Consider the following 142,096-nt stretch of genomic DNA (forward strand, 5'->3'; position numbering starts at 1 on the left):
TGAACTCTGACCCCTGGGCAGAGTCCTCTCTAGGATAAGAGGACAGACCCTCCTCCTACCCCTGTGTGTTGTCAGTCTAGGAACAGGCAAGGACAACCTAGGCCATTCCTACCCATAGTTCTCAGCGTTCACAGCCATCCCAGGTCCAAGCCGGCTTTATCCTCCCTCTCCCACCTCCCTGGGCATGTGGTGATGGCTTTGTAGGTCCACGGGAAAAGCTTGGGCCTATGTCTAACCTTCACCTGACCCCCGAACCCTGGGGATGCTGGGGGGACCCTGGCACAGATAGGTTTTTGGCTGCAGCGGGGGTTGGAATGCAGTCTCGCTCCCGGGTTGGCTCGAGCCCCACTGTGCTTGGGTGAGCCGGGGGCCAGCACTGACCCACGGCTGGGTGTTCTAGCGTTCAAACCCAGCAGTGAGAGATGGGTTGTTCCAGAGATGACCAGCCATCGCCAGCGTCCCTTTTCAAGCACCTCTGAGCCTTGTTATTGCTCACAAACGCAGGACCTGTTTCTCGAGTGAACCCTTCCATCCCAGCAGGCAGAGAGCCTCAGAAGGAGGAAGGACCATCTGGAAAAAGTCTAAGCAAGGCCAAGGCTCGACACCAAGGTCATTTTAGAGCAGGCGGGCCTGGAGGGCTCCTTTTCCAGAACTGCAGGACAAGTTAGCCCTGGGAGGGCGAGGTGGGGTGTGGGGTTGGGGAGAGCCTGAATAAATAAGGATTGACAGGCACAGCTCCACCAAGACTGCAAAACGCTCCAGCCCTCACAGGTATCCCCTGAGGACCATTCCAGAACGGTGAGTGATGCAACCTTATTTCCAGCCTGTGAATCATTGTCCACTGTCCCCGGGGGAAGATTGCAATGAATTACAGGGCAGCCATGGTTGCCTAAGCAAGGCCCCCGGCCCAGGTCAGGAAGACTTCCTGGAGGCAGGATGCCTTAAGGAAAGTCAGTGTTCCTGGCAGAGGGAATTGCTTGTGCTAAGGCGGAGTGAGAAGAGCAGGGTGCCGGGTGCGGGAAGCTTGTTAGGAAATGCAGGGTGTGGGCGGGAATTCCCTGCCCAGCGTGTCCCTGCGTCCCCCCGCACCCAGCGCGGGTGTCAAGCGCCCTCTGGCGGCGTTCCTGGGCGCTGCGGACAAGGAGCGGGCGGTTGTGTGCCCCAGGGTGGTCCGCCCGAGTCCTATCAGAACCAGAAAAAGAAAGAACTTTGCGATAGAAAGAAGCAGTTTATCATTGTCTTAAGTTTCTTTCTTGGCGCCGTGCTAAAACGCACAAATGCAACTTAAAGAAGGCTTTATATGGGCTCAGAGTTCAAGGTATAAGTCCGTCACGGTGGGAAATCAAGCAGCTGGGCTACATCGTTTCCACATCCACAGTCAGAAGACAGCAATGAACACATGCATGCTAGCACTCAGCACGCCGTCTCCATTTTATATATCCCAGGATCCCGTGCCCAGAGAAGGCTGCAACCCACAATTAAAATGGGTTTTCCCGCTTCAGTTAACATAAAACGATATCCCACAGGCATTCCCAGAGGCTCATCTTCCAGGTCATTCTAGATTCTGTCGTGCTGACAATTTACACTCACCATCACAAATATATCATTTGTTTTCTAGTTTTCTGTTTTGCTTTGAGTCAGGGTATCTATTGTGTAGCCCTGACTATCCTTGAGCTAGCTATATAGACCAGGCTGGCCTCAGACTCAGAGATCCATCGCTTCTGCATATAGAGAGCTAGGATTAAAGATGTGCATCACCATGCCCAGGTGCTTACTAGTTTAAGACAAGGTCTTATGTAGTCAAGGCTGGCCTTGTAGTCAAGAATTACCTTACAATGACTTTGCCTCCACTTCATAAATTCTAGGATTAAAGGCTTGTGCCACAAGACCAGATTAACATTATAATTAAAATTTTTAATTGTGTGTATGTATACATGCATGTCCACATCATAGCACACATGTAGAGGTCAGAAGACAACTTCAGGGAGTCTGTTCTCTCCTTCCTCCTTCCTGTGGGTCCAGGGTTAAACTCAGGTCACTAAGGTTTGCTTGGTAAGTGCCATTACCAGCTAAATCATCTCCCCAGCCCCTGAACATATGATTTTGACATGGTTGTCCTTATATGAACTCAACCTTAAAGTAATTTTAATTCGGGGCTGGAGAAATGACTCATGGGTAGAGCGTGTCCTGTGCAACAAGCATGAGAACCCAAGTTCGGATCCCTCTGCCTGCCTCCATCCCATCTGCTGGCTCTACAACCGAGCCACCACTGTGGAGCTGAGAAACTGATGCCTTCAGGAAGCCGGGTCTGGAAGAACTGGGTGGACCCTCTTCTCAGCCACTGGCCTCTATACTGTTAGGAATAGCGAGGCAAGCCAGCCTTGCCTCCCCAGGCAAAATCAAAAGTATAATTTTAAGAAAAAAACCTGAAGTCCTGGGAGGGATGGCTCCGTGGTTAAGAGCATATACCGCTCTTGCCAAAGACCTGAGTTTGGTTCTCAGCACCCATACCAGGTGCTCACAACCGTCTCTAGCTCCCGGGAAATCTAGCACATGCACTCATATACACCCCAAACAGACACATCATTTAAAATAATACAAATGCGTCTTTTTAACAAGTGGGCATCCCAGGGCTTGTTCAGTGGGTAGAAACACTTTCTGTTTAAGCACGACTCCGAGTTGAAATCTTTGGGCCCCCCTTAAATGGCCACTCAAATCTGTAACCCCAGCGCTGGAGAGACAAGAGGATTGCTGGGTTTTGCTGGCTGCCAGCCTGGCTCGGGGTTCAGTGGGAGACCCTGTCTCAAGGGAATAGGGTGGAGAGTCATACAGCGGAACATCTGCAGTCCCCTTCTGGTTTCCGCCCACGTGCACACAGACATGCAAATACACCATTTCACATGGGTGGAGATCCAAAGACAGTGTGCAGAGTCGTTTCTGTCCTTTCAACACGTGAGTCCCTGGGACTGAACTCAGGTCAGGAGGCTTGGTAGCAATCGCCTTTATCTACTGAGCCACCGTGCCAACCCCTAAAATTGTTATTATTTATAACCCACCCAGTCTGCTTTTGTTATAGCTGCTTGAATGGAATGAGACAACCTCAAGGTTGGCAAATAATTTATATTTTCACATTGTACACATTTTTGAGGTATAACATAGAAAACAAACTGCACAATTTTCTGAATTTTTTTTTTTTAATTTGGATTTTTGAGACAGGGTTTCTCTGTGTGCCCCTGGCTGTCCTGGAACTCACTCTGTAGACCAGGCTGGCCTCGAACTCTGAGATTCACCTGCCTCTGCCTCCTGAGTGCTGGGATTAAAGGCATGTGTCATCATGACCAGCACAAAATTTGTTGAGTTTTAACAGGGATATATCACCCATGAACACACCAGCAAAGTAAGATATGGTCATTTAATCACTCCAAAGCTTTCTCCTGATCCTTTGTAATATAGCCCCGTATTTGTGTGTGTGTGTGTGTGTGTGTGTGTGTGTGTGTGTGTGTGTGTGTCTGAGTTTATCTGTGTTATGTTTGGGGCTCACTCTGCAGCTCAGGCTGACTTCAAACTCATGGCAATCCTCCTGCCTCAGACTCCGAGTGCTGAGATTACAGTTATAAACCACAAGGCTGGACTTTGGTTCCTCTTCCTCTCCCCCTCCTTTGTCCCACCTCATCTCCATTCTGCCAGCCGTGGGTCTGCTTCTGTCGCTGTGGGTTAGATTTACGTTGCATTCTCCATAATTACATGTAAATAGAACCATACAGCAATCTCTCCTTCGGCCTGGGCCCGGCTTCTTTCCCTCGGTGCAATTTTCACTCAGCGAAATCGTTTGGCGATTCATCCGTTTTGTTACATGAGATTAACAGTTTGTCCCTTCTCATGCCTGAGCAGACAGCATTGAACGGTGACGTGGTTGCCATTAGCTGGCCCGTTTGCCTGTTGATGGACACTTTTCTCCTTTAACTGTTACTGGTGGCACAGCTGTGCACATTTTAATTGCCTTGGTGAACCTATGAGCAGAATGGCTGGATCCTGGGACAGACACATGTTTAGCCTTTTAAGAAACTGAGGCATAAACTGGGCTCGGTGGTGCACACCTTCAATCCTAGCACTGGGGAGGCCAGGGTAGTCTACAGAGTGAGTTCCAGGACAGCCAGGGCTATACAGAGAAACCCTGTCTGGAAAATAAACAAAACAATAATAAGAACAAAAGGCCCACCGAGGGCAGTGGTGGCGCACGCCTTTAATCCCAGCACTCGGGAGGCAGAGCCAGGTGGATCTCTGTGAGTTTGAGGCCAGCCCGGGCTACAGAGTGAGTTCTAGGAAAGGCACCAAAACTACACAGAGAAACCCTGTCTCAAAAACCAAAAAAAAAAAAAAAAAAAAAAAAGCTTCATAAAAGACTTGGCTTCCAGTGAGCAGTGTTCCCAGATGGGGAGGTGACCCAATCAGAAGGGCTCTGACCGCTCCCCCTCCATTGATATTTGACAGGCTGCTGTGAGGTAATGGGAACTCAGGATGTAGGGCCTTGTCCAAGGGCACAGGTCCTTGTGGGTGTTCCCTTAGGGACACTTTGTCCCCAGCTCCTTCTGTTTGCTCTCTGAGTCCTGGTTGCTGTGAGGTGAGCAGCCCTGCCCGCCACCCGACATTCTGCCTCAGACCCAAAGCAACGAGCAGCGAGTGGCTGGCGGTAACCCCGGAAACCAGGAGCCCAAACCTTTACTCCTCTAAAGCCGCTTTCTCAAGTATTTTGTCACGGTCCCCGAAATCTCACGACACACCCACCCACCCTTGTCACGCTGTCTGACTTCTGAACACTGGGAAGTGGGTGTAGCAATGTGTCATGGACACAGCTCACTCCCTACTAAAGGATGCGGAATTTCTTCTCCTGGGCTCATAATGTATCTTCTCGGGGCCCAGTGTATTCTAATCTGCTATTAAAAGACTTCTTTTTCCCCCATGGTGCTGAGGATGGAACTGAGAGTCTCACGCATGTGCTCTACCGATGAGCTGCACTCCAGTGCAGTGCGGGTTTGTCTTCCTATTTTCTGCCTGTAAGAATCCTTTCTAAAGCCGGGCAGTGGTGGCGCACACCTTTAATCTCAGCACTCGGGAGGCAGAGGCAGGTGAATCTCTGTGAGTTCGAGGCCAGCCTGGTCTCTAAAGCGAGTTCCAGGAAAGGTGCAAAGCTACACAGAGGAACCCTGTCTTGAAAAACAACAACAAAAAGAATTCTTTCTATAGTCTAGGTCCTACATTTTTTGTTTAGTGTATGCACACACATGCGTGTGTGTGTGTGTGTGTGTGTGTGTGTGTGTGTGTGTGTGTGTGTGTGCAAGTTTATTTGTGTATGTGTATGCTCGCATGAAGGCCAGAAGAGGGTGTCTGATGTCCTCCACACATACATCTCTGCCTATTCCTTTGAGGTAGCTCAGCATGTGGTTGTGGGACCCAAACTCTGGTCTTCATGATCGAAGAGCAAGAACCCTTAACAGCTGAATTATCTCTCCTGCCTCAGCCTTCTGGGTGCTTGGATGACTGGCATGCACCACCATGCCTGGTTTATAAAGCCCTGGGTACAGACCCCACCTGTCCTCCCACGCAGACCTCCCCACTGGCTGCTCCGTGGGCTGCGCCCGTTCAGCCTCAATGCCCGCTCTGTTCTGCCCTGAGGCTGCCACCTCCTTCTCTGTGAGGAAGACCAACGCCCATAGGGTGCCCTGTTGATTGGGCCCGAAGTAGATGCATCTGCAGGCCACACAGGAGCGGCCGCTCTGGTGGATCTAACCTGGGTGTTTTTAACTGCGGCGCAGGCTGCTGCCACAAGCCGACAGAAGGGGGCAGCATGGAGGCAGGGCCGGAGAGGGAAGCTTGGCAGGGACAGGGTTCTGGACCACTCACTCGCCTGGGACCCTCTCTAGTCACGAAAGCACCCCTGTTGCTAAAATTCCTTCCCAGGGGGAGATGTAGCCAACATCTACCCCTCCTCCTAAGGTCCCAAAGATTCCACCAGAGTTCACTGTGGGGCACCAATGAGTTTATTGGGCTTACTCACAAAGCATAGGTGAGGAGGGATTGTTGCCAGGACTGGGGGGCGCCTCCCGGCAAAAGGCTGCACGTGACAGTCTGTGCAGCAGGAATGGAGCCCCCTCCCCACCGATATCCTCTAGCCCCTCCCCCAACTCCCCCAAGACCCCGAAGTCCTGAGCAATTAGGGAAGAATTAGGGAATACGGATGGTTGGGGGCAGGGGCGGTGGACTCAGATGAGGGTCCCATGACCCTCTCTGCCCCCTCCATTTGTGAGGGGACGTTGGTAATCGACAAGCCCAGCTGTGATGATTTTTTTGTGACCAGGCGTAGCAGAACTCCTGAAGACGACAACAGGTTTGGAGGACAGTCCTGCTCAAGTTCTGTTTGGAGCAGAACAATGAATGGTTGGCCTCCCGCTGGAATCCCAGGAAAGGTAGGGCTCCATCCCCCATGAGGCTGTTAGCCTTCTTCTGGACAGACTCAGGGCTATTCAGGTTCGACTGCCTTTGAGGGGAAGAGGAAGAGGGCTGGGTTCAAACCCTGAGTTTAATTAATTAGCCTCTGGTTCCTCCTCGCAAGAGTGGGTGAGTCACTGACTCGGGCAGAATCCGACTTGTGAAATCAGGTCCCATTTCTGCTGCCCAGGCCCAGGGTGAGCTTGGCAGATGGATCCAGTCTGGCCAGGCCTTGGAAAAGTCGAGCGCTGGCCAGAGAGCAATCTTAGGCTGTTCTTCAGGAACGCCGAGGCCACCAGCACAACTGGAAGCTGTGGAGGGCCACCTCCTCCAGTAAGTCTTCCCTGACTGCAGTCTCACAGAGCTCTGCCCACATACCTGCCTCAGCACCTGGCTCTCTAGCCTCTCCATAGGCACTTGCTCTTTCTTCTCAGGATAATCATAATTGGGAGCTTTGCGAAGTCCTGGTCTGCAGTTGCAGGGATCGGGTGGTGACGACGCCCCTCAGTGTTACCAGCATGCAGCCCTCAAGGACCTGCCAGGGGAGGCAGGCAGCTGGCGGAGGAGGGCACAACGGAACCCATTATTTCTCTGAGTTCTGGGTCTTAGAGAAAATACAGGGACCGCACAGAGTCTAGGCATGCCGGGGCTGCCAGACATCCTCCCGTGGAGCCTGCACAGGGCCCCGTGAGCGGCCGGTTCTGTTCCATTTTGCAGAGGAGGGGGCTGAGGCTCGGAGAGGCTGAGCTGTGCTCCCAGTTTGGAGGGAGGAGGTGGTGTCAACAGAACTGGGGATGACTTCCCTGTTCCTCCCAGCTGTCAGTATCTAGAAGGAAGAAGTGCTCCAATAAATGTGCACTTCCTTCTCGACTTGTGGGGAAACTGAGGTCTGCGGCAGGGCCTTCCCTGGCTGGCAGTCACTGTGCGTGATGGGCTCTGGTAAGACTTGAACCCAAGCCCCTGCTTTTTTTTGTTGTTGTTATTCTTGATCTACAGCCCCTTCCTCTTCTGCCCCTGACCATGGTCGCACAGCCCTGGTCCTGGGCCTTCTGGCTGTGACCTGGTGGCTCCTGAGGGAACTTTGAGGAGACTCAGGGTTCCTTTAGCTAAAACCTACTTTAGCTTCTTAAACAGAAAGTGCCTTTTTTTTTTTTTTTTTTTTTTCTTTTTTTTTTTTTACTCCAGTTCTGCCAGGTACAGCTGTGGTCCACAGCAGCCAGGGAGCCAGGTGTCCTGGACATGAGGGACTCTGGACATGAGTATGCCTCTCATACCTGCTAGGACAACCTATCACAGCTGGCCTGTCCCTCTGGTGACCACTCCTGCTGTCGTTAACAGCCAGCAGCAACCTCTGCAGCCAGTGGGGTTTTCACAATCTTGGGACAGTGACTCTGGCCTCATCCAGTGTGGGGGTCTCTGTAAATGCCACAGCCAGCAGAGTAACAATTTGCACGAGGCAAGAAGGAAATCTGGTTCAATACAACATAGTTAGCTGGTGGTGTTTCAAGCTTCTAGGGTCTGACCCCAAGCTGTTTATTGTAAGCATATTTAAGGACAGGACAATTTTGGGAAAGAGTTTCCTGGTAACTATTATTTCAATAAAGTTTAAGGCGTGACTAGATCCAATCTTTTGCAAAGTATGTGTGACCTCTTCCATAAGGATAGGTTCTATAGCTTAATTAAGGGCCTAAGGGAGGATTTGGTGTGATCTAGGTCATCAAGAAGTCACTGTCTCAGTTAGGTTTTCTATTGCTATGAAGAGACACCATGACCACGGCAAGTCTTACAAAGAAAACATTTAATTGTGGTGGCTGGCTTGAGTTCAGAGGTTCAGTCCATTATCATGTCGGGATATGGCAGCGTGCAGGCAGACATGGTGCTGGAGAAGGAGCTGCTACATGCTGATATGCAGCAACAGGAAGTAAATTGTCTCACTGGGTGTGGCTTGAGCATATATGAGACCTCAAAGTCCACTTCCACAATGACACACTTCCTCCAACAAGACCAGACCACACATTCCATTAGTTCCCTTTGGGGGCCATTTTCTTTCTAACCACCACGGTCACCAAGCTACAAAGTACATGTGACTGTCTGACATCTCCCCTAGGGATGGGTTCTATTGACTGAGAAATAATGCTCAAGGTAGAGGTCTAGGGAGGAAGAGTCTGGGATAAACACAGTGGTCTCCGGGATTCCGGTGCAGCCTGACCCTACAGATGGAATAGATCACCAGGCTATCAACAACATCCATTCCCAGCCTTCTGGGTGGAAAACAGGTATACATCGCTTCCATTGAAGAGACAAGCATGCATATTTAACATTCCTGGCTTCCCTGGTGCTTATCAGTGAGCACAAGGACCTCCGTGCTCTCTACAATCCTGCCCTGTTCATTTGCCTTTCACTGGTTCAACATGCATTTATAGAGGGCCTACTGTATGCCAGCTTCTGAGGGCAAACAGCTGTGTTCCTCCTCAAGGGTGCAGCAATACACCCAAGAACTACCTTCCTTTGCTTCCCCCCACCCACTTCCTCTTTTCCTAGTTTACTTCTTCCTCTAAATAGTGATGTAGTGGTTTGGAAGGACACAGGGTTTCTGGGCAGGAACAGGCTCTTAGGGATCAGGGAAAACCAGACCCAGAACTGGGTCACAGAGTCTCAACACTTCCCTGGAAAAATGATGTCTGAACTTGATGGGAAGGAGCTTTCCAGACAGAGGAAATAACACTAAGAGTTTATGGAAGGACGGCCGCGAGTACAGACACCAAAATAACAGGAGCGGGGGCAGGGGCTCCGGGGCATCTGGTCCCACCTGCAGAAAAGGGAAGGATTCAGATTTGGGCTTTGGAAAAGTCTCTCTAGCCAGGGGTTGGTGTCCACCTTTAACCCCAGCATTTGAGAGGTAGAGGTAGGTGGATCTCTGAGTTTGAGGCCAGCCTGAGTGAGTTCCAGGACAGCCAGGGCTACATAGAGAGACCCTGTCTCAACAAAACAAAAACAAAATAATACAGAGATTCTGGATGACAAGTATTATTATTATTTGTTAAAGATTTTATTTATGTCTGTCTGTCCATGTCTGTAATCCTAGAGTAGGCAAGAGGATTCCAAGCTCAAGTCAGTTTAGGATACTTAGCAAGATTCTGTTTCAAAATATAAACATCTGAAATGGCTGAGGATATATAGCTCAGTGGGAGAGCACTTGCCAGCATGTTTGAGGCCCTGGGTTCAAATTCTTAGTACAAAAATAATGTTATCCCAAATCTCCCTGATCTCAGTTCTATAAGGTGTTGCTTTCAAAATCTGTGAATCTCTCCTCCTCACCAAGGCATCAGCATCTAATTATAATTGTAAGGTTGTCCCCTCCAGGGCAGTTTCAGTGGGAGCTATTAAAAGAAAAACAGAGTGCTAATGAGAGAATTCTAGATAACACTGAAGACAATATTCTTTGGAGGCTGGGGAGAGGACCTGAGTTCAGATCCCCAGCACGCATATAAAAAGCTGGTTTTTGAGACAGAGTTTTTGGAGCCTGTCCCGGAACTCACTCTGTAGCCCAGGCTGGCCTCAAACTCACAGAGGTCCTCCTGCCTCTGCCTCCTGAGTGCTGGGATTAAAGGTGTGTGCCACCACCACCCGGCTAATCCATATATTTTTAAAGCTGGACTTAGCGGCACATGCCTTCAAGCCTAGCATCCAGCAGGTGTCACTGGGGCTTGCTGGACAGCTGGTTTAGCATAATTGGTGAGCTCTGGGTCAGCTATTTTAAAAAGAAGAAGATGGAGAGCAATAGGATACCTGAAATCAGCCTCTGTCCTCTACATAGTCATACACACACACACACACACACACATACACACACATAGCACACACACAAGCATGCACACACATACATACAACCACCACCCACACCCACAAAAAGATCATATTCTGTTTCATGACCTTTGATAAGCAGCAGAGGAGAGAAAGGAGTCAAGAGACACTTTCCAGGCAGCTGTTTCACTTACAGCAGGGTGACTGAAGGGAGGGGCCGGTACCAGGCTTTTTCTTTTGGACCACCCAGCAGCTCCCCAATCATGACACAGAGACTTATTAGTTTTGAATGCCCAGCCTAGCTTAGGCACGTTTCTGGTTAGCTGTTTATACTGAAATTAACCTGTTTCTCTTTATCTATCATTTGCCTCAGGGCTTTTTACCTTTCTTACTTCTGTATATCTTATTTTCACTGCTTCTCTATGCTGACGCCACCTTCAATTTCTCCTTCTTCTTCTCTCTTGTTCCTTCCTTTTGTCTCTTCTTTCTGAGCCTGGATTTCTTCTTCTATTTATTCTTTCTGCCTGCTAGCCCTGCCTATCCTTTCTCTGCCTAGCTATTGGCTATTCAGCTCTTTATTAGACCAATCAGGCGCCTTAGGCAGGCAAGGTGAAACAGACGTAACGTTTCTTTACATAATTTAACACACACCCTTACATTGTTGAACACATGCAGCATAACCAAAAGTAACACTCCTTTACACAGTTAAAACAATATTCTGCAGCATAAACAAATGGACCACATCTTTGCCTAGTTAAAATGATATTCCATAACAGAGGACCTTGTAGTCTAGTCCCGAGGATGGCTGCATTTAGCTTCCCAGATGAAACAGAGGCTGGGGTCCCTATGTGGTGGTGATGTACACCTGTGATCTCAGTACTGGAAGACAGAGGCAGGAGGATCAGTAGTTGAAAGCCAAGGAACAGGTTCTGAGCGAGTGGGAGAACCCTGGGTCCTAAGAATGTCTGGCCAGGGAGCTGGAAGTGTGCACTAGCACCACCCAGGAAGCTCTTGCCGTTAGCAGATTCTCAGGTGATGATAGAAGACCCTTGCTCCTTGGTAGGCTGGTTAAAATCTGCCTACCCTGAGCTTGGACTGATTGCTTTTTTTCTCCGGGAGACCCAATCAGACTCACAGGATAGTAAGGTCAGAGGTAATGGGGCTTATCCGGTCTCTCACCACATTGTGCAGACCATTGACAGGGTTGATGATTTGGTCCATCCTGGCATGGGGCTCTCAGATGAACCAGTCCTCTCTAACAGGTCTCTAGGGTTCCTGGACACTCAAATAAATGAGGGAAGGAGACCATGCGCATTTGTCCTGATCAGCTCTTAGAGTAAGATATCCCCAAACAGGTAGAGATAAAAATGGAACCACAGATGTCCCCTCAGCATACTAGGCTGACAGTAACCTGAAAAGTCAAGCAACTGACCCATTAAAGAGAGTGACTTGTGGTTGATTTCCGGTTGTGCAAAACTTGGCTTCACGGTTCCAGGGTGTGTGGAACTTCATGGAATGAAGTGCAGCAGAGGGCAGCTGGGTTCCTGTCAGTGTGTTCTGTAAGTGGAGAGCAGAATAGAAAAACAGACCGGCCAGACAAAGGCAAATGCAGGTTATTTATAACTTAAGTTTTATTGTGTTTCTGCCATAACAAATTAATATTAAACACAACTAAGACACATTTATTACCTTATGGTTCTACAGGCGGTTAGGAGTCCAGCTGCGTCCCATTGGACTAACAAGGCATTTATCATTGTCAAGTCTTTCTGAAGGTCAGGTGTTTTTTTTTTAAAGTCTTACAGGCCCAGGCTGACAGTCCAGTCAATCCTTTTGTATATATTCATGTGTGGACATGTGCACCACAACACACTGTTGTACCCAGAGTCCCCCAAAGACCACCAAGAGACCCAATCTGATGCAAAAGCGAAGAGTCTTTGTATTGTTACGAGTTAACTCAGGACTCCCCATTCGTCTGACGCAGAAGCGGAGCAGGAGAGACCCCCGAGTAGCCATGGGGCAGGGTTTTTAAAGCAAAGAGGGCGTGGGGTCTACAGACCACATAGGAACAGACTCAGGATGGGTTTATGGGAGTGGCAATTATGTTAGTAACTTTTAATTGGCTAGGGTTAGTTGGGGGTTACAGTTACCATTTTTGGGCAGGCCTGGAAAGTCCCAGGCTCTGTCCTTGAGCTGCCATGGAGGCTGGCTGACCTAGCACGTACTGACAATGGGAGCTGGCTCAGTGGCCCAGGCTCTGTTCTTGACCCATGCATTAGCTCTAAGTTGATCTGGCTGAACTTTGAACAGTCAGATTTGCGCAGAAAGGGAGCTACTGCAAGGACTATGCCTTTTGTTCACGGCCCTCCCAGAGACTGCTTGCTCAAGTCTCAGGAAACTGAAATTGAGGCCTGATCTCTGAGAGAAGACTGAGCAGCCTGTTATGGCATCTGCTTGGTCCTTTCAACACATGTGAAGGTCAGAGGAAAACTAGTCAAAGCTGGTTCTCTCCATCCATCATGTGGGTCCCTAACATCGAGCACAGGAGGCAGGCACGTGAACTCGCTGAGCTATCTCACTGGCCCACGGCCTCCTATCTTGAATGCTGGGATTACAGGTATGCACCAACAAGCCTGCTTGCTCTCCTATTTTAAAGACACAAACCGACCATGCTCATATTCAACCTGCTTTACTTAACATGGACCAAGTGATGAGAACCCAGATCAAGAAACAGAGCCTTGGAGCCAGGAAAGTGTGGCTTACTGGATATCACAGCAAGATATCCTATGCCTGCTACTCAGAGGAGTCCCCATGTGGCCAATGAGTGTTACCGATGAGAAAATCCAAGTGATGTTCGTGTATTGTTCAACAAATACATTCTGGCACCTGTCCTGGAATGGATGCCAGGGAAACTGGAATGAATTGATTTGATCTTGGTCCTTTGGAGGCAACTGTGCCGGGTCGAGGGAGAGGGATTTCGAAGTGGCTAAGGATGCAGTACTTTGGTCAAACTCTTCAGAAGGCTTCTCGGGGAGGTGAGCCTTACGGTGATTATGGTGTTGGAGCAGCAAGGATTTCAGGCCAGAGCCTGGCCTGGCAGTGGGGATGCGGAGACAGTGAGTGACATGGCTTCCCTGGAAGTAAGGAAGTGTAACACTGCCAGCTTCTGAGACCTCGAACACGCTGTCTGATGGCCATATCCTCCCCCTCAGTCTCAATAGCCAAACCCCAGCTCTCCAGGCTCACAGCTGGTCACCTCAGCCTCCGTGCTGTGTCCTCATTAGCAGATGGGGGTCACAGGCCCAGGGAGAGAAGAGGAAGGCCATTCATTCCTTTGATGCACACCTTTCTACAGAGTCCCTCCTGTGCTTGGCTCTGGGACCATGGAAGGAGTCTCAGACTCAGGCCCTGCTCTGAGGGTGTCAGGGGACAGTGGCCCAGATCTCCAGGTGAGGATTGAACAGTGGGTCGAAGCTGCACATTTCCTGCTCTGGAGTGGTTTGCACACCTCATGGTCCCAACCCACCTTACTACCATGTCTTCCAGGGCAATCTTCCCGGCAGGCCTCTCTTCTCCATTGTCCCTCATGTAGCCTGAATTGATTGGGCCCTGGGAACACAGCTGTGAGGAGACAATCTTGCAGAACACAGTGTCGTCGTGGGAAAATACTGTGGCTTACACAACAGGTGTGTGCTTTCTCCCCGTTCTGATGCTTGCCAAGTCCAAGGTAATGGCGCTGGGTGATTTGGTTCCTGGTAAGACCTCGAGGCCTTCTACATCCATGCAACGTGATGTCAGGAGATGGTAAGGGTGCGGTACAGAGAAACGGAAGGAGAGCCAGGCAAGGTGGGGTTTTGAGGAAATGTATTTGAGGGCACTGGGACCCAAAGGAGAGAAGAAAGCGCTGGGGAGCAGGACTGGGGAGAAGGGCACTCCAGACAGGGTGAAGAGTCGGGGCAGGGCTTTATGCTTAGTATGACTGCAGGAGCTGACAGACACTAGAGACACAGCTGGCTGAGGGCAGCTGTGTACAAGGCCACGTACCCCAGTCCTGGGAAAGGACCACGGGGTGAGGTCAGAAGCCAGCCTCTGGCGGCTGCCTCCCTGGATCCTCTTCTCTTAGCTAGGGATGGATGCCCGGCTGGACCTTGGCCTTCCTCAGAATCACATGCCATCTGACCTCATCCACCTCTGGTCTCTCCATATCTCCTCAGCACAGGAGCTAAGAAGACAGGGACCAACTCCCCAGCTCCCTTTCCGCCAGTGTACAGCCGAGGGAACAGAGGCTTCCCAGCCTGCACCGGTGACCCCCCCCCCTCCAGGAGACCACCTTTCGGAGGTGGTTACTTCTTGCTGAGTTCTGGGAAGCAAGTTTTCAGCAGAACCTAGGTGGAAGGTTCAGGAAGAAAGAAGCAAAGCTGGTGTGGTGGAGACAGAAGGCTAATTGCACAGGGCAGTGACTGAGCGCAAAATCAGTGCGGCGCAGAGGGGGCGGCTCATAGGCGTGACTCTACTGGAGGGAGGACGGGGGCGGAGTGGGGCTGGGAGAAGGTGGGCTCAGGGTTGGGGGGAGCACGGGCAGCAGGGAAGGTCAGGGGACCTAGGAAGATGTGAGGAGGACATGACGCGACAGGTTGCAGCGAGGCCGCGGTGGGCATCCGAAGTTGGCAGAAACTGGCCGCAAGGAAGTAGGCGGGGCCAGAAGTGGGGGCAGGACCAGGGACAACACCGCCTTAGCCGGAGATTGGGGCGGGGTTTTGAGGGTAGGAGGCGGGGAAAGGGCGGGTTTAGGGGCGTGCCCGTGTCGAGGGCGGGGCCTGGGCGGTGGCGGGCGCGCGCGGGCGGCGGCGGAGCGGAGGCTCGCAGTGCTGGGCTGGGCTCCCGGGTCGGCGGCGGTGGCGGCGGCGGCGGCGGCGACGCGCACAAAAGCAGATTGTGGCTTCACTGGTGCTCGCGGCGGGCGGCGGCGGGGCGGCGGGGCGTGCCGGGGGCCCCCGCGGGCGCGGCGCGGGCGATGAGCCGGGCCCGGCATGGCCTCCGCGCGGCCGCCGGGCCGGGCCTGTGCCTCGGCGTCCGCGCCCGCGGGGCTCCGGGCTGGGCCGGCCGCGCAGCCGGCCGCCTCCCGGGAGCCCGCGGACGGCGCCGAAGCGGAGGAGCGCTCGTTGCAGCACATGCTGCGCGCCATAGCGGAGGAGCGCGGTCGCCTCAACCTGCGCCGCGAGGTCTGCGGCCTGGGTGAGTGACAGTGCCGGGAGCGCGCGCGAGTGTCCGCGCGTGTCCACCTCCGCGCGTCCCCCTGGGCTCCCTGTCCTCCGTGCGTCCCCGGGGCCCTGCGCTCTGTCTCTCGGGACCCCAAGTCTCAGTCTCATTTCGGTACCACAGAATCCCGAGCCTTGTGTCTTTGCGTCTCTGTCTCCCTCTGACCGTCAGGATGATTGTCCCAGCTCCTCCTTCCTCTTCGTGGTTCTGCAACTCTTCTGCCTTCTCCAGGAAGACCCGGGGGCCCCAATGCTGCTGCGGGGAGTGTGGGCGTGAGATTTCGAGAGGCCTTTAGTCCAGCGCGCGAGGCAGTGTGCGGTGATCGCATCCCCAGCCCACATGGAAGGCTGTGTCTCCTGTTCGCTGTCGTCTTTTGTCTTTCTGCACCCAAAGGCCCTCTTGTCCATTAGCTCTACCAGGGACCTGTTGGGCCTCTGCCCCTTGACCCCGCCTAGTTGGCGCCGGAATCTGGGCTTGCTGCAGCTTAGCCGGGTGATTCTGGTCTAAGGAGTCTTTCATCTGCTGGGTGGGGTGGGGGTGTCTCATTGTTTGAAAGGACCTGGGACTGTTGGTGTGGGTGGGGTCTTCTTGGATGCGAGGTAATGCATTACTGATGCATTTGCCCATGCCCATGCAGAGGAGCCCCCTCCACTCTAGTCTCGGGCTTGTCATTTTTCTCTGTAAAAAGACCCCTCCCTTCTTCATGCAAGGAATGACTTCATTCCATGTTATCAGTGTCCCCTCACCCCAACCTCCCTCTTAGTGTGGGCTTGGCTTTGTGGGGTGTGTGTGTGTGTGTGTGTGTGTGTGTGTGTGTGTGTGTGCTGGGGTGACAGCCTTCTAGATTCTATGAGTGCTCCAAAGTGGAAGTGTGCCTTGGTGAGGCCACAGAGTAGCAAGGACAGGGATAAAGCCTGGCACTCAAGGTCCCTTGGTAGGCCACGCCCTGGAGTCTTGGTGAGGACAGGAAGTGGATTTCAATTGTTTTTTGAAAGAGGACTCTTTAGCACCTGACCTTCTCAGGCAGCAGGGTCTAGCATAGCTCCCCTTGAGTGGAGTTCTCTTGTCAGGCAGGTACGGCCACCTGGGGGTGTCTTCTGAGGTGGGAATGAATGAAAACATAGATTTTAGTGGTTTCCTCCAAAAGGGGTCCAGAGAATGGTTTGTGGCTGAATTGGAGTGCCCTTATTGATGGACTCCGTATACGTGTATTTGAGCACTGTGTGCCCACCTGTCATGACCAGCTGTCACTTGGCACGGAATGTCTGAATTGGGGAGGGTCTGGGGGACCATCTGTTGCAGGCCCCTCGGCCCTGTGACCTCAGCAGCTCCAGGTAGCCCCTTCACACTCCTCGGCAGGTAGCCCTCTGCACACATCTACCTCTGTTGTTCTTGACCTGAGAGCGTCACCATCACTCCTGTTACAGTCTCTCCTGGACAGCCTGCAGGGTCGTTCCCTAAGAGCAGCGAGCCCATTACCCTAGCCTTCACCTGGGAACTCAGTACATGCCAGGTGCTCTGTGCATGCTCCGCCAGCTCAACCCTCCTGACACAGTATCACTTTTGCCAAGCACGAATAGAATCTGTCACCCGTAAGGAGTCTTGTTCAGGGACACCCAGTGAGGAAGTAGCACAGCTGCCTGTCCTCTGGCTAGGATGACCCCAGAGCCTCCCCACATCCCCAGCCAGGCCTGCTGTGCCCCTTAGCTCATACATGACTGTCACTTCTGCCAGCCTTCAGTCCTTCCTCACATGCCAGGCTCCCTCCACCCTCGAGAGTGTCCTTAGACCCTCCTGCTTTGAGGTTCTGGATGTCTGTGTGTGCTGCTGTTTTCTCTGCATGGGAAGCCGTTCCTACTCAATCTGCCCCTGGTGCACAGCAAGTTCCCCTTTGAGTCTCTGCTCCCTGCGGTCGCCTGGAACCCGTCCTCCATACCCAGTCACACAGCCCTGTCCCCTCTGTCCCAGATGATTGGCACGACGGTGGCATTGCAGTGAGCTGTGTGGCTGTCCCTCCAGCAATCAAGAGCCATGAGGGCATTGCCCAGTCCTCATGTTGGTGCCTAACATGGGGACACACACAGAGCACGAGCTTAGTAAACATGTTGGGAACAAATGAGACATTTCCCTGCTGTGTGGATGGCCAAGGAGAATTGAGCCTTGGTCTCTTAGAAGAGAATGTTCTCTTCACATGAGAAATCTGATGTTCAGAGAGGAAAGGGGAATCCTGAGAGGGGCGTACGGTTCAGTTGGGTTAGAGCCTCGCAGTAGATACTTTTTGAGTCGCTGTGACTAATACCTAACAAGAGCAACTTTTAGGGAAGGACTGGTTTGTTTTGGCTCAAAATTCAAGGATAGAGTTCATCATGGCAGCAGGTGCTTGAGGCCGCTGGTCACATGGTATCTGCACCAGGAAGCAGAGAGGGGGAGGGAAGAGAGAGACAGACAGAGAGATGCTGGCACCCACCTCGTGTTCTCCTTTTCATTCAATCCAGGCCCCCACCCCATGAGGTGGGCCTGCCCATATTCAAGGTTTGTTTCCCGCATGGATTAACCCAATCCAGATAATCCCTCAAAGACTTGCCCCGAGGCTTGTTTCTCTAAGTGTCAAGTGGATGGTGGACCTTATCCATCCCAGGCCTGCTGGTCGGCCCCCACACTCAGGATGTAGGAACTCAGAACCCTGTCAGAGTACCCCACACCTGGCATGCAGTCACTTACCCTCTCAGCCCGTGGGGCAGCGTTACATTTTTGTTTTGCTTTGCTTTTGTGCTTCAGTTTTGTCCTTTGGATTCCATCTTGTCGTGCTCACTTTACAGCTGTGACAACCTGTTGGGTCTATTAGTAAATTTATGGGTGTTGGGAATTGAACCCAGGGCCTCATATGTCACGCTAAACACACGCTTTGTCACCGAGTGACACTCCCAGCCCATTCTAAATGAATATTGGTGTTTCAGTAAAGCTTGTTACTCAAAGCTAGTCTACGCTGTCCTCTCAGGCTGTTGTTTTCCCCTGAGGTGGTTCTGAGGTATCCAGGGAGCCTCTGGGAAAGCGATTGCCCTGTCTGAGTCAGTGTCTGTTTATGAGAATGAAGTGGCCAGCCCTACCTGCATAAGGATGATCACTTGGCTCTCGGGATGAAAGGCACCTTGGAGCTACAGATCTGATTTTTTTTTTATGCTCTTTTGTCGTGGCCTCAGTCAGAACATCTTTGGGGCCCTTGCTGTGTGCCAGGGATTAAGGCTGGTCCTGGCTTCACTGCAGGACACCGTCTCTCAGGGGAGAGAGAAGACAGCCGCATAGGTGATTGCTAGGTTAAGTCAAAAACTCCGCTGGGAGCAGCCAAGATTACGGCTGCCCGTGCACGATTTTGATGTTTCCATAGGAAACTGCTTGCGGCTCTGTAGCTCCCAGAGTGCTCTGCTCTGCCTCAGTGGTTTGGTGCCCGCGGAGGTGATGCAGCCATCTAGAGGCCCACTGCTTCTCATAGGGGTGGGACTTCTCCTGTTCCCTGGATGGCAACACAGGGCCCTTCTTAAATAGGCAGTGGGCTTCACCAACCAGTGTGAGTTCTGGGGGCCGGGGTCCACATCTTGCTGCTTGCCTTTGTCTCTGTTTTGACAGAGTATTTTTTCGGCCTCACGCCTGGGTGTTGGGCTCCATTGTCTGAGAGATGGTATAGGGGGTCCTTCCTGGTCCAGTGCTGCAGATTGGAAGGAGTGCTCAGTGCCCATTCCGTCTGTTTACCCCTGAAGTGTGCCTAAGCGGCAAGTCTCAGGGCACTGCCTGGGACACAGGTTTGGAGGGGTGGTATTGTGCCCTCTACCACAAGTGGCAGGATGTACCCGAGTTCAGGCTCTGCACAGAACAGAGACCCACCCAGACCTGTCCTCAGGATGCCAGTATGTCCTTGTGTCTGCCAGGTTGGCACATATGGCTGCTTGGCTGAGATGGACCAAGGAAAGGGTCGCAGACACAAGAGCTAAACCCAGGGGAAGGGTCTGTGAGTGGTCTTGGCCCCTGGGCAGACCTGAGTCTGGGAGGGGCTGGATGGAGGAGGAATGCTGGGCAATTTGGAGGGGCCTGTGGGAGTTGAGGCTGGAGCAGAGGTTTGGGCTGAGTGTCTGAGAAGTTGGTACTTCTCAGGGCTGGCTTCTGGGAGCTTTGCAGGTGTGGCTTTGGGTCGGGGCAGGTGTTACCCATAGAACTCTGCACACAGTGTGCCATGGGCCCGATGCCCCTGCACCTGTGGCACCTGCTGTAGCTTGGCTCCTGTGGAGGGAGGCTCTGCCATCACCCCATTTCCAAGGTGAGGAAGCTGCACTTGAGAGGGGACTGGCTGTCCTGAGGTCACAGAGTGAGAGGCAACCTGGAGAAGGTTCAAGAAAGATAAAGGAAGAACGAACCGCGGCGGTGCGTTCTCCAGTGTGCCGGGCCCCGGGGCCACCTTTTGAATTGGAATGGGCCCCGTACACCCCCTGCTGACCTGGCCTTTTTCTAGGCGGACTTAGCAGGGTTTAAGTGGTGGCTGGGGATTCTGTGGGAGGTATGGCCGGAGAGGAGGAGGACTGTGGGACCCTGGCCAAGCACCCTCTCTGTGTCCTGACTGTAACGAAGGAGACAGGGTCTGTGGAGACACGGGAATTACCCAGAAGAGGAGCAAGTAGGAGATGAGCCGTGGCATGCACGGGCTCAGCATAAACTCAGGTGGAGCCAGCACAGGCTGAGCCAATGCCTGGGCTAAAGATGTCTGTTGGGACGTCTGCCCATAGGATTTTTTTGTTTGTTTTAAGGATCTAGAAATAGAGTTGTTAAGACGGGAAAGTGGTCCCAAGAATGGGAGTGGGCTTGAGAGCTGAGGGCAAAGCTGAGGGAAGAGATGGCTTCTTGTTCTGGTTTGCAGTCACTGGGCAAGGCTCTCTTGGGATGGCAGTGGCCCTTCAGCCGATGGCTGTGAGCTGGTTGTGGGCCAGCGTGGTGGGAGGAAGTGTGTCTGTACAGAGTGGTAGCAATGCTGCTTTCGGTTCCTGGGCCTATTTCAAGGCCTGTAATTCTGGCTTCTGCTGGTCGTCGGGCTGGAGCAACCCCAAGGCACTGGTCCAGTGGAAACCCTGGGCCTTCATTGCACCTGAGGGCTCTGGGCTTTGGGCTCTAAAGAGACCGTGGTCACAGCTGCAAGGCCATCTGTAGCCAGCCTTCTTGGCATCGCTGGGCCCCGGGTGACAATACTGTGCTGTCCCTGCTCTGTGGCTTGGCTGAGTCATTTCCTACCCTCCGGCTTTCAGTCCTTCTGACCCAGAGGCTTCTTGCCTCCTTCACCGAGCTGGGAAGGTTCCTGAGTATCAGCTTAGCCAAGAGTGTTGGGAAATATTATTTTCAGATGTGTTACTTTTGTTTATGTTGCATTTGTTTAGCTCTGTGAAGCTGTGGGCCTGTCTAAAACACCTGTTGGTCTAATAAAGAGATGAACGGCTAATAGTGAGGCAGGAGAAAGGATAGGCGGGGCTGGCAGGCAGAGAGGAGAGACAGTCAGAGAAATCTGGGAGAAGGGGAGAAAAGTAAGGGTCAGAGGAGGAGGAGGACTCCAGGGGCCAGCCACCCAGGTACACAGCAAGCCATGGAGTAAGAAACAAAGAAAAGGAAAAACCCAGAGGCAAAAGATAGACAGGGTAATTTAAAGTTAAGAAAAGCTGGCTAGAAACTAAGCAAAGATCATAATTCATGACTGGGCATTCATAAGTAATAATAAGCCTTCGTGTGTGAATTTATTTGGGAGCTGGGTGGCAGGCCCCCCCCCACAAAAAGAGTAAACCAAAAAACAACACAGGAGTCCATTGAAGAGACACTCCACATAGGCCGCTTGTTAAAAAGCATCCTCCAAGTCGCCAAACAATCTAGCCAATTAAAAAGAGCTAATTTGCTGGGTGTGGTGGTTGGTGCGTGCCTTTGATCACAGCACTCAGGAAGCAGAGGCAGGCTGATCTCTGTGAGTTCCAGACCAGCCAGGGCTACATAGGGATACCTTAACAAATAAATGAATGAATAAATAAATAAATAAATAGTTTTTTTTTTTTTTTTTTTTTTTTTTTTTTTTTTTTTTTAAGATAAAGCAAACTTGCTGGATGCAGTGGTATGCAACTGTAATCCTAGAACCTTGGAGGCAAGAGGATCGCTTTGAGGCTAGTTCAGTCTACACAGCAAGTTTTGGGCTAGCCTGGGCTACTTATGAGAGCCAGTTTCAAAACGTTTAAATACCAAACATTTTAAATTTAAAGTGGCTGTGCCATAATTTATCTAATTGGATTTATCTTGTTAGTAACTTAGCTCAGCTTCACGAATATGTTGACCAGGTAGCCTGGGAGGCCATTCTTAGAGTCTGACCTCCAAGGGCTGAGCTAGGGCCATTGCTAGAGCACAGATGCTCACCAAACTCACAGAGAAACTTTTTTTTTTTTTTTGTTTTTTTTTCGAGACAGGGTTTCTCTGTGTAGCTTTGCGCCTTTCCTGGAACTCACTTGGTAACCCAGGCTGGCCTCGAACTCACAGAGATCCGCCTGGCTCTGTCTCCCGAGTGCTGGGATTAAAGGCGTGCGCCACCACCGCCCGGCAACACAGAGAAACTTTTTAAACATTGGCACAAAGCAGAAAGGAAAGTGAGCTGTGGTAGGGGAGGAACCTGGGAAGAAGCCCGCACTGAGACAGCATGTGTGCAAGGAGCTGAGGGAGATCCTGCACTGAGAGAGTGTGTGTGCAGGGAGCTGAGGGAGATCCTGCACTGAGAGATCATGTGTGCAAGGAGCTGAGGAAGGAGCAGCACCAGATGAGGCTCCCAGCCAGGCACCCTGTTGGTCTGTTAGTCTTCAATCTGCTCACCTGAGAGATCTTTGCCTGGGATCTCTGGATCGTCCTGCTTCTAGAGGCTCAGGCCGTTTGTTCCCAGCTAAGGACGGGGAGGCTGGGAGCTAGGCCTCTGATCACAGCCCAGGCTGGCTCCCCATGACACCTGCATGTCCGCTTGGCCCCCTCCCACACTGCATGCCCACCAGTACCCAGCAGCACCTGCCCCCCCCCCTTCTTCGGGTTATACCTCTTAATGCCTCCCCTGGGGCTGCTACGTAGGCAGCCTTGTGAGCCATGTCTCACTCCATCCTCGTAACTCCCTGAGAAACAGGACTGGATTCACGTTTTATAGAAAAACTAACAACAAAAAATGGGGCCCAGAAGCTGGGTGGTGGTGGCGCATTCCTTTAATCCCAGCACTTGGGAGGCAGAGGTAGGCAGATAGATCTCTGTGAGTTCAAGGCCAGACTGGTCTACAGCATGGGTTCCAGGACAACCAAGGCCACACAGAGAAACTCTGTCTGGAAAAACTAAAATAATAATAATAATAATAATAATAATAATAATAATAATAAATAATGGGGGGAGACGGGGGAGGGAACAGAGCATTGAATGGTGCTTTTATCATCTTGGGTTTGGGTGCACTCAGCTTTCTAGGGGGCAGAGTTCTGTCAGAGGGTTGGATCCTGGCATGTTCTGGCAAACAGGCTGTAACCCTGGAAGCTTCCTTCAGAGCATCCTCCAGGTCCCCTGGTGAGGTAGATACATGGAGCTTGGATCCCGAGGGTAGGCTGCTGGGCTGTTTCACGATGGCTTTGAAGGCTCCTCAGCCATGTCCTGACCAGATATATCTTCCTGAACATTCCAGATGTCCCCACCTCTGGATCCATACCTGGAACACCCTTCCTCCGCAGACCAGCCTGTCTGTGCCGAGCACATGCTGAGCTCATGGGCTAGGAAGTACTTGGCCTGGGCTGGGACACTGGGCAATTGCTGCTCTTAATCCAGCGGTGGCACTCACTGGCTTCATTGGAAACTCAGCTTCCCTCCAGCCCCTCTGCCTCAGTCTACCCACTTGTTACCACACTGTCCACTGTATCAGCTCACCTTTGGACAGGGCCACTCCTGGGAACCTTGTGTGTGTCTGGCACCGCTGATGGAACCTGAGGCAGTGTGTGTGTGTGTGTGTGTGTGTGTGTGTGTGTGTGTGTGTGTGTTAGGCAAATGTCTCATCATTGAGCTGTATTCCAGCCTCCCTGGAAACTTTCAACAACCCAGTGTGCCCACTCTCCTTGTCCCCCTGCCCCCCAGACATGAGTTTACTCTGTGGTGTCTCTGCTGTTAGCCTGTTTCCTGTGTGATCAGGGCAACTCTCACAGTTGGTGGTAACTGATTGGTCCAGCTACCAGTCCCTTCCCCATTTCAGAGATGGGATCACTTACCACTGAGGCTCAGGAGCCAGAGAGCCTGTGATGCCTCCTTGGCTACGCTTGTCATCCTCCTTCCTGTCATGAGTGGCCTTTGCTCGCTCCTCTCCCTGGCCGTCACTGTTCTGAGGGACAGTCAATCTACAGCCCCCCCCTTGGGTCTCCTGTCCCATAGGGTTGGGTGGGTTAGGAAGTATCCCAGTGGGGCTCATGAGGGATGACCCCCAGGACATGCTCCAGGTAGTTTGGTCCAGATCGCAGAATGCTCTGGAGATCTGGGATGCAGCAGGAAGATCTCAGGATGCTGCCAGCCTAGCCTTGTCACAAGCAGGGGAAGTGGAGCAAGTTCAGGAGGCCCTAAGGGGACCCTGACGAGCTCACACAGGACATGACCATGAGAGCTAGCTAGAGCAGGAATGCCTGGCCCTAACCACTCCATCCTGGGGCCCTGTTGGGCAGGTGAAGAGACTGAGGCCCATTGGTGGCAGGTAGTTTCCTTACTTTTCACATGGGCAGATGAGGACCCCAGAACACAGACATGAGAGGAGTTCCAGGACTTTACAAGGCCCCTGGGCTGCAGGGTGGGGCAAGGATGTATCGTCTGGATGGTGTCCACCAGCTGTCCCCGGGATATGCGGACATTGGGGATGGGAGGCTTGTTTAGGCTCGTAGGTTTGGAGTCGTCTAACCAGTGAAGGACTCTTAATGCAGTCCAGGCTTAGAGCAGACCCCTGCCAGCTCACTCTGGGGGTCCTCTGCCTCTTCAGTCCTCCTTTTGTGTGGACATGTGTGTGTGTGATTGTGTGTATGTGACGCATGTGTATGTGACACATGCCCATGAAGGCCAGAGGTCAGTGGGAGGTGTCTTCCTCACTTACTCTCCACAATAATTTTTTGAGACAGGTTCTCTTACCGAACTCAGAGCTCACCTATTTGGCTAGATTGGCAGGCCAGCAAGCTCCAGGGATCTTCCTGTCTCTGCCTCCCTGATGCCGGGATCACAGGTGATGTCACCATGCCCAGCTTTTACATGGAATGAAACTCAGGTCTTTGTTTGGGCAGCAAGCACTTTCCACTGCCCTGTGTCCTGTTCATGCCGTTGTGGGACCTGCCTCGACACGCCCCAGACATCCAGGCCTCACCACTGATGTAGGCAATGAATAGTCTTCTTCATCTTGGGAATATTGCTGGAGATTCCAGTACCAGAGCAGATTAACACGAGAAGAGCATACAGCCTTATGGAGTGAATGTTTCACGTGACTCAGTCTCCCTCGAGACGAAGGGCTAAAGCTGTCTGTGTTCCATGCTAAGTCTGATGAAGTGCATGAGTTTGCGGTGTGGTGGCTCACACCTATAATCTCAACAGCTGAGCTGTGAGGCCGAGGCAGAAGGGATTGCCCCAAGTGGGGCAGTCAGGGCTACAGAGTGAAACCCAGTCTCCAACAAGCAAAGCACACAATGGTCTTAGAGAAAGGCAGCTGGATAAAAACAGGAATGGATGTCAGTAAAGTGGCCTCTTGGTCTTGGGAAGTGCTGGAGCATAGAGCTTGGAAGCGAACTGAGGGGGATTCCATCTATACAGTCATGGAGAAGTCATCCATGCTGGGTGAGACTTTTCAGTGGTGAGATTACTGTGGGGTCATCTGCGCTTTGTAAGTAAGCCCAGTAAACCCTTGGCTCTCTAAGTTGGACTTAGATGGAATCACCCTAGGGGTTGTCATTGGGACCTATAAGGAAGGGACAGAAGTTTGTTTCTCTTCCCTGGGGAGAGTTCTCACAGCACCCTCTGTATGTCCCAGGCCACACACCACAAGATGCCCTTCCTTGTCCCATGTTCACTGGGCAATGCCAGCTTCTGTGGTGGTGCTGAGCCATCGCCGGCCTCCATCTGTCTGGCCCACAGCCGCCGCCTGTCACTTCTGCTGGTCACAACTTTAATGACAGAGCAGAAGCCTAAGTAAGACTCTTAGTGCTCTCTGCTCCTCTCAGTGACTCGGGATGTGCCCAGGACTCCGTCGCTCTGCTCTCCTGTGCCAGGAATTGTTTTCCTGCCTGTCTCTCGGACAGCCTCGGGTATCAACTCCGGGCCCTCGGGAGCCTTTGCCTGCTACTGTAGGAACTGGCCTCTGTTCCCTCCTTCTGTTCCTGAGGTCAAGATTCCTGCCACCAGGCTCCTCCCCACACCCACCGGCGCCCCTTCCAGTGCCAGTCAGCTCTCCTGTGTCCCTTACTGTGCCAGCCCAGTGGTCAGTGCCCGAGTCACCCTCACAGGAACTCATAGTGCAGGAGGCGGGACCGTTATCGGGTGTTGGGTTGGTGGAAGAGGCCTCTGGAGTGGAGAGGGGTGTCTGGTCTTGGGGAGCCGGCCTTTGATGGGGGCTTCCTCCTGAGCAGAGCCACAGCGGGAAAAGAGATTTCTTTGATTCAGGGTGGGATGGGCTACTGCTGCCTACCTTCAGGGAATGAGGGGCAGACTACACTAGCGTCAGGGCATCTCAGCCTGTGGGGACAGGGCGTACATAGTTCCTTCCTCTCAGCTCTTGGTTTCCTCTTAAGTAAATGAGGAACCAGTCATAACTGCCAGCTGGAGTTCTGGGACACTGTTTAAAGTCCATTATGCATGCTCTCGCTCTCTCTGTTTGGAGTGTTTTTTGTTGTTTTGGTTTTTTTTTGAGACAGGGTTTCTCTGTGTAGCCCTGGCTGTCCTACAACACTTTGTAGACCAGGCTGGCCTCGATCTCAGAGATCCCCCTGCCTCTGCCTCCTCAGTGCTGGGATTAAAATTGTGTGCCACCACTGCCAGGCTCTCGGGTTATGCTCTTAAGGACTGTTGGCCAGCAGGGCCATTGCTTGAGGCTATCAGTAGGACCATGTGTGTGCTCGGGTTCAGGGCCAACAGACGTGAAGGGAGAAAGACAAGTTAGAGGCGCATTTCTACCCTGTGCGGCATGGCATTGAGTCCCTGCTGCCTTGGGCCCTGTGAGAGCTGGAACACCACATTTGGAGCCTCAGACATGGTTGGCCTGCTTGGGCTGCTGACTCAGGGAAATCCAGATCCTGCCAGCCAGGGAGGTGGGGCTGGGATTCCAGAGTACTCCTGTCCCCTCCCCCCAGTTCTCCGGGGAGTCCTCTCCAGGCAGGGAACCTGGTGGGATGAATCAGCCTCAGCTGGTGCTGCGGCTGTGCTCAGCTGAGGCCACCCTCTTCCCAGGGCTGTCAGGGTATCCTGTGCACCCCGGAGAGGAGAGTTCTCTGTAGCGCTCTGAGTGGCACAGGGCTCTTCTCAACCTGTACTGCTCCCTTTCTGCAGGGGAGTGTCACCCCTGCTGGCACATGGAGCCAGTGGGACTTAGGGGGCTGAGGCCGTGGCTCAGACTCCCACAGTAGCTGTAGGCAGGAACCTACATTTCCTGGATTTGGAGCTGTGGCCTGTCCATTCTCACATTTCGACATGTCTGCATCAGAGGGTGCCCTTTGGTGCCCTGTTCTTTCCCCGGTGGCCCTGTCCTGAGTTGGCACTAAGGAAGCACCCAGCCCCTGGGTTTCAGAAGGTGGGTAGTTGCAGAAGTGAGAACAGAGGAGAGACCTGAAAGAGAATGGTGATGGAGTGCGCCGTTCCAGGAGGAGGAAGTCGAGTGAGGGATGAGGCGCCTGCAAGAAGGATCACCTGGCCGTGGGAAAGGAGTGTTTGGGTTTGCTTTGCTCCCAAAGGGGCCTGGATGACTGCGAAGCTAGGGGAAGACCCAGGGCTGGTTAGCACTTTGGGGTCTGCCCAGGTCTGGAGGTGCAGAGTCCTGTTTTGTGTGATGGTTCTTTATCTGAGCACATGGGAAAAGCTTAGCACACTTGGGCCTGCAGAACCTGCAGCAAGCTGGTGCTGGGCTCACTGTAGACGAGATGCAGCTACGTGGATGGAGCCAGGGTGCCTGGATCCTGGCCGGAGCCTGGCACAGAGAGCAGGGTGAAGAAATGAATGAACAGCGAGGCCCAGGTTCCCAGCCTGGGTGCTGACCTCTGAACTAGTCAGGGGGTGGCTGAAGAGGGTGGGCTCTGGGCGTCTGAGGTTCTGTGACTCACCTCCTGCCCGGCAGAGCATGAGTGGAAGCCAGAGGAGGGGACTAGTGACGCTCAGTGGAAAAATAACCTGCAGCCTAGGGAGGTGGAGGTGCTGGCTGGGGGGGATCTCAGGAGGCTCACAGCTCCCTTTGGGTCAGGGCACCCTGTAAAGTGTTACGGAAATGAACAGTTTTCCGTGTGGAAATGAAAGCCACCGTAGTGGTGAACCCAGAGGTGGGGGTTTGCACCTGGAGACCCCTCAGTTGATGAGATGTGCCAAGGAGCATCACAGTGGTCTGGAGGCAGGCCGTGGGTGGTGATGTGGCAGGTGCCGGGCTCTGCCGGTCACGTGGGTGATTCTGTGGCATTGCTGCTGCGGAGGGAGCATAAAGGATGGCTTTGTGGGAACTAGAGTCCTGCGGGCCGCCCCAGAGGAAGCTGGCACTCTCCCTGGCAAGGGGGAGGCTACAGAGGGCCAGCATCTACCGTGACCTTCCCAGGCAGCCTGGATGTCAGCCCCTGGTTTCCTGACTGCGAAGTGGGTTCTGAGGATTTTCGATGTGTGCTTGCCGATGGTGGTTTGTGTGTGTGTGTGTGTGTGTGTGTGTGTGTGTGTGTGTAAATTTGCCTTAGTGTCTCTGAGTGTACACCATATGTTCATGTGCCTGACATCATTTGCTGGCTGCCTACAGTGACCTCTGTCCCGCAAGGTGCAAGGCCCCTCGCTGGTAGGAAGTGAGAAATCACCGTGACGAGGCTGGAAAGGGCTGAAGGTGTGCCTTGCAGGCAGATGCATGTGGGCAGTGGTCTGACCCTGCCACAAAGCAGCAGTGGCGTGCCTGACTGGTGACGCAGGCCTTGTGCCTCAGTTTCCCATCACGTGAATGAAGATCAGATCAGAGTGGGCACTCAGAAGGAATCCAGCCCCAGGGTACAGATAGCTCTTCATGTGTCTAGAAAGGTGCAGCCAGTCAGAGGCAGCCTGGTGTGGGAGTGCGTGTGCAGATGGACCCCAGGAGCCGCTGTCACAGGGCTGCTGTCACAGGGAGTAGATACTACTGCTGAAGGACATGTGGCCTCTGCGGAGATATCTGGTCAGGGAACTGGGTCAAGGCTGGCTACTGCATTTGAGAAATGCAGGGCAGATCTGGGGTGCTGTCTGGAGAGCTTAGCTCATGTGGTGAGGGAGCCTGGACTTCCTGAAGAAGAGACCAGACCAGCTCAGCCTGATTTGAACCATCCACATCGCCCACACCCCTCACTTCCCTTGGGATGGCTCACATGGGACCCGAATGACCAGTTCTTCATCCAGGGCCTCATCAGGGCAGCCTGGCCTCCTAGGACAAGCTTCTTTGTGCTTTGTGTCCCAGGGAAGGAGGGCCCTCAGCACCCAGGCACAAGATGATAAAAGGCCTATTGAGGCCACAGAAGCCTATTCATCCTGCCCAGAGGACCAAGGGCCACACTTGGACTCTTGTCAAAGAAAATTGACCTCTCGGCCTCTGCTGTTGGCAGGTATCCAGAAGCCAGCAGAACCCGCTGCTGATCAGGTGTGTGCTCTCGGGAGGACCTTGTCCATGTAGCCCGTGGCTGGGTCAGGACCAGGAGCTAGCATGCACACGCCACAGCAGAGAGACACCATCCCAGTGCCCCCACCCCTTGCCAGACTGTTCAGAGGCTTATCCTTGGAGGGGAATCACTGACGCCAGCCAGCGTGCTCCTGAGGTCGGCCCCTCCAGCTCCACCTCCTCACTAGGCTGGGCTACTGGGCTTTTCCTGTGCTCCCTCGGCCCAGGCTTCCCTGCAGTGGCCTTGAATGCTGCTCCCAGCAGCTCTACGCCCTTACCTTATAGTTTCCACTGAGCCCCAGCTGAACTCCCTTCACTGGGAGCTGCTGGCAGTTGGGCCAGGGTGCATACCCTCATGTCCAGCCCTTGCTCCTTGCCTGGCTCTGAGCGCCATCTGCCAACAGCCTGGATAGTAGGCACCTGGGATGCTGGGTTCACAGTCCAGTTGGGGCCAGCTGTGCTCCTGGGTAGCCTCTCCTTGCGGCAGCAACCCTGCCTGTTTAAAACAAAATAACACACACACACACACACACACACACACACACACACACCAAAAAACAAAAACAAAAACAAAAAAACCTGCTGATGGAATTGTGAGATGTGAGGGAAGTTTAGCATGGTGCCTGGCATTCAGGAAGCCTTAGTGTGTTTATAAAGCTGTGACAGAAAACTGGGAAACAGGAAGGAACCACAGCTCCACCACTCCAGAGGCTCGCTGGACATTTGGATACTTCCTTTCAGTCTTCGTAGGCATTTAAAAGCAAAACAAACAAAAACCTGTTCTTATAAGTATTTATATATGTTCGCTTTCTGTGTTCTGGCTCCTTCTCTTGATGGAAGTAATTTTCTAGTAGTTAAGTTGTAAGTTGTATTAAATTCTGGCATTTGCTGGCTATAGTTGCTAAAAATGTCTTGGTTCCTTTTTATTTCTGGTGTGTGTGTGTGTGTGTGTGTGTGTGTGTGTGTCTGTGTGTGTGTGGTGTTGTGTGGAAACTTAAGGTTGACACTGGGTGTCTTCCTCAGTTACCCCCCACATTATTTTTTGAGACAGGGTCTCTCCCTGAATCTCCGGCTTGCTGATTTGGCCAGACTAACTGGCTGGCTAGCAAGCCCTGGAGATCAGCCTGTCTCACATCCCTGTGCTGGGACCCCATGTGCACACTGCCACCACATCTGGCTTTTTATGTGGGTTCTGGGGAGTTGCCAGCTTTTGTGGCAAGCACTTCACCGAGCCATCTCCAGATGTTTCGGTTCCTTTTGTTTGTTTTTTTGAGTTAGGGAGTCTCACTGTGTAGCCAAGGCTGGCCTCCAATTCCCTGTTCTTCTGCCTCAGTCTCCTGAGTGTTGGGTTCATATGTGGACATCATATCCAGCTATTTTTTTTGTTATTTTTTTTCAGTAGATCAACTTAAGATATAAAATTCAAAATGTATAAGACAATTCTTAATGAAAAACCCAGTTGGTAGAGTAGTGGGCTCAGCACTCACAAAGCCCTGGGTTTGATCCCCAACACCTCCCTCTCCCAAAAGTCACAATTTTTAAGGGCCATCAAGATGGCTCAGTGCATAAGAATGTTTGCTACCAAGCTTGGCAAGCTGAGTTCACTCCCTAGAGCCCACGCAGTAGGAGAGAATTGGCTCTCAGAAGTTGTCCTCTGACCTCCACACATGTGCTGTGGCATGTCGCCCCCTCCCCTCCCCCCCCCCCCGCAAATTTAAAAAAAACAAACTAAGCCTTTTGTATTAGCTGCTTTTTTTTCGTTGCTATGACAAAATACCAGAAAGAAACAAAACAACGTAAGGGGTTGAGTTTATGGTTTAATAGGAGTTATAATTGCTCATGGCGGGAAGACTTGTGGCAGGGGTGCGAGGTCGCTGGGGACAAGTTCTGACTCTCAGCTAGCTCTCTCCTTTCCCCACTTCTATCCAGTCCAGTCCCTAGTCTACTTGCTCTAGGAATCCACCTAGCTCTGCCTCTTAAGTCCACACCAACATTGCCTAGGATAGTTTACATGGGGATGAATTTGGGTCCTCACGCTAGTATAGGTACTCTATCTACTGAGCATCTGCCAGGTCCCCATTGAGTATCTAAGCCATCTCCCAGGCCCCCATTGAGTAAGGCATCTCCCAGGCCCCCATTGAGTATCTAAGCCATCTCCCAGGACCCCATTGAGTAAGCCATCTCCCAGGCCCCATTGAGTATCTAAGCCATTTCCCAGGCCCCCACTGAGTATCTAAGCCATCTCCCAGGCCCCACTGAGTATCTAAGCCATCTCCCAGGCCCCACTGAGTATCTAAGCCATTTCCCAGGCCCCCACTGAGTATCTAAGTCATCTCCCAGGCCCCCATTGAGTATCTAAGCCATCTCCCAGGTCCCCATTGAGTATCTAAGCCATCTCCCAGGCCCCCATTGAGTATATAAGCCATCTCCCAGACCCCCATTGAGTAAGCCATCTCCCAGGCCCCCACTGAGTATCTAAGCCATCTCCCAGGCCCCCATTGAGTAAGCCATCTCCCAGGCCCCATTGAGTATCTAAGCCATCTCCCAGATCCCCATTGAGTATCTAAGCCATCTCCCAGGCCCCCACTGAGTATCTAAGCCATCTCCCAGATCCCCATTGAGTATCTAAGCCATCTCCCAGGCTCCCATTGAGTAAGCTATTTCCCAGGCCCCCATTGAGTAAGCCATCTCCCAGACCCCCATTGAGTATCTAAGTCATCTCCCAGGCCCCCATTGGGTATCTAAGTCATCTCCCAGGCCCCCATTGAGTATCTAAGTCATCTCCCAGACCCCCATTGAGTAAGCCATCTCCCAGGCCCCCACTGAGTATCTAAGCCATCTCCTAGATCCCCATTGAGTATCTAAGCCATCTCCCAGGCTCCCATTGAGTAAGCTATTTCCCAGGCCCCCATTGAGTAAGCCATCTCCCAGACCCCCATTGAGTATCTAAGTCATCTCCCAGGCCCCCATTGGGTATCTAAGTCATCTCCCAGGCCCCCATTGAGTATCTAAGTCATCTCCCAGACCCCCATTGAGTAAGCCATCTCCCAGGCCCCCACTGAGTATCTAAGCCATCTCCCAGACCCCCATTGAATATCCACCAACCAACTTGATTTTATTAATTATCTTATTCATCTCATTCATTCATTCAACTTATAAGTTTTTATTGTTTCCATACACCAGACACCGTTGTAGGAATTCACTGTATGGTAATGAACAAAGTTACCAAAGACAGGCAAGACTGAGGGCTTTGGGGAACTGACGTTCTGGACGACTTTGTTAAAGCATGTCCCGGGCTCAGAATAAATTATTCCTTTTGAGGCAACAGCTGTGTTTTGTAAATAAGTAAGTAAGTAAGTAAGTAAGTAAATAAATAAATAAATTCTCTTTGATAGTGATAATGCATGGGGTAGAAAATGCTGGCAGGGTGGGGCTTGCAGGTTGTGTGTGTGTGTGTGTGTGTGTGTGTGTGTGTGTGTGTGTCAACTTCAGTCATCATCCTCAGCAACACTGCTCACCTCCTATGACACAGGGTCCCTCGCTAGCTCAGAGCTCCCCAGTTAGACTGGCTACCAGTGAACCCCAGGGGTCCTCCAGATGCTGCTCTCCAACATGAGGCAAGCACTTTACTAATCCAGATGCTGCTCTCCAACATGAGGCAAGCACTTTACTAACTGATCTGTCTCCACATTCTGGGGCTTGCAATTTAAAACTGGCCAGGCTGGCCTCGAACTCACAGAGATCCGCCTGCCTCTGCCTCCTGAGTGCTGGGATTAAAGGCGTGCGCCAGCACCGCCCGGCTAAAATTGATTTTTAAGAATATTTGTTTTATATGTCTGGTTGTTTTTCCCTGCATGAATATGTGCACTGTGTGCATGTCTGGTCTTGTGGAGTTCAGAAGAGAGCATTGGATGCCCTGGAACTGGAGTGACAGATGGTCTGTGAGCCCATGTGGGTGCTGGGAACCAAACCCGAGTCCTCTGCAAGAGCAGCCAGTGCTCTCAACTGCTGAGCCTCTCTCCAGCCCTGGGCTTGCAGTTCTCACGGGGACCTGGAGCTGGGAGCACGGATAGAGAGGTCTGACAGTTCGGTAGGGGAGGAAGATTGTCGGCAGAAACACTCGTCTGCAGATCGGCAGCTGTGCAGGGAAGTGATAACTGGGCATTTCCACTGGAGACAGTCTGCCTGGTGTCCCGTGGGTCCTAGAGGATGATGGGCTTGGGGGTTGTGTTTAAAGGCGGGGTGGGGGGGGAAGTCTTGAATATGTTAGGATTCTACATCCGAGTAACAAAAACACACGTCCTACTTACATTTTGTCGCTGACCAGAAGAAATGTAGAGAAGGAAGGGGCGTGTTTTAGCTTATAGGGCCTTCCTTGCTGAGGGAAGTCAGTGTGGCGGGAACCATGGAGGAGCCGTACAAGAACCAGGTGCCCAGGGAATGGTGCTGCTCACAAAGAGCCGGGCCCTCCTCCATAATTAGCATTCAAGACAGACATGTCCACAGGCCTGTCTGAGCTGAGAAATCCCTCAAAGGAGACTCCTTTCTGGGGTAACTCTAGAATGTCAACCTGTTGACAGTTAAGGCTAAGGAGGAGACATACCAGAGGAGCTCAGACAAGGGTAATACATTGGCTGACCATCTGTGGGAGGGTGGAAACCCAAGCCCCAGAACACAAACACCCACTATGGGCTCCCAGGGCAGCCCCCTCTCTGCAGCCCCCTTTGCTGCTCCCCCCTGCAGCCCCCCTCTGCAGCCCCCCTCTGCAGCCCCCCTCTGCAGCTCCCTCTGCAGCCCCCTCTGCAGCTCCCTCTGTAGCCCCCTCTGCGGCCCCCTCTGTAGCCCCCCTCTGCAGCCCCCCTCTGCAGCTCCCTCTGCAGCCCCCTCTGCAGCTCCCCTCTGCAGCTCCCTCTGCAGCCCTCCTCTGCGGCCCCCTCCGCAGCCCCACTGCAGCCCCCTCTGCAGCCCCCTCCTCAGCCCCCTCTGTAGCCCCCTCCTCAGCCCCCCTCTGCAGCCCCCTCCTCAGCCCCCTCTGCAGCCCCCTCCTCAGCCCCCTCTGCAGCTCCCCTCTGTAGCCCCCCTCTGCAGCCCCCTCCTCAGCCCCCCTCTGCAGCTCCCCTCTGCAGCCCTCCTCTGCAGCTCCCCTCTGCAGCCCCCTCTGCAGCCCCCTCTGCAGCTCCCCTCTGCAGCCCTCCTCTGCAGCTCCCTCTGCAGCCCCTCTACAGCCCCCTCTGCAGCCCCCTCTGCAGCCCCCTCCACGGCTCCCCTCTGCACCGTTGCTGGCATTTTCTTGTATGTGATGGGGTCTCCAGCAGCTGCAGTCTCAGTCTGTAGCACTGCAGGGCAGGGGATGGTTTGGGCTGCTGTGATGTGAGGGTTGAGTTTTTTAAAAAGTGTGTTACAGGCTGGAGAGATGGCTGAGCCATTAGAGGCTAGGCTCAACACCAAAAGTATGAAAAGAAGTGTTTTGCATTTATGTTTTGTGTCTATATGTGTGACATATGTGTCATGTCACGTGTGGAGATCAGAGTACAACTTGTGGGAGTCAGTTCTCTCCCTCTACCACGTGGGTTTTCATAATGGAACTCAGGTCCTCAGGCTTAGTGGCACACCTTCACTCACTGACACTTAAATGACCCTGGGTTTTATTCTTTCCTTCCTTTCTTTCTTTCGTACAGTGTTCTGCCTGCATGTACATCTGCAGGCCAGAAGAGGGCACCAGATCTCATTATAGGGGGTTGTGAGCCACCATGTGGTTGCTGAGACTTGAACTCAGGACCTCTGGAAGAGCAGCTAGTGTTCTTAACCCCTGGGCCATCTCTCCAGCTCCCCTGTTTGTTATTTTAAGACAGAGCTTCACTCTCCAGCCCTGGAACTTACCATGTTGTCCAGGCTGGTCTCAAACTCATAGTGATTCTCTTCCCTCAGCCTCCCAAGTGCTGGGATCGCGGCTGTATAGCACCGTGCCTGTCTGGGATTTAGTTTTATAGTCTGTTGTTAGATCTGGTTGGACTCCCATGGGATTCTTCTGATTATTTCTAGCTGCACTGACTTTTTGAAAACGTGTGTGTGCATACATGCATGTTTTGTGTGTGCTGTGTGTGAGTGTGAGTGAGTGTGTATGTATGTTGCGTGCACATGTGTTCTTGCATGTGTGTCGTACATGTTCCTGTGGCTGTGTGTACATGTGTGTACTTGGGTGTATATTCATGTGGGGATCTGAGACTGATATTAAATATTTTCCTCAACTGCTTTCCACCTTACTCACTTTAAAAGGTTTATTATTTTTAATTATGTGTATGTCTGTGTTGGTGTGGATATGTGCATGTGAGTGCAGATGTGGAGGCCAGAAGAGGACTCTGAATCTCCTGGATCCAGCTGGCAGTTGTGAGCAGTCATGTGGGTGCTGGGGACTGAACCTGGGTCATCCAAGAGCAGCCAGTGCTCTTAACCGTGGAGCCTTCTCTCCAGACACAAGGGCCCTACTTTTTAAAATCTAGAATGGGAGTTGAACTTGGCCTCCCAGCATCTATGATCATGTCTTATTTCTCTCTGGAACTATAAATAGATGTGAATACATTGGTAAGCCTAATGTTATTCTTGCACTGCTAATTACATCTTGCTTAGCCAGTAACATGTTCTTAGTGGATTTCTGGATCCTGTGTAGTACTACAGCCAAGATTTGTTGTTGCTGTTTTGAGTCAGGGCTTTATGTAGTGTTGGCTGGTCCTGAATTCGGCATGTAGCTGAGGACAACCTTGAACTTCTGATCCTCCTGCCCATGTGCTGGGATTCTGGCCACTAGCTGCCACACCTGGTCTGCATTTAAGATTTTCATGTTGATCCCTATGTGATTTTACTGAGTGTGTGTGCCTGGGTATGTTGTCTTGGAGTCAGCTGTCTACCTCATAAAAAGAATGTGCAAGTTTCATGGGCTCTAGTAACGTGTGAGAAGCCGGAGTTACCTGCCAGCTGATAGCATTGCCCTCCTGGGGGCATGCCAAGTCGCTAATACATAGCAGTCCCTGACCTAGCAGGTTAACTAGGTGCCTATGCAATGCCTCAATCATCTTGTGTGGTCTTCTCCATGGCAATGGCGGGAGCAGCCATTCTTAATCTTGCCGATGGGGAAACTGAGAGGTTGGGTCACTTATCCAAACAGGCAGCAGGCAGGAGCGTGGACCAAGTCGATTATAACTGGTTCCACAGAGGCTTCTCCTACTCCACACTGGGATGGACGGTGCATGACAAGCCTCATAAGATAGCACATTCCCTTCCTTTTCGGTAAGTCACCTCTGTGGAAGGTAGTTGGAATCTGTAAAATGGGCCCTCTGCAGGGAAGGGGACCCACAGACCCTGGCCCATGGAGCATCCTACCCACCTTTCTGTTACGTTACTTGAAGCTCTGGGTACTGTAGAGCTCAGTGGCTGCTGTGGTCACTCACCCAGTAGCAGGGAGGGCAGAGCTGTTCTTGGAGGCTCAGAGGGTATGGGGGCCGGGGCAGCTGTTCAGACCACATGACCTCAGAGACTCCTTAGGTTCATGATTTATCAGCTAGAAGAATCCTGGCTCCGCCCGTGTCTCTATGTGGGATGTTGGAAAAAGCAAGTTCTTTTTGAGGGGCTGGATGTGAGTCGCAGCTCTCCGGTCTGCCACCAGTTTCTAAGGCCTCGTGTTGGGAAAAAAAAGGCAGGTTTAGGGCTGGGAGTGTGGCTCGGTTGGTAGAGTGTTTATGTCGTGTGCATGAAGCCCTAAGTTTGATTCCCAGCACTGCATAAACCTGGTGTGGTGGTCTATGCCTGTCATGCCTGCACCTGTGAGGCAGAGGGAGTTCAAGGCCATGCCCATTCTCAGTTCATAGCAAAGTGAAGGTCAGCCTAAGACACTGTCTCAGTAAAAATAAAGAGATGGGCGGTGGTGGCGCACGCCTTTAATCCTATCACTCGGGAGGCAGAGGCAGGCGGATCTCTGTGAGTTCAAGGCCAGCCTGGTCTACACAGCAAGTTTCAGGTCAGCCAGGGCTGCGTAGAGAGACCCCCATCTCACCCCCCTCATTGTGTGTGTGTGTGTGTGTAAGACTGACCTTCACGCTATGCTGCTGTTGTCCTCCTAAGGTGGACAGGGGGTCTGAAAGGCAGTAGGTAACAGTGCTTTATGAACTGCAGAACGTGGCCGGCCACACACTCATCCTTACCCTCCTCAGCCTAGTACGGTGAGCTAGGACTTTCATCCATCACTTCTCCATTATGATGCATGGCGAGGGTGGCGAACCTGCTGCCACAGAGACAGAGAACATAAGGGTTCAGAGAGGCCCAGGCCTGGTGCTCACCCCACTGCGTACCCTCTCCACCTGTCAAGGACCCGTCAGTTCAGGAGAATCAGAAATTGCTGGACAGGGAAGGCAAATGGTCCACACCCTATTTGGAGCTGGCCATTACGTTATAATATTTTTATGCCTTCCCAGTGAGAAATCACTCCAAGCACTCAGAGATAAATAAAGGAAAAACTCTTTAATAATAGCATGCAACCCGTTCTGGCTAATGTACAAAAGGGAACCGGCCCTGAATGAAATCCAGGCCCCAAGTTCATGGCCCCAAGTTACACTTTGAGCAGTTACACGTGTTCCACAGAGACAGAGCTCCAAGGTTTGGTTGTCGGGACAAACGGGAAGACTTACAATGTAGAAATACTTACTGCCGTAGTTATCCCGAGACGGACCAAGGCTGCTTTTTCTGGGCTGGTACCAGGGTCGTCCTTCCGCCTGGCAGAATTATGCTCTTTCCCGTATGAGGCACAGGGCTTAATGGGTCAGCCTGGGTCGTCTTCTCTAAACTGCCTGGCAGAGGCATGCTCCTTTAGCTAGATTTTACTCTTGTGTAACTTAGTATTTCCTAAGCAGGTTTCCTGCTCCATCCTTCATAGCCTCAGCTTATTACCTCCATTTCCTCCTCCAACCAGAGTCAGTTTTTACCCAGTCATTCATGTGAGAGTCTGTTGCTTGCTGTCCCCACATCACCGCTCTCATGATTAATGATAGACATTGCAAAGTGGTGAAGACTGCATCACCTGACAAAGAGGTCTCCCGCTGAGACTGAACAAGGCGACAGACACTCAGCTTTTGTTTTTTCGGTCCTCAGACAGTAAACAGCAGAACTGTCTGGCAGAATGCCGGTCTCCACAGCATCACAGACAGATCTCAGAATCCCCTGGAAGGTCGCAGAAGTCAGGCTTCACGGGGCTACGTTCTATGTTTGGGCATGAATGCATCTGATTGATATCAGTCAGCTACACCTTAAATAAAATGCCTTAGACAGAAGTCATCATAAGGCAGTCGATTGCTTGCTGACAGTGTGGCCAGAGTTCCTCGCTTGTCGCCTGCCGCTCTAGTTCCCCTGGAGCAGTGGGTCAGTTTTCACTGGTTTCCCACCCAGCAAGGACAACTGACCCACGGTCGGTCGCTGCCCCTCAGGACCCTAACGTGAGAGGGAGGAGCCCGGCGGCTGAGAGCTGTCCGTGGTGCTGCCGCCCGGGTGAGTGGCTGGGCTTCAGGCCGTCTGCTGCCCTGGGACTTGGGCTCCCTGGACGCATTGGGCTTACGGTGGTGGTAAACCTGCAGCCCCTGTCAGCCGAGTGGCTGGAGGTCAGGAACAGACAGGGTTCAGGAGACTAGAAAGGTCTGTGCTAGACTGGCAGCTCCCAGGCTTATGACCCAGGGATTTCTTCCTGGGCGGGCCTGGGGAAGAGAAGGAAGAAGGGCCAACAAGAGTTCAGTTGCCTCTTGTGTGTTCACTACACAGATACTGTACCACTGGACCAAAGGATGCTGGGGGGGGGGGGGGCTGTGATCCATTGGCTTCACCCCAGCTGGCCAGAGAGGCGTGCAGAGCAGTGCATCCAAGTTCCTCACTCGCTCCACGTGATGGAGTATCAGACTATCAAGGCGTTTCGCTCTGGCTCCACTACCCCAGACCTCACCATGGTTCTGGGGAGGTGTGGAGTTCCTGGAGCAGTCTGGGTGGGGAGCAGTTGGGACCAAGATCCACATTGTAGGGTTTCAAAGCTGCATTACTCGGTGTCCCCAAGAGTTAGAAATTCTATGCCAGATCCGCCCTGCCCAGCTTCCGGACATGAAGCACATCTCTGTGTCTGTCTTTTCCTCCCTGTGAAGAGGGATCTCTCCCTCCCCCTGCATGCTCTCTAGGCCTGTGACCCAAGCCATAGATTTAGGGCAAAAAATAGTTTGTGGAGAAGGGAGCCAGGAAGGGAGGCTGGCCAGGCACCTGTGAAAGGCAGCTGTTCCCGCTGTTCCCTGTGGTTTGTGGCGCCGTCAGTGGGACTACAACTGAGTTTTGCCTTTTTACTCAGGACTGTGTGACCCACATTCCTGTGTCTGTATGTGGTCTTCACAGCCTTTTAGGAGGCAATGTGACCAAGGGTGTGGCTTAGTACAATCGAGGCCCTTGGTTTCGTTCCTAGCACTTTAACTAAATTAATAATCAAATAGTCAACAGACACTTGGTTTAGTACACATACCGTGATTTGTCTAATTATTGGCAAATGGCAATACTTGCAGAATCCTCCTCACCTTCGGAAAGTTGTTGGATTATTTGCTCTCGTTAGCAGCACAGAACACAGTGTGTTTATTTATTTATTTATTTTTAGTATAAGGAATTAGTAATTCTCTAAAAAAACGTTTAATAAAAGGTACAGTTTTGTAAATGTAACTTGATAATGGTTAATAAAATTAGACAAAATTTCATACTTGTGATTTTAATGAAAACAAAATATTTGCTTGAATACTTTTTTTTTTGAAGCACCATCTTAACAAAAAAGAACTGGGTGGGGGGATGACAGTGGGTCCAGTGGCTGCATGCGACCTTGACACCCTGACTTTGAGCTCTGGAATCCCCGTGGGGAAAGGAGAGACTTGACTCCAATCCACTGACCTCCATGTGTGCTCTGGTGTTCACACATAGGACATAAATGAAATCGTAAAAAAGGCATGGTGGCACTCACCTTTAAACTCAGCACTTGGGAGGTAGAGACGATGGCTCTCTCTGAGTTCAAGGTTCAAGGCCAATCTAGTCCACAAAGCAAATTCCAGGTCAGTCAGGGCTGCATAGTGGACCATGTCTAAAAAAAGTCACATCTAAAGCTTTTGAATCCAGAAATGCAGGGGTTTGCTCTAATGATACTCTAATGGAAAAGTCCTTGATATTCATGAAGAACAAATACTGTAATCCTATATGAATACCAGAAATAGTCCATAAACTCAACAACGACCTACAGCAAACCTTTCTGTTTCTGAGCTAAATGGAACTAGAACTTACCACTTCATTTAAAAAAAAAAAGAAAAGAAAAGAAAAGAAAAGAAAAGCAGTTGGTCCTAGTACTTGGAAAGCGTTCCCATTGCAACCAAAACTCTAGTAAGCAAGCTGTTTGCTGTGTCGTACAGGCATGTGATGAGTTTTATTTAGAATGTTTCTAAGGATTCTGCGGCAAAGGTTTTGCATGCAGCATTCAGGCATCTTTAGGAAGGTGGTCTAGTCTCCAGAGCTCATGTGTCATCGAGATCTGACGAGTTCTCATTGTCATTTGCAACAAGGGCTTCTCTGTTCTCGTAAGTCCAGAAGCCATTCAGATCAATTAGAATGGTAGTGACTGTGTCTCCTTGATTACTGTTGATTAAATCCTGAAGCGAGATTTTCAGAGGATCCTGTGGTTTTACCATGTCAAAGATTTCATCCTTGACATCTTGAAATGAAACAGGATCCTGTCCATGGATTTTCATTAGTTCTTGAATGGCCCTAAAGAAATAATTGAGGGAGAAGACATTCAGATATCCCTTGTTCTCAATGTCCAGCAGTTTGAAAATATACTGCAGAGCTGCAGGCTCCTTTCTGTTTTCTAAGGCAAGAACAAAGTCCAGGTAGGTCTTATAGTCCATTTCTCCATCGTAAGTGAGACACTCCTGGAAAACACGGTCTAAGAAGACATTGGTCATGGTTGCCGTTCCGTAGCGGGAGAGTTCTTCTTTACTGAGCATGCCATTGTGATCTTTATCAAGATTCAAATACTGACCATAGACCCTCAGGGCGGAAGGAGCAGAAAACCAATTTGTTTCTTGACTCTCTTTGGACAGTTCTTCATCCCTTAGCTCCAGTAAATCATCTAGGAAGCTGCATGCTAAAATATCTTGAATTTTGATTTTCCCTGTTCTTAGAGGATCCAAAAAGAAGAAGAACTTCCTAACTGCTGTGCAAACATAAAAAGAGTAAAAGGATTTTTCCAACCCATCTAACTGTGGCAAAGTGGGGATAAGTTCCAGGATGTAATTTTCTAAGTCTGATTCCCGAAGGTACCCTTGTCCGGCAACATCATATAAACTGAGTCCTATTCTTGTTTGATGTAGCCAAACTTTTCACATGACGTAGTTAAAGAACTGCATGATGGAAATTCTCCCATAGGAATCTGTATGGAGGAGTTTGGCAAAGACTTTTGCAGTAAAAAATTGCTTGCACTTTGGTCCAGCCTTGTCTCCAACCTTCACAAAGTTTTCATAATTGATCATTGCTTCCTCTCCAATCATAGGTGGTATCTGGTGCTTATCCAGCAAAAACCATAAGTTCTGTAATTCTTCATTATCTAAGAGTTCTCTGCTTTTCCTCTGTAGAAAGACAGCTCTAGATTCCTCTCTTAATTTCTGTAGTAAGACTTCATCTTCTGCAGGCAACCTGTAATAAAACCGGGGAATGGTCTTATAGAATTCATTTGTGTTTTTTCTACCTCCTTTCCATTCTGAGTAGTACTTGGTAAATAAATCCATTTCTTCATCTTTTAATTCTTGTTCACTTTTTTCCCCATGGTCCTGTTTTTCTTTTTGGTGGTGAGTCTAGCTTTTAATGGCTGAGACCTCTCTCTCGCCCGGTTCTGTTTTTCTTTAGCCCGTTCGTTTCAGCTGCCTGGGTGTCTTTGGATCCTTGTTGGGTGACGTCAGGCGCCGGCGGAGCACGTCTTTCCAGTCCATGGCCGACTTCCCTATTTATTTATTTTTATTTATTATGTATACAGTGTTCTGTTTGCATATATCCCTGCAGGCCAGAAGAGGGAGCCAGATCTCATTACAGATGGTTGTGAGCCACCATGTGGGTGCTGGGAATTGAACTCAGGACCTCTGGAAGAACAGCCAGTGTTCTTAACCTCTGAGCCATCTCTCCAGCCCCATGTTTATTCTTGTTACTTTTTGTTTTGCTTTGTTATACTTTTTTAAGGTTTACACATTTTTATTTTGCATGTATGAGTGTTCTGCCTCCAAGTAAGTGTACCCATATGTGTGTGGTGCCCAGGGAAGCCAGACTCCCCCACAAAGGGTGCTGGATCCCTGGAATGGAGTTACAGAAATGGTTGTGAGCCACTGTGTGGGTGCTGGGAACTGAATCCAGGTCCTCTGCAAGAGCAGCCAGTGCTTTTAACTGCTGATCCTTCTCTCAATTCCCACTACTTATTTTTTAAGACAAACACTCCTTGGCTGTTTGTTTGTTTGTTTTGAGGTAAGGTCTCTTACAGGTCTGATGACCTTCAACTCTGGAGTTCTGGGTTACAGGTGTGCACCGTCACATCTGGCTTTTGCTTTTTATGCCTTTATTTTTTCTCTTTTTTTTTTTCTGAAATGCCCTGTGAATTCAATCACACAGGATTTAGTCTTGTGAACCTGACTTGTGAATGTGATCACTCTGATGACTCCACGGCACTATGGAGAGTTGTCGGCCACTGGCCAGTTCGCCTGGGTTTCTTGTGTCTACTTTCTTGGTTTCCGCTTTGGGGCTCTTAGAAAAAAAACCCTGTGAACATGTGTGTGCTAACCTGTCTTTGGATGCACACCTTATTCTCTGGTTGGCTGTAGCAGGACTGGGTTATGACAGCTTTATAAGAATCCGAACAAGGCAAATTTGCTCCTTTGAAAATACCACTCAGGGTACTGGAGAGGGGCTTCAGCCGTTAAGAGCACTGGCCGCTCTGGCAGAGGACCTGGGTTCCCAGAACCCAACATAGTGGCTCACAACTGGCCATAGCTCTAGTCCCAGGGGATCTGATGTTCACTCTGGCTTCTCTAGACATCAGGCACACGTGTGGCGCCCAGACATACATGCAGGTAGAACATCCTTACACGTAGAATAAAATAAAAAAATAAAATAAAAATTCCACTTAGGCCAGGCACGCTGGCTCACGTCTCTAATCCCAGCCCTTGAGAAGCTGAGATAGGAGAATTCCTGATTAAACCGACAAGTAGGGCAGCGAGATGGCTTAGCGGAAGTCTGCTGGCCTGAGTTTGACCCCTCCACCCCCCACCCGAGAGCCCTCCTGGTGAAAGAGAAGAGCAGACTCGTACAAGTTATCCTCCACATACACCACAGCATGGTGCATACGTGCCCATATACACGCACACAAATAAATAGATGATAGAAAAGGATGCGTAATGACGAAAAATAGAAAAACATTTGTTCAATGTGACCACATTGGGAAGAGGAACGGAAAAAGAGGCCCAGGGATCCCAGAATCATGAAGGTTAGGTTTAAAGATCTGTTTTATTATTTTCAATTATGTTGTGTGTATATGGGGGGGGGGGTTGTTGTGCCCATGAGTGCAGGTACCGGCAGAGGCCAGAAGAGGGCGTTGGGTCCCCTGAGCTGGAGTTACCGGTGATTGTTAGCTGACTCACGTGGGTTCTGGGAACCAAACCCCAGTCCTCTGTCCAGTGTTGGAGTATGTGGACCATGTGGACCTGCCTGGCCCCTGACAGCTCCTTTCCTGACTGAACAGGGCTTCCCCACCTTCTGCTCCTTGTGCCCTGGAACTGCCAGCATCCAGGATTGGCTCCTTTTCAGTAAATTGTTGAGCACAGGTTTTCCAAGGCCTGAGTGTGGCCATCAGATAGATCAGTCTCCAGCTCTGGAAACTTGGACACATCCTTTAGCCTCTTCTGTGAAATGAGTTGGGGACAATTGAGTGACAGTGAGCGTTTACTGTTTACAGTCTACACAGTTCTTTGCCTAACTAATTTGTAGCTGAGGTCATTATCATTGTTTTGTTAATATTGTTAATTGCCTGAATGCTCTAGAAGCCACTGCCAGGTGACCTTTTGTGGTCCTGGGGATGGAACTCTGACCTTGCCCATGCTCAGCTAGGGCTTAATCACAGAGTTGCACCCTAGTCCCACAGGTGACTTGTATTCAAGAGCAGAAGAGCTCTTTCGAGGAAGGAAGGGCAGTCCTTTCCTCTGTGACTGACATTTGTAAACTGCCTGGCTGTGACATGGGTTGGACTGAGTCATGCCAGAGACGCTTCTGCCTCATCTTACTGTATGTGCATAGTTGGACATCGCCTGGTGCAGAAGGGTGGCAGGGGGGCTGGAGAGATGGCTCAGAGGTTAAGAGCACCGACTGCTCTTCCAGAGGTCCTGAGTTCAATTCCCAGCAACCACATGGTGGCTCACAACCATCTGCAATGAGATCTGGCACCCTCTTCTGTATACATAATAAATAAATAAATCTTTAAAAAAAAAAAAAGGTGGCAGGGATGTCCGATGCCAGTGGATGTTCCCACCTCGTGCCTGTGAGCCTGCCCCCTCTTCACTTGAGGCTGACAAGGTGTGCTGACCCCTCCCACTGCCCATGTGTTGGGCCAGGCAGGATTGGCTGGACCACACATTGCTGTCTGTCGAGGGCGGAGGGGAAGGGCTGCCTTTGAGTCCCGGTTCTGTGATGTGCCTGGCATCTTCTCCTTGCCAGAAGCCCCTGGTCTGGCCACTGACTATCTGAGGATGGTGAAGGGTGTCATACAGTGTAGACCTTCCCAGAAGTAAGTAAGGCACTAGAGCTGGGTCTCCATGGTTTAGGGAAATGGGGAAAGAAAGAAACTCAGGTTTAACATGGTGAGCAGCACAGGGTGACAATTTGTTGATCCATCTAGAGAGAGGAAGCCCGAATTTCCTGACCTGCTCTTTGCCAGGCACTGGCCATTCATCCTCACGTAGCCGAAAGGAGCCTGTGGCTCAGCAGCCTAGCCACCTGTCCCCTGTCACATAAAGTGGCAGCACTGAAGAGGAAAGCCAGATTTTTCTTACCGAAACTTGGGGGGGGGGGTCGGTTTCTTCTATCTTGTACAGGAAATGATTTCTCATTTATTATGCAGAAATACCCTTTTGTAATAGAAAAAAAAGCTGAAGGGATAATGGGAATCAGTCTGGCATTCTCCCAGGGCCTTCCTGCCTGCAGCTGAGATGCGCTGGCTGTCCCTTTAAGTCGGGTTCTCCTTGGGATTGCCGCAGCCTGAGGGGGAGGGCTAGGGATGTCTGCGGTGAAGATTTCCCCAGCAAAGCCTTTCTCCTTGCAGCCCAGCCAGCTCGCCAGTGACGTCCTCACAGCTTCTAGATTTTCCTTTTCCTCACAAGCCGCTGAATCATTCACTGGCTGGAGTCGCTCGGCAGCCAGCGGGGCCTGGCAGCCCTGGCTGCCGCTGGGTGGAGTCCTCGGCCTCCTCCGGGGAGGCATCCCCAGCCTCTCTGATCCCCGTGGGTGGGGGTGGGGGGCGCCCAGGGAGAAGGGGCAGAGCATCCCAGCCCTTGTCAGACCTCTGACCAGACATGCAGGTGGGGAGGACCCGGTTTGACCAAGGTCAGAACCAGGGCCAGGAGGGCCCCTTCTCACTCCTCTGGCCTCCTCCTGTAGGGTGCTTCAAGGATGACCGAATCGTCTTCTGGACGTGGATGTTTTCCACCTACTTCATGGAGAAACTGGCCCCCAGGCAAGACGACATGCTTTTCTACGTGCGTAGGAAGCGAGCCTACCCGAGCAGTGAGAGCAGCGTCGATGGGAGGAAGGTGAGTGGCCCCCCACAGCACCCCCCAACCTGTGCCCTGAACGTCCTGTAGGGTTCCTTTCCTCCCTGCAGTATTCTGTGTGGCTGAGGGGAAAGCCACACTGAGTGCCCAGCACATTTGAGGGACCCAGGAGACGGGTACCAGTGGCTTACTTCTGGGTTTGTCGAATTGTTTTTGCCATGGCTCCAAAAAGCAAGTGATTGTGTCTTTGAGGAAACTGAGGCTCAAGTTCCAGCTGATGTGGCCAGCCTCTTAGAGTGAGTTAGTGAATGGAGGTCCAGGGCTTTGAGCCCCAAAGTCTGGGGCACTTCCCAGGGTGGGCAGGGCAGTAGCTGGATGGTGGTGATGGTGATGATGGATGGTAGTGATGGTGATGATGGATGGTAGTGATGGTGATGATGGATGGTGGTGATGGTGATGATGGATGGTGGTGATGGTGATGATGCATGGTGGTGATGGTGGTGATGGTGATGATGGATGGTGGTGATGGTGATGATGCATGGTGGTGATGGTGATGATGTTGTCCTTCTCTAACTTGGTCCGTACTGTAAACTAGAGGGATCACTCAGGGCTATCATTGGTCTTTTGAACTCCCAGCAACTGGGCAAATAGACAGATGAGGAAACAGGGATTGGAGAGAGGTGACTCACCCAGGGCATTTCATCTTCTAAGTGTGGCGGTGTGGAGGAGTTCGTGAGACAGACTTTGCATGCTTTCTTGTCTTTTCAGCTTTCCTAGTGGTTTATAGAATGTTTAAGAGCCCACATGTTTGGCATGGGAATAATTTGTTTGCCTTTAAGGATAAACAGTGGTCAGGCTTTGAGCCTGGTCTGGGACTAACAGCTTGTCTGCTACCAAGCTCCCTGCAGCCCAGGCTCTGTGGGTTTCTTGGTTATGGCTCACACACTTGAGCGTGGGAGCTCTTTCCTGTCACAGGCCTGCAAGTCTGCAGAATGCATCTGCTGTGAGGGACACCTCTGGGTGCTTGCTGCAAAGCAGGCCTTTGGTGGCTTTCCTGGCAGGCTGGTTGGCGGGGGGGGGGGGGGTGGCTGCAAGGAGCCAGAGAGTTAGAAGAGCCAGGGGAGGGTAGGATCTGAAGACATGGGTGATTCTGGGACTGGACTAGGGCCCAGGAGTGACAGGTGGGTGGATCAGGAGATGCTCTGTGGGAGAGCTAAAACTGAGACCTGACTGGTGGGTCCCTCTGGCAGCTGCTGGTAGTGTTACCAGTGAGGCAGGCACTTTCTCAGTAGCGGGGCAGCCCTGGGCTCCTTAGTCCTGCCCCTACTGCTATTGGAGTCCAGCTTTCTCCCCTTGATCAGTACTCTGGCTGTGGCCCAGACCCAGACATCTCTGGGACTTGGAACAGATAGTAAGGGCCAAGCCTCCCATTGGATACATGTGAGGCTGGGATGTTTGGGGTGATGTCACCACTGAGGTGCCCTTGGCAGGAAGGCACAGGTGCTAGGCAGCCTCTGCATACTGGTGACCCAGCACCAGTCACTCTGGGAGTAGACATTGCTTCCACCCAAGGTTTACCTTGGGATGAAGCTCCTTGGAGCAGCAAGACTGTGGACTCCACCTCTGGCTCCAGCCACTTCAGCCTGTCTCTGAGGACAGGCACATGTCTTTCAGGTGGACCCTACATGACGGTTCTGGGAGAGGTCATTGAGATGCAGGGGAGGAGGAGGGGGCAGGCAGGCCTGTGTGTACTGTTGAGGGACCAGGTTGAGAGGAAAGTGGGATGATGAGTTGATGACAGTTGTGTGGAGGAGAAGTAAGGCAAGGGTACTCCTCAGGAGGAGCAGCCCTGGGCCCAAGATGGAGAAGTCTGTAGCCGGAGGGTCCCTGGGTTGTGTTGAGACATATTGAAGATTTAGGGGGTGTTGAAGTCAGCAGAGGCAGCCTGGGTCCAACAGGGGTGCTGAGTAACAGTGAGCCACATGGCAATGGCTCTTTCCTCAGCACTGATACCACAGACATGACTCAGGCTGGCCACTGTCTTTGGGAAGCCCTCGGTGGGTGGACCGCACCATGTAGTGGGAGCCACAAAAGGTGACATCTGTATACGGGCCTGGAGGGCAGCTGTGCACTGAAGACATACCCTGGGTGGGGATAGTACCTACGTGGGAGGCGAGGATTCCAAGCACATCTGACCCAGGTGTGCTGGAACAGTGTGTGCTGGCCTCAGAGTGATATGTGCAGGGAGAAAGGAGCGTCACCAGATGTCAGTGGAGTGAGACCGAGAATAACTGTAGTCTTGCTGCTCAGGTGGCTGTGTATGAAGTTGGGAAGTGGTGACCCTCTCCGCATACATCCTCTTGGTGCGTGGTTGGCCTCCTGCACCTCTGCATGGGTCCCAGGGAGGGCTGGCTGGGTGGTGTCTGGTACAGGGTTTGGAGGACCAGGGTCAGGCAAGCTCAAGTCCACTCAGACTGGACATCTTTTCCAGCCTGGCAGTCTGCGGTGTGGCCTGTAAGGGGCAGGCTGGGGGTACACCGGGGAACCCCAACCTACCAGGAAACAGAAGCCAGGGCTGCAGAGATGTGGACTCCAGCGCCTGCGCACTACGAGTGTTCTGCGGCAAGCGCTGCACCACCTCCCACCCTTTCCCATCCTGCTGGTACTGGTTGCCGTGGCAACCAACCAGGCTCCTTGCCTAACTGAGGAGGGTGGGTGGGCAGAGCCAGAGCTGCAGTGTGAGTGGCTGGGTTGCTGGAGTCCCCCCCCCCCACCCCCACACACCCTGCTGCAGGATCACTTTGGGGGATCTGGACCGGCTTTCCCCAGTGTGCCCTAGATTTTCTGCACAGTCTTGTTATGCCACCCCTGGACGAAACACTCCCTGTTCTCAGTAGCCCATTTTGTCTTTGGCACTGATGAGCACTGGCATCTGTTTGTGTCCTTGTCTATGCTGGTGGCCTCCTACTGAAACCCTCAGCGGTCCTGGGGCAGAGATCACCCCAAACCTACTTGGAAAACCAGAACTCAGGAGCAGTGAGGGTGTTTCTCTGGTCCCACAGCGTCCGATCTTGTGTTTTCTCTTTTGGTAGCTTTTCTTTTGTGTGTGTGTGTGTGTGAATCAGGATCTCACGATGTGGCTTTGTCTGGCCTGGAACTCTATATAGACCAGGCTGGTCTCAAACTCCACAGAGATCCGTCTGCCTCTGTCCCGAGTCCTAGGATTGAAGGTGGGTGCCGCCACATCCAGCTGGTAGCTTTACTTGTGATGTATATGCAAGGGTGTCCAGGTTGATGGCCTTTTGTGTGTGTGAGTACTGGGGTCACCAGCCTTCAAGATCCAGAGACCCAGCATGACCAGTATGCCCAAGGGGCCTTGGCTCCAGCAGCTCCCTCTCTTCCTGGGCTTAGCTGGACTTCTGCCACTTAGGAGGCTGGTTTATCCCGAGCTAACATGGAGCTGCACTGTATCCTTTGGCTGCTTCTCAGTCCCTTCTTTGGGAGCATGCCTGTGGACACAGGTGGCTGTGATGGATCAGTCTGGTTGCCGAGTGCTGTTGCTGAGTGTTCATACCACCCACCTGCCCTCCTGTGGGTCAGTGTCTGGGCAGCTCCCTGAGTATCTTAGTGACACATGGAGATGTGTCACTGTCCTGCTGACCTACCACAGGAGTGCAGTTGTGCCATAGGTATTTCCCCGCCCCGGGGGGCACTGAGCCAGGGGCTGTTGAGTGCCTGCCTGTGTGGGCTCTCCTGCAGGAGAGTAAACGAGATGAGTACCAAGCATGGCACAACCAAGCAGGGCAATGGAGTGAGACCAGGGCAGGCAGTATGGAGGCTCCCAGCTCAGAGCTCGGGTGATTCCCACAGCCACACGGACCATGGGAGGTAGGAGCCCCACCCCTATGGCGTATCCTATTGCACTGAGGCATCTCTGTGTGGATCCCAGCTCTGCCCCCGTGGCACACAGGCGCCCCAGAGCTGTCCAGCAGGAGGTGACTGTTGTCTCATGGTGCTGACCCTGTAGGAACCCTCCTGGGCCTAGTTAGGGCCCTGAGCTCAGGACCCCTCCTGGGACAGCTTGCTTTCAAATCTGCTTTTGATTACTTATGCCTGGAGTGGCGTAGCTGGGGCTCTTCTCTCTCTGATGAGGTGTGGCGTGTGATCTCTAGCCTGTTTGATGCCCATCAGCTACAGTGGGATTAGCAGCTCCTTTCTTGCAGATAAAAGGTTAATAATTTGTACGACATGGAGACTAGCCTCTGCTTCCCACTGCGAGCCCAGTAGATGTTACTGTCACTGGGACCTGGGAAATAGGATGTCTTCTTAAGTATCACAACTTGGAGAGGGAAATGCTCTTTCTGTTGTACAGATTAGGAAACTGGGGCTGCGAAGGAAGAAGAGGTGGGCACTAGGGATGGGATCTTTGTATGTTGCCACCGGCCTGGTCCAGCAGTCAGGGAGCGGAAGGCCCCAGTGGACCCTAGAGTCTCCCTCTGTCCTGCACCACAGGCCGAGGCTGAGCCTGAGGTGGAGGTGGAAGTGTACCGGAGGGACTCCAAGAAGCTTCCAGGCCTGGGAGACCCTGACATTGACTGGGAAGAGAGTGTCTGCCTGAACCTCATCCTGCAGAAGGTATGGGCTGGGTGGTGATGGCTGCTCATAGGTCTGGGGGAGGGTGATCCCCCCCATACACACACACAACACACACACACACACACACACACACACACTGTGCTCTCTTCTAGCTGGACTATATGGTGACCTGTGCTGTGTGCACACGTGCGGATGGAGGCGACATCCACATTCACAGGAAGAAATCTCAGGTGAGCCTTCCCTCCCTCCCTCCCTCCCTCCTCCTCCCTCCCTCCTTCCCTCCCTCCCTCCTTCCCTCCCTCCAGCTGTCCAGGCTACCTATTGCCTGTTCTAGGAGGATGTCTCCCCCTCTCACATTCCCTCCCCTGAGGTGAGGGGTTGACTCCAGGGGTCTCGGTCATATGCATGCACCCAGCCCTCCGCATGGCTCCCGAAGAGAACATCCCTGGCCGTACCTGAGGTGGCTGTCGCGTCCAGGCTGGCTTCTCAGCCCTCTGCTTTGCTTTCTTTTTAGCAAGTGTTTGCATCCCCCAGCAAACACCCCATGGACAGCAAAGGAGAAGAGTCCAAGATGAGCTACCCCAACATCTTCTTCATGATCGACAGCTTCGAGGAGGTGAGTGCTCACCCCTGGCCCCGTTCCCCATCCTCGTCTCCTGGGGGTGGGGTGGGGCGGGGTGTCAGGCTGAGGACCTGCAAAGCCTCTGGAGACATGGGCAGCAGGAGCAGGGAATGGTCTGGGTGACAGCCAGTGGGGCCCCCTCCTCACAGTGATGGACTTGGACAAGTCCGTCCTCCCTGCTCCGGGCCTTGGTTTATTATTCATCAATAAAGTGAGTGCCATGACCTTGTGACCTACTCAGGTGTCAGGGTCGATGACCTGAGGACTTCTGGGTGGGAGTGCGCGCATCCTAGATGCTTGCAGTAAGTGCTGCCTGGCCAGAAGGAGCCGTCACCTGCCGCTCTGTGAATGGCCGCCTCCACCCGCCCAGGGTGTCAGAGGACATGCCTTCGGTTCTGTGGCCAAGGCTTTGTTTCAAGATTGGCTGAATGTGCTCCGGACACATTAGCTCACTGAAGTCAGGAGTGGAGGAGGGAGGCGGCCATTCCATTGCCTGCTCTGCTTGTCTGCCAAGGCTGATGGAGCGTGTGTGTGTGTGTGTGTGTGTGTGTGTGTGTGTGTGTGTGTGTCAGAGACAGCCATGGTTCTTGGAAGTTCCATGAAGGTGGGCATGGCTTTCAGGGCCCCTGTGGGCTCTGATGGTGTCTGCAAATACCTGAGGCTCAGGAAGATGATGTGGCCTCCATGGGCTCACACTGCACATGTGTTTGCCCCTGAGTCTCTCACCTCGAAGCTCACATCTGGATGTCAGAGATAAGGAACAGCAGCTCGGGAATGTGGCGGGGTGCGGTCACACTGCCTGTGTACAGGTGGTGTTATCCCAGGAAGGCAGTCACCGTTAGTCACATTAGCTTGGACAGCCAAGCTCAGGGTAAGGTGGGCTGGACCAGGCTGTGACGACAGAGGTCCCCAAGTGTCCCCATAGTCCTTGTAACTTGAACTCGGTGTTAGGAAGTCAGATGAGGGTCTTGCTGGTGGCTCAGCTCGGCGTGGGGTGTCTTCCTCCAGTCCCAGCCACCCCCCTGTTGCACAGCCCTGCCCCCCAGGGAGGCTGTTCCTACCCTGAGGATTAGAGGAGGGGGATGGTGGACACTGGGTGCCTGTGGACAGGTCCTCGTCTGTGAAATGGGACCCCCTTCTCCTCCCTGATTCTCTCCCTCCCCTTTTTCTTCCCCCACTTCTCGGTCTTGACCTCAAATCTTGCCCCTTCTGCCTCAGCCCGGTCGGGGCCTGGTGTGGGTGGTGGCGCCGAGGTTTGTCACCTCCGTCTCCCCTCCTCCCCCCTCAGGTTTTCAGTGACATGACCGTAGGGGAAGGAGAGATGGTCTGCGTCGAGCTGGTGGCCAGTGACAAAACCAACACGTTCCAGGGCGTCATCTTCCAGGGCTCCATCCGCTACGAGGCGCTCAAGAAGGTGTACGACAACCGCGTGAGTGCAGGGCTGCCTGGGGTGTGCGTCCAGGCCCTTGGCTCCTCACGTCCCGCTCTCCACCCCAGCCTGCATTGCCACCCCCATCAGGCACCAGCCGTGCATACACTTCTCCTTCTGCTGTAAGATTTCCCCCTTGCCTACAGTCAGACATCTTGTCACCCCCAGTCCACAGCAGCTCAGCCCAACAAGTAAATACAGAGACTTATTGCTTACAACGTATGGCTGGCAGCTTCTTGCTAACTGTTCTTATAGTTAATTACCCATTTCTTAAATCTTATTGCAGTGCTGGTGCTTACGCATCTTTATGCTGCTTGTCCTGGCGGTGCTGCAGTTCTTTTCTTCTGTTTCAATTCTCTCTCTTGTCCCCTATACTCCTGCTGCCACTGCCATCAGTGTATTATATAGAGTGATATCCACAGCAAAGGATACTTAGCCCAGTACTGGGGACACTTCCAAAATTAACCCTGACTAATACAGTAGGGGAAGGAGTCCGGATGAACAGGCCACTCTCCTGTAGCTGATGCTGTCTGGCCTGAGGTGAAGTTAGGCCCAGGGTTAAGGCCCCGGCCAACAGTGTGGGTGTGCAGGGCAGTGAGAACAGCCTTGGCCAGGGATCGGGAACACATGCCATACTAGACCGGCTTCCCCGTGGCTCAGCCTCCCTCAGGATGGCTCAGAGATGGCTCAGATGGCCGCTGTGTCTGGAGAGAGATGGCCTGTGGAGCCGCTCTTCACTGGGCGCTGACGGGGTCCTGTCCCACCTACCACAGGTGAGTGTGGCGGCTCGCATGGCCCAGAAGATGTCATTTGGCTTCTACAAGTACAACAACATGGAGTTCGTGCGCATGAAGGGGCCTCAGGGCAAGGGCCACGCCGAGATGGCAGTCAGCCGCGTGTCTACCGGGGACACGTCCCCCTGTGGGACCGAAGAAGACTCAAACCCGGCGTCGCCCATGCATGAGCGGGTAAGGGCTGCACAGCAGGGGGAGGGACTTCCTGTCCCTCCATTCACTTCCCATGGCTTCCTCGTCCCACAGCCCCCAGGTGAGGGAGATGTCACAGCTGATCTCCATGGCTGATGAGGAATCCGAGGCTCTGAGAGGGGAGGTGCCTTGCTTGAGGTCACCCTGCAGGTTCCTACCCAGGCTCAGGCTGATTCTGCTGCTTCCCTGAGCTGCTCTGCCCCGAGGCGGTTCCCAGGGCCAAGATCAGAGGAAATGGACTAGGAGCTGGGCCTGGTCCCTGTCCCTGTGGACCTGCTAGGCAGCTGCGGCCACATAGCCGTTCCGCAGTGGGCCAATAGGGGGAGGAAGAACTGAACTCTGGGTTGTCCCACGAGGACACCCAGCAAACACAAGGCTCGCTCTGGGCCTGGTCATTTGTTTAGGGTAGTCTGTCTGTTAGCAGTACCCCCCGGCAGGCAGGATTCTGTCTGGACTGCCCCTGCCGCAGCTCTGAGGGCTCAGCGTAGGGCCTCAAGCCTTGCTTCCATTGAGCTCGCTCTCTCAGTCCTTAGTGGGGAGCTGACGTCAGTGGCCACATAGAGACCCCAGGCTCAGGCTCGAGAAAGGCGCTGCCCATGGAGTCAGTGCTCAGATGTCACTCAGAGCAGTGGGTGCATCAGTCAGCCCTTGTGCAAGAGCCCCGGTGGGCTGAGGTCTAGGATCCGCTGCTCGTGTGACCTTGGCCGAGTCCCTTCTTCCCTAAGCTTCTGTAGTGAGGTGTGAACCTGCTTCCCAAGGTGTGGGGTTTCCAGGGGCTCACGCCTTGCATGGGGCTTGGCCCTGGGAAGTGTCCCATGTGGCAGCCACGGTGGTTACTGTCCGCAGCTGATGAGAGGTGACTCTCGAGTGGACAGGGCCTGACCAGCTGCTGCTGGGCGCCTCTTTTTCTTTCTTTTGGAATCTTCTACACTTAGTGTGTTTTATAAGCCAAACAAAACCAAGAAATGCCGGGATTTTTGTAAAGGACTGAGCACCTCAGGCAGGGGCCCTCTTGTGCTTTGGAGTGGAGGTGTCTTGGATTCTGAGCTCCCGGGTGACAGCCTGCTTCTGCCCAGTTCTGTGTGGCACTTGGACGCTGAAAGGTGTGCATGCGCAGGTGTGCAGAGGTGACCCCCAGCTGGGCAACGTTGGGCACTGTTCGCCGAGGGCCCACAGATGAGTCAGGAGCCCGACCACCCAAGCCTCAGCTGTCCCACCTACCCAGTGGGAGCTGGCCCTTAGCCATGCCCTTCAGAGCAGGGAGATGTGGCGCCCTGGGGAGGGGTCATGAGGTCATACAGGGGCTCAAGGCCACTGCCCCGTGTACACACTGTTGCTCGTCTTCTTGTCCTAAGGGCTCACTCGTAACCAGTGTACAAGAAATGCAGACTGTGTGTATTGTGGTTTCTGGTATTTGTTTTTTTATCTCTTAAAACCTTCCCTGGCTTGAGGGAGGACCGTCTGGAGCCCAGCAGCCGCCGGGACTTTGGTGGATGTCGGAGCTATGACGAGGAGGCCGATGGGGCCCCGAAGTCTCAGTCTCAGCTCATCTTGCTGCTCCCGATTCTTGTTTGCGTGGGGAGGAGGGAGGGGATGGGCCAAGTTCCCTGTGCCTGGAACGCCCTTCCCCCCCTTCTTCACCTGGCGAACTCCTACTCGTCCTTCAAGACCCAGCTCAAGCGGCACCTCCTCCAGGAAGCCTACTCTGATTTCACAGGCTGTCTGTCCCTTCCATGTCCTGTGCTTCCCTTTCTCTGTCTCAGCAACCGGCATGCAGTCTGTGGTTGTCACTTGAGTCTGTCACCCCCCCAGCAGACTGTGAGCTCCTTGAGGGCAGGGGATCTATGTCTTGTGCCTGTCTGTGCCCACCTCACCCCCAAGTGAGTGTGGAGAACGTTGGTGGCTGGGACCGAATGTGCTTGGAAGGGAGGAGAGGAGAGGCCGGGCAGAGATCTGCTCAGCCTGAGCACTTGTGAGAGGGGCCAAGTGTAAGAGGGAAGGGCCCCATGGGGTGACCTGGGGTGTAGTCCCAGTGGCTTTAGGCAGGTCACCGTGGCCATTTGTGTGCCTTGTCTGCTGGCATGTGACGGGCCTCATGAACCGCTGTGTTGGGACATGGTCGGAATGACGCGGTAGTGTTTAAACCACGGCCCGCAGCCTGTCACCTGGCATTTGATCAGCCCCTCCTGTGTGTGGAGATGTGACAGAGAGGCCTTTCTGTCAGTTCCGCTGGCAGCCTGCTCCCGCCTTAGGCAGGCCTGGCTGCTGAGTGTGTGGCAAGCCCCCAGTGCCCAGTGCCCCTCATCCAGGACAGACGGCCCTCAGGCCAGGCTCAGGGTCAGCAGCTGTAACTGCAGCCCCTGCTTGGGCCGGCTTTGATCTGCGTGGCTTTGGGGCCTCCTGCTACACTTGTGACTTGGACTCCTTGTTCCCAGGTGACCTCCTTTAGCACCCCGCCCACCCCGGAGCGAAACAACCGGCCCGCCTTCTTCTCCCCGTCCCTCAAGAGGAAGGTGCCACGGACCCGCATCGCAGAGATGAAGAAGTCACACTCAGCCAACGACAGCGAGGAGTTTTTCCGAGAGGACGACAGCGGAGGTGATGGCCTCACATTCGTCCTGCAGACTCCCGGCCCCTGCTCTGGCTTGCAATCACTCATCTTTGCGGTCATTTGTGCATGTGGCCACTCCTTCTTGCGTTCACTCATCCATGCACTCATCCACGCCGTCACCTCACTCACCCAGTGTCACTTAGAGAGCTGCGTCAGGTGTAGAGTGCTGACCCCAGGGCTGGGGTGAAGCTGTGCATAGATGGTGGGTGGGGCGCTCCATGAACCCTGTTTTCACACTGTCCGCCCACCTCATAGCCAGAGGCTCTGAAGCTTTCTGCGGACCTCGGTGCGCATCCCGGTCTGTCTTCCTCTTCTGCTTCCCAGGCCAGCTTCCCTCATTCTAGAACCTTTCGTCCTGGGTGAACCTCAGGGTTTCTCTGTTACCTCTGTCTCCTGGTCTCCCGCGAGTCACCCTGACTCACAGATCCTTCCCTGTGGCCCCACCAATGACCTTCTGGTGTCTGCCCAGAGGTCCCTGGAGCCCTTGGTCCCACCCACTCATCTGCTCTGTGTACACAACCCCTCCCCAGTGGTCAGTCACTGCCAGTGAGTTGTGTAGCTGTGGCACAGGACTCCGCAGTCTTGGTCTAGGAAAGCTGGTGTTTGGTGGGTACACTGGCCACTCCGTCAGTCTTGTGGGAAGTGGGGTTCAGGGAACAGACCCCCTGGGTTGGGAGTTTCTGAGGGAATGCCAGCATCCCTAACCGACCCTCACAAGCTGGGACCATGCCAGTTCCACATTGTGTTGAGTGGCTGGAAGAGGGAAGCTTCACTGGGGTGAACCCTGGGTACTTTCCGGGCCAGGCCCAGGGAGAGGGGGGCCCTGGCAGACAGGACAGTGCGAGGGCCTAGAAGCAGGGCTTTGGGGGTGGGGAGCACTTGTGAGTGGCATCAGTCTAGAGAAGCAGATGTCTTGTTGCCCCGCCCCCATGCTCCCTGACCCATACTGGGACACTGACCTGTCCTTCTCCCCTGCAGCCGACCTGCATAATGCCACCAACCTGCGGTCTCGATCCCTGTCTGGCACAGGACGGTCCCTGGTTGGGTCCTGGCTGAAGCTGAACCGAGCTGATGGAAACTTCCTTCTCTATGCACACTTGACCTACGTCACCTTGCCACTGCATCGGATCTTAACAGGTACAGGAAGGCAGAGCCCTTCAGTACAGTCCTTCAGTGGGCTATAGTTCCCATAGCCAGCGGCTTCCCTCCACCCGTGTCCCTGATGTCCTCACTGGTCCTTCTTTCAGTGGTGGTAGGTGGGTGTTAGCCCCAGAGTATCTGTGGGGGTCTTATTCCTCTTGGCCTCTGCATCTACACTTACCCATTGCTGGTGTCGGAGGGCAGGGTGATGATGGTGTCTGTGAGGCCTGACCAGAAATGGTGGGTGTACATGGCAGCTGTGGCTCCCTCCCAAGAGTGTCCTCACCCCACCTGCTTCCTCCTGTCACCCTAGACATCCTGGAAGTACGGCAGAAACCCATCTTGATGACCTAGTGTGTGTGGAGCCTGCACAGAGCCCCGGCCCTGCCTGGCCCTGGGAATGCTGCCAAGTGCCTACCTGTCACCGCCACGGGGGTCTTCTGTGACAAGCCAGCGCCGGAGCTGCAGCCAGGCAGGGCCACTCGACTCCTGGGGCCAGGGCCGACTCCATGAACACCAGCCCAAACTGAAGTGCCTCCTCCCTCGCTGGCTCTGCTCCCACCCCGTCCCGCGCTCGGCCCCCTCAGCCCGTCTCTGGAGAGCCTTCTGCTCCCAAAGAGGGCCAGAGACACTAAGAGGTCAGAGAGCGTGAGGGGCTGCCAGCTTCCAGAATGTTCTTAGACCTCCCGACCTCGACTCCATCCCCCTGCCGGGGCTCTGTGCCAGGCCACTGTCCACACATCCTACACAAAGCCAGTTGAAGATTTTGTAATGCAGTCCTGACGGACTTCAGCTCGCCAGTCAGTCCCAACTTGTTCTCCCATAGTCATTATTTGTCGCCGTGGGTTCCAGCTGGGAGTCTCACAGGACATGAGCTGGTGGTCGGCTGGGAATACCTCGCCCTTTGCCTAGCTCAGAATGGGTCTCCACCTCCAGCTGGGCAGACAGGCCCCGATCCCCCAGAATGGCCTTTGCTTCCATCCAAAGAACACCGCCAACACACACACCTCCGACCCCGAGATGTCCTGCGTCAATCTCGGCTGGAGGGACGCAGGATTTGGTTCTGAAGGAACGTGGGAGGGAACTTCTGCTGAGGGTTGTCTGATGGGGACCGGGGTTGGAAGCCTCCCAGGGGGGTTTTAAGCAGAATCACCCTGGGGCCAGAGCTCAGAGCAAGGCTGGCGTTGTCCCCTCTGCCTCCGTGCTTTTGGTCAGCATGCTGGTCTTGTCCTCAGCCTGGCTTCCTAGGCAGAGAGGAGCAGACTGGCTGCTCATGAGCCCATGTCGTCCTCGGTGAGTGCCAGTGGCCATGGGTCACCAGCTCAAGGCTCCCCCTGGCAGTGTGCTCTAACTGAGGCCTCCTCTGCCCAACTGGAATAAACTGGAAGCTAGGCCTCCTTTTGCCGCTGGGTTTAGTGTCCCAGATTCTGGAGAAATCAGCAGTGTATGCAGAGCTCGGCTCCTCTGGGCTATAGAGCAGGAACAGGAGCACGGCTCCAATCCTTGGTCTTTGGGAGTGGGGACTACTTTGGGGCTTTCTCTAGATTTTGTATGTTGTTATTAAAAGCGAGCTATTGCATTTCATTCTGCCTCAGTTTGCCCACCTGTAAAATGGGGCTGATACCACCTACCTCACTGAAGTCTCCAGGGTTCAAGCGCATGGTTGGGACAGGGCTTGAGACCACCTGTCATTCTGCATAGCTCAGGCTGGGTCTTAGGAGTGGGTGTTAGGTGGCCAGGAAGCTCGCCTCTCCTGCCTGCTCTGAAATAACTCCTTCCAAAGGGACAAGTAGTGGGTAAGTTTAGACACTGATCTTCTGCTGGAGCCTGGGTCCATGCTGTAGTCTAACCACTGAAGCAGACTCACATCCTGCCCCAGAATGCCGGAGTACCTCAGGCCTATGGGTGTGGTCCTGCAGTCTAAGGTTTCCATTTCTCCTGCAGGGGTGTGACTACTGTTCCACATTTGTTTCTAGGGAGGTCATAGCAGCCTGCCGCTTCAGGACCCTAGCCATTCTGGGGTCTGAACACTCTGGACTTGATATCTTGGGGGAAATGCAGCCAGGTGTGTGCCTGCAGAAGACTGAGGCCGTCCTAGACTGTAGCAATTCCATGGCTTCTCTTTTCTGGGAGTTTCCCTCTCCCAGAGCTTAGCCATGTTCTCTCAGCTGGGCTTGGGCAAGACTGGCTTCTCTAAGCTGGGGTAACTGTGAATACAAGTGCTTCCCAGGTTGTAGGAAGGCACAGTCTGTGTCATGCAACTTGGCTCTGTGTGGCACATGGAAGTAACTGATATCCACAGGCCCATTTCCAATGCTTAGGTACCATCATTCCATTTATAGAGGAGGAAAGCACCCCAGAGAGGCTGAGTGAACTCCAAACTGAACCACGAGGAACAGTGGAAGGAGGCAAGCTTGTTCTGAGCCCCAGTCCACGGTTGGAACCGCATGCTGTCCCTGAGTACACAGCCAGACATTCGGTCAACCTTCCCCTTTCTCCAAAGGGTACTTTTGAGTTCCAAACATGTTGAGGCTCTTGAGAACTGGGATAGAATTCTGACGTTTACGTTTTCAAATAGCTGACATCAGAGGGCCAGACATGTCTGCAAATCTCAGTACTGAGGCTGAGGCAGGACAGTTCCCAGCCAGCCTAGGCTATATAGCAAGACCCTGTCTCAAAGTCTGAGAGTGACAAGTGACAGAATCCTAGGGTTGACAGACTGGCTTCTGAGGCCATCTTTCCTTTTCCTGGGAACATGCCTGTCCTCACACAACGCAGTGACACATGGCAGCTGGAATTCAAGTGCAACTGTGTTTTGAGGAAACCTTGGTGTCAGTCTTTAGGACACTAAGAAGCAAGCACTGTTTGCTTTGTGCTCTTTGGAGGGGGCGGCTGTTTCTTAAGGCCATGTCCACCTTACCTCCTGGGATCTTGCTGGAATCCCGGCTGCCTACAAAGGCAGCCCAGGCTCATTTCTACTCCAAAAGATTATTATCTAAAACACAGGCAAAAAAATAAAATAAGCCAGGTGTGGTGGAGCACACCTTTAATCCCAGCACTTGGGAAGCAGAGGCAGGTGGCTCTCCGTGAGTTCGAGGCCAGCCTGCTCTACAGAGTGAATTCAGGACAGCCAGGGCTACATAATGAGACCCTGTCTCAAACAAACAAACAAAAAACGTTTTCATTAAAAGACATCCCAGCCCCTATGTAGTTCGTCTAGTGTAATAACTATAAAAAATTTTTTGACCATGTCCTAAGTAGTCTGAAGTTTTTGGCCAAAACTCTGGATGTATTGAGTTTTGATTATTTCGGTCCAGTTCATTTTTCAGGTTAGCTTCACTATCCAAGTATCTTGATAGCACACGGCTCCTCCGTCCAGGCTCTCTTTCACCTCTGCATCATTACGCAGGACTGTCCCCTGGATGTAGCCTCCCTAAAAAGTAAATATAAAACCCAAAGGACTGAGGGCTCTGTGAGACATGAACGTACACAGGAGTCGCTGCCGTCCCTGGCATGATCTTGAGCTTGAACAGAAGTATCCTTTTGGGGCATCATCAACGGCCCTTTTGGGGGAGTAGCCAGAGTGCCCCCTGTCCCTCTAGGTGAGGAGTGGCAGTACCTGAAAGGCCATCACTGATGAGATACTGACAGGAACCTGCGGCACCATTGGCCACTGCTGGCAGCACCACACCAAGCTAAGTGACTTGACAGCTATGGCTGGGGTGGGGACCTGAGTTTTGCAGCAGGTAGATCCTCAGAAGGGGAGGGAGCCATGGCCTGCTGACAGCTGTGTTTACAGGTTTCTGTTTCCAAGGTGATTTCAGACCACGAGCTACCAATAGTTTGTGTGTGAGTGTGTGTGTGTGTGTGTGTGTGTGTGTCGGTGTGTGGTCTATTTTTGAGACAGGGTCTATGTAGCCCAGGCTGGCTTCAAACTTGCTGTCTAGCAGAGAATGACCTTGAGCTGACTAACGAACCTTCTGCCTCCACCTCCATGTGCTGGGGTTACAGGCTTACACCACTGTGCCTGGTGTTATGCTGTGGTGGGGGTGGAACCCAGGGCTTTGTGCCACTGGGCACGCACTCTTACCAGCTGGACTGTGCCCCTCGGTGCAGTCCTTTCTACCTTCTTTTGACTTCAGCCCCTTACTTAGTAGGTCAGGAAACTTAGATGCAAAGAGCAATCTTCCCTCTTCCAAAATTATGAGTAATTATACCTACAAAAATTGTTTTTTTGTTTGTTTGTTTGTTTGTTTCTGTTACTTCAAAACGTGATTTCTACAAAAAACATTTCAACGAAGACATGAGTACACTGAATGAGTTAGTGTACGGATTGCAGGTGGCTTTCCCATGGACACCCTCACCCAACAGAAAGCCTCTCAAGGCAGGCTTTGTGGCAGCTGTTGACTTTGCTTTATGATTTCATAATTATTAGAGATGTTGCTTTGCATTTTAGAGACACTGAAAATGAGTTTTCTTAGAAGTGACCCTGGCCCATACCTGTTTCTTTTAATACGCGTTTCAGGTTAATACAGACACTACAGGGGAATGACCTTGACTTTGCGGCAAGCTTTGCCACAGACACTGTTCTGAAATGGTTCCCGCTGGGGTTGACAGGCCACCCCATGCACTGGGCTGTCCTGCTGGCTGCTGGTCTGTGAAGACCCTGTGAGGGGACAGTGACCATGCTGGCCAGAGGTGTAGGCGTTTCCAAAGCTATCACATGATGCCTTTTGGGCTTGGTTCTGTGCTCGCATGAAAATACACCCTGGCAGTGTTTGGACTGAAACTTCCCAAGCTTTTCTAAGACTCCCATAAAAACCCTTATGGTAGTGGGAAGATGGCTGGAATACAAGTTGGAACCTAGTGAGAGTTTAGGAAAAATCCTGGCAGGTGCCTTACTGTCCCTGTCACCCAGCACCTCTGACGGTGGGCTGCTGAGCAGGCACCTGCAATCACCACAGCTTGAAAATATCACAGCCACTTTTTCATGCATAGGGAGCATGCCAAATGACTTGTGTCACAAGGAACTGGGCCTAATATATATATATACACATACAGTGGAGTTAGGAATCAGCCCCTCCCTAGAAACACCAAACCAGGAGAGCCCTGTGAACTGGAACCTCCAACTGTAAGGTGGTAGGAAGGAGGCGTGGGCTTAGCAGGTAAGTCATGCCTCCTTGCTATCCCTGGGTAGCCTGAAGTCTCTGCCCTAGATGCTGGCTGTAGTGCGCGCCTTCCAGCTTCCCAGATGCTGTGGGAAGAGAGTTCTGTCTCAGGTCTTTTATCCGGACCCATACCTTTTAGGAGCAGCTGTCAGCCCTAGCATGGAAGAAAATGCTCCCTGAAAAGGAAAACCTTCCAGAACATATGGAGAAAAGAGCAATGTAAAATAACGTACTCCTTGTAGCTCATTGTATATACCCATGTCACCTGGAGACATCGGACTTTGTGCTTGTTAAAGTGACAGAAAGCTGGGAAACTTAAGGAAGGGAAAGCTTGCTTCGGGGGATGGGTGATAAAAGAAAGGGTCCTGTTCTGTTCTTAACAATGTCACTCACTGGCCTCCTACAGCCTCATGTAAGCCAACAGGCTAGCAAGACTTTTCTCTCCTCTATGTGGATGGCTCTTTCATTTTGGAATCTGACTTTAATAAAGCAATCAGGTTGCTCAGTTTGAAATAACCATTGTTTCTGGTGAGCTTTGATTATATTTTTAATGAACAATTTTACTCAAAGACTTAGGCCAATTCCAGAAACCACTGAAATTGAGTGATTCAATGGGCACACTGGAAAGGGCCACATAGATCGGGCCCCTTAGCAAGCCATGTCACCTCAATACATCCCTTCAGGTTCACCAACAATAAGTTAGACAAGGTCATGTATAGAGGTCAGCCTAGTTCCTGGGAATGCTGGTGGTCACTGCCATTTCCTCCTAGGATGTGCTAACAGGTACTTATTTCATGGCTGTACCCGGAATTACAGGGAGGGAGCTTCCCGGCTAGTAGTGGTCAAACGCAGCTGTGTGCCAGGTCATCTGGTCACATACAATGGTTGGTAGTAGTTGTGTGACTGTACGAAAACCACTAACTATATCAAATACAGACTGGGCCTTAACCTGAGCTTCTGGTTCAGTGGGCTTAGGGGCCCCCAAAAGCTGTCAGTCCTAGAAAGTCTGGGGGGGCCTATACCAAATCAGCCAGTTTCCCCGATGGCTCAGGACAATCTTACTCTTCAGGAAGCACCTGTCACTTGTCTCAGTTCAGAACCCTGGGGACAGCATTCCATCACCTTCTTTTTCAACCAGGAAACGCCTTAGAACTTAGACAATGCTGTGTTCCTTAGGAAACTTCAGAATCTGAACACAGCTTCAACACATCACCGAATGGATAGAATTCAGTGTTACTCTGGAGGAGAAAGCTAGCCTCCAGCCCTGGTCCGAGGCTCTGCACCCCACTTAATTCCATGCAGGCCAGCCCCTACTTCAGAGACGCTTCTGCACACTCCTGTCCCGTGCCTCTTCTCCACTGATCTGCCAGGGTATCAGAAACAAAACAGTGGCACACGCCTGGGGTTAACTTTCCATTTATTCACATTTCATGGATTGGTACACTTCCTCACAGGCTCATTCAAAAGCTCACACACACTGAGATTATACTGTCTTGACAATTCAAGTATTTTAGCTTTAGAAAACAATTTCCTGTTTAAGGTAAAAAGCAGATTACTCCATGTGATTGTTAAGAAGTCTCACATCCCCTTTACAAATTTGTCCTCAGTCTTATGATTGCTTCTGAAGAGCACGCGGTGGCCTTGTGCAGAGCGTGGGGCTAGAAGATGCCCTGAAGAGCTCCCAACTTCACCTATGGGTAACAGAACAGGTCATTTCCTTAAAATCCCCCTTCCAGAATGAGACTTAGACAGTCTGAGCCTGTAGCCTGCAGCCTCGGGGGGCTGTTTCTCATCTTCAGAAATAGTAACAACATAACAACAAACTGGCAAGAAGACTCCTTAACGTTCAAAAGGTAGAGGAAGCTGTCAGGGAAAACCCTGACAAGGTGGCATTTTCCCTCTACTCCACAGCAGGTATTATTATTATTATTATTATTTTTTTTTGGCACGCAGCATGTACAAAATAGGATTTAGAGCTGAAACTGTAAAAGAGAAATCAGCCCATCAGCAGTTGGGCCTGTCACTAACACAGCCACAGCCCATATGTGTGGCTCTCCGAGGAAGCCAGCACAGGGCTCAGACGTCGTTTACTGGGAATGTGCGAAAGAAAGCGGGAGAAACAGTGTGGCCCAGGCTCGGCCTCTGCCTAGATGCACCGACCACAGAGAACACACACTTCCTCAGGCAAATATATGAAAGACTTTAGATTTTCCACCTGGAGATAAAAACCACAGTTCACATCAAACATACAATAGGCAAATTTTAACATGTTGAAACATCAATGAAGTTTAAGCCATGAGTTGGAACCAGCTACTAAGACAGTGGAGGGAGAAGAGACAGCCCTCCAGGGGCCAGCCTCCCTGTGACACAGACATCACAGTGAGTCCCACTCAGGGTAAGTGCAGTGTTGAGCCAGCTCCTATGGCACAAGGATGAGACACACCGAGTTCCGGGCACACCACCTCTCCCTGTAATTCTCGCTTCCAAAAGTGATAGTCTTAGCAGCAAACTTGGTGCTAGGAATGTTAGGAAAGGGAAAGCCACACCCACTAATTTACAGTTAAAATGGACTAGGGAGCTTAGAAGGCAACCCAGTTGCGACCTTTTTTGCTTTTGTTCTTTTGGTAAATATTCAAGGCATGGGCAGATGCTCACAGAGCCCCGGCCCCCCCCCCCCCCCCACGAATAGACAAGTTCCTGAAAGTGTCTGAGAGTCTGAGAGCAGTCAGCCCCACAGGCACGTGGTACATGGCACTGTTCTGAATACGTTCCCCTCATTACATCTTTGGAAAGCTGGGCAAACCCAATGTGAACAGGGCAGGGCCAGCGATAACAGAAGCAGCAACTTGCTTGTTAGAAACCAATTCTCAATGCCAAATGGCAAGCAAATCAATGCACAGCACCTCCCCAGGTCCACACCCCACGAAGCACAAGCATGCCATCCGCGCAGAGCACTGTAACCCTGAGTGATAAACCCTACCACCCCACCTCAACAGAAGCTAACTAGCTCAGGGCTTAGGAGGCAGAGGCAGGTGGATCTCCGAGTTCAAGGCTAGCCATGGCTACATAAAAGTTAACCAGGTTTCATTCCCACCCCTGGCACTGCAGTTTTGAGAAGGCAACTGTGCCATCAGGTTTTATGACTCTGCCCAGGTCAGAACAGCTGTGTTGTACTGACGATCTGAGCACACGTGTGCACCCTGGGCACTGACCCTAAGCCTTCAGACAAGATCTGGTCCTAGTGTTGAATGGTTTCATGAGGAATCAGAGTGGAACTTTAGTCTTTTTTTTTTTTTTTTGTGGGGGGTGGGGGGGGGGGAAATGGGGGGGGGGGGGAGTGGGGGTTACTCTGTAGCTCAGGCTGCTGTGAACTCACCATCTTCCTGCCTCAGCTTCTCCAGCACTGGATTACAGGTGTGTGAACCAAGAGCAGCTAGGCATCAAGTCCTGCATTTAACTGATGTCTGGTCTTCAGAGAATGCTAGTATTAGTAACCTCACCGCTCTGAAGTGACATGAATGGCCCGTGCAGAACCACGGCTCTCTTCCAAATGGACACAATACCTCAGCCTTAAAAAAATAAAAATAAACACGAGTTTTTCAGATGCCCAGTAACATGCTGCTGTCTGAAGCTACAGGCCAAACCGGTGGTTTCCCACCCCCACACTCCTGCTTCTTTTGAGTGCATGGTTCCTGAGGACTCTATTCAGGCTGTACCCATGGGGTTCAGCAGGCAGAAACGGCCATGAGCACACATCCCTTTTCAGTATGGTTTCTCTTTTTTCTTTTAAAATAAAGGCTTGTTTGTGGTATAGAAATGATATAAAAAAAGCTACCAAATTTGTGCTTTTAAAATCCATTATTCCTGACAGCCCCTTCCACATTAACTGAGGGGGTAAAGTAAGAGCACCTCCTGGATAAAAACAAAACCTAGTCTACACCGCCAGCTCCCCGACAGGCCACTCATGTCCTTTTCATGAAAAGGCCGTTTCTGGATGTCAAGCAGCCCCAGGTCAAAGGCCAGTACCTGCCAACAGGCCGATGACAGCGATACCCAGTCCCCAGTTTAGCGCAGTCACAGTGTGGCGGCGTGGTGTTTGGCAGGAGTGCTAGTCACGGGTCAGAGAGGCCCACGGGAGGGGAGCGGTGGGTGTCTTCCGGAGCACTGAGGGACACTGCCATGGGGTCTCCTGGGGCAGGCAGGAGAGCGGAGCCCAAGGCTGCCTGAAGGAGCCTTTGGAGAGCTAACTGGTACCCTGATTGCAGTCCATTAAGAATCACTTAAGTTAGTTTTTACTCAATGCATCCACATTAAAAATCTTCCCAAATTTTTCCCTTGAATGTATTTTGCTTAGTTCTCAGGAAGGGAACAGAGCTGACACATCCAGAGGTTTTATTGGCCTTAATCTTCCTCACAGAAGTTTCCCGTTACCTAGGAGTTCTCAGAATGTCACAGTAAGAAGAGGAAAGAATGTGACTAAGTTTAGGGGGCAGAGGGGAAGCAGCAATGTGGCAACATTCCTTGGTCGGCCTCAGTGCTCAGGCATCCTTTTTCTGCAGTAAAATCTTGTGTAATTCATCCGCATCCTCGCTCGTCTTCACCCGAATCAGCATGGTGACCGGGACTGTGGGCTGCTTCTCATCGAGTGGAGGGTTGGGGACACAGACGATGAGGACATTGTTTTTCCCTGTTCGGGTGCACGGCATATTGGGTGGAATCAGAACATTCAGCAGTATGTTACCTTTGAGTAAACAAAGGAAAATATTTATCAAAACAACATATAAAATACTATCAAAACTGTAGGATTCTTTAAGAGGCTAGAGATTCTACACTGAAGCAATTTCTCCATGTGTTAAAAGTTACAGCCATAGTCTTTCATTTCCTGTATGCTGGACTGTGCCAAGCTAACTGTCCACACTCTGAAATCTCCGAGGCAGGAGCCTTGTTCCGAGTGTCCCTGGCTTACCGAGATCTTCCCCATTTCATGGGACTTAAGGAGGCGGGGTCAGCAGACACAGTGTTTCTTCTCACCAGCACTGCTCACTAGCAAGGGTGACACTATGGTGACACGGTCCTCGCTAGTCACATCACAGGAAAGCGAACCCCAGGGGTCTCTCGGTGATGCCCGCAGTCTCACTCTACTGACCACACCCCACAGCCCACCGCTGTCAGAGCCAGTCTCTTAGCGGACTGTTGCAAGCGTCAGCTCAAGTGTGGCAAGGAGACAGCACGGTGGTCTTCTTGTTCTGGACAGACAGATTCCCTGGGGCTGGAGATGGCCTCATCGCAAGCGTGCAACACAAGGACCTGGGTTCAAATCTTAGAATCCATGTTTTTAAAAAGCTAAGGACAGCAGCACATCCCTGTAATCCCAGCTTAGAGAAGGGTAGGCATGAGGGGGGTGGCACAAACAGGTGGATCCTTGAAACCCACTGGTCAGCCAGTCAAGCTGATCAATAAGGTTCAGGTTTAATGAGATTCTGTTCCAAAATTAGGGTAGAGATCAGCTGAGGAATGAGACCTAATAACCTTGGCCCTCCACGTACCAACCCTCTCCAACCCCCCCAACCCCCTTAAACTGAAACCCGTGTACTTCTCCTTTGTGCTCACCAAACGGCCCCACTGGCATGCCGTTCCTCTGGCACACTCCAGTGTACGGCAGTGACAATCCCTCAGTCCTCTCCCACTACAGCTTTTCACACCACACCTACACTGTGTCCACAATGCTCCCGACACTCAAAACCACATCCACACTGGGAACCAGAAGATAAATCTGACCTCAAGAAGACTTTCGTTAGACAAAACCAACCCCTATTACTGGGCTTCAAAATCCAAAGAACGGCAGGGTCAAGACAAAGCTCTTTACCAAACTCCCCGGGACAGCTCTGCACTCACCTAGGTTGGTGTCTGCCCGCACCAAGAGCTGAGTCTTCTGACTGGCTGTGGGTTTTAAATGCAGGGTCCCCACACCCTTCTCTTTAAATTCATTGTCTTTCTTGTAAAATAGTTTACACCTGTGGAAAAACAACAGCCATGATCAGAATCAACAAGTCAGTTTGCTGAAACCACTGTTTACCCTGTGAGTCAACTGCAGTGGGTGAGAGGAAAATAAAGCCTTCTTTACCAGACTGCTGGTATCTGGGCTAAGAAAATCAGAGTAACATAATCTAGTTAGATATTTTAGACTTCCCCGCCACACCACCACCTTGCTTTGTAGTGCTGGGCATGGAATCCAGGATCTTGGGCATGCTAAGCAAACTTTGCTAGTGACAATCACAGTCCCTACAAACCATCTTTTCTCAAGATGGTCACTCAACATCTCAGCTGACCCACTTCTCACTGCCCTCTCCTGTGCCTTGGTCCTGAGTGGCAGGCACAGACACAACTGTCTGTCCTGCACCTCTCCCACCCTGCTTTCCCGTATGTTTTCAAATTCTCTTCAGGCGGTCCCTTTTGATTCCCTAAGATAGTAAGATAAATGTGGAATAGGGTGGGACTATGGCTAAAACAGCGCACTGTTTTCCAAGCCAATGTGTTAAATGCAGACCCTTAGGTAAGAATATAGAACCGGCACTCTGGAGGTGGAGGCAGGTGGGTCTGTGAGTTCAAGGTCAGCCAGGGCTGCACAACTAGATCCCTACTCAAAACAAACAACAACAACAAAATTAAGCTGGGCAGTAGTGGAGCATCCCTTTAATCCCAGCACTTGGGAGGAAGAGGCAGGCAGATTTCTGTGAGTTTGAGGCCAGCCTGGTCTACAGAGCAAGATCCAAAACAGCCAGGGCTACACAGAGAACCCTGTCTTGAAAACAAAACAAACAAAAAGTTTGCTCATTTACTTGCTCTGATGAAGAGGAAGCCCCACAAACAAACAAAACTGGAAAGTCAGAATCATTCCTATGTGTCACTTGTATTATTAAAATTAAAATTGTTACTGCCTAGCCGGGCGGTGGTGGAGCACGCCTTTCATCCCAGCACCAGGGAGGCAGAGCCAGGCAGATTTCTGTGAGTTCGAGGCCAGCCTGGTCTACAGAGCAAGATCCATGGACAGGCACCAAAGCTACAGAGAAACCCTGTCTCAAAAAACAAAACAAAACAAACAAAAAAAATTACTGCCTAAAAAGCTCTTGAAATAAAACAAAATTCTATGGCCCATAGCACCTGCAACATAGGACAGCACTCTAATATCTGTGTTATAAAAACACTACTGGAAGCTTCCCAAATAGGACAAAAGTTTCCCAGTAAATATCTCAGTACAAAATAATCTCATTTAATCTTAACAGAATTAAAATTTTCCTTCCAGTCTTGTTCACAGAGAGGCAGCTCCCATCAGCAGAGGAGAGACAGGTTCATATACCCTTAACAGGGAGGAACAACTGTGCCTAACTTTTTGGTTGTGGCTGCCCAACCACAGAAAGGCCCACCCCATCCTAGGGACTACAGACACCTCCACGCTTACAACAGGAGAAGAACCAAGATCAGTGACTAGGTGATTTTCTGTGGGGGGAAGGAAGAAAACAGGGAGAGATAAGGAGGTCATGGAAGTCTTTCTGAAGCACTTCATAGGGAGAACAATTCACCGAGGAGCTAGCCCAGGACATGTGGAGAAGATGTGTCCAGCACATCTTTAGACCTGATTTGTTTTCAAAATAAACAGGCCAAGCCTGGTGGCAGTAGCACATGCCTTTAATGCCAGCACTGGAGAGGCGGAGGCCAGCGGGGCCTACAAAGTAAGTTTTAGGACAGCCAGGGCTACACAGAGAAACTCTTGTCTCAAAAAAACCCCCAAAAAACAAAAAACAAAAACAAAAACCATACTCATCAAACAGACCAAGCCTTCTTCCCTGGTCCAGCTAAGGTCCAGCTGGAGCCAGGCCTGCAGGCCACCCCCACCCCCACAGCCCACTCACTTTTTGGAGTAGAAGGCATCCTCTTCCTTCACTTCAGTCACCACCACCTTGGGCGGCTCATCCTCTTCTTCATCGCCACCTGGCACAGAAACCACTCAGAGTCAGCAGATGCTCGCCCCCCACCATCCTGCACATCGACCTGGAATACTGCACAGGAGTGGTCAATACAACTGTGAACACTAACAAGAGCACCCAACATCACCCCTGCCAATGTTCTCGGGTCCAGAGCCACACTGTACCCAGGGATAACCACCATCAGCAATGGCCAAAGGGCAAAAATGACTGTTTTACAAGTCAAGCTTGTCAGAGAAATTGCTCCAAAGCTTTGATGGAACTGTCCCAGGGCTCAATGGTCTTGTACTACTGGGACCTGGCTCACTGGGAGGGGCAGGAAGGGCACATTCTTTCAAGAGAGACCCTGCTGACACACAACAGAAAGATCCTCTCAAAGAGAAAGGCGGCTGTGTCCAACCTGCCCGACTAGAGCAACACTAAGGACTTGGATCAAAAAGACTGAACTAATAAGGTCCACTAGGATCTATCTCCTGGCAAGCTTCAAAATGATTACTTAGCTGAGGCTCTAGGCCTTGGGAAGGTGCTCCAGGAAGGCCAGACACTTGCTGTTTCAACAAATTCCAAGTTTTTCTGAGGGTAACATGTGGTAACCACAAGATGGCAACTGTGTCAGATGGTGCAGTGTGTGCAGGACAAGGGGTGATACAGCTGCCTACCCTGGGAGACACTCTCCTCCTACTTAGAGGCAGAGGAGAAACAAAAGGGGCCCTTGGGGCTGGAGAGATGGCTCAGCGGTTAAGAGCACTGGCTGCTCTTCCAGAGGTCCTGAGTTCAATTCCCAGCAACCACATGGTGGCTCACAACCATCTGTAATGAGACCTGGTGCCCTCTTTTGGCCTGCAGGGATATGTGCCAGCAGAACACTATGCATAATAAATAAATAAATCTCTAAAAAAGTGTGTGTAGGGGGTTATGGGCCATCTACCCTGAGGAAGAGTTCAGACAAGGAGCAGTGGTGGCTGGCCCAGGTAGGACAGACAGCACAGTGGTGCAGTGGCAAACAGACAGGTACTGTACCCCTGGAGAACAGCACATTAATATGCATCCTTGAGGACTCAGTGTTGGGGCCTACTCTAACAGCAGAGGAAGCCAAGAGGCTGGGCCCAAAGTCCTAGATTTGACTTTACTCAAGGCTCAGGCACCATAGCATAACTGTCACCAGGACAATGCAGCCTTCTGGAAGGAAGGTCACATCCATACCAGAGGGGAACACTGGCCTTGTTCTCTGTGGCCATGGGAAGTCTTAATTTTGCCTACCCTATCATGAAGTCCTCACAATATTCTTTGCTATTTGTTTCCTTGTACTGAGCTCCTTATACTTTTGTATTTATTATTTACATGTATGTGAGTGTATGTGCACATGTGTGCAGGAGCCTGTGGAGGTCAGAAGAGCTCTGGAGCTGGAAACCAAACCTGGGTTCTATGGAAGAGCAAGGAGAGCTCTTAACAGTCACACATTTTTAAAACTCTGGACATCAGGGCCACCAGCTGTTCAGTTTCCAGATGTCTCCTCTACTCCTGCAGGCATCTTCACTGCTGACTGCCTTCCTAGATGTCCAGGGGAGTTTAGCTTCATCCAGCTGTTTCTCTCCTTTGACTTTTGTGGCCTCAGATATTTCAAAGCTGTTGCCCCTGCCCCACACAATCATTTACACACAGGAACACTGAACTATTTAAAACATGTAACTATTTCTATCAAAAATTAGACACTTGTTGGCTATGGTGGTGGCTCACAACTTTAATCCCAGCACTTGAAAGACAGAAGCTGGAAGATCTCTGTCAGTTCAAGGGCAGCCTGGTTTACATAGCAAGCTCTAGGACAACCAGAGGCTACATAGAGAAAAACAAAAACAAAAACAAGGCCTGGAGAGATGGCTCAGAGGTTAAGAGCACTGACTGCTCTTCCAGAGGTCCTGAGTTCAATTCCCAGCAATCACAAGGTGGCTCACAACCAACCATCTGTAATGAAATATAAAAACCTCTTCTGGCCTGCAGGGATACATGAAGACAGAACACTGTATACATAATAAATAAATCTTAAAACAAAAACAAAAACAAAATCCCTGCCCCTGGAAATTAGAAATCTAAGCCCTCGGCGTCACTAGCCACAGTGCAAGTATGGAACTGCCCAGGCATGGCTAGTGGCCACCACACCGCACAGTGCACATACTAAGCACACCCATCGTTTTAGAAAGTTAACTGGATGGAACTGGTCCTGAAGTGCTATGTTATGAGCACTGTGGGTACCGGTATCTCCGAAGAAACCCTGCAACTGTGCCCACTGCCAAGACATGACACCCTGGGTACAAAAGGTCCAAGGACACCGATGTGATTCGCAACAGCAGGGCCTTCCTTTGGGGAGGAGTGACCCTCCTTTGCAGCAGGTCTGGTCCTAACATTAGCGCTGGAGCATCTCATTTACAACCAAATTCCTAAATACAATTAAATTCAACAGACATTCATGTTGCGCTTTTTCAGTAATATTCTATTTTTAAGTTTTTAATTTGCTTCTTCTAAACACACCACCACGTGCTCAGTGCTTTTTAGTTAGCATGTTAGAACTTCAGCCTCCACTGCAGCCATCTTTTTTGTTGTTGTTGTTGTTGGTTTTTGGAGACAGGGTTTCTCTGTGTAGCTTTGGAGCCTGTCCTGGAACTCACTCTGTAGACCAGGCTGGCCTCGAATTCACAGAGATCCGCCTGCCTCTGCCTCCCGAGTGCTGGGATTAATGGCGTGCGCCACCACCGCCCGGCTCAGGCTCACGCAGCCATCTTTAAAACACCTTCACTAGGCACCTGGAGACCCCCTCATGAAGACAGGCTGTACTGCTGGTGCATACCATGTCATCTCTCTCCAAAGAACCACACCTCCTCCCCATTCAGTCCTCGTGAGCTTTTAGCACCCTATAAAACAGGCCTTGCTTTATGTTAAGGATAAGGCCTAAGAACTGTGACACACACAGGAAATGCAGCACCTGTGACCTTCTCATTAGACCTACACAGATGTCAATCAGTGGCTTAGTATTTACCTCTGCATTCACTGCCGCTGCCTCCTGCTTGACTCTCCGATGCTTTAGCAGAAAACGGTGAAGAGGCAGCTTTACTTTGGGCAGCATCTTTACCAAATAAACTAGAGTTTCCAGGGGAGAATGAAAACCCAGTCAGGGAGCCAGAGCTTAATGAGCCCAAAACTGAGCTCTCAATTTTCTTGCCAAAATTAAACGAGGCACTTGTTGTTCCTTGTGCTGTGTCTGATTTCTTTTCTGCTGTAAACTCCACCTTTTCAGATGTGTCCTCTGCCTTGTTACCATGAAACGGGAACGGTGACTCTTGCTGTAGTTTTGCTGAACTAAAAAGGGAGGGAGACTGCATTCCGATCGCTGCCCTGTCAGTCTGGCTCTCAGAACTGCTGCTGCCTCCATTCTCAAGCTGCTTCTCAATCGTGGCCAAGTATCTCTCATAGTCTTTAAAAATGGGCGTCAGGTCACACAGTGGGTTCGTATTCACATGCTTCACTATCCAGTCCCGGACAGAGCAGTTCAAGCCAGCCAACTGCTTGTGATAGACATTCCCAGTGCAGGCTGTACTGGAAGCAGGGCCAGGGGAGGCCAGCTGATTGCTGTGAGTACATTTGGGACTTGAAATCTTTTTATCCACCAGGGTAGTAGGGCCATTCACAGCAAAAGCACCTGTAAGAAGGTAAAGTCCAAACACTTTAGAAGCTCTCTGGTGTTGGTTTGTTTTTACTGGATTTCAATGGAGTCTCGCTATGTAGTCCCAGGCAAGCTGGAACTCCCCATTCTGCTTCAGCTTCTTGAGCTGGGACAACAGGTGTGTGGCACTAGGCTCAGCTACAACAAGGTTTTTGTACGGCTACCACCACGCTCTGCTTTCCAGTCACTGTTCACCAAGCTTGTGTTCGGAAACCAACACCAAGGAACTGGATATGCAGCAAGTGGTTACTAAGACACTAAGGCTCCTTCTGCTTAGTAAGGACTACACAGGTCAGTGGATGCTGAGTGCCTGGAGGAGGATGCAGAGTTCGAAGCCATCCTCACTATATGGCTAAAGGCTAGCCTGAGCTCCTGCAGCTAAGCTACACAACCCATCTCAAAACAACAAACACCACACAGCATACACTTTCAGAGCCAGTCAGGATCATTTTTAGGATTCAGTCCAAGATCCTGTTCTTTATGTGAATCCCAGAAGTTGCTGACTAACTCATCCAAAACAGATTGGGTAGTATTTCCTGTTCAAACCTATATTGGGAAACGGTGACCAAAGACAGTGTCACCTCAGTTTCCACTGGCATTTGTAGTGGGAGGTGCACAGAAAGCCCTTGGTGTGCATGTACCAGGACTTCTTGCTAGTCAATTCGGGACTCAGAGGTTAGGAACCTGATAGTGAAGTCACACAGCAAATAGCTGGCAGAGCTGAGGAGAGCATCGCTGTGTGCTGGTGCAAAGGTGTGCTCTGCTGGCCCACTTGCTCCATGCATCTCCCTACTTCCTATGCTTCCACTGCTACATCCAAGGATGCAGTGCTAGAAAGATACTCACCAGCTGGGTCTGGTAGCACACACCTACAGTATCCCAGTATTCAGAAGGTTGGAAGAGGAGGACAGAGTTCAAGGTCAGCCTGGGCTACATAATAAGACCCTGTCAAAAGAAAAAAATAAAACAAACACAAAAACAACCTGGTAGCAGAGTTCTCTTTCAGCAACTATTTTAGAGGGGGCTGGAGAGGGAGCAACTCACCAAAGGTTGCCTTGGGCTCCACTGTCGCCTTTGTGCTGGAGAAGGGTGTGGCACTGGCTGTGCTGTTTCCATTTGTCAGTCCTTCTAGAGGCTTCCCTCCAGAGCCACCACCAAATCCAGAAAATCCTCCTCCTCCAGAAGGCACAACCAAACCTTTAAAACCTTTAAAGGCCCCTCCACTATCAGACTGCAATAGAAAGAAAGCAGTTTTAGGCAAGCAGAACTCCCATCCTCAACTAAGTGACAACAGCATCTTAGAAACAGCACAGAGCTCAGACGTGGGGGCACTGCACCTAAGAGAAGCTACTAGGACAGCCCAGACAGGAGAGACGGTGCCTCTAAGGCCAGCAGTGTCCCAGCTGCCTTCCTGAAACAGTCAGGAGAGATGGTGGAAATCTGTATTTAAAGGCACTGTATATGGTCAATGTTAGGATCTGCTGGCACATGTACAGCTCGGGTCTTGTGTCTTATGTCATCAGGGGGCGCTGGCGACTACTTATGCATGGCGTGGTCACCTTAAAAGCCAGATGCAGACCCCACTCTCGCTCTGCTCCCTCCCCAGGCCTGGCTTCCCTCTCTCACCAGCCCCGCTTCCCTCCTAATAAAGCTCTCTGTAACTCTGGCATCGTGGCAGAGGTCCTGGCTGTGACTCTGCCGGGAACCAGCACCAGAGCTGCTGATCTTTCAGTCAAACATTAAAAATTCATGTACCTGCCACCGAGCTCCAGAATAACTGAAAATATTCCCAATATAATTAAACCTCATGCACCTTTTCAAAGAACATTTGCCTAAAGAAGCTTTAGAAACACAAAATTAGATTAATTAAAAATATTTCACTGTTTACCTAATTTCTCAAGAACTTTGGGGTTTCCAAGCTGTTCTCAGCCTCCAGAAATCTGAGGAGACCACCCTGCAGATTCCAGCCTTTCTATTAGTTAAGCAATCTTTCTTTTCCTTGCTGTTTCCTAATTCCTGTCTTTAGTAAACTCTTCCCTTGGCCAGCCTGTTCAGTCAGCTGAGATGCTGTGAAACTTACATTCCTTATGAAAGTCTAGACACACACACAGACGCACACACAGTTAAACCTTCTTCATTTCTCAGACAACCCATGTTTTGGTTGGTTTTTGTCAATTTGACACAAGCTTGAGTCATCTGGAAAGAAGAACCTCAATTGAGAAAATGCCTCCTGATTTTCTTGATTAATGATCCATGTGGGAGGGCCCCATGCGCTTGAGCAGGATGTTCCTTAGTTACGTTAGAAAGCATGCTGAGAGCCAGGAGGAGCAAAACAATAAGCATTCCTTTCTGGCAGTGGTTCTCACCCTTTCTAATGCTGTGACCCCAGCCATAAAATTATCTTTATAACTACTTCATAACTGTCATTTTGCTATTTTTATAAATGGTAACATAAGTATCTGTTTTCCAATGGTCTTGGGCAACCCCTGTGAGTGGAACTCCCCAAAGGGGTCGCAACTCACAGGTTGAGAACCGCTGCTCTATGGCCTCTGCTAGAGTTCTTCCTTTCGTGATGGACTACAACTCTCAGTTGTCCTCTCATAAGTTGCTTTAACTTATGGTGTAGCAATAGAAACTCCAACTAAGACAGCCTAGTTAGCCTTAATGTTAGATTTTTTTTTCAAAAGCACTTTTAATCACACCTTCAGATTTTCAAATGTTTACTGACCATCGATACATTTATAGCAATAAAATCAGAAAGAATGAGAAATCTTAAATACATCTTTAATTCTGATGCCTTTGTCTATTTGGCAGAGTATCATGTATCATAGGCTGGCCTTCCACTTGCTATGTGGTCCATGACCTTGAACTTCTGAGCCTTCTGCCTCCATCTCCTGAGCCCTGAGTTTACAGGCATGTGCCACTATCCCCAGAGCTTCACAAATGCTAGTCATGTACTCTGCCAACTGAGCAATGCCCCTGCCCCAGCCCTAAACCTGATTTCTGATCAATCAAATCTTAAAAGGGGCTGGGGAGATGACTAAGTGGTTAGGAGCTCTTACTGCTCTTCCAGAGGACCCAACCCAAGCATGATTCTCATCACCCACATCAGGTGGTTCACAACTGCCTTACTGAAACTCCAGTTCCCAGGGCTTTGATGCCTTCTTCTGGCCTCTGTGTGCAGGTGCAGACACACACACACACACACACACATTCACACACTCTTAAAAAAAATAGCAAAAGCACCATCCTCCGAAAGACAGGTGTTTTGCACAATTAAACAGTTTGCCAGGCAGTGGTGATATCACCTTTAATCCCAGCACTCGGGAGGCAGAGGCAGGTGGATCTCTGAGTTGGAGGCCAGCCTGGTCTATAGAATGAGTTCCAGGACAGCCAGGGCTACACAGAGAAACCCTGTCTCAAAAAAAACCAAAAAGAAAAAAAAAAAAAAACCCTCAAATATATCATACGGCTTACAGACAAGCTGTGAAACTATACACAGCTCTTCAGGGCTTTTTGATTCTGCACTGGATTTAAAAGTCACATAGTATTTATTGATACTTTAAAAGCTGCTGACAGTCAATTATTTCTAGCTACATTTTAGAGTGAATTTGACACATTCATTTTTTCCTTTTTTTTTTTTTTTTAAAGACATGGTCTCATTATGTAGACCAAGCTGGGCCTCGAACTCAGATCTGCCTGTCTCTGCCTCCCAGTGCTGGAATTAAAGACGTGCACTACTATGCCAGACTTGACACATCCATATTATTTCTATTGTCTAGATCTGTTTGCATCTGGTATTTGGGAAAAGCCCATTTCTTCATTCAGGTAGATGCTATGACTCTGTCTCATCCCAGTAAAATAGAGGTTGGGAGATGGCTCACCACGTAGAGCATGTGCCATACAAATACTGGGGACTGGAGTTTAGTTCCCAGCACCCATTAAATGCTGACTGGGAGTGGCAGCCCTGCCTATAATCCCAGTGAGTGGGAGGTAGACTCAGGGAATCCACACAGCAAACTAGCTGGCTAGACTAGGCCAATCAGCAATGTCTGGGTTCAAATGAGAGACTATGCCTCAATATGTAAAGTGGAGAGTCACAGAGGAAAACACTCGACGGCTACACATGTACTGCACATACACCCACCCCCTCCACCCCCGCTGACATGTAATAATAATAATGATGATGATGATAATAATAATAAAAGGTGGTAATAAGAGGACACTTGATGTTGACTCCTGGCCTCCACATGCACACACATGTGATTGATTCTGAAGTGGCCACAAAAGTTGACTTCAAAATAGTTTCTTCTTTGTGACCATATCTGAGGAGTGAGGATTACAAGGGGGAAGATTGCCGAAGTGATCCCTAAACACTGGACACATGACTTTAGGTCAAGAGTTAGAAGACCTTTCTCAGCACAGGAATAAAGCATGAAACATACATACCTCTCGAATATTAATTAAGGACCAGCCTTAATAATATTCTTCCCAAGGGGTCCAGAAGAGAAGCTACAAACAGCGCTCATTATTTCCAGGAAATGAATCTAAGTACACTAAGCTCTTTTGTCCGTCTACTTTATTCCTCTGAGATAAAATCCTATCTACATAACTTCAGTTCTGTTCCTGTGCCTAGATCCTTTCTCGCCGGATTTCTCTCTATACTTATCTGCTGTCCCCTCTATGTTCTACCTTAATTCTCTCATCTTAGTTCTCTGCCCCATCTTGGTCTTTCTCATCTCATTCTTCCCCATCTGGCTCTTCCTCATCTTCCATCTCATTCTTCTAGTTCTCCAGTCAAAATCCTCCTCAGTCTCTAAGGTTTACAGTTCTATACCCTTGCAATAGCAGTGCTCTAGCTAGAGCAAGGTCACCAGGTGTGAAGTCTTACAGGGTCATAAAGGCAGACAGGAGTTTTCCTCAGGCAGTGACCGTCCAGCTTTCTTTTACAACCCAAAAGGGGAGAAGTAAAGGAGGAGGTCAACTGAGAGCTAAAATCGGTTAATATCAGAAAAAGGGAATTTATGTGCTCAAACTACATTCCTAGGGGTAGTTAGGTAAATGTAGGAGTCTATGTTAGTATAAATACTACTAAGGCTGTATAAGAAAGGAGGGTCTGAGCTTAATTTACCTTAATTCAGGAGATCATTTGGCCTTGGATGCTTGATAGGTATTTCAGACAAAATACACTGTTATGAGTTCTTGGAAGCATACACAGCATACAAGAAAATCACTGCAGCAATCAGCTAATATATATACTAAAGCCAAAATATCACCAAGACTTCTTAAGCCATGGCTTGACCCTCGGAAAAGTCCTTGACCTTTCCAAGCAGTAGCTTTTGTGATAGTAGCCGAATGCCATTACATTTTCCTGCAGCTTGCAGCACATGCCACCATATTATGGAACCCATCAGCACATAAAATGCTCCTAGCATGGTGAGAGGATTCTCCACGGTACTAATTTTTCCTCTTCATGTTGTCACAACTTTTGTCATTATCCATCTTATTGTCTCAGCTAACTGGATGACTCATTATTATGTTTCCTAGCTTCCAAGATCTACACCAAGAAGCACTTTAAAAAGGCATTTGTGGGGGCTAGAGATGACTCAACAGTTTAGAGCACTCACTGCTGCTCTTCCAGATGACCTGAGTTCAGATCCTAGTCCCATGTCCAGAGAGCTTACAAACACCTAGAACACCAGAGGATCTAAAACTTTCTTCCGACCTCTTTGGGCACCTGCACCCATGACGCATACACACATACACAGCCACATAAATTAAATATGCATATACACACATACATACAAACAAAATGTGTGTGCTGGTGAAATGGTTCGGCAGGTAAAGGTACCTGTCTTGTCACCAAACCTGACAACCTGAACTTGATTTCCAGGGACCAGATGCTGGAGAGAACTGACTCCCACAGTTGTCCTGACCCCTCTGTGTGCCACAGCAGGCACACAAGCACTACTCCCCATGCATACACATATAAAAAATGTGCACAGGGAGAGCATTTGCTGTACAAATGCTCTGTGACTGGGAAACCTGTTAGTAAGACACCAAAGCTGCAGGAAGCACTCACTTCAAATCCAACGTTCCTACGCTTTGCCTTCTTTATGGCTCTATTCTTCAAGACTTCCTCACTGGCAACTGAGAACGTTCCCACCTGCAAGAATGGACAAATTAGACAACAGAAAAGTAAGGCCAAAAGAAGATTAAAAGCTGAACATAAATGCCAGAACAGAGACACTTATCTGGTATTTGATGATCTTAAAAGAGTTTACTGTCAACACATTAAGAAATAGCTCACACTGGGTGGTGGTGGCGCATGCCTTTAATCCCAGCACTTGGGAGGCAGAGCCAGGCGGATCTCTACAGAGTGAGATCCAGGAAAGGCACAAAAACTACACAGAGAAACCCTGTGTGTGGGGGGGTGAGTGTGAGAAAAGAAAAAGCTCACATTGTATATCTACAGATTTCTGTAGATTCCAATTCTAATCAGGTGCCATGAGTCTTCCAGAATTTACAAATCCAGGCTTCAAGTCCCAACCCAGAGACAGGAGTATGTGATTTCTGAAAAGATGACCACCACTGAATCTTTGGTGCACTAATAATCATGACTGACTTCCTCAAATATCTTAGCCATATTGTCTAGAAAAGGCACTAATAAAGTCACAGTAAGCTGCCTATGTCAACAAGACATAAGAGCTACCATCCAAAAGCTCATGACTAGTAATAGATAGTAAAGCCCATTCTGAAACCAGGAGCTTACTACTAGTTTTCAAAAAACATTAAGTTGAAAGCTGGGCAGCGGTGGTACATGCCTTTAACTTCAGCACTGGGAGGGCAGAGGCAGGTGGATCTCTGTGAGTTTATGAGGCCAGTCAGAGCTGTTATACAGAGAAACAAACTAAAGAGTTGATACAGATAGCATTCACATTCTTCTTTTGTAGAATAGGACCTTGCACATGCTAAGCATGGGCTCTACCACTGAGCTACAGCCTTCCACTGTTTTGGAGAAGGCTCCTGGTCCTGCCCACCTTGGCCACTGTCTAAAAGGCCAGCTACCTAGTCACAAATATCCCTAGTCAACCAGTGCTCTTCCACGGTGTGAAGAATGTGCTAAAGGGCTTTGGTCTTTCTGCATCTATTTTCTTACCTATCTAGTTAGGGCCGGAACTAAATATTTCCTGTACAAAATTCTCACCGAGTCAGGTGTGCCAGCTCCAACCAATAGCCCTATAAACAGGAGGCTGAGGCAGCAGCACTGACAGACAGACAGTTTAAGGCCAGCCTGAATTAGAAAGTAAGACTATCTCAAAATCAAAACTACTCTCCTATCCAGATCAAGGACCATTTGGCTACATTTGTCCAATTAATGTAACTGATTTCCATACTCCTTTCAGTAGAGCCTGCCCAGGTTCTTTCCCCCTTGGACACTTTAGTGTCAAACAATTCTATGGCAGTCTAGATCTTGTTCCCAGGACTGTGCCTAAGACCAAGGCAGGGGAGAAAATCCATGACCAAAGATTCAATTAAAGACCAAGGCAGTTAAAGGCCCTGCAAAAACATTAACATACCAGTGGTTTGGTTTCCCTAAACATATCAGCTTACAGATCAGTACCAAAAAGAAAGACAACAGCCTAGGAATAAAATTGCAAACCACTTTTTCTTCCCTGATTCCTTCTTCCCTTACCACCTAGCTGTGTGCTATAGACCTGGAGTTAGCTTTGCCACTAAACTCACCTAGGAGTACCAACTTGCTCAAAGGACCTAGAAATGCAAGGTTTCCTTACAGGAGACAACTTTAATCTTGCTGATGTAAATTCTATTCCAATCAGTACAACTGCTGGGATGCAGGTCTAGCATCAGAAGAGCCAACAGCAGGCACGAGAAGCACCGGGATGAAGGGGACAGGGAGAGCAGTCTGAGGCTTCCTTCACTTGCTGTCTAGTGATGTCTAAAATACACTCAAACCACAGGAGAGGACGCTGCTGCAAGTGTGTGAATTCTGCAGGAAGGTACGTCTACACACTCAGCAGGAGCAAACACTAGTAGAAAAGCACAGTCACATATGAAGAACAAGTTTCTACAGTAAATGCACACAGCTCACGAGGAAGCACATCTCTCCTGCTCTGTGTATTCTTAAAGGTTTTAAAATTCTCCCATCATATTCTTCACGAGGAACGCAACACAAGCTTAACCGCAGACAGCTAGAAACCAAGGGAACTGCTCTGTACCTCTTCAGCTTCGTCTTCTTGATCCCAGTTCCTATCTGTTAATTCCTTCTCTGCAATTCTTTTGGCCATTTTTGTGAACCTAGATTACAGAAAACAGAAATAAGATGTTTGCTTTTCTGCACCAAGATAGCTCTTACCAATATTTTTTGTTGCAGTCTTCATTTATTTAGTAATAAAATCACAAAATAGAGAAATATAAGAAAAAGCAGTTAACAGGTTTTAAGCAAATGAGATTTACTTAGATGGATTTGCTTAAAGGGAAGGAAATACACTAAGAAATTAAGGAAAATATGGAGTTCAGCGAAGTTAATTCTACTTTTTTAATTAAATTTTTTTATTACAAGTAATTTAAACAATCTAGTCCAGCATAGGATCTGGTAAGCATGCTCCTGATGCCGGTGAAAACTGCATCAGTGAGAGCTTTACAATGGGCTGGGGACTCCAGTGGAACATACTCATTTACTATTTCAGGAGGCAGGCACAGAGACCCGAGGAACACTGGCACTCTTTCTCAACAGGAAGCCAACTCAATTCAGAAAGATTAAATGAAACAGCTATTGCTCTTTCAAAATCTACAATATTTATGTAGTATACTGTACATACAGAAAAGTCCTTAGGTCAATACAAATATTCTTGCCGTAAATAGAACATTTTTAATATTTAAAATTTAAAGATGCTAAGTTTATTCTTAGGTAAGGATTTTAATAATGCACTGGAAATACTTCTACAATGAGTAGTTTTCTTAAGGCTACAATTGTCAGAAATGTCTCCCAATTAACATTTAATTGCCCTGAATTACATATTGTGAAAAGCTAAGACATTACTTACAAATTCAAAACCTTATTACTATGGATGTGTTAACATCTCAGAATATAAATTGCTTCAAAAGTACACCCTCAGGGCTGGAGAGATGGCTCGGCAGGTAAGGCGTGCACTAGTAGTGCAGAGGATAAGTGTCTGATTCCCAGGACCCACCGCAAGCTCACAAGTACCTGTAACTCCAATTCCAGGGATAGCTAATTCTTCTGGCTTCCAAAGCAAGCACACACCAAGCAAGTAATAAATCTTTAATAATGACAATAATAATGTTGATGGTGATGGTAATAATAATAGTAATAGCCAGGGATGGTGGTTCACACCTTTAACCCCCTTGGGTTAGAAGTAGAGGTAGGAGAATCTCTGTGAGTTCAAGGACAGGCTGGTCTAAGAAACAAGTTCCAGGACAGCCAGGGATACACAGAGAAACCCTGTCTCAAAAAAAAAAAAAAAAAAAAGCTTTTTTAGAAATAGTAACAACAAGGGCTGAAGAGATAGTTCAGTAGTTAAGAGGGTGCGCTACTCTTACAGAGAACCTGAGTTCTGTTCCCAGCACCCATGTCCAGTAGCTCACATGCCTGTATCTCCAGCTATAGGGGATCCAGTGCCCTCTTCTGACCTTCACAGGCACTGTATACACACACACACACACACACACACAACCAAACAAAAGGGAAAAAATGAACCCACATCCGATCTGACTGAAGGCTTTGATCTAAACATTGTTCGGGTTCTCTAGAGCCGAAGCTGCAGCAGGAGCACCTGCCTGGGCTGGCAGTTATCCGTCAGGACTCCTTCCTGATACTTTCTCCATTCAGTTGCCCTCAGCACAGCAACCCAGCACAGCAGGCATCCTAGAACAGTCACTAGACATCATCTTACCCATCACCTAATGCTCTAAGCAGATTAGCACTACAGAGTAAGTGTCAAATCAGAGAACCAACTCCAAAGCCCTCCAGAATCCGATGTGCAGGGAGGGGCTTACAGGTCCTTTTTTTTCTGATTACAATCGAAGATTCTAAAATGTTCAGCATGAACTCTAATAACACCAGGAACTGGGAACTCTGTTTTTAACTCCTCCCCCCAAACACTGCAAAGCTGACCTCATCAGAAATAGCGTTCTTCATAGAACTCTTCACAGGTAAGGTTTCGGGATCCCTCAGGAAATTTTTCTAGTAATTACCTAACATCAACACCAGAGGGCAGAAGAGGCAAGCAGTGGACGGGTTACAGTCACTGTTTTATGATGTGGACAAAAGGGATGGCGGAAAACACAAATACAGGTACTAAGTAAAACTTTAACATCTAACATACTTGAAACTAAAGAGTAACTGCCGTAATAAAACAAATTAATGAAGATGATGCCACTTCCTCTTTCTTCAGTCAGATAAAACAGAAAGCAAGAATTTGTTTGGTTTACTGATGACTCTAAATGTCCCAAACCTGCTTGACTCATAGGAAACTGGTGCTGAATCAGTGATCTGAGGCATTGCATACTTAAGAAAACACTACAAGATACCAGTGCTAGCATCCAGGACAAGCTGAGAGATCCCGGGGCACCCGAGTTTGGTGAACGCTTCCTTGTCTACGGGATAGAAGGAGTGCTATATATACAAGAACTGGAACAGGAGAGGAAGTGCTCTGTAAATATTAACTAAACAAGTCTGGTTAAAAATGATAAAATATACTACTTTTGCTCCCAAACTCAAAAGTTGTAGCGTGGGAAAACAAAGTTAACTCCAACGATAGGCTCAACTTTTAAAACACGTTTCACCAACCGGGGTGATGGCAATGGGGAGGCTGAGGCAGGATAAGAGTGTGAAGCCAGTCTAAGCGACACAAGTTCAAGGACAGCACAGGAGAGACATACAGCAAAAACCTCGCCTTTAAAAACAAAGGTACCAAATACCTACTTTTTCCATATTCCAAACAGTTAATTTTCCTCTTCTGAAAAGACATCTCTGCGAAGTTACTTGGAACAAGGCCTGGCACTAGAGACTTATTTGCCAGCTATTATTGTTATCAAGGCTTTTCTTTTTTTTTTTCTTTTGGAGTGCTGGGGAATAGAACTCGGGGTCCTGTACGTGCTAGGCAAGTCCTCTACCAATGTGTTACCGGGGAAATTGAATCCCCGTAACACATGGGTTTCACCGGCAGCCCGGAAGAGTTTGCCAATGTCTGCGTTTGTGGGTAAAACGGCACCAAGTTACGAAATGCTTTCTAGGTATAAAGCGCCGTAGTCACTAGGAGAAATGCATTATTCGTGAACGATCGCTGTCAGCGGTGTGCGCAACCGACTTCAGAACAGTTCTGCTCTCAGAGATGAACTTCCCATGGAAAAAAGAAAAAACCGCTTTGGCTATCCTCGAGAGCGAGGAGCAGCAGATCGAGGTCACTGAAATGCCCCGGAAAGCCCAAACCTCAAGACGAGCTTCGTGACGAACCCGGGTGACCAAGGGCCTGGGCACGCTGTGAGCGCAACCGCGACCGGCCAGCGGGGACGATGGATGAGGAATGAAGGCCAGGGCAGCCCCGCCGCCGCCGCCTACCTCCGTCCGGGCCGAGGCCCGAGCCCCGCCGAGCCCTCCTCCGGCCAGGAGGGACGCCGCGGTTCGCAGGGCAGGCTCGGGCCGGCTTCACCAACAGCCGCCCGTATCGCCCAAGGCCGCCGCCGCCGCCCTCCTGCCCGCCCGCCCGCCCGCCCGGCCCTCACCTCCTGGGCGGCCGCCGCAGATCGCGCTGGGTCCCGGGCGCCGCGGCGGACAGGGCCGAGACGGCGGTCGCGGCCGCTGGGAGCTTCCGGTGCGCTGAGCACCTCCAAGGACTTCGTGGTCAGCAGGCCTCGGGAGCTTGGAGTCGGGCACCGAGGGGACGAGGCATCCGCCCAGCCTGAAGCCGCTACTGAACGTTGAAGAGAGCGCTCTGCGCCGCCATTTTGTAACTCGAAACACCCGTCAGAACCAATTCGAAAAAAAAAAAAAGGAGGAGGAGGAGGAGGAAAAAAAAAAACGCCCGCGTCCAACGACTGCGCAAGCGCGTCGGAGCCCCCAGCGGCCGGCGCCTCTTCCTAAGGGCCGCCGCGCGTCACGTGGCTCGCGCCTACGCCCCCTTGGAAACGGTCGCTGGGCGGAGCGTGAGTTCCGCGCAGGCGCGCAGGGGCGGCGGGAGCCCGGCGGCGGAGCCGGCGCCTCTGGCCACGCGCGTCATTAAGCACGTCGGTCACGTGTCGGCCGGCCGCCATCCGGGTTGGAGGCGCTTCGCCCGCCAATCGCTGCGGAGGCGCAGGCCGGAGGGGGCTGTGGGGTCCAGTCAGCGGCTCTGGGGGAGGCCTCTGACGGTGTGGCGGGCAGCTGAGGAGGCGAGCAGTGAATGAGGGGAGACGGGAGGCGTGGGGCAGCGTGCTTGCTCTCGGGACCGCCCTGCAGGGGGGTCTCAGCCTGTGGCTTGAAAGCTGGTTGTGGCGCGGGGCCGGAGAGCCCCGAGGGACAGACTCCGATTGCTGTCACGTGATGGACGGACAGCCTCCGATGTCCTCGTTGGGAGCTGTGGAGGTGAAAGGAAATTTCCGCCAAGCTTCAAGACCAGTGTGGGCCCACGGGAGATGAAGGCTCCGGAGGGATTCTTCAGCTGCGGGACGAACACCTGCTTCCTGCCTCAGGACTCCTGTCTTTGTGCTTTTAGCTGACTGCTGCACTCCGAAGCCGTGGAGTGACGGGTTCAGTTGTTCAAAGGGATTCCGGGTGGTCGACTTCTTCTGATTAAGGTTTAAAGAGACTGTCAGCCAGAAGACACTAGAGCCATCATGAACCATCTAGAAACGATTTCCAGAAAAATAAGCATTTCTAGAGCAATAGTTCCTAACTATTAGGAGAGGAGAAAAAGGAGTCCAAGGAGAAATCAAGTCTCTTAGTTTCAGGGTATTTCCTCCTTCAATCCTTTGACAAGAACTGCATAAGGAGACTAGCTGGGACAGTGGTATAACACTTGCCCAGCATGGGAAACCTTAGATTCAATCCCCAAAGCCACTAGAAAGAAAAAAAAAAAATGATTGCACTTAATAACTTGGCTTCTGGACTCAGCTGGCTGCAAATTAAGTATATTCTGAGAAATTGTGTTGAACATGTGCAGATTTATTTTTTGTCGTTCTCCACACATTTCAACTATGTCATTGATATCGTATTTGCTAATACAAATACTCCAGAGATAATTCATCTGAAACCAGTCAGGTCATGTAGACTTCCACCTAAAGTCACAGTCAGTGGAAGGTTGAGGCAAGAGGATTATCCCAGGCCAGGCTGAGAAACAAAAAACCTCTCAGAGCTGGGATGATGGTGCCCGCTTTAAATCCCAGCACTGGAAGACTAAGAGGTAGGCAGAGTTCCAGGATAGCCAGAGCTACACAATTAAGATCCTGTCTCAAAGACACGACAACACAATTAACCAAAAAGGGCTGGGGGTGTAGCTCAGAGGTAAAGCACTTGCCTGGCACCTGTAAGGCCCCAGGTTCAAGCCCCAGTACTACAAAACAAAAACCATAAGTAGCCCAGACCTGTAATTTCACTACTTGGTATTGATGAACAAAAGCTTAGCTGAAAGCCAAATTCATTGGAGTTAGATGTCACTGTGAATCCTGCCTGCATTCTTCCAGGTTATAATAGGCAGTCTTAAGTAGTAGTGTTAGTAAACATTGAAATCCAGCTGTTAATAATCTGGAAACTAGGACAGGATTGCAAGTTCAGGGCCATGTTGAACTATCAAGTGAGATTCCTTTCTCAAATAAACCTTTAAGTATAATACCTACATGAATACTGTCCCACTTCATATAAGAGCCTTGGGCAGGCTGGAGGGATGGCTCAGTGTTTGAAAGCACTTGTTCTTTCAGAGGACCTGGGTTCAATTCTTGCTTAACTGAAGTGCATCAGCTTAGAATATGGTTTTTGAGCTAGGCGGTGGTGGCGCACACCTTTAATCCCAGCACTCAGGAGGCAGAGGCAGGTGGATCTTTGTGAGTTCGAGGCTAGCCTGGTCTACAGAGGGAGTTCCAGGAAAGGCGCAAAGCTACACAGAGAAAGCCTATATAGAAAAAAAAAAAAAAAAAAAAAAAGAATATGGTTTTTGTGCTTAAAAGCTCATCCTGAGGAAGGCCCAGGACTACAGTGGGATTCTGAACACCTGGTGTAGTCAATGGTCAGCTAATAAACACTTTCTATTGGTTTAAACCCATGCCTGAGCAGTCTTCTCTGGTGGGGACCCCACAACACTGGGAATTCAAAACGTTCATACCCCAAAATAATAAATCTAAATTTAGAAAAAGACAGTGCGTAAGATTGTATATCTGCAGGTGTGGGCACAGAGGTCATTGCACTCACCCATAAGCATTAGGGAAACCTGGAATACTGAACATACAGAGTTGTCTCTTCAAAGGAAGAAATATATAACCTGTTTTTCACCTAGAAAGCTGGGAGTGGGGGTGGTTAATAGCCTAGATGGCCTCTGTGCTATTTGTGCGGCCAGGTTTACACCTGGTCCTTGCAGACCCTTACAAACAGGAGATGTTTAGTAGCCTGGGGACCTTTGTGCTAGCTATGTGACTGAGACCACACACCAGATCCTCCCCCAGGTTCTTAAGATAACACATGTAGTCTATCTATGGAACCCATCTTCACGGAAGAGGTGACATGTACTTTGAAAAGAGTTTTTTTAAAAAAAAAAATGGGCTGGGCAGTGATGGTCACCAACACCAATCCCAGCACTTGGGAGGCAGAGCCAGGCAGATCTCTGAAGTTCAAGGCCAGCCTGGTCTACAGAGCAAGATCCAGGACAGTCACTAAACCTACACAGAGAAACCATCTCGAAAAACAAACAAACAAAAAAGAATGGGCATGATGGCACACACCTGTGATTCCAGCACTTGGGAGGCAGAGGTAGGCAGGTGGATCTCTGTGGGTTTGAGGCCAACCTACTTAGTGAGTTACAGGAGAGAGAGAGAGAGAGAGAGAGAGAGAGAGAAGAGAGAGAGAGAGAGAAGAGAGGAGACCCTGTCTTGAAAAAATACAAAACAACAACAACAAAAAAAAAAAAAATTCAGGTACCAAATCTAAACATTTATTTTTCTGTATTTTTCTGAGGACAGATATGAAACGAAATACCTAGATAGGGAAATTATATATGTTTATATCACATTTTGACAACTCTTCCAAATCATCCTTATGACTTGGGTGGATTAATGTGAATTATGGATTACCTATCAGAAATTACAATTTGAGATTGTTAATTGTACTAATTTCTACTCACTATTACAAAATACCAGACACTGTGTAAGTTTAAAAGGCAGATGCTTACATTACTAACAGCTAGGGAGATTCAAGATCATAGTGTAGCCATCTGCTTGATGTTGGTAAAGGTGTGATGAATGGTGAGGGGTGTGTAAGGGAGAAATCACATGGCCAGACAGGAAGCCAGAGTGGGTCTGGGCTTTTGTTTTTATGACAACTACCTGGGAAGTAATTCACAGGTGTCATGAGAAAGAAGGCAGTCTCCAATGATCTAAATTTTATTGAACAAAACAAAAATACTGAAGAGCATTCCACTAAAGACCTAAATTCTCTTGTACATGTCAACATGTATGTATGTACTCCCAATCTCAGGAGGCTGAAGCAGGATGATCCTGAGTACCAGGCTAGTCTAGGTTACATAGTGAGACCCTGCCTCAAACACAAACCTCTTAAAGGTGGCACATGCCTTTAATCCCAGCACTTGGAGGCAGAGGCAGGATGGTTCTGTGAGTTCAAGGCCAGCCTGGTCTATAGAGCAAGTTCCAGGACAGATAGGGCTGTTCCACAGAGAAACCCTGTCTACAAACAAACAAACCTCAAAACCTCTTTTTTAGGGTGCAGGGATTCAAAACATTCATACATCAAAATAAACTGGACCCCACCTCTTGATCTTCAACAGGGGTTGGAGAGACAGTTCAGTGGTTAAGAGCATGCTGCTCTTGCAGAGGATCTGAATTCTGTTCCCAGCACCCTGTCATTTCAATTCCAGTGGAGCCAATGCCTCTGGCTTTCTTGATTAAATGTGCATGTACCCAGACACCAGCACACCCATATACACAGAAATAATTAAAATGTTTAATGAAACACCACACTGAGGAGCATCTTTTAACACATGAAACTTTGGAGGCACAAACTACATCCCAACCACCACAAATGATATATTTCAAAAAGGTTTGTTTTTAAGATGGGGTCGAATAGCTAGATTATATAAGAACTGCCAAAGTTAACCACCAAAACCCTACTCTTCTGATCAACAAATAGGCCAATGAACTGGTCACACAATTCTGAAAAGAAGAAATACAAATGGTCAGTAGTATTTTTAATGGTGGTCAACATCCTTAGCTATCAATAAGATGTCCATTACAGCTACTTTGTCCATCTCACGCAGGTCAGAATAACATCAAGAAGACAGATGGATGTTGTTTGTTTTTGCTCCTTGGGGGAGGGGGCACCAACCAGCTCCCAAATAAATTACACATGGAGGCTTATTCTTATTTACGAATGCCTGGCCATAGCTTGGCTTGTTTCTTGTTAGCTTTTTCTTAACCCAGCTGTCTTTTGCCTCTGGGCTTTTCCCATTCTCTTACTTCTATAAATCTTACTCTTACTTCTGTGGCTTGCTGTGTAACTGTGTGGCTGGCCCCTGGAGTCCTCCTTCTCTGGCTACTTCTTCTTCTCCTCCCAGATTTCTCCTTCTATATATTCTATCTGCCTGCCAACCCCACCTATCCTTTCTCCTGCCTTGCTATTGGCCACTCAGTTCTTATTAGACCATCAGGTGTTTTAGACAGGCAAAGTAACAAAGCTTCACAGAGTTAAACAAATGTAATATAAACAAAAGTAACATACCATAAACCAATATTCTACAACACAAGAATGTGGGAAAAGAAGAAAACTTATTCACCTAAAGGTGGGGGTGTAAATTGGGGTAATCACTGTGGAAATTAGCATGGAGACTTCCTAAAAAAAAAAAATGGCTGGGAGTGGTGGCACACATCTTTAATCTCAGCACTTGTAAGGCAGAGATAGGTGGAGCTCTGTGATTTCAAACCATCCTGGTCTATATAGCAAGTTCCAGTACAGCCAGCACTATATAGAGAGACCCTATCTCAAAGAAAACAAACAAACAAAAATTAAAAATGGACCCACTCCCAAAGTGGTATGTACCCAAAGGACTAAGTCCTACCATAGAGATGTTCATATGATCATTTTACTGATGCACTGTTCACAATAACTAAGAAATGGAATCAGCTGACATCCCTATCAACAGATGAATGGATAAAGACATTGGTACATATTTACAGTGTAATTTTATTCAGGCCATTAGAAAAATAAGATCATGGCATTTGCAGGAAGTGGATAGAACTGGACTTTATTGTATTAAGTAAAGTAACACAGACTAAGACAAACACCACATTTTCCCTCATGTGGATCCTAGATTTTAATTTTTGTATGTGTGTTTGGGGGGCATATACCATGAAATTACAAAAGGAACTATGAAGGGGAAAAGGTCTTTATAAGCAGATGGAGGCTTAGAAAGATATCCAAGAATAGTATTCCTCAATTCAATCCTCAGCATCACAAAATATTGTCCAAAGTCACAGTTTTTCACTTATTTGACTCATGAGTTCTATTGTTTCTTAATTTTAAATCATATGATCAGTTATTTTAGCCTTATTTTTTGCTATTAATTTCCATTTTTATTAAGCTATGTTCAAGAAATATATGTTAGGTTTTGGCTTTGTTGAGTTTTAGTGTGTAATCTTTTTTTTTTGTAAATGCTCATTATGTCCTTGGATTAAAACCTATATTCTTTCACTTTGTGGATTTGCAAATTTCTCCTTATAATTTGGTTAATTTTGGTTTGTGCTTGGAGATTATGTGATTAGGCTTAACATGTGTTTACAACTTCTGTACATGAGAAAATGTTCCTTGAGATCCTCTTTCTCCAATATTACTTTCTGTCTTTTCATTTTCTCTCAGAATGAAATAGTGCTAGTGTCTTTCTCTTGGTAACACCTGTTTGGTAAACTCTTCTTTTAGTCTCAGCCTTTCTTGATACTTCAGTCTCAGGTATTAGGTTGTTCTCTTGTTGCTGTCATTAAATACTCGACAAAAGCATCTCTTGAGGGTGTCTTAATTAGGGTTTCTACTGCTGTGAAGAGACACCATGACCATGGCAACTCTTATAAAGGAAAACATTTAATTGGGGCTGGCTTACAGTTCAGAGGTTTTGTCCATTATCATCACGGCAGGGGGCATAGCAGCGTGCAGGCAGACATGGTACTGGAGAAGGGGCTGCTACATGTTGATATGCTGGCAACAGGAAGTAGACTGAGTGTCACACTGAATGAAGCTTGAGCAGAAGAGTCCTCAAATCCCGCCCCCACAGTGACCCACTTCCTCCAACAAGGCCACACCTTCTCCAACAAGGCCACACCTCCTACTAGTGCCCCTCCCTATGAGGGCCACTTTCTTTCAAACCACCACAGAGGGGAACGGGTTATTTTTGGCTTACAGTTCGAGTGGATACAGATCATCCTGGCAGTAGTGTCAGGCAGCCCAGTCACATCGCATCAGCAGGGAGGAAATAGAAGAGGTGAATGCTGGAGCTCTGCTTGCTTCTCCTTTTTATTTCTTCTGGGATCCTAGCCAGTGGAAAGGTGATGTGCTGGTTTGAGTATGAAATATCCCCCATAGGTATCTGAGCACTAGATTCCCACTTGTTGGTATTTAGGGAGGTTTAAGATGTATGGCCTTGCTGGATGAAGTCTGACACTTGGGGTAGGCTTTGGTAGTTTACAGCCTCATCCTACTTCTAGTTCACGCTCTCTGCTTATGGTTGAGTGTGCTCTCTCAGCAGAGCCTGCTACCATGCCTGCCTACTGTCAGGCCTCCCTGTCACAATGGACTCTATTCCTCTGGGGCCATAAACCCACATAAGCTCTTCCTATAAAAAATAAAATAAAATAAAATATATGTGAATGTGTGTGCCTGAGTTGTATGCATGTACACAGCATGTGGACTCTAGCTGAAGAGTATTGGGTCCTCTGGGACTGGCATTACAGGCAGTTGTGAGGCACCGTATGGGTGCTGGGAATGGACCTCTGGTCTTCTGCAAGAGCAGTAAGAACTCTGAAATGCTAAGCCATTTCTCCAGCTTCTAGAAGTTGCTTTTGTCCAGGGTGTTTTATCACAGTGACAGAAAAGTAACTAATACAGGTGCTGCCCTCATTAGAGTGGGTCTTCTCACCTTAACCTAATCTAGAAATTTCCTTACAGATGTGCCCAGAGGTCTGTCGTGTTGACAAGATTAACCATCACAAGTACGTTTCTTTTACTCTCTTATAGATCAAATTTCCTCACCCACATCTAGTCAGTTTTTGCCACCAGCCTCATCTGAAAAACACATTCTGGGTCTAAGAACACACTCAGCATGTTAAGAATAGAGCACAATACACATTTTCTAGTTCAAGTATCAGCTTGTCCTCATCCCATGTTTTTTAAAACCATACTTCCTTGCCCTTGATAACCCTGGTGATCTATTAATCAAAACTTTCGACTTCTTGTAAACATGGTTTAATGACTGTTTAGTATCTTTACTAAATGAAGTCACCCCTGAAGAAAAATAATTGGACAGGGTTGGGGATTTAGCTCAGTGGTAGAGTGCTTGCCTAGCAAGCGCAAGGCCGTGGGTTCGGTCCTCAACTCTGGAAAAAAAAAATTGGGCACTGGAGACACTGGCATCCTTAGACGTCTCACATGCTCACTGGGTCTGTGGCGGCAGCTTAAGTACGTTTGCAGTGTTCTGTGGTTGTAGATGCTGTGTACACTACATGGAAGAAAGGGGACCTGGCATCCTCTAATCTCTTCGACAACTTTCCTTCCATGCTCCCAGCTGCTTCACAGTGGAGGGAAGGTAGACTCTACCTGGAGTTCAGCAGATCCTTCAGGACATCTCTGTGTTCCATGTCCTGTGATTAAAGTCAATGGGAAACTACAACAACCCAACCTGAGCAGGATGATAAATGGTCCAGATCCTGCAGGAATGAAGACATGGGTCTCCCTAACCCCGGGTAAAGAACCAAGACCCACCAATGTGCTCGCTGAGGGTGGAGGAAATACAGAATGGGTAATAGAGAAGGGTAGTCGTAGATACCAGCCAAAGCCAAATCACCTCGGTAACTACAGAAAAGAGGTTTGTAACTGACATGAACATTTTGTCCTGTTTTGTTAGGAACATGTTTGTGCATCTATTAAGCAGATACTATGTTTTCTTTCTTCCATTTTTTAAAAATCACGAAATGTAACATCTATTGAGATAATATCAGTGGTTATGTCTCATAAATCTATATTATCATATTTAAGTTATGGGACATTAAGTGACTAATCATTCCTCTAGAGACTTTGCTACCTCAGCCCTTGGGAGACTGGAAGCTTACATTCCAGGCTGTAGATGCGGGTCATTAGAACTACAATATTTTGTGTTTTCTCAGCTGAATTTTGATTTTTGCTTTCGTGTGATTGTGTATCTGCTATGGCCCTGAGTATATCACTTGGTTTTGATAGGATCTCACTTTAAAAGAGACTTTGGACTTTTAAATTGGGGTTTGGAAAGACTTTGGGGGCTTTAAGAAATACGTTATATGTGTGTCTGAGCACATGTCTGTACACTACGTGTATGCAGTGCTCTGAGAAGCCAGACAAGTGTGTCAGAGCCCCTGAACTCAAGTCAATAGATTGTTGTGAGTCATGATGTGGGTGTTAGGAGTTAAACCTGGGTCCTCTGGAAGATCAGCCAGTGATCTTAACTATGGAGCCATCTCTCTACTCCAGTATTATTATTTTAAAAACACTATATTTGATGTATGTATGTGGTTGTCTTGTCTTCATGTATGTCTGTATATCTCTACCATATATGTGCCTGGTACCCTTGGAAGGCAGAAGAAGCTGTCAGATCCTGTAGTTGCTGTTTTTTCTTTACTCTTTTGACTCTTTGCTCTTTGGGGGTCTTCCCTCAGCTCCTAAATAAATACACACGGAGCCTATTATTTCATATGAATGCCCAGCCTTAGCTTGGCTTGTTTCTAGCCATTTTTTCTTAACTTACCTGTCTATCTTTTGCCTCTGGGCTTTTTCCTTTTCTTACTTCTGTAATCTTACTTTTACTCTTACTCTGTGGCTGGCTGGCTGGCTGGCTGGGTGCCTGGTTGGCTGGGTGCCTGGGTGGCTGGGTGGCTGGCTGGTTGGCCCCTTCTATTCTCTCTCCTTGATCTCTCTTGCTCCTCCTCCCTGGTTTCTCCTTCTATTTATTCTGTCTGCCAGCCCCGCCTATCTGTTCTCCTGCCTTGCTATTGGCCATTCAGCTCTTTATTAGACCATCAGGTGTTTTAGACAGGCACAGTAACATAGCTTCACAAAGCTAAACAAATGCAGCATAAAAGAATGCAACACATCTTTGCACCATTAAACAAATGTTCCACAGCATAAATGAATTTAACATGTCTTCAACTAATATTCTGCACGATCCCATGGAACTGGAGTTACAGATGGCTGTGAGCTGCCACGTGGGTGCTGGGGACGGAACCCGGGTCTTCTGAAAGAGCAACCAATGTTTTCAATCACCGAGCGTCATTCTAGTTCGACTTGGGGGACTTTAAAAAAGCTGAACTACATTATGAAATAAGCACGAGACTTCAGAGACTAGAGGTGAAAGACATGGTTAAAGTGATGTGTTTGTGAACTTGACACGACCTAGGATCCCCTGGAGAGAAAGCCTCAATGAAGGCTCATCTGCATCGTGTGCATCTGTTAGCACATCTGTTGGGGGTTGTCTTGACTGTCTTAATTGATGTGGGAGACCCACCCTAAATAAGGGAGGGACGTGGAAGAATGAAAGCTTTGCTCTTTTGCCTGCTTGGTTTTCACTCTTGCTGCCGAGCTTATCTACTCTGCAGCTGCTGCTGATTCTTTCATTGGTTTTAGGACCAGCTTCTACAGGCTTCCAGTGTGGATGGATGGCCAGCAGCTCTCCAAGACCTTTAGCACCAAAGCGGGACTGCTGAGGTAGGTTTCTATACTTTCAGACTGAGCAGCTACCAGGTTCTGGGCTTTGGCAGTGTGAGACAGCTGTCGTTGGACTACTCAGACCACATGGTGTAAGGCTTCCTAACAAGTCTCAGCTTTCTTTGTCTAGAGCAGTGGTTCTCAACCTTCCTAACCCTTTAATACAGTTCCTCATGTTGTGATGACGCCAACCATAAAATTATTTTTTTGCTACTTAATAACTGTAATTTTGCTACTGTTATGAATCATAATGTAAATATTTGTGTTTTCTGATGGTCTTAGCTGACCTCTATGAAAGGGGTGGTCAATGCAGAGGGGTCATGACCCACAGGTTGAGAACCGCTTGTCTAGAGCGCCCTATGGTGCACATCTGTCCAAGGGTCAGCTCCTACACCCTTCACTTTATGTAGTGCCTAGCTCTGGGGCACACACTCAGGTCCTAATGAATGGGCAAACCTGACCAAGGAGTCTTCCTCTACTTGCCTAGACTGAGTCTCCTATTTATACAAGCTCCTTCAATGGAGGGAATTACCTTCCCCAGCCCATGGAAGTACTACTGACTTCTGAGCCATGTCTTTTGTCCCAGAATACATGAGTTTGGGGTGTGAACTTTGTAAATGACAATGTGTCACAATGTCAGAAGATTGGACACTCCTGAAAGGAGAGGTTGGACATAAAAGTGAGACATTGAAGGTCAGTGCTTTAGGTAGGAAGGATTGAAAACCAGGGCCCACGCTGAGGCAGAGGCATTCCCATAGGAGAGAGGATGGGAGAAGCTCGGGTGCCCCAGGAACAAAAGAGCCACCACATTTCTTTCCTTAATGCCACTGTGCGACCCCTCTGCTCATTTCAACTTGGCTCGTGCTAGTTCTTCCACATGCCAGACAACAGCTACAGGACTTGAGAGTGAGTCTTGAGACTCTTAGGAAGATGGAGGGGAATGACGAGCCAGCCATGGCTAGAGATGGCGTATACAGGGTGACTCCGGACTAAACCATAGCATTCAGTTCTCACAGATCAGGAAGCAGGGGGCAGCGTGATTCTGTTTTCACAGGGAACAGAGGTGCAGAGGACTAGAATTATTTATCCCACTTCAAACGAGACAGTGGGGTCGGGTGGTGGTGCCACTCACCTTTAATCCCAGCACTGGGGAGGCAGAGGCAGGTGGATCTCTGTGAGTTCGAGGCCAGCCTGGCCTACAGAGCGAGTTCCAGGACAGCCAAGACTGTTACACAGAAAAACCCTGTCTCAGAAAAAAAGAGAAGGAAAAAAAAAAAAAAAAAGACAGTGGGGCTGGAGTGAGAACCCAGAAAAAGGACCCTTTCATGGTGTTCATGGTGGCATCATAGGCTTGTTCCTGTTCACAAACCAGACTGAAAACAGCTGGCCAATGTAGTTGACATATTGTGCACCCCAATAAATTTATCTGGGGGTCAGAGAAAAGAACAGCCATATTAAACATATATTATATTAATAATAAACATTATTATTATATTAATAAACATATATTAAACATAGAGGTTAGGCAGTGGTAGCACATGCCTTTAATCCTAGCATTCCAGAGGCAGAGATCTGTCTGGATCTCTGTGAGTTCAAAGCCACACTGGAAACAGCCAGGCATGGTGACTCACGCCTGTAATCCCAGGAAGTGATGGCAGGAGGCAGAAAGGTATATTAAGGCGTGAGGACCAGGAACTAGAGCTGGTTAAGCTTTTAGGCTTTTGAGCAGCAGTTCAGCTGAGATCCATTTGGACGAGGACTCAGAGGCTTCCAGTCTGAGGAAACAGGATCAGCTGAGGAATTGGCAAGACCATTTAAGATTCCATGCTACAGGCCAAAGTAGCCCACGTGTGGGTCCCACCAGTGTTCCAGACAGCCTGACTCAGCGCCATTTTTATCTTATCGTTCTCCACCGCTCAGCTTTCCTGATGCAGTGCCCTGCATCACCCAGCCTGTGCACAGAGCTTGTCTCCCTCCACATTAATCTACCATAGCATCTCATGGCTATTTTGGTACGTCCCAAAGTAGGGCAGGAAGGATTTACCCTAACTTAGGAATTGAGTGAGATTCTTACCAAAGACCCACAGAAAAGATAGACTTTCTTCTACAGATTGAGTCTGCCTCCCACCCAACCCCTCGGCTCCAGACTGGTAACCAGATTCCTATATGGGGTCTTATGGTTGGAATTTCAAGAGGCTCAAAATTGAAAGCCTCTATCCTCATCTCCACCTGTGACTGCTGCCACAGGCTTCCCATCTTGAGTAAAGATATCTCCATACTTTCTGATGCTTGGGGACAAAACTATCCTCTCAGATCCGTACACATAAGCCAGTCAATGCATCCATTCACTCTTCCTCCAAGGTATACATGTCCACAATCCAGCCACATGCCAATTAATGTCACGCATTAACTCAGCTATGATACCTAGGCATTTTTGCTTAAATATTAGTCTAGATAGATATTGCTGTGATGGTGTTCCTTAAGTGATATCTAACATCTAAACCAATAGACTCAGAAAAGCTGACACTAGGTTTCATCCAATCAGATGAAGCCCCCTCACCCCCCAAACAACAACGACAAACACCTGACCTCCAAAGTAGGAATTCTGCCAGCTGACCACCTCCACATCCCGTCTACAATGTCAGCTCCTCCCTGTCTCCAGCCTGCTCTCCGACCCTGTAGACTTGACTTCCAGTTTCCCAACCTCATGAGTCAGTCCCTTGAAATGATCTCTCTAAAGGAAAGCAATGCTCCTGACAGCTACCGTCTTTGGTTCTAGAATGTTGTACAGCCAACACTACTTGTTACACCTGCCTTCTCCCGCTGCCTGTCCCAGCTTGGGTGTGGGTCTTTGCCTGATGTGGTGACCTGGACCTTCAGCTCCTAAAGGGTCTGGGCCTCATTGTTCTGCCTCAGGTGGATTGTTTTTTGTTCACCACTAAAGCTAGTCATGGGGCTGGAGAGATGGCTCAGAGGCTAAGAGCACTCACTGACTGCTCTTTCAGAGGTCCTGAGTTCAATTCCCAGCACCCACATGGTGGCTCACAACCATCTGTAATGAGATCTGGCACCCTCTTCTGTATACATAATAAATAAATAAATCTTTAAAGCTAGTCACAAGACATGGTGATCCCGGGGAGCGTGCTGAGTGGTTGTCTGTATCCAGATACTCCTCCTCACCTCCAGTTTCCCTTTGGTAAAGAGTATCTGGCTGGCACCTGAAGCGCATGAATTCCCTTCTTTGCCTTTCATTTGGAGGCATGTGGGGCCTACAATGGCTGAGCACTCTTAGCTGCTGCTTCGGTGGAATCGTTGTGTGCCCTAGTAGAAGCATCCAAGTGTCTCCCCTTTGGAACAAAGACCCCTAGGCCAGCGGGAACAGGAAGCAAAAAGTCACCAGTGTTAACAGATAATAGTGCCACCCTCATTTCCACCCCTGGCTTTCTGGACCCCTACCCACTAGACCACACATGGCTGCGAGCGTCCATGTTGGTTCCGTCTCCGTCACCCCTGGCTAACACAAGAGCAGTGCTTTCCCATCACCTCGGCTGTCGAGTTCCCCCATGACGTATTCTCTGTCTAAATCATTGCCACGCCTGCCTAAGCTATGAATAAATCACCGAGTGAATATGGAGGATGGACTTTGAGGCATTCGTGAGCTTGTTTGGTGGAAAGATGGGGACCAGAATGGCATTTAAGGCTAAGGAAATAACAAAACTCAATGCAGAGAGTTCTAGCAGGGCAGTTGTAGGCATCACCATAGGTCAGCTTGCTGGATGTGGGGAGCGGGGTATAGTGTGAGGTCCCCTGTAAGTTATTAAGTATGCTTTATTACTAGTTCAGAAAGCTCTGTCTGCATATTCAGAAATGACATTAGTTTTATTTAGATTAAAGCATCTTACACTGCTTAGCTAGCTTTCATAGTACCAGAAGGTGCTACCCAGGCTTTAATAGGTAGGTTGGGGGGGGGGTTAAAAAAAAAAAGCATCAGTCGCTTTACTCAGAGGTAAGCCCGACAAGCCACAGTACCAAGTTTCCAGGCAAGATGTCCCACTGGGGCAATAGTGGGTGACTGTTATGGAGGCAGCTCCACTCTTACTTTTGAGGCACACTCCTCAAGAAGGAACTCATGCCTCATGTTGTAAATGCAGGCCATACCCCATAGCTGAGGAGGTCTTAGGCCCTGGGGGTGAGCATATAACTGTTGTCTAGCTAAATTGCCACGGTGTCAAGCTGCCGTCTAGATGCTTATGTTTATACCACAGACAAACGCTATTCCCAGTCTAAGAGAAGCTTCTTTTTGCAATGAATGATGGTGATTGCAGAGACACAGGACTGCTCAAGCTGCTGGGGAGGAGCGATAGTCGAGTGCTCAGCCCTAAACAGGACATTTATGCCACCCCTTCTAAGACTCAAGGGTCGCCGGCGGCGGTGGCGCACGCCTTTAATCCCAGCACTCGGGAGGCAGAGCCAGGTGGATCTCTGTGAGTTCGAGGCCAGCCTGGTCTACAGAGTGAGATCCAGGACAGGCACCAAAACTACACAGAGAAACCCTGTCTTAAAAAACCTAAAAAAATAAAAAATAAAAGAAGAAAGACTCAAGGGCCGTTGTGGAAGAGGGGACAGAAAGAACGTAAGAGCTGGAGAATAAGGAGAGGACAGTGAAACGCTGTCTGCTGAGCATCACGTCACAGGAGCTGTGGCTGCCTACCATGGGCTTGCACAGGACTGAGCCTATCAACAGTCAATTATGGATGGGGTGTGGCTCATGGGTCTCCCTGCTGAACTATTGGCTGCTGATAGATTCTGGGGGTGGGGTAGTTATTGGCTTTAGCTGTGTACCCACTGAGGCGCCCACCCAGCTGTAAGCACATAGTGTCCCGGTTAACTAGATCCTAAAAGACATGCCTATGGGTAGGATTATGATGGGAAACAGTGAACGATCGGGATGCACTTTATACCCGCAGGACATGGTTAAAGAGCAAATCCGGGAAAAGAGTTCTTGAAGTATCTAAGCGGGCCAGGGAGATGGCTCAGTCAGTAGAGTGCTTGCCCCACAAACATGAGGACCTGAGTTCTAATTCCCAGCCCTCACCTAGAAGCTGGGCATGTCTGTAACCCCAGTGCTAGTGAAAGGTGGGGGCGGGGGGGGGTCCCTGCAGCTTGCGGATCAGCCCTGTTTAGCCAAGCAAGCCCCAGGTTCAATGAGTGGCCCTGTCTCAAGACATGAGTGTGTAGGGATGGGACAGTGAGATGGCCCACTTGCTGCCAAAGCCGATGGCTTGACTTTGGAGGTAGAAGGATAGAACTGACTCCAGCAGCTTGTCCTTTGACCTCCCTAGGTTCACCGCGGACATGTACACACACACAGAGGGTGGGGGGGGGGTTCATTTTAAAAAGTATAAAAGCGCAAGCAATTGGAGTAGGATGTGAGCGAGGGTGGCAGTGGCAAGCGTACACTTATGTCTGCTTACTCTCAGGAACGGTTTCCTTGCCTTGGTCTGTACATAAGAAGGGATGCTGTCGGTGTGGAAGGTGACCCAGGAGCCACTGGCATCCCCCTGCATCTGCACAGAGATCCACCTGGCTCTGCCTCCCGAGTGCTAGGATTAAAGGCATGCGCCACAGAGAAAAGGCAGGCAACATTCATTCACCTAGCACCTTCCTTCTGCAGCAAGGGCACTCATTTGAATGAGGAAAGGTTTTCTTATGTGTGGGGTGCAGAACACAGCGAAGATGAAGAAATCCAGGGGTCCCATAAACAATGGGCCACAGGTTCATGGAGGGAAGAGACAGGAGGTCAGTGTCTCCAGGTGCTTTCACACCATCCTCATTACGGTATGAACGACAGCTGAGGAATTTCACAGCTGGGCTGGGACTGTAGCTCAGTTGGTAAGGAGCTTGCTGCTAGGTACAAAGTCCCGATTCAAACCCCCAGCATCACGTAAAGCAGACAGGTGTTACATGCCTGTAATAATACCATCATTTGGGAAGGAGGAGCAGAAGGAGGAGAAATCCAAGGTCATCTTTGAGCTACATAGTGAGTATGTGGCCAGTCTGGGATACATAAAAGCGTTTTCTCAAAAAGAAAGAAAAACTTCAAAACCAAAGAGCAAAATACTACCACAAGCAAGATGGAGGAGTGTGATTCCATAGCTCTTTCATTTGGGGGATCATTTGCTGCTGCACATTGCCTTTGTAGGACCCAAGATTTTAAGGAAGAGGGATGCGCTGGGTGGTGGTGGTGCGTACCTTTAATCCCAGCATTCGGGAGGCAAAGGCAGGCGGATCTCTGTGAGTTCGAGGCCAGCCTGGTCTACAGAGTGAGTTACAGGACAGGGTCTAAAGAAACCCTGTCTTAAAAAAAAAAAAAAGAAAAAAAAAAAAAAAGCTACAGTGGTGCGTACCTTTAATCCCAGCATTCGGGAGGCAAAGGCAGGCAGATCTCTGTGAGTTTGAGGCCAGCATGGTCTACAGAGTGAGTTACAGGACAGGCACCAAAGCTACACAGAGAAACCCTGTCTAGGTGCTCGATTGCGTGTGCCAGGTATTTAAAAAGGTCTGCATACTCTACACCTGTGCTCTTAAGGATTGCCCAGTTAAAACAGGTTCATATATACACTGTCTCTTAAGGATCCCCAGAATTATGATGACATCCTATCTTTTTGTTCCAGTCCAGGACTGTGCAGACCTTCATACACAGAGCAGTTTCCACATCAGCAGAGCCAGTGGTGTGGGTATTGGCAAGGTTATTCTCTTCTGCAGATCCAGTGATGGTCTTCGCTAAAGCTGCTTCTTGGCTGTGCTTCCAATCCCCAGCTGTCAGTCCGTCTGCCCCCTCTGGTGTCTGCATGTCGAAGTCACCCACATGCATAGCATTCAAGCTAATTAATATGCCCTCTGGCTCCCTGCAAGCGCCATGGCCTATGGCAGGTGGCAACAGTGACAGAGAGTGGAGTCCAATCTTAAGCAGTTAAATGTTAGGAGGGCAGAAGTCACCCTACGTCTGGACTTTACCTTTGAAGGTGGGTCCCATTGCTGGGCTTCCTTGACCTCTCCTGCTCTTCATGCCTATTAATAGAAAGCATCTCCTGGCTTGAAGAAGCCTCTGCACACCATTGCATTTTTCTTTTCCTCCCTTTCCCAGGGGAGGAATGAAGGTTGTGTGGCTGGCGTGGCAGAAGCAGTTCTTTCTGGGTTGAGGAAACCATACAGGGGTATCATTTGAAGTAGACGTATAAAAAAGATCTTAGGTGTGGGGGAGGGTATTTTCAGAGGCACCTTGTATCAGACCCACCTCCTTAGAACAGTCATAAAAGTTGATGGGACAGAAAAAAAAAAAAAAAAACCCCACCTGTTTGGAGGCACTGCAGGCTGAGCAGGCAGCCAGGGTACTGCCTGTGTTCCCCGTTCAGGTTGGAGCTGATCTGCACCGGGCCTGGAGGCAGAGGAAGGAGCTGTCCAGAGTCTACACAGTCTCAAGAAACTGGAGGACCCCGGAGTGTGTACTGCCACAAAAGCAATCCCAGCGTGATGAAAGAGGGAATGAGAATATGTTTGTGAGTGCGGCATTCGTTTACAGTGAACAAGAAACAGACTGTTGGGTGAACTGTTGGTTCACAGAGCCTGGCTTCTCTCCCCTGGACATCAGTGCTCTTCAAGAGAAAGCAAGTTCTAATCAGGAAGAGGACTGGTGAGCGGGGATTTTTACTGTACCGGTAGAGTTCTGTTTCTCATGCAGCCGCCACGGTGCTTGGGCTGTGTCTCTGAGAGGGGGCAGCTTGTGTCCCCAGGTAGGGGCCCCCTCTTCCTGGACAGTTGCCCAGACAGGCACTGCCAGTTTAGCTCTTTCCTCTTCCGTTTTCTGTGGTCGCCATTCCTTTAGTCTGCTCAGCAGTCCTTCATCTAGGACAAAAGGTGATAGATTTGATTTTTTTTTTTTTTTTTTTTTTGGTTTTTCGAGACAGGGTTTCTTTGTGTAGCTTTGTGCCTTTCCTGGAACTCGCTTTGGAGACCAGGCTGGCCGATTAATTTGATTTAAGCTTGTACGATGACAAGTCACAGCCTAGTCGCACGTACCCCTAAGACCAGAGTGTGCTCTCATGAGAAAATGGCCTCTCTCTCTTCCGCTCCTCACTTAATGACATCAAACTCGTGGTTTGAACTGGTAATCCTGGGCGTGCTTACACCACAGTCATTGGCTAACATGGTAAACCATGACTTCACTGAGAGAGCCACCTGTTAAACAGTTACCGGCTCAGCGCTGCGGACGTCTTGATTGGATTTTGCGGTGTGGTAGTTTGATGAGATTTCCCTCAAAGACTCAGGCATTTGAACACTTAAGTTTCCTGTTAGTGGGACTGCTTGGACAAACCTAGGAGGTGTGTGGCCTTGTTAGAAGAAGTGTGTCACTGGCTTTGGGGTTTTTAAAGCGACAGGCCATTCCCAGTTGTTTCTGCTTCCTGCTCGCAGTTTAAGATGTGAGCTCTTAGCTTGCCACTCGGGTTTGCCCCGCCTTCCAGCTGTCACCCTTCCCTACCGTGATGCTGATGGACTCTAATCGCTCTGGAGCTGTAAGTCCAAATAAACTCGTCCTTCTATAAGTTGCCTTGGCTGTCATGTTTTATCCCAGCAATAGAAAAATGCCTAACACGGAATGACACCAAAATTTTGGATCTCACATAGAAATCCCTTGATTTCCCTGCAAGCCATAAATATATCATTATTGTGGATTTCTAGAGAAAATCTTGAGTAACTTAGTGCCCTTCATCTTGAGGGTCAGGGGTCAGCTTAGCTTTGTCCTATGGACCGGGCATAGGACAGACTGTGCGGTGCCTCAAGAAGCCAAAACCAGTGACGAGGGAAGAAGAGTTAGGAGGCCATTTTGTCATCGAACCTAAAAGGTGACACATGCCAAATCTGGAACATTCATCTGCCATCTGCGCCATTACCTCTTCCGAGAGCAGAACTCCATTCTGCCACGAGAGAACTAAAGTGCTTCTGACCTGAATGTCACATACATCAGAATAGGATCTTTCAGGTCATCGACATTTCTAGGGTTCTTCCAGAAGATGGGTATGTTCAGATTTTATACCAAAGCTAAATTGTGTCAGTTGTTATGAGGGCAGGAAGTCTGTGGTCATGGGGGGTCAGCTGTTGGTGAGACTTCATGGTTTTGTTAAACCCATTTATACACAAGCATTTCATGACTGTTCTCATTAGTGTACGTTGAAAACCTAATCATGTGGGACTGAGAGATGGCTTAGAGGTTAAGAGTGCTGGCTGCTGTTCCTGAGGACCTGGCTTCAGTTCTCAGCACCCACAGGACGGCTCAAAACCAGTTGTAACCCCAGTTCCAGGGGGGATCCAATGTCCTTTTCTGGCCTCCTCAGGCATTGCATGTGTGTGGTGCGCTTGGATATATACAGACATATACATAAATAAAAACAAGTCTTTTTTAAAAGCTTACTATGTATATGACCTGAGATTTTTTTAACCTGTTAAAGCCCTGTAATGGTGGTGTTCTAAGCAAGGAAGTTTATCGTTCTGTGGCCCAAAGGTAGAAGAGTTCCATCACAACTTAGAATGTTCCTGAAGTAATCCCCAGTGGGCTGTGGTTTATCAGAAAATATCTCCTGTTAGAGGAGAGTCCCACGGAGTCCCAACTGAAAGTCAGTCCCAGATGAAGCCAAATGTTTATTCACTCTTCCAGGGAGACTGGATATAGGAGAGGGAGTTTGAGGAAATCAACATTCTGGAGCACAGAACCTCTGTGATCCATCTGGTGAGTGCTTGTTTGTGTATCCAAAGCAGTACAGAAGGGCCCAAATGAGCTTCCTCCTAGAAGTCCAGATTTCCCAAGGAATTGGGTTTAATGAAGGAGGGCAGAGACAGAATTTCATGCACTTGTCCTAAAGTGACACCTACCTGGGCTGTGGTCTAGCATTCCCAAAAGTCCTTTATAGGTGAAGTACAGTCAATTCTCTGAATCCAAAACATATTTTCTATCCATGGCTGGTGGACTCTGGAAATGAAGATATATCAGGCTTTTTCTTTTAGGCCACCAACCAGCTCCCAAATCATGATAGGGAGACTTGTGATTATGAATGCTTGGCCTAGCTTAGGCTTGTTTCTGGATAGCTCTTTTCTCAATAATTTATTTATTTTTATTTTATGTGCATTGGTGTTTTGCCTGCATGTATGTCCATGTGAGGGTGTTGGGTCCCCAGGAACTGGAATTACAGGCAGTTATGAGCTGCCATGTGGGTGCTGGGAATTGAACCCTGGGGCCTCTGGAAGAATACTCTGTGGTTGATATATTGTGCACCTCAAACTTATCTGGAGGTTAGAGAACAGAACAGCCATAATACTAAACATAGAGGTTAGGCAGTGGTAGCACACGCCTTTAATCCTAGCATTCCAGAGGCAGAGATTTGTCTGGATCTCTGTGAGTTTAAGGCCACACTGGAAACAGCCAGGCATGGTAAAAATCCCAGGAAGTAATGGCAGGAGACAGAAAGGTATATAAGGCATGAAGACCAGGAGCTAGGGCTGGTTAAGCTTTCAGGCTTTCGAGAAGCAGTTTAGCTGAGATCCATTTGGATAAGGACTCAGAGGCTTCCAGTCTGAGAAAACAGGATCAGCTGAGGAATCGGCAAGGTGAGGTGGCTGTGGCTTGTTCTGCTTCTCTGATCTTCCAGCGTTCACCCCAATACCTGGCTCCAGGTTTGATTTTCATTAATAAGACTCTTTAAGATTCATGCTACAATACTCAGTGCTCTTAACTGCTGAACCATCTCGCCAGCCCCTCTGGCTAGCTCTTTTAACTAATTAACCTGTTTCTCTTTATCTGCCTTTTGCCTCGGGACTTTTTTACTTTTCTTCCTTCTGTAGATCTTACTTTCACTGCTTCTCATGTCTGCTGGCTGCCTGACTTCCGGCCCCAGGCATCTCCTTTGTTCTCTCCTCTCTTCTACTTCTTGTTCTTCCCCAAGCCTACATTTCTCCTCCTATTTATCCTCTCTGCCCGCCAGCCCCACCTATCCTTTCTCCTGCCTAGCTGTTGGCCATTCATCTCTTTATTAGACAGATCAGATGCCTTAGGCAGGCAAGGTGAAACACATGTAACACATCTTTACATAATTGAACACACATCCTTACATCACCTTTGCTCAGTTAAAGTAATATTCCACAGCATAAACAAATGTAACGCATCTTTACATATTAAAATAATATTCCGCAACATGAAGGCTAATAATATAGACGATCAACTAAGTGGGCCATCCAAGGAGTTTAGTTCCCCACAGGGACCAATGAACAACCTGTACCGCTGTCTTCTCTTGTGGCCCAGCAACAGAGCCAATACAAGTACCGAAGGTTAATGGTGCCTGACCTGGGAGTTGGGGGCATGGCTCATCAATTAGGAATGCTTGCTGCTCTTCCAGAGGACCCATGTTTGGTTTTCAGCACCCACACGAAACAGCTCACCACAAACATGTAACTGATGCTATTAAACACCCCCTTCTGGCTTCTGAGGGTGGCTGAACACACAGGGTATTCGCCGAGACATACACATATATTCATAAATAAACGTTTTAAAAAATATTTTAAAAAGCTACCTGACCTGGCATTTCTTGTGCTTAGCAAGAGATTTAAAATTTTTTTTGGGGGAGGGGGGTTTGAGACAGAGTTTCTCTGTAGCTTTGGAGCCTATCCTGGACTAGCTCTGTAGACCAGGCTGGCCTCGTACTCACAGAGATCCACCTGCCTCTGCCTCCCGAATGCTGGGATTACAGGCGTGAAAATTTTTTTAACATTTATTTGTGTATATGTATATACATGGGTGTGCCATGAAAAGCATGTGGAGGTCAGAGGATAACTAGCAGGATCCACTCTTTCCTCCCACCATTTGGGTCCTGGGGATTGAACTCATATTGGTGTGCATGTGTGTGTATGTGTGTGCATGCATGTGCGTGTGTGTGTGTGTGTGTGTGTGTGTGTGTGTGTGTGTGTGCATGTGTGTGTGTGTGCATGCGTGTGCATGTGTGTGTGTGTGTGCACTGTATAATCAGAAAAAAATTAAAACTGGTAGTTTCTATATCAGATTAGTATTTTACACATGAAGATTATAGTTTATGAAACAATGTATGCTACATATAAAATTAATTAGATATTCTGTTAGTACTGTCATGGATCTTTAGATAGTGCACAGTACCTTTATTACAGAGCTGACCTATATAATCTGTGACCGGATAAACAAAACTCATAGGTTCTTAGGACAACTACATTAACTTTCAAGTTCAACAAGGTGACAGCAATAAGAGCCTGCCTCACAGACTCGTGTCAGATGCCAACCACTCGAGTTCTCTTCCACTCAGTGCTGACTGATCACTGTTTCCTTACGGCCTCTCTGGAGCATGAAGAGAGAAAGACCCTGCACATCCAGCTGGAGCTGAACCAAGTCAAGTCTGAGATGGACAGGAAGATTGCCAAGAAGGATGAGGAGATGGACCAGCTGAGGAGAAACCACATTAGAGTTGTGGAGACACATAGAGCATGCTGGACACGGGGACCAGGAGCAGGAATGATGTTCTGAGAGTCAGGAAGAAGATGGAAGGAAATCTGGATATGTGTATGTACATATATTTGGTTTTTTGAGACAGGGTTTCTCTGTGTAGTTTTGGTGACTGTCCTGGAGCTCACTTTGTGGACCAGGCTGGCCTTGAACTTATAGAGATCGCCTGGCTCTGCCTCCCAAGTGCTGGGATTATAGGCATGTCCACCGCCCGGCTGAATCTTGTATTTTATTATCCCTTAGAAATCTGTTTTTTTTTTTTCCTTCCCTCTCCCCCCTCTCTCTTTCTCTTGCTTTTGGTTTGTTTGTTTGTTTGTTTTAGACAGGGTTTCCTCTGTGTATCCCTGACTGTCCTGGAACTAGCTCTGTAGACCAGGCTGCCTCAAATTCATGCAGATCCACCTGCCTCTGCCTCCCAAGTGCTGGGATTAAAGGCTTGCGCTGCCACCACCACTGGCTGAAACCTGTTTGTTTTCTAATGAGAGACAGATAGTGAGTGGATCCACATGGGAGGGAGCTGGGAGGAGCTGGGGGAGTAGAGGGAGGGGAAACCATACCAGGATATATTATGTGAGAAAAAATATTTTCAATAAGATGGGGAGGAAGAAGGTAGACTCTTGCTGTTGTACACATTCCTGTACCTCTTGCCTCATCCTCCAAAGTAGCTGGGGTTACACACATGCACCTGTATGCACAGTTGACTGTTTTGTGGGGAGATGTACTTGGCTGTGCATGTTTTTGTTTAGGCTGCTGATGGAAGTAGCAAGAAGAGACTGGAATGGGGAGGGAGTATGGTAAGGTAACCGATGGGGCACAGGCATCACATCTTACTTGGAACCTCAGCTCAGTGAAGGTTCTAGGGGAACTTCCTCCTGGCACTCACTATTTTTCAAGGCCTCACCCACACTGATGATGCCGACTCAACTTAACCAATACAGTGGAGCCAAGGGATGCCAGGCTGATTCCGGGTCTTAAAAGGTATGTTTCAGCTGGGCAGTGGTGGCAGCACTCAGGAGGCAGAGCCAGACGGATCTCTGTGAGTTTGAGGTTAATCTGGTCTACAGAGTGAGATCCAGGACAGGCACCAAAACTACACAGAGAAACCCTGTTTCAAAAAAACCAAAACCAAAACAAAAAACAAACAAACAAATAAAAAGGTATGTTTCTCTGCTTTAAGGGAACCAAACCTGATCTACCCTGCAAGAGGTATAGCTACCCTGAGAGAGAGACCATGTGGATAGAGACTATTATTCAGTCATAAAGGGGAGAGAAAGAAAAGGGGAGGAGAGGGAGGAGAAGGAGAAGGACAGAAGAGAGGAATGTGAGCGTGAGCACACACTCCATCAATCCCAACAGTCCTGACCAAGGTGTCAGGCACACGAGCAAAGCCATTATGGGTGAGAGATCTCTAATGGGGACATGAAGGAGAACCATTCCGTTGATCTCTAGACACCCCTAACCCGTGGGTAATAATGCAGCAGCCATTCACTAATCATCGGCCCCACTCCCAGCAACCCTCTGTTCTTGCTGATGTCACCTTCTCTTATCCTGTCACTGACCACTTTCGTCCGTGGCCTGAGGCTCTCTTTCCCCAGCAGACTTCACTGTTGGTCTTGGTGAATTCAGAATCCACACGGATGATGTTAGGACTTGGTTGCTCCTCTCGTTCCACCCTTCCTGTGCTGTCTGCCCTAGATCCTCTCTGGATCCGGGGACATCAGCTTGCTGTACCATGCCCCCCTCTTCAGCACCCTTCCCTCTTGTTATTTTGCTCTCGGACTCTGACCCTTGCACCCCAGCAATTCTGCACATTATGGAGCTTCCCATTGTCTTGACCCTGCATCTACCTCGGTTTGTCATTCTGAGGCCGGCTGTGGTAGCACATGCCTTTAATCCCAGTGCTTGGAGGCAGAGGCAGGTGAATTTCTGTGAGTTCGAGGCGAGCTTGGTCTACAGATCCAGTTTCAGGACAGCCAGGGCTATAGAGAGAGACCTTGTCTCAAAAGAAACAAACAAACAAACAAACAAAAAAAAAAAAAACAAAAAACAAAAAACCAACCAGCCAATCAATCAAACAATAATTGTCATTCTGTGGCGGGGGGTGTATATATGCGAGCATGTTTGTGTGGTTGTGTGCATGTATGTGTATGTGTGTAGAAGACAGAAGTTGACATCAAGTATTTTCCATAATCATTCTCTACCTTGGGTTTTGAGATAGAGTCTTTCACTGAACCTGGAGCTCACTCACTAATTAAATAGGCGACCCTGAGCCCGAGGGCTCCACCATTGTACCTTCCCAGCATTGGGTGTACCACAATTCCTGGCTTTCTGGGTGGCTGTTGGGGATCCACACTCAGGCCCTCCTGCTTTTTAGGCAGCACTTTATAGGCCGAGCCATCTCCTCGGTCTCTTTCATTTTTGTTGCCTTTGACTATCTAGTCCCAATATCAACTGTTAGCAAGACTCGTCCCACTGCATAACCTTTGTATACTTAGCAAAATCACCGGCTATGAACGTGAAGCTTTAGTTCTTGACAATCAATTCTGTTCTGTTGATGTTTATTCTTAGATGAGTCCCACACTGCCTTGGTTACTATAGTTTGTAGTACAATTTGAAATCAGGAAGTTAGGTCTTCCAAGTCTGTTCTTGTTCATGTTTTCTTGCAAATTTTAGGATCAACTTGTTAATTTCAACAATAAGACCAGAAAAAGTGACTAGGAATTATTGTCATCCAAACAATAAATTTTCCAAAATGGATAATTGTTCATCTGTTTGGGGTTTTTTGTTTTTCATTCTTCTCTTTTTTCCTCCCTTCCTTCCTCCCTTCCTTCCTTCCTCCCTCCCTCTCTCTCTCTCTCTCTCTCTCTCTACCCCCTTCTTTCTCTCTTTCTTTCTTATTATGTAGCTCTGGCTGTTCTGGAATTTGCTGTGTAGATAAAGCTGGCCTTGAACTCAGAGATTTCCCCCTCAACACCCCCCCAACACTCCCCTGCCTCCCAAAAGCTAGGAATAAAGGAATCCATCACCAAACATGGCTTCGGGTCTTTAATTTTTTATGAAAAACATTTGTAGTTTTCGGTGTACGGCTCCTTACTTCTGTGGACTGCCATCCTAAACCTCACATCCTTACTGAAACTGTCGTCACCAGAATCCTCCCCTTTCTCCCAGTCTCACAGCCTCACTGGAGAAATGCCATTGAACTTGACCCTGACCGCGAAGCCCAGAACTCTCCTGAATCTGCTCACCGCTTCCCGTAGCTGTCAGTCTCTTACCATTTTCTGTACTCGGGCTCCAGTCCTCCGGGTCGTCCAGGTGCCCTGTGTCCCTTATCGCTGTCTCATCACCGGGGCTGGATCCTCCAGTGACACGCTGCGTGTAAGTGGTATGGGCAGATGGAGGGGCTCGGCTCCTGTTCTCAAGTGCGGTGTAACCAGCTTTTTCACGGATCGCCTCTCTCCAGTTGAGGACATTCCCTTCCATTTCCGGTTTGCCGAGTGTTTTTGTGAAAGGCTTTCAGAGTTGCCAAGTGCCTTTTCTTGCTGTGATGATCTGGTGGGGTTTGTCCTTTATCCTATTACTGTGGTGTATCATAATTGATTTTTGGATGCTAAGCCAAATTTCCGTCCCCGGGATAAGAATCCTTGTGGATTCCAGGACAAATCCACTTGGTCACGGTGTGAATGCCTCCCTATGGGCTTCTGGACAGTCTGCTTGCATTTTGCTGAGGCATTCAGAAGAGATGTGGAGTGGTAGTTTTCTTGCATTGCCTTTGTCTGGTTTTGGTTTCAGAGTGACACCGGTCTTGTGGAATGAGCTGGCAGCCCTGTCCTGACGCATGTTTAACTGCTCAAGTCTAAGTGACAACTCAGGGGCATTAAATACGTTCGTGGTGTCAGGCTACCCGCACCGCTATCCATTTCCAGAACTTTCTAGCAGAAATCATTACCCATTGGACAATAGCTCACAGCTCCTCTTTTCCTGGGGCCCTGGATGTTTCTGGCCTTTTAAAAAAAATTATTTATTTTTATTTTATGTGCTTTGGTGTTTTGTTATGGGTGTTGGGTCCCCTAGAACTGGAATTACAGACAGTTGTAAGCTGCCATGTGGGTGCTGGGAATTAAACCTGGGTCCTCTGGAAGAGCAGTCAGTGCTCCTAACCACTGAGCCATCTCTCCAACCCTCTAGTTTCTGACTTTTATGAATCTTCGCACTGCCTTTCTATGTATATCTACACAGTTTTTACCCTCATATGTGTGTGCAAGCTTGCATGTATGTGTTTGTATGTGTTATATGCACATGTGTACATGTGGTCAGAAGTCAACATTAAATGTCTTATTCTGCCACTCTTCACCTTATTTTAAAACAAAGCATTCCCAGGTGACTGGAAGCTTGCCTTTTTGGTTAGACTGAGTAGCCAGCAAGCATCTGGAATCCCCCTGCCTCTGTCTTCCCTCCCATAGTTCCTCATTGTACTGTAATTACTTGTTAGCTAAAGCTCTTGCCATCCTATCCCAAGCTTCAGTCAGCAAGGTCTGACCTCTATTCTTCTGACTGTCTAGCCTGCTCTCCATCCTTCAGCCCCACCCCCACCCCACCCCTGCACACACACACACAGGCGCTGACTCCACGTCTTGTTCACGGTAGAGGCTCAGTGCATACTGAATCCCTGATGGAGAAGACTGGTATCTCTCCCCAAGTGACCCCGTGTGACCCCATGGCTCAAACTGATCGTGAAGGACTTGCTGAGCACCAGAAGGCAAAGCAGTAAGTTTCAGGAGAGTCCAAGTAGATCAGTGTAGAACCAGACATCCAAGACAGTTCCATCACCTCTCTCACACTCGGAGAGCCAGTGAAGGGTTCCAGAGTCCCGTGTCCTGAGGTTGTCCCAAGGGGGACTCTCCATCCTCTGGTTCCTCTTTATCCCACCGTCTCCTTCTGATCTCAAACTCACCACACACAGTTTCCCACTCACTGGACAGGAAGTGTATGTCTCTCAAAGCACGAAAGATGCTTAAGTAAGTATTGAAAAGGAGTTCAGAGCCCAGCAGTGGTAATGCATGCCTTTAATCCCAGTATCTGAGAGGCAGAGGCAAGTGGATCTCTGAGTTGGAAGCCAGCCTGGTCTACAGAGGGGGTTCTAGAACAGCCAGGGCTACACAGAAAAAACCCGTCTCAAAACAAAACAAAACAAAACAAAACAAACAAAAAAAAAAAAAAAAACCCCAAAACCAAAAAAACCAAAAACAAAAAAAGAAAAAAGAAAAGAAAAAAATCAGTTTTGGACTTGGTTGGGGTGGCTGTGGCTTTCACCCTGAAGTTTATATTCTGACCAAGAATATTGTTTAGGTCTGGAGAAATGGCGTGGTGGATAAAGGTGCTTGCAGCCAAGCCTGATCTCTCTCTCTCTCTCTCTCTCTCTCTCTCTCTCTCTCTCTCTCTCTCTCTTTCTCTCTCTGTTTTTGTCTCTCTCTGTCTCTGTCTGTCTGTCTCTCTCAACAAACATAATAAATTTTTAAAGAGAAGTTTAAATGACAAGTTAAATATCTGTATGCATTTAGCAATGATAGAAGGAAGCAGTCCAAGGTTGGACCTGGACAGGACAGGGTGTCCCCCTGTCTCACATCTTGTGGCCAAACTGGCAACTCTGTAACTCAGGAGGCTGATCCTTCCCTATCGTGTGACCAGAGTGTCTTACTGTCACCAGGCCTGAGAGGACAGCAGACTGACTCCCCCTCAAGTCCAGCCATCAGACCCATCACCCTGGGGTGGGAGGCAACTTGGAATAATCTCTATCTTTCACTCCCAGACCAATTTCTTCCTGTTCCTTACTGCTTGATGAATCTGCATACTAATTAATAGCTGTTACTTCTCTCTCAGCAGCTTAACCTGCTGAGGAAAATTATGACAGAGTTAAAAATGAGCGATTGCCAAGATAGACTAATTACATCTCCAGGGACGAGCCTGGGATACTTCAGTCTGTCTTTTCCCTCCTCATCACCTTCCCCCAGAGAGTAAGTTTGCTCTAATCACTTCTGAGGAAAGCAAGGTGTGTTGCCAGTTCAGTTCCCTGGGGCTGGTAGGGGGTAAAAGCCTCGAGGAAGGGGCTTGTCAGTGGAGTGCCTGATGGCCTTTGAAGGGGAAGGGGCCAAAGCTTCATTGTTCTCTTCCTTCCATGACACACTGTCCCAGCACCGGCCTGAGGGTACTGGGGTGGAAGCAGACCATGCCGTCAAAGCTTGGCCGCACTATCTTGGGTTCATGCTTGGCCAGCCCCCACTGTTCTGGGATCTGTGGACTGCCGGTGGGTACATTTTAACACCATTCACAGTGAAGGAATCCTAAGTGACAGTCTCCACCAGAGACTGATAAAGGGGCTGCCGGGAGACTGGCTGGTGGCAGCCTCCTCTGTTTGCATCTTTAGAGATTCTCAGCAAGTCAGTGCCCTCCCAGGGCAGCCGCTCTGTAGTAGGACGTGAAGAACTGTAGATCAGGGTGGCGGGAAAACTTAGCCGTTGAATGATGCAGTCATCGAATTTTAGAGATCTTTATGGTGGAAAAAAAGCTTTAAAAATTTATTAAAATCCATGCCCGGCGGTGGTGGCCCACACCTTTAATCCCAGCACTTGGGAGGCAGAGGCAGGCAGATCTCTGTGAGTTCGAGGCCAGCCTGGTCTACAGAGAGAGTTTTGGGAAAGCCAGGGCTGTGCAGAGAAACCCTCTCTCTTTTTGTTGTTGTTAAAACAACATAGCTCAGATTCATAAGAGGCCTTCAGATAAAACTAAGAAGGGTGGGTATATGTGTGTGTTTATTTGTATGTATAAATGTGTCTTGTATGTATATGTATGCATGTGCATGTGTATATGTTTGTGTGTGTCTGTGTGTAGGCATGTGTATATGTGTGTCTGGGTACATGTGCCTGGGTGTACATATGCATCTGTGTATGTTTGTGTCTCTGTGTGTATGTGTGTAGGCACATGTGTCTGTGAATGTGAATGTGTGTGTGCATATGAGTGTATATATATATGGGGGAGTGTTATGGTGTGTGTTGCTATGGTGTGTGTGTGTGTGTGTGTGTGTGTGTGTGTGTTGTTATGGTGTGGATGTGCCCCCAAATTTGTGTACTGGCAGCTAGAGCCCCAATGCAATGGTGTTGGGAGGTATAACTGGGAAGAGATTGGTAAGGAGAGTATATCCCCTATGACAGCAAGGATGTAATTCTTGTCTGCAGAGCATGGCCTCTAAAGCAGAAGCTGCTCCCAGGTCTTCATCTTAGCCCAGGGTTGCAAACCTCTTCTCTACAAACTACACAGTGTTACAGAAGATGGCCTGAGAAGTCAAGCTGAATGCTAGCCGACAGTCACGGGTGTCAGCACACCTAGCCTCAGTGGGGAGAGAAACAGGAAGTTAGGGGGACCCTTTCCTTACAGGTCCCTGACTGAACTGTGAAGGGCACAGGCTGCCTATAACCAAAGTGTCTGTATTATTCCCACGGGAACTGTTTTAGATGAAATCCAGACTTTAAAGTATTGACTCAAACATTCAGTCCCATGTGGAGCCTGGGATTGCAAGCCAAAAGCCTCTGCTTATGGCTCCCCATGTTTCAGGTGGAAAGGGAGGCCAGAAAGGCTTGCCAAGGGTCAGTCAGGATGAGCCCAGGGCTCAGGGTCTGGTGACAGCCCCAGGATGGCCTCCTCTCCATCTCTCTGCTCAGTTCTCACTTGCTGGCTTCATACTCAGACAAGCTCTCCCTAGGTAGCCACAAAAATAGCAGCCCCCACATCCCATAATCCTTAGCGCCACCCCTTTCAGGCCCTTTGCGCCTGCTTTAGCTTAGCTGCTCCTGAGCCCACCTAGTCCCGGGAGACCTAGGGACATCCAAGCAGAATCGCACAGAGTGGGAGACAAGTGGCCGTGACCAATGGAAAGAGAAGAGGCCTGGGCAGGGAGGAAACGGAAGGTGTGGATTTCGGAGGCTGGGCCAGCCTTTGCTTGCAGGCAAGGATTTATGAGATTCAGGGTCAGCAAGTGGCTTTAGCCCCCACGCATGGGACAGGAACCCAAGGACTCTCTGATCCTCAACCGTGCATACATTTTTGTGTGTGCATGTTTGTGCGTGGGGTGCAAGTATGTGTGAGGGTTCACGTGCATGTGTGGGAGTCCATGCGGAGGTCAGAAAACAGCCTCATGTGGTCTTTTGCTGACAGTGGACGGTGTCTTGCTGACAAGGAATTCACCAAGTAGGTGAGGTTGGCTGGCCACAGAGTCCCAAGGGATGTGCCTGACTCTACCTCCCCACACTGGGATAAAAAAAACCACTACACCTGACTTTTTTTTAAAAGGTCGTTTTCTTCTACTTCTTCCACATTGAGGTATTCATCAGGTCTTGCTGTTGTAGAACCACTGGTTTCTGGTGGTGTCATATTGCTCTTTATGTTGTTGAGTGTGTTCTTACACTGTGGTCTACCCATCTCTTCCTCCAATCAGTGCAGGTGGGGTCTGTGCCTTAGGTGATTGTTGATGCATCTGGGGGATGTTTGGGGGTGTGGGAAGGGTGCTGCTGGGTCTCTGGGGCTTTGGTGGGAGAAGGAGAGGTGCAAGATGTGTCCCTGGGGGTTAGGGCCTAGTGAGCAGGGCTCTCCAGTCGGGAGCCCAGACACTCACCTCCTCCTGCAGGTATGGGCAGTTCCTGTGGTAGCTCACATGATCAGGGAATTTGACTAAGATCATTCAGGGACCGAATGAACCTTTTTCAGATTTCGTAGCTAGAATGATGGAGGCAGCAGGAAAGATATTTGGTGATGTAGAAACAGCTATGCCTTTGGTTCAACAATTAGTATATGAGCAAAGCACAAAAGAATGTAGAAGAGCCATTACCCCCGTGGAAAGGAAAGGGGGGGGCTGGGGAGAGGCTGCTGCATGGGATGTGCCCCTGGAATCTAGAGAGCAGAGCTGTTCAGCCTGGCGGCTGCTTCTTCTTCCTCTTCTTCCTCTTCTTCCTCTTCCTCTTCTTCTTCTTCCTCTTCTTCTTCTTCTTCCTCTTCTTCCTCTTCTTCTCCTCTTCTTTCTCCTACTCCTTTTTTTAAAAAACAAATTCCTAGGATAAAACTCACGTTTGTAAGGCAAGCATTGTACTGACTGGACTCTTTCCCTCCCTGCTCCCCCCGATACTCCCACCCCTGCACTTTTTAATAAAATGCCTGGGATTTGGTGCTTGCAGCCAAGACCGATGACCTGAGTTTGATTCTTGGGACCCACATGGTGGACGGAGAGAACCAACTACTAGAAATTATCACTAAATAAATATATTTTTTTAAAAAGATAAAAACCCTGGACTCTGTTATGTCCCTGTGTAGCCCCAGCTGTCCTGGATCTCACTCTGTAAGCCCAGGCTGGCCTCAAACTCATAGAGCTCCTCCTGCCTCTGCCTCCGGAGTGCTGGGATTAAAGGCGTGCACCGCCATGCTCATCACATGTCTCTATCTTGATATGAGTAGCTTACAACGTGCCTGGATCTGAGTCCAGGAAGAGGACTGGAAGTTACTGGAAGAGGAGGTTGATGCAGCCTCAGAATTTGCTCCTTAAGATCTGGTGGTTTTTTTGTTTGTTTGTTTATTCACAAGCATGTGTGTGTTTTGTTTGTTTTTTTGTTTTTGTATGCTCATTGCAGAAAACCCGAGAAATGCAAAAATAAATAAATAAATAAAAATCAGGAGAGTCTCTGCTGATGGTCTTTAACGGGGTGCACCCTGCCTCTCACCAGCCACTGGCATGTCCTTCATCCTTCATACCTGGCTTGGCTCACACCGTCTGCATAGCTTTATAACTGCCTGGGCCGATGTCCCAGTGATCATGATTGGGAAACCGGTGAGGGGCCCCACTAAAGTGCCTGAATCAAGACAGACCAAGCTAGCCTCTGGAGCTGGGGGCAGCTCTGTGCTGATGGCCCTGGGGACTCCCACACAGGGGATAGGGAGGTGACAGGGCAAGGAGCCAGGTGGACCCTAAAATACTGTCCAACAGTCTGCCCACTGTAACCCCAAGCACTGTTCTAGAAGACCATAACCCTATGGCAGCACAAATAAGATTGAGGGCCAAGACTGGCTCTGCTAATGCCCGGCTTTATTGGCCGCATCAGTGCGTATGATCCAGTAGGAGAGGCAGGGTGCACGCCTCCCGGTCTGGCCACCCTTTTGTGTCTCGTTTTCTGAGTTGTCACAGAATGAGGAAAGATGGTGTCTGAATCCCACGTCTCTCAGACAGAAATTGGTCGCTCTGCTATGTATTCAGCCTAGTTTGAAAAGCGCTCAGGATTTAGTTCACGGGGCAGAGTGGTCCATCTACAATCATGTAAATCCATGCTCAGAGAAGTTTAACACACACACACGGTGACCGAAATGATCCTTGCCGATATCACCATTGGTAGTGAAAATCACATACACCACTTTGTAAAGAAAATCATCTTCTTCACCCGGTAGCTCATAATAGCTCTCCAGAATCATTAAGACCTCAACAGTCTGTTCGGGGCTTGGGAAGGGAGGGAGTGGAAGTGAGAGGGAGAGGGCTCAGCCTTGCACAAAACCCAGCAGGATGAAAATTGGCAGGCAGTTTACTGGAACTCCAGCCCTTAACCACTTCTGCACTTAATGGGCTTTGTAAATATCACCGAGTCCTCTTCCACATCTCCGCCGACAGCCTTCTGTGCGGCTGGCGTCCAGACCCCACTCTCAGCAAATTCTTTGTAATGCCCTGAGGAACAGCAGGCCGGGTCAGTGTGCACTGTACTGTGAATGCCATCCAGCACCCAGCCAGAGGTTACCTCGACAGTGCTGCTTGGTGAACGATACTTCTCTCTGTCCTTCTTCCTTACTGGTAACAGGGGCAACTGTTGTCAGTGACAACTTTGTGGTCGATAGTGACGACAGCCAACATGTGCTGGGCACAGGCTATGGGTCTTGAACCACCTGCCACGAAACCCCTACTAAATCCTTCGTGTTGACCAGTGTAGTTCAACGGCGTGCCAAGGGAAGCCAGCTAATGTCAGCTCCATTCTGCAAATGAGCGAACAGGGGCAGGAGATGCTTAATGACCCACCCTGTCCAAGAGCCTAGTCAGAAGCAGAACAAGTGTCTAGGCCCAGATCACAGGTCTTGGGAGTCCAGCCACTTACCCAGCAGACCAGGGGACTGACTCTTCAGGCACCCGGCTTTGAACTTGTATCCCCAATGGGAATCTCAGCTCCCGTTTCTGCTGGTAACTTTCCCGTGTCTCGAATCTAAGAGTCACCCCTTAATCCCCCCAGTACATTTAGAGTAAGTGCTCAGTTCACACTGGACACCTGGCATTGACCCCATATTGCAGGTTGCAAAATGGTTTTATTTCACAGTGACAAGCCCTTCCTTGGTTCTCATCTGCTTTATGGGAACATTGTGGCCTCATCCAAGACTCTGGTGGAAATATATGCCAGAAATATAGAGCTACCTGGTCAGGAGGAATATTTCCAAGGCAGGAGGATGTCTAGATGGGTGTGTTGAAGGTCAGACTGGGAGCTTTGGACTGGGAAGTTGTGAGGGCTGGTCTCCCCACCCGCCCCACACCCGCTGCCACGCCCCTCCCTAGCCTGGAGTAGGAGCTGAGGGGGCCAGCAGGACTAAGGCAGAGCCTGGTCTTGGGTTGCCTGGCTGGGGCTATGTGCCAGATTTCTTGAAGGACATCAGAAACTTGGTTCAGGTTCACAGGCTTGGACCAGGGTCCAGGCTAGCCCAGTTGGAGGTGCTGTTTGGCTAATTTTAACAGGTGTGGTCTCGCTGGAGGAAGGATGGAAGGATCTCACTGAGGGTGGGCTTTGCGGTTTCAAAAGCTACATGCCATTCCCAATTCCCCCCTCTCTCTGTCTCTCTCTCTCTCTCTGTGTCTCTCTCTCCTTCCTGCTTGCAGTTTACCATGTGAGCCCTCAGCGTCTGCTCCAGCCGCCATGTTTGCTGTTGCCGCCATGCTTTTCCGCCATGATGGACTGGAACCCCTCTCTGGACTCAGAAGCCAAAGGAACCCTCCCGTAAGTGGCCTTGGTCATGCTGTTGGATCACAGTGATGGAACATTCACTGATACAGAACATAGGACATCCAACAGGATACAGAGTGCTCTGAAGTGTCTGACCGGGGGCAGGACCCAGGTCACTAATTCCGCATGCCACAGGCCTCAGGGAGGGAGAGGTGAGGCCTTGACCTCTGCATTTAGTTGGGCTGCAGGAGACAGTTCATGTACACACAGAGCCTGGCACACAGTGGGTTCTTAAAACTTGGTGAGAGGTTCATACTGCTCTGGCATCCCCATCCTAGTACAGGGACAGGCAGGAGATTCCTAAGTGAGTAACAGATCTCTTGACCTCAGCACACTGGGCAATTGCCTACCACAGACTAGGGAGTCTAGATGGGCCCACGAACCACCTGTGTCTGAACTCTCCAAGGCCAGTATGAACCCTGAACATACTTCTCGGTTAATTTTGATTGTCAACTTGATTAGCTTGAGAGATGTCTGGGACATTAGACACACCCTGGCGTGTTGGGGTGGGAGTTCAAGAGACAGTTGGATCATGGGAGCTCTGGCCTACTGCATGGTTTAATGTACTGATAGACTCAAATGCTGAATAGACTGGAGCTACGGCTCAGCAGTTAACAATGCATACTGATCTTGCAGAGGACCTGAGTTCAGTTCCCATGGCAGGTGGTTTATAGCTCCAGGAGACTCCAATGCTATCTCCTGACCTCTATAAGCACGCATCCACACTCACATGCATATACTCACACACAGGCATCCACATAGACACACAGTGAAAAGTAAAAATAATGCCAGGTGGGGTGATGCATTCCTGTTGGGAATTGTTGCATGTGAGTCCGAGGCCAACCTCTTAGGGTTTCAGGCTACCCTGCGTGAGTGTGGTCACTGTGAGACTCAGATTCTGCCTCAATAAAAAAAAAAATAGAAATTCTAAACATTTTTGAATAGACTATTGGAAGGTAGTGGGACTGGTTAGAGAAGGTGGATCATGGGGCTATGTGTGTGGGTACTGTATCTGGCTCTGGCCCCTTCCTGTTGCTTCTGTGTTCTACTTCCTGTCTGCCATGAGGTAAACAGCCTTTTCCACATGTTCCTCCCACCAGCATGCTCTGCCCAAGTGCATGGGACCAAGGGACCAGGGACCAAACCCTTTGAATATGTGCGACAAGAGAGGTCTTCTCTCCCTTCCCATGCTCTCTCAGGTGTTGGGGTCACATGTGCATAGAAGTAACCAGTGAGGCCCATTTATTTCAGAAGAAGAGTGGAAAGTAGAATTGAACTTTTTAATCATCTTATCACCATGACAAGCAAGGACACACAGTTAACGCTTGCCTAGATAGAAATGACATTTTAATCTACAAGTTTCCTTTCTATTTTGTTTTTTCCCTTTTTCAGGGGCTGGGGCTGCTAGCCTATCTGGGACTTGTAGCTGTATCTCTCAAGAGCTCTTTTGTATATCCTATCTGCTGTTCCCTGGGAGTCCTCGCCACGGCTCTGAGTTCCTTCCGGCACCTCTGAGAGGACTCTTGGCACGAAACCATTTTGCATTTTTGTCGAACGATGGAATCCTTTAAAAATGTATTACATTTTATTTTATCAATTAGTGTGTATGTAGGGGAAGGTGAGTCACACAGGACATGTGTGGAGGTCAGAGGGCAACTTGTGGAAGTTGGTTCTCTCCTTCCACCGTGTGGGTCCTGGGGTTTGAACTCAGGTCACCAGGGTTGGTAGCAAGTGCCTTAACCAGCTGAGTCATCTCACTTGCTTATGAGATAAAATCTTTCTGTGTAGCCCAGGTGTTCCTGGGACACATGATTTCCTTGCCTCAGTTGCTCCAGTGCTGGGTTACAAGAGCTAGCCGCCACACTTACTATTGTTGGAGGGGTCATGCTATGTTCCCATGGGAGGCTTCATAATGTCTGAGTCTCTTTTCGTGATCTTGGCAGGTACTGGCCAAGATCTGTGAGTCATTGGGTGTTACAATATGGCCATATTTGGTCATTCTTTTGGCGAGTACCATCCTTCTATCAAGAGATGGAGCCCTTGGAACTGGGGACATGGCTCAGCGGCTAAGAGCATGTACCACTCTTGCAGAGGGACAGAATTCAGTTCCCGGCGTACACACTGCATAGTTTACAACCACCTGTTAACTCCAGCTCCAGGGGATCCAGCGCCCTCTTCTAGTACCTGCACTCATGTGCCCATAACATAATTAAACATAAAAATTAAAATATTTAAACAAAGATTCCTCCCTTCATCCTGTTTAGCTACCTGGTAGGACAGTCTGTGTAGGAAATGCTCCATTTTTTCAAAACCTCAGTTGCGTTTTCTCAAGGTAACAAATGAGTCCCCGTTCATGCGTCCCAGAGGTGCTCACACACTTTAATTATCACTGTGAGCTCATGGGCTTAAGCATATTCTGTAGTCTCAATCTACTGCTACAATTCCCTTTTGTTAAAGTTCAAATCAGACACTCCTAGTCAGGGAGGAAATTGTGTTATCTCCCGAGTCCTTTTGGTATGATCTTAGCAGCCATTCAGCAGATTCTGGCTGTCTCCTATGACAAAACATTTCACACTTCTCTTGCACAGGATTTTTTTTTTCCTTCATCAGCTATTTCCCCGAGAATCCTTTTTTTTTTTTTAAGTGGAAAATGAACTTCAAGACCACAGTTCAGACACTCTGTTCAGCGCTGTCTGGGTCAGTTTGTCAGGGTTTATATATAACCTTCTCAGTAGAAGGGCTCCGTGTTTCCATCCAGAGGAGACTCAGGGCTTTGTGACTGACTGTTCTTGGCCTCTGGATTACATGTGGGGTCAGTCAGTTAACGAAACACCTGAGGCAGGCTCACTTACGACGAAGAGGGGTTTGTTTATCCTATGGTTACCAAGACAGCGAGTGGAAAATGTGTGGTGTGGGCTCTGGTGGAGTGCAGTGAGAAGGCTGTGTTCTGGATGTGGGCTCAGCTTGGGGGTTCTCAGCAGCCTCTGTGGGAGCTGACTAGGGTCCCTGATGCCCAGGGTCTCATGTCAGATGTCACTCTTCCAGAAAGTCCCTCTCCTTATTTAAATACTAGCCTTCCCCCCAACCCATTCTTCTCCTCTTGCTGGATCATCACTTTCTGTTTCTTTCTCCCTGGCAAACTTCAGTGCTACTTTATGTGATTATCAGTTTAAACAACAATAACAACAACAAAAACCTTTCTTTTTTCAGTGCTAGGGATGGAACCTAGGGCCTCACCATACTAGGCAAATGTTCTACAACCAAGCCATACATATCTGCCCAGATCCTTGCTATGATATTGTATAGCAGCAAGATGCAATCATAAGCCGTCCAGTATCGCACGCAGTGTGATCATGTAATCTATGCACATTGGTGCGTAGCATGATTGGATGTGTGGGTGTGGGTGGTGGGACCTATAAAAAACCTATTTCTTCTCTCTTCTTGAATGGTCATTCCATAGGCCTATGTACACCCCTTCTATTCCCTCCCCTTAATAAACTTTTATAGTGGGTTTTGTTGTACCTTGTGGTTTCTCTCACATGGTAAACATTGTGCCGCTTAATAAATAACAGTGTGACTGAACTCAAGGTCAGGATGTGTCAGAATCCCCTTGTATGGACCGCCACAGATGTTCAAATCTCGTAAAAAATTATCTAGCCAGGATTTGTCTAAGCTAGATTCTACCGTTTGGCTGTTGGGACTACTGCTCCTGTGCACGCAGGCTTACTTTTTCCTTTCTCAGTGAGACACTCAATATTCATGTAAATTCCTACTGTCCCCAAGCCCCATCTCCAAGGGGACAGCCCTACAGCCCGTCTCTGTCTGTGGAGACTCTTATTTGAGGACTCTCTCCCTGCCACCTCCAGACCATTGCCAAGCCCAAAGCACTGAACTGCATGCCTCCAGGTCACTAGATGGCGCTGGAGAGCAGTTTGGATTTGGCCTCCTAGAGGAAGCTCTCTTCTCTACTGGGCTAGGGAAGGATGCTCAGGCCAGGTGGGGTGGGGTGCCCTTTCAGTGTCCCTGTCTTGGGTCATGTGACCTTCCAACTTGGCAATGGTTTTGGATTTCAGATGCCTTTATTAGGCAAACCTCTGCAGTCTGGGTAAGAACAGAAATGGTTCTGGGTGTGTCAACATTGGGGAGGTTGCCGCAAAACCCTGCGTTTAAAACCCAGGTCCATCAACAAGTCATTTGGGTCCTCTCCACCTCCATTTCCCTCCTTGTAAAATCAAAGGTCACAGTGTCACAGGGTCGGCTCCTGGGAGGAGACTGCAACCTTCTGTCCTCACAAGTACTCCAGATTTCTTTTGAGGACACCAATCCTATTTTACAAGGGTTCTATCCTTATGATCTCATTTAATCGCAAATGTCCCTGGAAGGACCCTGCCTCCAAGTGTGGTTACACTGGGGACTATAATCTCAACAAGAATTTTAGGGGTGACACATTCAGTCCCTAACTTTTCATAGTACAGGGGTGCAAGATACAGATCTTCCCAGGGGCAGCCCCCCCCATTCTAACAGAGCAAGCCCCCCTCATATAGAACACTGAGCCTCCTACAGACTCTCCTATCCCCCACTTTTGAAAAGACCCTTCGCCTGCCATCTGTCAGGCCCATCCTCAGGGAATTCTTTCTTCGTAAAAACATCCAATTAGAGATACTAAATATGCAGTTTTAAAATATATTATTTGCACCTCAATTAAGTTGTTGCTGCTGTTGTTGTTGTTGTTGTTTTAAAACCATTGCTTTGGACTGAGCAGATGGCTCGGTGGGTAGAGTACCTGCCAGGCAAGCATGAAAACGAGAGTTCAGGTTCCCAGAACGCACACAAGTGCTGGGCAGATGGGGTGGGCCGGGCCACCTGGAATCCCAGCACTTGGGAGGTGGAGACAAGATGCCTGGCTAGACTAGCCACATCAGCAAGCTCTTGCTTCACACGAGAGGCCCCAACTCAATACACAGGATGGAGAGTGATCGGGCAAGACACCCAGCATGTAACTCCGGCCTCTATGTACAGGAACATGTGCACATGTACACATTTGAGCGCACACACACATACACACACACACACACACACACACACACACACACGCACGCACGCACGCACGCACGCACGCACGCATGCACTCAAACACACCACCTGAAAAAAAATCCTATTCTTTTCCTTCCTTTTCCCCTTCCATTTTACATTTCTATCTGTTTGTCTGAGACAGCATCTTGCAGAGGTTCTCCTCAAGCTCCAGGCCTCTCTGCCTTAACTCCACGCTGGAATTAGAAGTGTGTGCCGCTGCCTCTGGCTCACAGGTTTTAGGATTTCTTTACTGACGTGTGACATGTGTAGCATGTGGCACCCACTCACGTTATCCAACCTGGTGAGCTTTGACAGGTGCCTCAGCTTGAGAACCTGCGCCATACTGCAACAGAACACCTCAACTTCCTGGCTTCTGAAGCCCCTTTTTTGGTCCCCCCCTTTCCCCCTCCTCTCAGCCCCTCAGCTTCTGCCTGCTTTCTGCCAGCCCCCATGTGCTGGTGTTTTCTAGAGCTGCAGATGAACTAACTCACACTAGCCGGGCTCTAAGTGTGGCTTATTTCCCTCAGCATCATGACATCGTGTGTCAATCATTCCATCCATTCATCTCTTAGTCCAGTGGACAGACACCATCCTTTCCTTACTCACTTGCCTGTTGATGGATTCTTGAGTTATTTTCAGTCTGGGGCTGGTAGGAATAATGCTGTAGTAATGTGTGTTCCAGTATTTGCAGGGGACGGGGCATCCTTTCCTCACACACAGGTAACTAGATGTGAACCAATCCCCTGTGTTAGGGATAGTGGTACATGTAACTGTCAGTCAGACTTCTTGTTGTTGTGACAAATGCCTGAGAACAGCAATTTAAAGGGAGAAAGGGCTTATTGTGGCCCCTGCTTCTAAGCTTTCAGTGACTGGCCCCTTAGCCCTGTTACTCTGTCTGTGAGGTAAGGCAGAATCTGTGACGGGGGAAATGTGTGGAGGAGCAGCAGGATGAGGCTTTAGTTGAGGTATACCCTTCACAGGCACCCCTCACACTCTCCAGAGACCCACTTCCTCCACTTTCCACAGTTCTGTCACCTCCCCAATTCAGATTTTGAACCCGTTGATGGATTAAACCAGGGACTAGGTCAGAAATGCGGCACACACACACACACACACCCCACCCCGGCCCAGACACAGCCAGAACTCCGCTTTACTAATCTAGATGTCTTTCAATCTGGTCAGGTTGAGAATCAAGATTAACCATCACAGGGGCAGGAGATCCAGTAGAGAATCCTGTCACCAGTGACTGCAAATCATCCATCCTGGCCTCACCTTCAATAGCTGTGGAATTAACTTGTAGAATTAACTTTTACATTTTTTTTCTTATACTTTAAATTTCTTAGAAAAACATTTATTTGTGTGTGTGTGTTCACACACGAGTGTGCATGTGAGTGCATGTGTTCGTGTGTAAGTGTGTGTACACACGAGTGTGTATGTGAGTGCATGTGTGTGTTCGTGTGTGTGTGTGTGTGTGTGTGTACACATGAGTGTGCATGTGAGGGCATGTGTGTGTTCGTGTGTAGGTGTGTGTTTGTGTGTATGTGTGTGTGTGTGTGTGTGTGTGTGTGTGTGTGTGTGTTATGTTCTCTTGTGGACACCTGCCTTCCTCATAGCTGGGTGCATCTCCCTTCGTACTGTCTCCATGATGGACAAACAAGGCGTCCTTCCAAGTTGCAGTGTTTACCCCTGAGCTGTCTCCATCACCAGACTTGGGGTTTCTGAGGGGCAGGGACAGACTCTCTCTCTCTCTCTGTGTTCACCCAGCATGGCCCGGTGAGAGCCCACTGGAGGGAGTTGTTTTAGCTATGCATGAATTTCCTCAGCTGGAAGCTGAGTCTACCTGGCCCAGTGGGGCTGCCTTAGCCGAATGTCTGGGAGAAGCATGCCCGCCACGCTAGACGACAAATAGAAAACTTCGAAGTCTGTCTTTCCACGGAGGCACGCAGGTAGGCCTCGCAGGACGGTAAAGTACTTGGAAGAAAGTGTGTGGAGATCTAAGGGGAAAATCTAAGGCTATTTGTTCCTCTTAGTGTCATAGAATCTAATAGGCACTGATTATATTAACATATGAGAATTCCGTACCCAGGAGACTGCAGTGCCCTGGGTACAAATAGATTTCTATGATTAATTTTTTAAAACACTTTTAGTGGAGCTAATCCAGTTACAGGGAGAGGAGATAATGTTGGCTGTCGTCCAGCAGCGGGCGAACACACTGCGTTCGCCACAGTGGGTTGATCGTGCCTTCCCAGGCAAGCCCATTTTTCAAGGAAACTTCTGAGATGAGGACTTAAGAAAGCAGACAATGTGCTTTCTGTGGGTTTTGTTTGTGTTTATTTTTATTTTATGTGCCTGGGTGTTTTGCCTGCATAATGTGTATACACCGCATGTCGGCCTGGTGCCTGTGGAGACAAGAAAAAGGTGTCTGATCCCCTTGGAACTGAAGCTAGAGATGGTTGTGAGCCAGTGTAAGTTCTGGGACTCAAACCTTGGTCCTTCGGAAGAGCAGCAAGCACTCTTAACCACCGAGCGGTCACGCTAGCCCCATTGTCTGTTTTTGAGATAGGATTTTGCTCTGCAGTCCTGGCTGGGCTGGAACTCAATATGTAACTCAAATTGGCCTTGAACTCAAGGCAATCTTCCTGCCCCAGTCTCCCAAGTAAAGGGATTCTAGGTATGAGCCACCAAGCCCAGCTGCTTTCTTTCATTTTTTAAAAAGTTATAGCAACATATATATTACATAAAGTATTACCTTTTTTTTACGTGTTTTTGATGCAGTTGTGACCCTCCAAAATGCATGTTGAAGGGGCTAGAGAGATGGCTCAGCAGTTAAGAGCACTTGCAACTCTTGCAGAGGAAGGAACCAAGGTCAGTTCCCAGCACCCATACCGAATGACTCAAAAACTCCTGTAACTCCGCCTCCAGGGGATCTGATGCCCTTTTCTGACCATCTTGGGTGCCTGCATACGCATGCGCGTACACACAAAGATGTATGCACAGACACATACAACAATAAAATAAACCTTTTTAAAAATGCACATTGAAGCTCTGACCTCCCTCCCGTGTGACTGCATCAAGAGATGGGAGCTTCCAGAAGGCCATGTCAGGTCCTATTTGTCACGGCTGGTGTACTCATTAGGAAGGACCCAGGGAGGACTGGGAGGAGGGCCCAGTTGGTAAAGGGCTCGCTTTACAGGCATGAGGGTTGAGTTCAGTCTTCACAACCCATGTGGAAAAGTCAGGTGTCAGCACTGGGAAGGCAGAGACAGGAGGAGCCTCAGGGCTTGCTGGTCAGGGAGTCTAGCTACATCAGTGAGCTCCAGGCTAGGGAGAAGCCTAGTTTCAAAGGCCAAGATGGATGCCATCAGGAGGAATGGACGTCTGACGTTGTCCTCTGGCATCTAGACGCACGTATGCAGATGCATGTGTATTGCACACTAACGTGCCCCTGACTACACACACACACACACACACACACACACACACACACACACACACACACACAGAGAGAGAGAGAGAGAGAGAGAGAGAGAGAGAGAGAGAGAGAGAGAGAGAGACTTAGGATATTTAGTTAAATTTGAATTTCTTACACACAGTGATTTATTTATTTATTTTTTGCATATGTGTATCCCATGGAATACTTGAGACATACACAGACCAACCCGTTTGTTCTTTCCCTGTGATTAGAATATACTGGACATTCTGTACATTGCCTGTGATTCCATGCATGAGCACTGAGACTTTATACCCTCTATACACTTAGCTTCAGTTTCACAGATGTGGGCACTGGGGCTCCGGGAATGAAACTCACTGTCCTGAGGTCTCTCCAGGACACAGGCCAACCTGATCTAAATAGTCCTTCACAGAGACTCTCTCCCCAGGCAATTCTATGCTGTGTCAAGTTGACAAAACCAACCATCACACCAGGATGATGGCGTGAACTTTTAATCCTGGCGCTGGGGAAGTAGAGACAGGCAGATCTTGGCTCACTGGCCAGTCAATCTCGCTTATTTGGTGAGCTGCAGGTTCAGTGAGAGACCCTGTCTTAAAAAAAAAAAAAGAAAAAACAAAAAACAAACAAAAAAAATCCCAAGGTGAATGGTTTGAGGACAACATCCAAGGTTGACCCTCAGCCTTTGTAGCCACATGCACACACGAAGAAATTATTAACAAGACTCACATTTCAACTCTGGGGGAATCAAACCCAGAGCTTCATCAAGTTTCACACATGCTACGCCTCTGAGCCATACCCCAGGCCAGGTCGATCTTAAATATGTTTTTTTATCCATGTTGTTAGACAATATTGCAGTCACAGATAACAAAGACGTCTAGACAGTTGTTGGAGGCAGAAGAAGAGTGCAGGAGGGAAAGACCTTTGGAACATTCACCTTGCACCCTTGTGACTAAGTCACTCACGGGTCCTCAGTTTGGCCCTGGCTGCGGCTTCTCTGTCCCTGTGGCCTGAGTGTAAGGAGGCTTGTGGGGACTGGTGTCTCATCCAGATGGGAGAACATTCCAGAATTCTTGTCCCGTTCACTCATTCACAGCCATGCGCGGGGTAACATTTGACCACCCGTGATGCGGGGCTCATAGACTACCGGTGACACAGGAGCCACCCTAGATGGTGTAAGTACAGTCTGGGACACCAATTGCCTGGCTCTGAGTTTCTCAGAAAGGGTCTCCTCTGTTAAGGAGCACATGACTGTATTTACCAAGAACTGATCCTCCTACCGGCCCCTGGCTTTGTTGTGACTCCAAAGCCTCTCAGCCACGTCTCATTCTCTCTCGGCACTAAGAGAATCCGAGCACTTTGAAGTTGGCTGCTTCTAACTGCTAGAGATGGAAGCCTCAGGCTGGCCCCTCTTACCTTGGCAGGGGGTCCTTCTTCATCATCAACTGTCCAAACGAACATCACCAGGGAGGGACTCCTCAAAAGTGGTTGCTCAGTCTTGGGGAAGTTCCCATCCACCTCTGTAAGACCTATCATCCTGAGTGTAATCTTGCTCAAACGGTGAGGTCTGGCAAATGGGGAATGCTGCCTTCTGAACTGAGTTGGCTGGTCCCTGTGCCTCACTTCCATTCTAGTTTGTTTGTTTGTTTATTTGTTTGTGTGGTACTGGGGTTGGATCCAGAGCCTTGCACATACTGCACATGAACTCAAGCATCAAGCTACATCTCTACCCTCCCTTTTTCTATTCTATCTCCTAGAACTCTCTCATTTGCAAGTCTTTTTTTTTTTTTTAAAGATTTATTTATTTATTATGTATACAGCATGTATGACTGCAGGCCAGAAGAGGGCACCAGATCTCATTACAGATGGTTGTGAGCCACCATGTGGTTGCTGGGAATTGAACTCAGGACCTCTGGAAGAGCAGTCTGTGCTCTTAACCTCTGAGCCATCTCTCCAGCCCCCATTTGCAAGTCTTTTATGGCAAAAGAACACTGATGGTTAATTTCTCTCTCTGTCTCTCTGTCTCTGTCCCTGTGTGTGTGTGTGTGTGTGTGTGTGTGTGTTTATTGACACAAGGGCTTGCTAGGTAGCCATGGCTGGCCCAGAACTCACTATATAGATCAGGTTGGCCTCAGACTCTCAGAGATCCACTTGTCTCTACCTCCCAAGGGCTGGGGTTAAAGTTGTACACCACCACACTCATCCAATGATAGTTAATTTTGACTGTCAACTTGACAAAACTTAGGAGACCCACCTCTAGGCACGCCTATGATGGAGTGTCTGGACTGGGTTAATTAAAGTGGGACGACTCATCCTAGCGACAGGCAGCACCCACCCAGGGGTTGAGGCGCCAGACTGAATCCAAGGGAGGAAGCAAACTGATGGCATTTGCATTCATCTCTCTGCTTCCTGCCTTTGGAAGCAGCATGACCAGCAGCCGCCATGCCTTCCCCATCGCGACGGACTTCGCACTTGAACTGTGAGACACAAGACACCTTTTTTCTCTTAGGTTGCTTTTGTCAGTGTTTGTCACAGCCATGAGACAAGTAACAAGTCCCATCAGCACTTCTGTCTTCTCCTCAGGGACTGGGGAGATGGAGAGGACAGTCATTCTATCTCCAGGAACATCGGGCAACGCTAGAGACATTTTTGGTCCTCACAGTTGGGCAGGGGAGCTACAGGCAGAGCCTGGAGATGCTGCCCTCACCCTTGGTGTCCAGGATGTTCCTACTGCAGAGAATGGAGATTCCAGTCTTGAATATTCCCTTGCTGAGTCCCGACCTTCCTGTTCCCTCACCTGTTCTCTGGCCAGCCTCGTTCTCAGCCTCGTGATAGCCCCATCTCCTTCCTCCTTTCCCATGGGGCTTGCCTCTGTGAAAGGACATCAGCCCTTGCTGAGACTCGATCAGCAGCCTCCACGATGGTCTCCCATCCACAGCCCTCTTCCCGTGATCCCTGTTCTGAAAGACTCTTCCTGATTTATCCACGATCCCCAGGACAAAGCACATTTCATATTCACCAACAGGGCCCAGGTATTACTCCACCATCAGACCCTCTGTCGGTTGTGCCCTGGTCCAGGATGGCACTGGCTGTCTTTGGAAAGAGGACCACAGTGAGGCTCCAGCTAGGTAAATGCATGCCACATCAGCTGTCACCAACGGCATCCCCACACCTCAGTGGCTCATAGCAGCATCCCAATTCCTTGGGACTCAGAGGCTCTGCTGGGTGTTGTTTTCCATTTTGGCTGGGCTCCCTGGGTGTCTCTGAGCGGCTGCAGTACACACATAGCTATGTTCATCTTTTCTTGTTCTTCATACCCCCGCTTTGGGCTGGGACAACCGGGCCATCTCATTCCTGCTCCCCTGCTGTGTAACTTTAAACAGGCCCCTTAACTTCTCCTTCCACCATATGGGTCCCATTAATTAAACTCTGGTCCTCGGACTTGGAAACAAGTGGCTTATCTACCGAGCCATGTTGCTGGCCCCCAGCCTCTCATTTTGTACGGCTCCAGGGCCGGAGCAGCAGAGGTGAGGGGTTCAGATGATACAAGGCACAGACCAAAGCCAACTGCGGACAAGTTCTGTTTGTAGGCACTCTGTCCTTGTTCTTACTGGGGACTCTGCCGGGCTTGGCGTGTGCTAACTGTGGCCATGCTGCATGGCTGAGCTCGCTGCAGAGCTGGAGCCAGGCCAGAGGCTTCCCACTGCCGTAGGACCTCTAAGGGGGTGTTACCAAATCAGCATCTGTACCCTGACGGTACACTCAGGTAGCTTCCCCTTGCTGCTCAGAAGACGTGGGGGACGTCACACTTAGTCGCCTGCCCCCAAACCTATTTCCACCTGCGAGTTTGTCAGGCCTCACTAGTCATGACATCTCCTACCTCCTACAGTGTCTCTGTGGCTCCGCTTCCTGTCCCCATGGTGTCCTCCTAGCCGTCCTCCTCCCCAGTGTCCATCTTTCTGTTCTCATAGTATCTTCAGTCTATCTCAGTGTTCTCATTCTTCTTAATGCTGTGACCTTTTAATACAGTCCCTCCCGTTGTGGTGACCCCCAGTCATAAAATTATTGTATAGCTACTCGATGACTGTAACTTTGCTACTGTCACGAATCTGAATGTAAACATCTGCCATACAGGATATCTGGTAGGTGGCCCACAAAGGGTTGTGGCCCACAGGTTGAGAACCACTGGCAGACATATCCAGTGTCCCTGCAGTCATTCTCTGGTCCACATGTTGTCCTGCATTTTGTCTTCCTATCCAGGATCTCTGTGGTCCATCTTCCTGTCCCCAGGGTGTCCCCACAGTCTATCCTTTTCCAGTGGCCCTTTGGTTTATCTTCTTGTTCTGTGGTGTCCTGCAGTCCATTCCCCTGTCTACTTGGGATCCTACAGCCCACCTGACTGTCCACAGTGTCTCTATGTCCCACCCCCTCCTCTTGGCGGTGCTATGGCTGCAGGTTCTGAAGCTTCCTTGACCACAGGTCTGCGACAGTTCCCTCTCCACTGAGCCACACTGCCCTGGTGACCTACTTTATTCTTTGTAGCACTTGATCTCATCTGAAATCCTCCCCTTGAGTTTCTCACTTGAGCATCATCCATCTTCCTGCGCAAACTCTCTAACACAGGGGTCTACAATAGCTCCCTGCAGGTGGTACTTGCTGGGTGTATCTTGATGAACAGAGGGGGTCTTTGTTTCGCAGATGACAAACCCAGAGCAGTTCAGCGACACACCCAATCACATCCCCTCACATCCCACTTGTTACCTGAGTCCAGGGCTCTCTTGATGGGAACAGACTGCCCCTCTAGACAAAGAAGGAAACAGGGAGCAATGAGATGGGGTGTTTGTAGCCCCCTGTGGTGGTTTGAATGAGAACGGCTTCCATAGGCTCCTATGTTTGAATACTTGATCCCCAGTTGGTAGAACTGTTTGGGAAGGATTAGGAGGCGTGGCCTTATGGAGGTAGTATGTCACCAGAGGTGGGCTTTGAGGTGCTATTCCCAATGAGTGCTCTCTCTCTCTCTCTCTCTCTCTCTCTCTCTCTCTCTCTCTCTCTCTCTCTCTCTCTCTCTCTGCCTTATGCTTATAGATCAAAATGTGAGCTCTCAGCTGTTCCTGCTACCATGCCTTTTCTCTGCCATCATGGAAGTTATACACCAATTAAAATTCTTCCTTTTATAAAGTTGCCTTGGCCAGGCAGTGGTGGCACACAACTCTAATCCCAGCACTCGGGAGGCAGAGCCAGGCGGATCTCTGGGAGTTCGAAGCCAGCCTGGTCTACAGAGTAAGATCCAGGACAGGCACCAAAACTACACGGAGAAACCCTGTCCTGAAAAACCAAAAAATAAAAATAAAGTGGGTCCTAATGTTTTGTCACAGCAATAGAAAAGTAACTAAGACAGAAGTTGGCACCAGGAGTGGGGTATTGTTGTGATAGACCTGACCATGTCTTGTTTTGTTTTTCCTTCAGGAATGTGGAGTACTCTGGGACTTTGGACTAGCAAAGCAGTCGAACACTGTAAGTGAGGTTTAATGGGCTTAATCCTAGTAGGAACTTGGAACACAATAGCACTGAGAGCAACATGGACAGTGGAGCCCCAGCTCAAGAGGTTTCAGAGGAGCTTACTGGCGAAGCTAGAAACCATTGCGGTATTTTGGCAACGAATGTGGCTGCTTTTTGCCTTTGTCCTAACAATCTGCCTGAGGCTAAATTGAAAAGTAATGGACTAACTTCCTTGGCAGAGGAGATTTCCAGACAGCCTAATGCTGACTCTGTCTCATGGTTATTAGTAACCACTCCTGTGCAAGTGTATAATAAAAAAGAGCATGTGGGACAAGAAGAAACACAAAATGTGCAGCTGGAAGAGAAAAAGAGCACCAGGAAATGTCATGTTGGAGCCCAGGCTTATCCCAGAAGAGGTAAGGAGACCAAAGAGAGGCCTGACCTGCGTTAAGATAAAGGGGGGACACCATCAAGGCAGGACACCACCCAGCTGAGCTCTAGCCTGTGGCAGGAAAGGCCTAAGGAATGTCCTGCCCTTAAAAGCCAGCACGCCTTTAATTCCAGCATTCTGGAGGCAGAGTCAGGCAGATCTCTGTGGGTTTGAGGCCAGCCTGGTCTACAAAGCAAGTTCTAGGACAGGCTCCAAAGCTACACAGAGAAACCCTATCTCAAAAAACAAAACAAAAAAACAGCAAATGAAAGAATGTGATTAAGGAGGGCAGGCTCCATTCCAATAGGCAGCCCAACTGGGCAGGACTGGCGACATGATTCTGACTTTAGAGTCATGAAGGATACATAAGCGAAGGTGTCTTCGAATCTCCCTCCCAGGTTAAGGAGAGCCCCTGAGACCAGGTGTGTGTCAGGGGAGTCCCGGCCTGGAGACCCTGAGCGGCCACTGTGTGAAGTCATGGAAGCGAAGCTGGGATTGCAGTGGAGACCCCAAGATGTTAGAGGTGTCAAAGCTGTGAGGTACCTGCCCAGGAGAGTTGCATGCAGGGTGTGGAACTAGCAGAAGAGAGAGTAGTGTGCTGCAGTCAGCAGGGCCGGAAGGGTGGAGCCATCTAAGGCCTTTGATGTGGAGCTACTGCAGGCTTTCTGTCTTGCTTTGGTCCAATATTTCCTCACTATACCCCAGTTGCTCCCTTTTAGAATGGTAATGTGTATTCTGTGCCATTGGATATTTGGAAGTATGTAATTGCTCTTTGACTTTTATCGGGGGTTACTCACAATTAAGAGACTGCTTTGAGTCTCAAAAGAAAATTTGAACATTGAACTTATAAACAGTGTTGGGAATGTGAAAGACTGTGGGGACCAAGTTGGACTAAATGCATTTTGCTTTATGATGTGGCTGATAGCCAATGGTATTCAGGGAGTGGCATGTGGTGGTTTAAATGAGATCGATCCCTATAGATTCATGTATTTGAATACTTGGTCCCCAGTTGCAAGAACTGTTAGGGAAGGACTAGGAGGTGTGGCCTTGTGGAGGAGGTGTGTCAATGGGGGTGGGCTTTGAGGTATCAAAAGCCCATGCCATTCCCGGTGTGCTCTCTCTGCCTTGTGCTAATGAATCAAGATGTGGGCTCTCAGCTGTTCATACCACCACCATGCATTTGCTCCACCATCAAGGACTCCAACCCTGAATCATAAGCCTACATGCTTTCCTTTATAAGTTACCCTGATGGCAGTGCTTTTTATCACAACAATAAAAAAGTATTTAAGATGGCTCCTGAAATGGAAATAGTGTTTTGTGAAAATGTTCGATTTGCTCAGTGCCAAGTGAAGTAAGAAAACCACCATGGAAATTCCAATTTGATGGCCAGCTAGCCAGGCTGAAGATTCTGGAGGCCTGGGGCCTCTGGGTTCATCAGCACCCCTCCATGAAATTCTTTAGTAGCTTCTACAGCAGGTGTGCCAATGGGAATGTTAGGGATTTGTTGATTTAAATATTTAGTTTTATTACTTTTATTTCTGCATCGATGTATGTACAACTATGTGTGGGCATGCACATATCAATGCAGTTGCCCTCAGAGTCCAGAAATGGCCATCAGATCCCTCAGAGTTAGAATTACAGGTGGTTGTGAATTATCCAACGCTGGTGCTGGGAACTGAACCCAGGTCCCCTGGAAAAGCAGGAAACACTCTTAATCACTGAGTCATCTCTCCAGCCTGGGAATTTATTTGCTTTTGATCTACCATCTGTGAGAAGTTCGGGGTTATGAAATCATGCCCAAATGAATGGATTAGGGCCTGAGGGTCCCTTATTAGTTAATGGACACAGACCTTAGGACATGGTCTCTGAGCATATATTTTGAACAAGACCCCATACTTGTTAGTCTTAAGAATGTTCTAGATGATTCAGAGAGTTAGAGTCTATATCAGATCTTCAAAAAGGCCTGGTGTTACTCTGGATTCAGGTCCATCACAAAGCGTATGTTTATCTTTCTTTCATCTGGAAGATGTCATGGCTCAGTCTTTGTGAGGGGGGGGACGGGGGGGGGGGGGGGCTCTGCATAGGGACTGGTCCCTTTCTCCTGAAGGCAGGAGAGTGGGGAGGAGCCAACCCTGGATGATGGGAGGGCTTTCTGCTGGCTTCCAGCTGCCCACAGTGACTAAGAATGATGCATGAAAATAGCAGCTGAAAATGTCACCGCCCACCTACCAAACTTTCCAAGAAAGAGAAACACTGGCCCAGGCGATGCCGCCTGTGCACAATATGAAGCAGGATCTGTTTGTGGCGGGAGACAAGACTTCCCTTGGAAGTGATGTGGCTTGGGGCGGGGCTTGCTTGCCCACTGTTGTGTGACACCATTCCTGGGAGACACGAACAAGTGTCTACTCAACACCAAAGTCCACGGTGGTGAATCAATGAGTTTTTTTTAGGGGTTACAGGAATAGAAATGACTCAACTGTGCCAAAGCCCACCGACCGAACTTTGGTGAGCATGGGCGATAGCTCTCCAAAGACGGAAACCTGGAGCCTACTGTGCGACCTCCAGGAGGCTCAACAGGTTGGGGGGGGGGTGTCCGTAATCGTTCTGAGCCTCTTCTGGGCAGCTCAGCTGTCTGGGTCCTCTCACAGTCCTTACTGCTTATGTAAAGCCTGCGGAAGGAGGGACCTAGTGAATCCGAGCGGTTTCAGGGAATTCCTGAAGCTTTTGAGTTATTTCTGGATCTTAAGGAGCCTCCTTGCGGGATGGAGTGTTTATCTCCCCTTAGAACACCCTGTGTCTTAAGGCGCTTCCCTCCAAGACAGTTTATCGAGGAGGAAATTGCTGTATAACACCTGCCAACAAGTGGTTCCCAGTGTGGGTTTCCGTGGCAGAAGCCTAACTGTTTCCCCTAGGCTAGGATGACAGACCCTGATGTCACCCCAATGATATGTTAGCAAGTAGGTAAACTCATCTGATTTTGGCATCCATCTGCTGGGAGCAGATTATCCTTCCGCTGTCCCTCTTGGTTGGAACAGTTCCTCCTGAGGGGAGAGGAAGGCTCCCGAAACTCACAAGAAATGTACATGGCTGAGGAGGCTCACGAAGCTTGCCAGGCCCCTCCCCGAAACAGTAAAGAACTGTGACAAGGACTGTCTCCAGTGGGGTATCTGCCTGCATGCTGGGCAGGGAGCTCCAGGGATGTCGCTTTATGAGTCCCACACTGAGATGAATCCTTGCGGGGCGGCAGCTGCACACGTACGTCACCCAGCCTCCTGTAAATATCTCCTCCCTTACGCTTGTGTAAGTTGTCCCGATAAAGTCCTTTCTTCACCATGCTGAGCTTGGACGGAATTGTTTCTTTGCTGGGTCTTTGTCTCCTCTACTGGGGTGAACAGAAATGACTCTCAAGGAAAAGTATCCCTACGGTAGCGAGCACACTCTTCTTGTATGCATGGTCCTCTGGAGGGTGGAGTTCAGTGGGAGCACTTGGGTTTTGAAGGTCTGGGATCCCTCCAGACAGAGGTCTCCTGTTAGCGATGAGAACAGTGTGTAGGTGCTTACCCACTGATAGCCATAAGTCACAGAGCCACAGGCTTCTAGACCCTCAGGCCCAAGCAGCCATGTCCTGAAGCAGCTAAGAAAATGTCTAAATATATTCACGATGAAGAGGGATATCCCAGGAATCACGTTGCCTGGAGGCCAGACAATGCCATGATCTGTTGGCATGGAACTCCTGGGGTGGACAAATCCAGCCTATGAGGACATAAGCCAGGCAGGAACACAGGCAGAATGGCCGTCCTGTGTTAGAGCAGGCACACCTGAAGGTTTGTGTGTTCATGCATGTGATGAACATGGCATGGTCATCTTCGGGCATCTTCCTCTAGAGTTCTCCACCTTCTTATTTATTTATTTATTTATTTATTTATTTATTTATTTATTTATTTATTTATTTATTTATTCATTCATTCATTCATTCATTCATTCATTCAAGGCAGGGTCTCTCACTGAACTGGGATTCACAGTGTGCATCCTGGTATCAGCTATGACACTTGTGGTGCCTTTGTGGACACTGCCCATCCAAGTCCTTTGGACAGGAGTCCAGGTATGCCAAGTAGCTGAGGGACCAGCCCAGAAGGCAACAGGTGCCGGAGCCAGGATCTGGCATTGAGTCTGGGGTGTAGGACTGGTCTGTTAACAGCAGGGTGCTATTTATAGAACTCTACTGTGATTCATGGCTTCTGCTTAAATACGTCAGTGTCTTTAGAGCACAAAGCATGGTATTTAAAAATGTTTTTACGAGTGGGGTGGGAAGGTGGGCCGAGGAACCTGCTGTTATACCTGGGCCCCAGGCCAGAAGCAGAGTCCTGGAACTCCTGAACTGGAGGACTGTGTCACGGAGCCCCCACCACACACATATACATACACCATGCACACAGCACATGCATACCTCATACCACACACATACACACTCCCCACACACATGCCACACATACACACAGACACACCACATACCACACACATACACAGTGCATATCACACACACCACACCACACACACTACATACATATCACACTCACACACACTCCATACACACACCACATACAACACACACACCACATACCACATACACACACACACACAGTGCATACCACACACACCACACCATACATACTACATACATACCACACACACACACCACACCACACACACTACACACATACTACACACACCACATACCACTCATACTATACCACACATACCACACACATACATACATACACACACACTACATACATACCACACACACACCACACCACACACATTATACACATACACACACACCACACTACACACACTATACACATACCACACACATACACACATACCATACACACCACACCATATCACACCCCACACACACACTCACACACTCCACACACAAACCACATACCCCACACATACCACACACACCACACACACACACATACACACCACACACACACTACACATATACCACACACACACCACACTACACTACACACACTATGCGCATACCACACCCACACACCCACACATACACACCACACACACACACACACACACACTCAGGAGCCCCTCAGCTGTCTCTAACTGGAAGAACAGGGCTCCTTTGGGTCACTTCTACACACAATGCTGCACCTGCTCTGAATGGGCTGGGCTGGGTGGGAACAGTGCTTTTGAGGTTTTCCAGACTAGGAAAGGGCTTTCGCGGCTGTTACTCTTTCAGGAGAAGAGGTGAAGGCTGTGGGTCACGATGGGCTTCGGCCCCACCGGAATGTCAAACAGGGACAGTGGACCTGTGACCCAGGGTGAGGCCAGCTTTTTGCACCCTGCGGCCCCTCTGAAGGCACAAAGAGGTGGGTCTGGAGGCAGCCACGGGGAGGGGCCAGTGCAGCTGCAGGTTGACCACCTGACAGCAGCTTCTGGGCCCTTCCTTGGGCTTATCTCGTCACCCTAGTCCTGTGGTCCTGGTACCTCCACTCCTGCCCTGCAACTCATGGAGCCCTCAGCACAGCGAGGCTCCAAAGACCAGGACTCCTCGCTCTTCTACTTTAGTTCCTGTGGCTGTGATAAACACCACGATCAAAAGCAACTCGGGGAGGAAAGGGTTGATCGGGCTTACAGATTACATCCCATCATTAAGGAAAGCCAAGGGCGGGTCCCAAGGGAGGAACCTGGGGGCAGGAAATGATGCAGAGACCATGGGGCCATGCCGCATGGAGGACTGCTCCAATGGCTTGCTCCCCACGGCTTGCTCAACCTGCTTTCTTAAACCATCCTGGACCACCTGCCCAGTGGCACTGCCCTTGGTGGGCTGGGCCCGCCTCATCAATCATCAGTCCAAAAACAATGTCCCCACAGACATGCCCACAGGCCAGTCGGAAGGAGGCAGTTCCTTAATTGAGGTTCCTTCGCCCCTGGTGACTGTAGCTTGCGTTGAGTTGACAGAAACGGAGCCACAAACCTCCTTCTGTGACAGGAGCGTCACACCCAGTGAGCTTCTGCGAGACCCCCACACTGTGTCTCTCATGTAGTTGCCTGACCCAGCAGAAACCTGCTGTCTCCCTGGGGACCATCCTGAGAGAACACACGGAGCCTGTCTTTGCGGAAGTCACAGTGTTTTTCCCTGTCAGACACTGGACTTGGGACAGAGGTTCGGGAGAGGACACATGAGAACCTGGTATGATAGGACACACAAGATGATGATAGACAGTTCTGGGCAACACCCTGGGTATGCCCCGCCCCTTGATGACACACTTCTCACTGTAG

General features: G+C 49.5%; 3 protein-coding genes across 5 annotated transcripts; 1 reads left to right on the forward strand and 2 right to left on the reverse strand.

Moving 5' to 3' along the window:
* Nucleotides 1-15,362: 15,362 nt before the first annotated feature.
* Kiaa0930 (KIAA0930 ortholog) lies at nt 15,363-59,246 on the forward strand. Of its 2 annotated transcripts, XM_028878126.2 has the most exons (10): nt 15,363-15,522; nt 46,166-46,317; nt 50,791-50,913; nt 51,027-51,104; nt 51,389-51,490; nt 52,785-52,925; nt 53,699-53,893; nt 56,347-56,509; nt 57,501-57,659; nt 57,976-59,246. In XM_028878126.2, exons 1-10 carry the CDS (start codon nt 15,459-15,461, stop codon nt 58,014-58,016), a joined length of 1,218 nt encoding a protein of 405 aa, XP_028733959.1. In that variant the 5' UTR covers nt 15,363-15,458; the 3' UTR covers nt 58,017-59,246. The 2 variants fall into 2 exon arrangements, with proteins under 2 accessions (XP_028733959.1, XP_028733958.1); XM_028878125.2 differs by lacking the exon at nt 15,363-15,522 and having other exon boundaries at nt 45,741-46,317.
* Nucleotides 40,877-42,290, reverse strand: LOC114699193 (serine/threonine-protein phosphatase 2A regulatory subunit B'' subunit gamma-like). The gene has a single exon (XM_037197475.1). The coding sequence runs from the start codon at nt 41,482-41,484 to the stop codon at nt 40,996-40,998; it is 489 nt and encodes a 162-aa protein (XP_037053370.1). The 5' UTR covers nt 41,485-42,290; the 3' UTR covers nt 40,877-40,995.
* Nucleotides 59,247-64,230: 4,984 nt separating the features above from the next.
* Nup50 (nucleoporin 50) lies at nt 64,231-86,570 on the reverse strand. Of its 2 annotated transcripts, XM_037197476.1 has the most exons (10): nt 86,297-86,570; nt 82,768-82,846; nt 80,610-80,693; nt 75,572-75,758; nt 73,844-74,503; nt 70,741-70,819; nt 68,726-68,844; nt 66,857-67,571; nt 66,207-66,399; nt 64,231-64,521 (listed from the first exon to the last, which is right to left on the reverse strand). In XM_037197476.1, the coding sequence occupies exons 2-8, from the start codon at nt 82,834-82,836 to the stop codon at nt 67,369-67,371; spliced, it is 1,401 nt and encodes a 466-aa protein (XP_037053371.1). In that variant the 5' UTR covers nt 82,837-82,846; nt 86,297-86,570; the 3' UTR covers nt 64,231-64,521; nt 66,207-66,399; nt 66,857-67,368. The 2 variants fall into 2 exon arrangements, with proteins under 2 accessions (XP_037053371.1, XP_028733957.1); XM_028878124.2 differs by having other exon boundaries at nt 66,207-67,571.
* Between the last annotated feature and the right edge of the window lie 55,526 nt (nt 86,571-142,096).

The sequence above is a fragment of the Peromyscus leucopus genome, chromosome 20 (genome assembly GCF_004664715.2).
Source record: "Peromyscus leucopus breed LL Stock chromosome 20, UCI_PerLeu_2.1, whole genome shotgun sequence".
NCBI lineage: Eukaryota > Metazoa > Chordata > Mammalia > Rodentia > Cricetidae > Peromyscus > Peromyscus leucopus.

Bases quoted from the DNA above. Each gene is read 5' to 3' on its own strand.
- LOC114699193 (XM_037197475.1), bottom strand. From the start codon at position 41,484: ATGCTCAGTAAAGAAGAACTCTCCCGCTACGGAACGGCAACCATGACC.
- Nup50 (XM_037197476.1), bottom strand. From the start codon at position 82,836: ATGGCCAAAAGAATTGCAGAGAAGGAATTAACAGATAGGAACTGGGAT. The intron at 75,759-80,609 runs GTGAGTGCTTCC...TTTCTATTGCAG, and splicing joins GTAGGAACGTTGGATTTGAA to TCTGATAGTGGAGGGGCCTT. The intron at 67,572-68,725 runs GTGAGTGCAGAG...GTTTACTCAAAG, and splicing joins GCGGGCAGACACCAACCTAG to GTAACATACTGCTGAATGTT.
- Kiaa0930 (XM_028878125.2), top strand. From the start codon at position 46,081: ATGCAGGTGGGGAGGACCCGGTTTGACCAAGGTCAGAACCAGGGCCAG. The intron at 51,105-51,388 runs GTGAGCCTTCCC...CTTTCTTTTTAG, and splicing joins TTCACAGGAAGAAATCTCAG to CAAGTGTTTGCATCCCCCAG. The intron at 52,926-53,698 runs GTGAGTGCAGGG...CACCTACCACAG, and splicing joins AGAAGGTGTACGACAACCGC to GTGAGTGTGGCGGCTCGCAT.